Source organism: Xenopus tropicalis, chromosome 6 (assembly GCF_000004195.4).
Source record: "Xenopus tropicalis strain Nigerian chromosome 6, UCB_Xtro_10.0, whole genome shotgun sequence".
Lineage (NCBI taxonomy): Eukaryota > Metazoa > Chordata > Amphibia > Anura > Pipidae > Xenopus > Xenopus tropicalis.
The window spans coordinates 57040699-57162594 of record NC_030682.2 but is presented as its reverse complement, the minus strand read 5'-3'; the positions used below and the strand labels follow the sequence as shown (position 1 = coordinate 57162594).

At 38.7% G+C, this 121896-nt stretch overlaps 3 protein-coding genes across 3 annotated transcripts; 2 read left to right on the top strand and 1 right to left on the bottom strand.

Annotated features, from left to right (window-relative positions):
- The first annotated feature begins 3517 nt into the window (after positions 1-3517).
- stk17a (serine/threonine kinase 17a) lies at positions 3518-28693 on the top strand. Its single transcript, NM_001016460.2, is given in 8 exon segments — positions 3518-3649; positions 3842-4051; positions 15586-15798; positions 23674-23818; positions 25029-25155; positions 25954-26002; positions 26396-26575; positions 27227-28693. Coding segments are annotated over 7 exon segments (1254 nt in total). The 5' UTR covers positions 3518-3649; positions 3842-3863; the 3' UTR covers positions 27579-28693.
- Positions 28694-35267: 6574 nt separating this feature from the next.
- On the bottom strand, positions 35268-93758 carry coa1 (cytochrome c oxidase assembly factor 1 homolog). The gene is made up of 6 exons (XM_002939912.5): positions 93650-93758; positions 82590-82696; positions 46463-46561; positions 39985-40136; positions 36249-36325; positions 35268-35458 (listed from the first exon to the last, which is right to left on the bottom strand). The coding sequence occupies exons 3-6, from the start codon at positions 46554-46556 to the stop codon at positions 35359-35361; spliced, it is 423 nt and encodes a 140-aa protein (XP_002939958.1). The 5' UTR covers positions 46557-46561; positions 82590-82696; positions 93650-93758; the 3' UTR covers positions 35268-35358.
- Positions 93759-93896: 138 nt separating this feature from the next.
- On the top strand, positions 93897-102178 carry blvra (biliverdin reductase A). The gene is made up of 7 exons (NM_001006895.1): positions 93897-94000; positions 96372-96499; positions 96706-96825; positions 98852-98949; positions 100523-100630; positions 100872-101043; positions 101331-102178. The coding sequence occupies exons 2-7, from the start codon at positions 96381-96383 to the stop codon at positions 101584-101586; spliced, it is 873 nt and encodes a 290-aa protein (NP_001006896.1). The 5' UTR covers positions 93897-94000; positions 96372-96380; the 3' UTR covers positions 101587-102178.
- The last annotated feature ends 19718 nt before the right edge of the window (positions 102179-121896 follow it).

Sequence of the window (121896 nt, the reverse complement as noted above, 5' to 3'; positions counted from 1 at the left end):
TAGAAAAAAAAAAGGTGAACTTATTCTTTAAAGGAGAAGGAAAGGCTAATATGCAGGCATACCTTCAGTTGTCTCAATAGTGCCCATAAGTCTCCCCATATTTCACCTGTTCAGAAGATCTGAAGCCAAACAGGAAGAAAAAACTCTGAGCTGTGTAAATTAAGTTCCCATAATGCCTCGCTCCTGCAAAGACACCAAGACCAAGTAAACATGCTCAGTTAGTAAGACTATGGGGCCGATTCATTAAAACACGAGTTCGAATCCCGAATGGAAAAAATTCGGATTGGATACGATCATTTCTGAAGATCGCAAATATCACGAAAATGCTTACAAAAAATCGTATTAGTCACGATAATATCGTACTGGCGATCTGAAAGTCACAAAATTTTCTTACCGAACGATTGTAAACAGCGGCAGAACCTTTCCGAATTTTTCGCGCAAGCGTGAAAAAAACGCCGAAAATACGCTCTGAGCGTATATGTACAGGTAGGAGACCTGTTATCCAGAATGCTTAGGACCTGGGGGTTTGCTGGAAAAGGGGTCTCCATACATTATGCCTACTTGAAAATTATTTAAATAGTAATTAGACCCAGTAAGTTTGTTTTGCCTCCAATAAGGATGGATTATATCTTAGTTAGGATCATGTACAAGGTACTGTATTAATATTACAGAGAAAAAGAAAATACTTTTTCAAAATGTGAATTATTTGATTCAAATTGAGTCTATGGGAGATTGCCTTTCTGTAATTCAGAACTTTCTGGATAATGGATTTTCAGATAATGGGTCCCATACCTGTACTTGTTTATAATAATAATTTCCATAAGGGAAAATAAAATTCCTATAATATGAATTAGCTCAGTGTGTGATCACATTGCAATTGTTTTAAATTCACATTAAAAACTAAGATGTGGGTGAAGCCGTATTTCCTTGTCTCTGAGGCTACCAGTAACTCCTGTGCTAGTGGTGATGTCTGGCTCATATATCAGGCCAACCCAAACTATTTCCTTTTCATCCTGAAATCACTCTTCAGTGTATCCATTCATTAGCTTAACTTATACTTTTTTTCTCTTACTTTTTCACCCTTTCAGTTGCATTCCTGGTACTGGTGTGGGATCCATTATCCGGAAACCCGTTATCCAGAAAGCTCCGAATTACGGAAAGCCCGTCTCCCATAGACTCCATTTTAATCAAATAATTACCATTTTTAAAAGTTTCCCTTTTTCTCTGTAATAATAAAACAGTACCTTGTATTTGATCCCAACTAAGATACCCCGGGCACCAGCCTGGGGTACAAGGTAAGCGATTTAAGTCACTTGGGGGTGCCTAGCATTTTGGTACCCCCAAGTGACTTAGCCTTTCCTTCTCCTTTAAGGCAATGTTATGTACAAATGATGAGGATGTTTTTAAGAACTCTCTCACAGCAGGCCTGGACTGGCAATCTGTGGGTTTTGGCAAATGCCAGAAGGGCTGTTGTAAGATGCAATAGACAGTCACTATTTAGTGGGCTGGTGGGGGTTGTTTAGGCCTCTGTGCACTTGAAATGCCAGGGTCTATTCTGTTTCCCAGTCTGGACCCGTCTCACAGCATAACACAAAGAGAAATGAATATACACAGCTCTACATCACGAAAACTTAAATGGTTTACTTAAGCTTTTTATTTAACCATTAGTTCATATTAATGTCAGGTCGTGCCCTTTTGTTTTATCCCTGTATCAAAAATTCAATAGTGTAAAAAGCTTACAATTTTATCTATAGGTTCGACTGCATAAGTGAGGAGCTAAGCACTCTTATATAAGTCTAAGCTAAAATGAACTCTGGACTCATGGAAACATAAACTGCAATTTAGCATGTGAAAAAACATTGACCTATGGATAACATTTTGAATCAAAAGCCTCCATTGATTTGCCATGAAACCTCCAGCAGTGTTCTAACTTTAGCAGTGTAATTATATATACAGTAGGCATTTGCTTTAAAATGCAGTGTTCATTTACATTATAAAATAGTCATGTGCTCTACAAGAAGAATCAGTACATGAGAAAGAACAGCCCTTTGGTGCATACTATAAAACAAGGTAAAGGTTCATTTGGGGTGGGGTATAACCTATATATAATATATAAAAAAGGGCCTGTCATTGTGATTAAAAAACTAAACTGTGTAGAGTATGATTAATACATTTTATTTCTTAAAAATGTAGGCACCTGCTAACTAGTGTTTATCTTAGACAATGTTCTGTAAATGTGGTCACTGAGAATGCTGATAGATACTATCCATAACATCTGATTTGGTTAAAAATGTATTCCCACAAATGCATGTGTTCATCTTGGTCCATTTGCTCCAGCACCTTACCAAGTCTTATGCCACCTCTAACAGCAGCTCATAATCCTTTTGTGCTCCCCAAGGTCCATTTACTTGGCAGGCCCAGACTGGGATTCAAAATAGGCCCCAAGTGCACAAAAGGCCCAAACAGCTCCCTAACAGCCCAGTAAATAGCAACTGTGTATGGCATCTTACAGCAGCCCCTCTGGCATTTGCCAGAATCCAGATTGCCAGTCTGAGCCTCCAGTTGGGTCACCAGGAATTGCACCACCTCTAAGCTCATGGTCTCTCTGTTGGGCATCAGCCACAACAGTAGCCTTGTTACTTCAGCATCTTGAAGTATTGCAGCAGCTTATTGCTGGGTAGCTAAAGAAAGCTTTTCTGTACCCTCCTGCAAATCGCCAGGTAAATATTTCCCTGGCAATAAAACTGTCTGTAATGCAGTCCTGCAGTGGAGCCTTGTTGAAGTGACTATACCTCATTAAATAAAAAACGAAGACAGGGCAGTGGCACCACATTATAACCACATTGCCCAAGGCTAGCCCGCTTTTTGGCCCTTCAATCAAAACTTTGGCTCGGCCTTTAACCCTAACCCCCCAACTTGGCCAAAGATTCCCCCAGCAAGGAAACAACATGTTACTTGTGCCCGGCATGGTCTGTGCCCTGTACCCCCCTACTGTTGCACCCTAGGCACATGCCTCCTACACCCCCCCCACCCCCACCCCAGTTAACAAATTTTCCAGGGGTCCCTTCAAAACCAAATGCTGATTGGTTGCTATTTGTAACTCCTAGATCCTGAAAACATTTTAGGCCTAAAATGGCTGTGCTGGAACTGAGCAATAATGAAACCCATTAGCCTCCCCCATATTGATGTATATTTTCCTTCTCAAAGCGAGGAGCGGCCAGACACGTGTCAAGCACAGTAGCACACACTATTTCTCATATAGTTATATAAGCGCTCAGCTCAGCCAAAACCCCAAACTAGATACAGAGACGCTCACAGTACTGTTTGGACACGATCATTCGCATTGACTGACAGGACTTCCAAATACCGCCCATACCGCATTCAATGCGTCACGCCCACATTCTTTGAGGTGGGGGGAGGGGCCGCAAGGTTTTGTAGGCGTGCCTGCAGCTAAGCCCGGATTGGCGGCTCGGCGCCCTTAGTGTGTGCTTGCTGCTAGCAGAGAGGTGAGGGCGAGTGAGTCCTGTCGGAGTTTGGGCGCTGTGGCTCCGTGCTTTCGTGGATTTATACAGAGAAGCACAAACAGCGGATTGTTTGACTCACACAACTGCCTAGAGGGAGACAGAAGAGAAGCGGCGATTCCATAACGGTGTGTTTAATTGAATGGCTTTTCATCTGTGATCAGCACGTCCTACATGCGCCCTTTTGGCGAGCTAAGGCTGTGCGTAGTCGGTGGTGCTGCTGGGAGTTGTAGTACTGAGTTGTTAGGCCGGCAGTGAGGACGCGGCACAGTTGCCCCAGTAGGTTTTCGCTAAAAACTTGCTTCTTTGCTGCTTTATAGAGCCGCCGGGCGTGGGAGCAGGATGGTCCCGGAGGAGGGTTTCGGGGTGCCGGACAAGTGCTGTCGCACCCCCCGAGCGGCGAGGAGGCCAAAGCGAGACGAGGAGAGCAGTAATGATAGAGCCGGGCTACTGGGGGAGCCGAGCATCCCTATCCGGAGCCAGCCCTTCAGCAGCGCCTACAGCATCTCCCCGGGGCATGAGCTGGGCAGGTAATGGCACTCTCTGGCAGGGATATCGGAATATACTCATATCTCACTTTACTGTGTGTGTATAAGTATAAATGTATGAAATAAGTCCTACCAGTATCCTCTCTGTCACCGAGTATCGCACAGTATAGTTACACACATAGGGCACCATAATGGCTAAATGCTGGACTCATTTTAGTTCTGCCCAGGAATGTGACTTGGTGCTCACTCTGTCTGTTCTGGTTTCCTCACAGGAAATTGACCCTAGTGCCTTAAGCCTGATGGGAACATAAGCTGCTCATACATGTGAAAGTGGCAATCTTACCCACAGGGAATGGTAGTTGAAAGATCCTGATTTAGATAGACAGGCAGGGAAGAATCTAGCAAATGTAAGAACTACAAGGCATTTATTAAAAGGGGATCTAAACCCTCCACTCAGTGAGTTTTGTGGTGGGTTTAGATCCCTTTTTAATAAAGTAACAATGACAACACATACAGGTATATATGGAAAATGACTTATGTATGAGCCCTTATTAGTTGACACACATACTTAAAATTGCTGCTTTGGCCAGTTTGAGTAAACAAACCTTTATGCAAGGGTTAGATGGGTGCATGCTACATGGTGGCTCCCCAGGAGAAGTTCATTTTTCAGTTCTCATTTATTGGTTTTTTTTTCTGTGCTAGTTAAAGAAAGGGAAATATTTACCATCCCCATTTACTTGGTAAGTGCTGTTTAGGTTGAGGGAGGTAGGGAGACCTAAGGTAGGTAGTACTGAGTGTCCTGCTCTAGGCCTGATAGTGGTTGAAAGCACAATGCTACCTATATCTGTTATACTCTGGTATCATTTGTGTTGGGTCTTCCAATGTGGAGTTCCTCTTCTAGACCTAAACAAGTTCCAACTTTGGTTAAAGTGTGCATTTGGTGAATAAAGGCTATACAGTACTTGTCATGTGTTTATGTATTTGATGTCTGGTTATGATACTGCACGCATTGTATGTTTGCTTGGGCTCCCTTGATCCTTGCTCAGTTCATTTCAGCTGTGATGTTCAGTGTGTGAAATGCAGAAGTAAGAATGTGTGTGATGTTCAGTTTAGTAATTACTCGTTCTTTTTCTGAGAAATGTTTCCTTTGTTATTTATCCTGTATTATCGATGACATAGTTAACACTGGCTGAACAATCTTTCATCTACAACTTTTAGATAAAAAAAAAAATACAAATATATACTGTGTTGTGGGGATGCACAAGGAAATGTTGTCTTGTCAAATATTACCCACACTTTGAGCATTTCCTGATGACAAATGTGAGACTTCTCTTTTCTTCACTGGGAAAATGAGCTAATGGTGTGACTGTTGCTGACAGATGCTTTTTCTTTTGCTGTGAAGACATAGGCTATATCATAATAGAATTAAAGGGACAGGAAATGATGATGATCTCTTTTAAAAACAATTGAACGAGTTAAACCAAATTAACACTTTTTATTGTTTTAACAATGGTCTGTGACAAAGTTTACAAGGGCCAGTTGACCATCAGGTCAGTTCTGAATACTTTACTAAGGCTGTTGTGTTTGATTATAAGTGGGGTTTGGATTTAGTTTTATGATAAGGTGACTAGCAGATACATTTTTTTGGAATTTGGCTGTAGGTAACTGTCCTATTGGAATGTTTAGTACCAAGCAGTACTGTGTCCTTTGTGATGGCTTGTTTAGCTCTGATCCTGTACAACTGCTTTACATTTTAAATACATTTGTCTTGATAGTTAATTGTTTTTTTCTGCAAAGTATGGTTAGAGAGCATTAATTTCCCCATGTGTCAAAACTTTGCGTGTTAAAGTATTTGATCAGTTGGTATTTCTGAATCCTGTGTGCAGCAGCATGCAGTCTTTTTAGGTTTGCCCACTGCTTTGGGCTGTTCCTTGATACATAGGTGAATGAGTTGAACATGCCTGCTCAGGAGCGCAGCAGTCATCAGGATGAGTAACAGCACATCCATTGCATATATCTCAATATGAGCAATAGAATGAAGATTGAACTTCCAAATAAATGGATAATCTGTCATTTCCGTATTCACTTTGAGTTTCTATACTATTATTTTAAGCGTTTGCTTAATCATTCATTTCATTACTTAATATGCAAAGATGTATTAAAACATAACACAAATGTTTTCTGATTAAAGCAATAGACAAAAAGTATGTTTGGGGTTTACTGCCCCTTTTAATATGGGTTTATACTGGCTTATTTAGCATCAAGTACAAATCACTGTTATTACAGAGAAAAGCAACAAGTATTTGTTTAGATATGGTAAGGGAATTGGTATTACTGTTTCCTTAGCTTTCTTGATGACACGTTTTCATGAAAATATGTTGCATACCTGTGTTTTACTTACAGTAAATTCAAGTAATCAAGTGAAGTAAAGCTTTAGCATGCCAAGTGTAAGGATTATAAGGAAACATAGGAAATGTTATGTAGAGGTTTTAATTGCATTTAATTCTGTACATGTTGTGTCATACTGTACCTGAAATGAGAAGTTGTGTGATTGGCCTGATTTAATAGAATCACTCATGTTAACAAGGTTTTGTTGCATGCAAGAACTTGTTTTGCTTGCGTTACGTAAGATTTATGTGCTAGGTTACGTTGCTGGCATAAATTAGAAAAAATGAGGAAAAAATATATGCAGATGGCTTCACATTTTGCTTCACAAGGGCACATTGAAGTTTTTGTAGTTTTAAAGGGGACATATAGGATAAATGGGAAAACCCTAATTTTGTAGGCAATTATGAGTAATATATGGTGCTGGTTTCCCTTTGGGCTAAACATTAATCCTATCTGTAAAAATGTCCACTTTATTGGAGCTCCCTATAGATCCTATCACTTCTCTGTCTGAGTTTTGAAATGAAGAGTGGGCGTGTCCTAACGGTCCCTGCCAGAAGCACAGTAGGAGGGGTAGAGCCAATCTCAGCCCTGTACTCACACAGGCAAAGACATGCTTCAGTTCCCTATCAGGTCAGCCTAGCTGCTGATTGGTTCCTATCTTACAGTGCAGTGTACTGAGAGCCACCGGCTCCCCTGCGCATCCAGAGAATTCAGCCGGCAGGAAGTGGAACTAGTGGGGTTTTGGTGGAATTTCTCAATAAATCAGTCTGAAATACAACTTTTTTTTATGCACATTACTTCTATATCTAGAGGAGTATAATTCACTGGTACATTCTTAATTTTTATAGGATATGTCTCCTTTAAAATCTGTTACTTTTTAGGGGGCCAAAAATGGTGTTAAATTTGGGAAATGTATTAAAGCAACTTAAGTGTCACATTCAAGAAATGTAAACCATAAGAGTATGGTTTTTCTATAAAAAATAGGTATCCAGTAAGTAGTTATTGGGGGTGCCTTACATTTGACACCCCCTCATAGTTTTGATTGAAATGCTGCTCAGTTGATTTTTTAGACAGAAACCCGTCTAAAAATGGTGTGATCACATGCCAGACACAAGCGGTCATCTGTAATAAGACAGCTACCTTTGGTATTCATGACAGAAGTGGACAGGGTGATCTTGAAAGTAGTTACTGTAATAAGTTAATATGGTTGACTCATGTAGTGGTATTTAAATGGACCAGATAGAATCGGTTGATGTGTGATACACAATGTAAAAACCACTTTTTGTAGACCCAGGTGCAAGCTGTACCCTCTGCCTGGGTAAGGTAATACAAATCAGTGAAGACAGCAGCACTCCCGTTATTTTCAAAAGTGATAACTTAAAGGAGAAGGAAAGGTAAAAACTAAGTAAGCTTTATCATAAAGTTCTATGTAAATACAGCCATAAGCACTCACAGAAAGGCTGCACTGAGTTCTCTATCAAAAGATACAGGACTAAACATAGGATTTCATGTCTCCTTTTTTGTAAACATGTTCTTCTGTATCTAACTTCCTCTCTCAGAAAAAATCTTCACCGTAGCAAATGGTGTTATTTGAAGCATTTTGTTGCCCCTGGTGTTGAACAGCTTTATAGACACAATACACTACATTTGTTATCCCTCTCACTTTGTGGCAATTGCCTAGAAGTGGAGGTGCACTCACTTTCCAATTTTTACTTGGAAACATTCTGCCCGTAGTGATGGAATAATGTGCCCCTATTGCACTGCTTTCTTTAATTTAGAAGTGCCCACTCTGCAAGCGCTGCGCCTACTAATGCTATTACAGTTCCATGGCAAGCTAATATAATATACTGAAAAGTATTTGAACTATTTTATGCCTGAAATTTTCAAGTGCATTCTTTTAAGGGGGATCTAATGAACAATGATTTAATGTTGTGGTCTGTTGATCATTATTTTGAGACCTGCTTGTAGATCATATGCTATAGATCCATATACTTTTTTTTTTTAAGGTTATGATAATGATGTTTTTGTAGAGTCTAAATATCGTGATCAATTCAAATAAAATGTTACTAATGTCTTCTGCATGACAGCTGAGTGGGAATATTTAACATTTTAACAGTTGTCTACTGTAGCTTGAAAAACTCTGCTTTGTTTGTGATGCTTTGTGTGGTTATGATTGATGTGTGGCTCTGTGTGCACTAGTTACCTCTTGTCTTTCATTGGGGCTTATTTGGAAAAGCTTGTGTATAAATCAATTTGGATTCATTTAGGATGGTTGTATAAAGAAGGGATCACATTGGTATGTGAAGAATGTGTGAGAAAAGATTAGTGTGAATTATTCCAAAGACTGTAAAATTGTACAGTGTTTCCGCTGTGCATAAAGCAAGGAGCTGTGCACTCAATGGTAAATAAGCTGTCAGCCTTTTCTAAGCCCAGCTGATTTATATGCGGCACTTGCTTGGGATCTAGCATCTAAGGAGCAGTCTGATCATCTAGTGCAGATTTTGCACGTGGATTCCATTATGGTACAAAGCCTTTGATCAATCTACTGTGAGAAAAAGGCGATTAGTGCAAAGAATTTAGCCAGTTTTTAACCTATCAAACGGCAATGAAAAGTCTGTTTAAATTTAATCTTCTCATTTAATCCTCTGTTTCTGAGCACAAGGAGGGACTGTAGCAGTACATTTGGTATGTGAGCTGGTTAATAAGGATGATGACCTGATTTTCATGGTCCTCCTTACTGATACTCAGACACCTAACCTTTCGCTTCTACGCAAGGTGTGATACATACAATTAACCCAGTGCCATAGAATTCCCTCTAGTATTTAAATATAAATGTCAGTCAGCCACGTCCACTTGGTTAAGGATCGTCAGAGTGTGAAACTAGTTGCATGCTTTGCTTCTCTTGATGGTCCATTAAAAGTACCCCAGAAACAGCATTTTTAGTTTGTTTTACCCGTTTTTCTAAAATTGAACATTAAAGCTGGAATGTTCCTCTGACATTTCAGTTTAGCATCTCACTAAGCTGGGTGCAAAACTGAACTGATATAATTTGCTACATTAATTGCTGTATTTTCTCTCTCTCTCTCTCTCTCTCTCTCTCTCTCTCTTATTTATATATATATATATATATATATATATATATATATATATATATATATATATATATATATATATATATATATATATATATAGTTACATAGTTACATAGTTACATAGTTACATAGTTACATAGGGTTGAAAAAAGACCTGTGTCCATCAAGTTCAACCCATCCAAGTAAACCCAGCACACCTAACCCACACCTACCAATCTATACTCACATACATAAACTATAAATACAACCACTAGTACTAACTGTAGATATTAGTATCACAATAGCCTTGGATATTCTGATTGATCAAGAACTCATCCAGGCCCCTCTTAAAGGCATTAACAGAATCTGCCATTACCACATCACTAGGAAGGGCATTCCATAACCTCACTGCCCTCACCGTGAAAAACCACCTACGCTGCTTCAAATGGAAGCTCCGTTCCTCTAATCTAAAGGGGTGACCTCTGGTGCGTTGATTGTTTTTATGGGAAAAAAGAACATCCCCCAACTGCCTATAATCCCCTCTAATGTACTTGTACAGAGTAATCATGTCCCCTCGCAAGCGCCTCTTTTCCAGAGAAAACAACCCCAACCTCGACAGTCTAACCTCATAGTTTAAATCTTCCATCCCCTTAACCAGTTTAGTTGCACGTCTCTGCACTCTCTCCAGCTCATTAATATCCTTCTTAAGGACTGGAGCCCAAAACTGCACTGCATACTCAAGGTGAGGCCTTACCAGGGACCTATAAAGGGGCAAAATTATGTTCTCATCCCTTGAGTCAATGCCCTTTTTTATACAAGACAGCACTTTATTTGCTTTAGTAGCCACAGAATGACACTGCCTGGAATTAGACAACTTGTTATCAACAAAAACCCCTAGATCCTTCTCCATTAAGGAAACCCCCAACACACTACCATTCAGTAGATAGTTTGCGTTTATATTATTTCTACCAAAGTGCATAACTTTGCACTTATCAACATTGAACCTCATTTTCCAGTTTGCTGCCCAGTTATCTAATTTTGTCAAATCGCTCTGCAAAGCGGCAGCATCCTGCATGGAACTTATAGTTTTGCACAATTTAGTGTCATCAGCAAAAATAGAAACAATACTGTCTATGCCCCCCTCCAGGTCATTAATAAACAAGTTAAACAGCAAAGGCCCAAGGACTGACCCCTGCGGTACTCCACTAACCACACTGGTCCAATTAGAAAATGTTCCATTTACAACCACTCTTTGTACTCTATCCTTCAGCCAGTTCTCTATCCAATTACAAATATTATGTTCTAGGCCAATATTCCTTAATTTGATCATTAACCTTCTGTGAGGTACTGTATCAAACGCTTTAGCAAAGTCCAAGTAGATGACATCAACTGCCATTCCAGCATCAAGGTTCCTACTCACCTCCTCATAAAAGGCAACTAAATTAGTCTGGCAAGATCTGTTACGCATAAAACCATGCTGGCACAAACTAATAGTATTGTGAACTGCAATGTATTCAAGTACCCTATCCCTTATTACCCCTTCCAAAAGTTTTCCTACTACTGATGTCAGACTAACAGGCCTATAGTTTTCAGGCTGAGAACGGGATCCCTTTTTAAATAACGGCACCACATTAGCAATCCGCCAGTCTCTCGGCACCATGCCAGACCTCAATGAATCCTGAAAAATTAAGTGAAGAGGTTTGGCAATCACAGCGCTCAGCTCATTTAATACCCTGGGATGAATCCCATCCGGCCCTGGACCTTTGTTTACCTTTACATGTTCAAGTCTCTTTTGAATTTCCTCCCGAGTGACCCATGCGTCAGTAGCTAAATTACTAGAACTGGGCATATTACAAGGGAAGCCTTCATTATCTGGCTCCTCAGATGTATAGACAGATGAAAAATAAGAGTTCAAAATTTCAGCTTTTTCCCCGTTTTCATCAACCAACGTACCCCCCCGTGATAATAAAGTTCCCACCCCTTCTTGCTTCATTTTTTTACTATTCACATAATTAAAAAATAATTTTGGATTCTTTTTACTCCTAGCAGCAATATCCCTTTCCATCTCTATTCTAGCTTGCCTGATAGCTTTTTTGCATGCTTTATTTGCTTCCTTGTACCTGATGAAAGTTTCTGCTGTCCCAGCTAACTTGAATGCCCTAAAAGCACGTTTTTTCTTACCAACCTCGACAATAACACTTTTATTCAGCCATAAAGGTTTTGCTTTGCGATGCCTCTCCTTGCTTACTAGGGGGATATACTGTTGCGTATACCTACAAAGCAATGTTTTAAAGATGTTCCATTTTCCTTCTGTGTCTAACCCCATGAAAAGCCTTTCCCAGTTGACACATTGCAGAGATGCCCTTATACTGGCAAAGTCTGCACGTCTAAAATTGAGTGTTTTAGTTACTCCCTTATAGCGCTGTCTCTGCAGCATTATCTCAAAGGAGACCATGTTGTGATCACTGTTCCCCAAATGCTCACCCACACAAATGTTAGAGATATATTCTTTCTGATGTAAGGATAGAAAATTCTGACAGGTCTCTTTATCATCAATCTGCAGGGTTTTCCTAATTGTAACTGGACGTTTTTCTTACTCCTCTGCATTAACCTTACGTGATATTGCTGGTGTGATGTATTTATTGGTTGTTACGGATACAATCTGTGTTTTCAGAGCAGTGGTCCCAATTACAAGTACTTAAACAAGTTTGTCTGCTGTTTGTAAATGATGGTAGTCTTATATTGACACTAGCAACAACTAATGACTCCTCAAAAACAGTTGTACTGGATTTTAAAGGTAAACTTTGGCTTCCATGAAGGGGTATTAATTTATTTGTTTTAATTGATACCAAAAATGTCAGGATAATTATTCATTATTCATAAATTCATTAGTGTAGTTACAACTTTAGACAAGTGCAGTGCAAGAATCTGATAGCTTTGTTATCAAATGCTGCTAGCTTAAAAAGAGAAGGAAAGGTACAATTACTGGAGGGTGGCAAAATGTTAGGCACCCCCCTATGATTTGTAATGGCTACTGTTAGGAGAAAACTGCACCGGCCAGGGTTAATGAGAGCATCTTTAACAAAAGCTGGCCTTTTCACTCTAGAACACCTGCACCGCAGATAGATGACTGAAGGAAGACTCATTCATAGCTACCCCAGGCTGGTGCAGTTTTCTCCTAACAGGAGCACCAACCAAGGGTATCAGATAAGTGATTAGTCACTAGGGGTGCCTAACATTTTGGCACCCTCCAGTCATTGTACCTTTCCTTCTACTTTAATAAAAGCAAATGTCCATTTGTTTTCTGTGGGTTACTATGCTGGTGTAAAGTTTAGTTTTACTTCAGTAAAGTGACTGGAATTTTTCCCAGACAGGTCTTTAAATTGCCTAAACAAGACTGCAGTTTTAATAGCACCTTTTCTGATGCTTAAACGCCTGCCCATCAAGATAAGGGCTTTAGGTACATGTACTCTGAAAAAAAGGAGATTTTGGCATTTCAGAAAGCCAACTAACATTGGTTCCCTCTGTGCTCAGAGCCCTTTTTAATATACTTTGTTTGCAGATCAAGGGTTTCAAAGGAGAATAACCTCAAATGTAGCAGGTGGAAAGAAACTAAGAAGAAGGGTCATTGCTGTTTCTTTGTTTTAGATGTCCACATTTTACATAGTTACAAAGCAAGTTAAACCTGCCATTCTAGTTCTCAGAAGAAACTATTGCCAAGTTCTTAAGGTGAAACCTGCATACTTGGTATTGTTTGCTCGCATATCCTCTCACTGCTGACAAACCTTGCATCATTTATGCATAGCTTTGCTTACATGCAAATGCACTGTATTTCTGTCATGGGATGTCTATAAATTAGCCAGTTTGATCTGCTGCCAAGATAAGTATATAAGTAAATATTAGTTGGAACATATGCATCTTTGTTGTCAGAAGCACAGCCCTTAACTACTAGCATAGCACATTCATAGCCCCTAGTAAATACTACAAAAAAATGCATTTAATTTTAATATATCTTCTTCAATCACATTTCTTTATTTCTGACCGCTCCATTATATTCTGGTTATGAGCTGGTGTTGAAAATATCTCACGTTCCCTGCATTCTGTTTGACTGTCCTGATATTGAACAATAGTTAAAGGGGTGTTTCACCTTAGAATGGCCAGTTCTAAGCAACTTTAAAACTGTCTTCAGTATTTATTTTTTATAATTTTAAAATTTTCTTTTTTCTTCAGACTCATTGTAGTTTTCAAGTGGGTGTCACTGACCCCAGCAGCCAAAAAACTACTTCACTGTGAGACTACAGTTTTATTGTTATTGTTACTTTTTATAACTTATTTTTCTTTCCAGGTCCTCTCCTATTCATATACAGTGTCGCATTTTAACCACTCCCTGGTTGCTAAGGTAATTTGGAACTTAGCAACCAAATACCTGCTGAAATGCCAAACTGGAGAGTTTCTGAGCAAAAATAGAAATTGAAAAAAAAAAAGTACAAATAAAAAATGAAGACCAATTGCAGATCATCTTAGAATATTACTCTACATCATACTAAAAGTTAACTTGAAGGTGAACAATGCCTTTAAAGGCAAATGCTTGACACTGTTCTATAGCCTTTCCATATATATATATTTACCCACAAAAGTAGTAAACTTGAGATGATGATTGCAGTATGTACACCTTTTTGCTTCAGTTACATTCATTTTTACCCAGGGGTATGTGGAATTGCTTTGTAAGTGAAATGCATTGGAAGGAAGGAATACTACAGTATATACTGCCTTCCATTTAAACAAAACATTTTAATGGCTAACGGTATATGCTGTAGACTTTAGTAACCTTTTTAACTGGCTGTAAATTATTGTGTATTATTATTGTATAAGCCATGCTGGGCTTTAAGTCAGAACAGGACTGTAGGTCTGTGGAAATCCATTTGATAACTAAAATGTCTTGGAGGCACCCAGCAGCTTTCCTACTATGGTGGTGATATGTGGTGTAAACATGGGGTGCCTTGAGAGGAAACTTCCGCGATTTCGGGGGAAATCGCAGCACTGCGTATGCTATCCCACCGGTGATTTATGTACTTGCCGGCGGGATGGTATTTTGGGGTGATTAGTCGCTAGCTACAAGGGAGATTTGTCGCGGGCAACTAGCCTCCCCGTCTGCCACAGCCCTTAAGTGTGATGTGTTGCACCAGGATTCAGTGTTTGACTTAACCAGGTGGCAGTGGCCTTTACTAACCTATCTAAGCTTTTTTTCTCTGATCTTACAGAATCAAAGGTAAATTGATAAAACTAGGTAGATGGCAAGTCTTTTGATAGAGCTCCTACTGAATAAAGACAGCTCATTAATGAGTCTATAGAAATCCTGTACCCATGGTGATATGTTTCAGCATTCCAGTTTTTTGTGTTTATTGTAAATACGACAGGCTGAATCTGCATATCTGTATCAGAGTTTATTTCAGTGCGTTCAAAACGATCGTGTGAACCAGGCTAATAATTTCCTGTGTGCTTGCCTCCGTTCACTCACGCAAGCATGGTAATTGTGTTAGACAGGGTTTGTGTAACTGCTTGTGCAGAAGTAGGTCATACAGTACAGCTGAAACTACTAAACCATGGCAGAGCATTACTTCACATGTAAAAAATGTTAGGTGCTTATGTTTGGGCCCTAGCTCCTTTTATATTAGAAATTCAATTGTGCCATCACTTAGCCATTTTTCTGCAACTACGCATCGAACTTTGCACTAATATGTTGCATGCATTTACCATGTCCTGCTTTAGTTTGCATACTGTCCAGTAATTTGCCAGTTTGTCCTGTATGGCAAAACGCACAAATAAGCAGTTTGTCAGTCTGGTGCAATGGAGGTCACTGGTTGACAGGATTTTAACTTTGAGTTAGACTTATTTATCCTATCAATGGACCCCCCCCCACAATGATTTGTCAAGGGCCCCATATATAAAGAGATGGTTGGGCAGTTTGGTGGAAAATTGCATTCCATTAAGAACCCCACGAAGAATACACTAAAACTTACAGAAGAACCATATGTAGAATCATATAGTTCAACTGTTCTATCTATTATGTGACGTGGCAGCTGCAACTTATTAAAATGCTACTTCTCTCTCTTCTAGAGGCAAATTTGCAGTGGTAAGAAAATGTGTGGAAAAGGAGACTGGCAAAGAATTTGCAGCAAAATTTATGAGAAAACGAAGAAAGGGCCAGGACTGTCGTATGGAAATCATTCATGAAATTGCTGTTTTGGAGTTGGCTAGGGGCAGCCCTTGGGTTATCAAACTGCATGAAGTCTACGAGACTGCCACTGAAATGATCCTAGTGCTGGAATAGTAAGTATGACTTAAAATTTTATTTAAAAGGGAAATACCTCCGAATTAGATGCCAAGTATGAGGTTTCTTGGAAGGCAAACAGGCCTTAAAAATCTTTATATTGAAGTTTCTACTTTACATTTTTACCAGTATTTACAAAGCATTCTGTTATGATGATATGGTTTACCTAATTGTAGGTCAAAAGTGTATTTGTAATTGTATAGTTAACTCTAATGGAATACTGGTTTTACATCTGTTTCCTTTTTAGTTATTATATTTGTACTTGGCTTCTTCTCCACTAGTCATGGTACTTAGACCATCTCAAACCTGGAGTTTATCAGTTACTTAAACTAATTAAGAACTGAGCAGTAATTCGCCATTGAGATACTGGGTCCATTAGTATAAAACACTGTTTATCCTTCTGAAGCTTCTGCCAGTACTGCTAATGTCACACGGGGCTGATTCTCGGGCTGCGGTTAAACTGGAGCCACTGCATCAGCTTGGTTGCAGGCACATAGAGCGGATTTTGGCTTGAATATGCATACTCGCGCTTCATGTGCCTTCACCTGTGCCGACACAATAGCATAGGGGGCTAATTCTTCCCCTTCAACTATCTACAGGCTGAGAACCAGCCCTGTGTGGCATTCGCATGAGAGCAGAAAGAAGGACATCTGAGTAGCCATGGTTGCTCTATCTGCAGTTCTGTGGCGTCAATAAAATGGTGAAATGTCTCCTACTGCTTGGTGTAATCACTTTAATAATCTAGAGTACTATTTAGTTTTCTTGTTTTCAGATAAAGCCTCAGTTACGTAAGTTCTGCTTTTAAGTGCATGTTGAGGATATCCTGAATATTTATATATATTTTCCAGTCAAGTCATGCTGAGTAGAAACTAAATAGAGATAAATGTCCTTCGTGCGAGCATTATTTGTTCTTTTATCCATTCTTTGTTACAGTTCATTGTAGTGTTTTTGCTTTCCTTTTCAAACGCTCTGATAGAGCCAGGTTTGAAGATTAACGTCCCAAGACCAACTTGAGTGTTGCACAAAACGCAGTGACTACTGTTGGTCATGGCAACCGCATTCCACTCCTGTCAGTGTTTGTCTGCTAATGCAGGCTGTATGCTCCCCCAGCTAATAAAAGCCATTGCATGACTCTCACATGTTTCACTCACTGCTGTCCTTCAGGTACTCCCGCAACTACAGGTTTTTAGTACAATAATTGGTTCATTCTAAAATGCTGCCATGCAGCCAACTCTGTCCTGAGCTGGAGTAATTGATTTATGAATATATATATTTCTGTCTAGCATGGTAGTATTACCATCCACAGTGGTATCATCTGACCTGCTGAAAATGAGAGATTCTGAAGCCCTACTATATATATTTATGATTTTTGTTCAGAAATAATAATGTAAAAAAAAGTCAACACATTCTAATTGTACAGCGCTGCAGAATATGTTGGCTCTTTATAAATAAATGTTAATAATAATAATAACAATTTCCCCATTGCAACAGCTTTTTTAAAATGGTCTCTGTACATGCTCTCTTGCATATACTGAGCTGAGTAGTTTAAAACCTTTCATGACTAGGAGAGAAATTAATAGAGTGACACCTTTTTATCAGATTCCTTTCAGTATTGCACTGTATACAAAAGTTCTGACTGACCTGATCTATCTAACTCAAAAGGCTAAGTACCTTTGCTAAAGAGTATGTGAGTACTTCAGTGTTCTTATGGCCCTGCTTTAATCCTCCTTCTCTGCCTCTAGTCTGTAGGCCAGTGGTCCCCAACCAGTGGCTTGTGAGCAACATGTTGCTCCCCAACCCTTTGGATGTTGCTCCCAGTGGCCTCAAAGTGCTTATTTTTGAATTCTTGGCTTGGTGGCAAGTTTTGGAGGCATAAAAACCAGGTGTACTGCCAAACAGAGTCTCCTATAGGCTGGAAGTCCATATAGGGGCTGCCAAATAGCCAATAACAGTCCTTATTTGGCACCCCCAGGTACATGTTTCATGCTCGTGTTGCTCCCCAAGTCTTTTTACACTTAAATGTGGCTCACGGGTAAAAAAGGTTGGGGATCCCTGCTGTAGGCTTTTAGGTCTTATAGTTTGATTTTATTGTGTATTCTAGGCAACCATACTTAAGCTGGCCAGATGGTCGCACGAAACATTGTCAGATCCGCCACACACAGTCAGGGCTGAAACAGCAGATAAGGAGGTAGAAACAATAGGATTTCTACCTCCTTCTGCCAATTCAGCCCTGACAGCAGATTTTGGTCAGGCGCCTTCTATGGCGCCCGATCAAAATTTTCTAACCTGGCTGATCGGCGAGTCGTCCGATATCAGCAGCTTCCTCCGATATCGGTCGACTAGCCGACATGCCATGCACGCACCGAATATCGTACGAAACGAGGTTTCATACGATAGTGTCGGTGCGTGTATAGCCAGCTTTAGTTATTGTGTTTCTTACACTGATCTGCACCTTCCAACCCAGATTACAGTAATATGTATAAATTAGATGCCTGCTGTTGGCATTATGCTTTTATTCTTGGGTGTATTTTTCCTGCATTTTTCAATGCCACCTCTTCCAAAAGACTTATTCTGTTGTACATTGTTGTGCTGCCATTTTTTTTTTTTTAAAGGCTTTTTAACTGGTTTGGTTTTTAACTGTAACAAAAGGGAATCAGAATTGCCTTTTTGCATAGAATAGGGTATGTGGTTGAATTCTGGCTGCCATTGTAAGAAGTAGCTTGTCTAGGGCTCCCAGTAAGCAAGCCATTGGGTCTTTGACCTGTGGCACCCCAAAGCATCTGACCAGGATTTGGATAAAAAGTTTGCTTCTGTTGTGCTGCCATTTCCCTATTTAAGCCATGCAAATGCTGTTACTTTAAGGCATTGCTTACCCCACCCAATGTTTCAAGTAGTTTACTATTTAATATAATAAACTTATTTCCTCTGCTGTGGTTTGGAAGCAGCTGCATTCGGGCAACAATGCAAACTTTGGTATAGCTGACTCAGAAATGTACCTCTTCCTTTCCTTGTATTATACCCACTTCCTTAAATTTGAGGAAATTAACTGCTGAAATATTCCACATTCTTGCACTTAGTATTTGTCCTCCATATAGCCATGAAAGAAAGCTTTGTAACATGGGCTTTGTGCCTTAGCCTGCTGTCTAGTTCTCACCCACCAAAGGAAAACAATTTGGGAGCTGAAACTACTTTATATGCCTGTTTGTCACCCCTGCCATAGAGACACAGTCCTGTTACTACTGCCACTCTGCACGTCCTTATTTAGTGCTTCACTGGCCAGAGATGAGAACTGAGCAAAATGCTTCTGTTTTGTCTGTGTGTTTATGCGCACGCACACCATAGTAATTAGTTGTTCATTGGCTTCAGTCCATTTTCCCTCATAAATAGAGCCTGGATTACACGTTGTAATCTATGTAAATGGAAACAAACCTGCTGAAGGTTTTTGATATTAATGTTTTCAGTGGGTCCTCACTCAAAAGCTGATTTTTTTTTTTCATAATGAAAAAAAATGTAGCTCTAAGCTGTGCTACAGTATACATAATGTATACCTATTAATTGATGTAATGGTTATCTGTTAATGTAATTGCTGTTGAAAGTGGTATCTGGCTGTTTATATTCTCTGCACTACTGGTTCTGACTCCTGCAGTAGCGATAAAGTAGAATGAAGAAGAATGGTCTTCTGTTACATTGTTTCACGAGTCTGAACCATGAACAGATGAAACCAAGAACAGATGAAAGCTAAAGAAATACTGGTTTCATTAGCCAATACATTGGGGGGTGATGGCACTTGGGCTGTTTCATTGACTGTTGCCATCCAGCAAAACAGTGTTGGACAAAAAGTATCTGTATACCACTATGCTTACTTCAAAAGCAATCATGCTTAAAGGGGCAGTTCACCTCTAAATTAACTTTCAGTATGTTATAGAATGTTGGATTCTAATGAACCTTTCAACTGGCTTTCATTTTTTTTCTTTATAGTTTATTTGCCACTGGGATCAGAGACTGGGGGTCACTGATCCCAGTATCTAAAAAGTAAATGCTCCGTAAGGCTACAATTTTATTGTCTTTCTGTTCAGACCCTTCCCTATTCATATTCCAGTCTCTCGTACAAATCAGTGCCTGGTTGCTAGGGTGACTTGGATACCAACAACCAGATACAAATTCCAAACTGGAGATGGGAGCTGGTGAATAAAAAAAGCTATCTTAATAACTTAAACCACAAATAATAAAAAAATGAAGACTAGCTGCAAGTTGTCATAGTATACCACTCTCCTACATCATCAAGTTAATTCAAAGGTGAACAACCACTTATTATTAAAGAGATACTGACACCAGAAAATGAAACCTTTTTACATATATCATAACATTGTCTTTGCATGAGCTTTATCATTTTGCCAGAAAAAAGTATTTCCATTCCTTTTCCATTCCTTATCTGGTCCCCCGTGATCTTCTATGAGGGGGCGGCCATATTTGTGCAGCAGTAGGCTGTTAGCATTAGAACCTATAACTGACAGGCTGAGAAGGGACAGTCAGGTTGGCAAAACAGTCAGGTGTAGGAACTTCAAGGAACAATTACTTACAAAAGCAGCCCTAATAGTGAAGGAAGATCAACTATAGGTAACGTTTTATGTAGCCTCATGATTTGAAAAGTCATTTTTTTGTGTCAGTATCACTTTAATATTGCAGAGTTTTCTTTCATTATGCAGAAAAACTGTTTTTGGGCAGACATACTTTTAACTGACAAAGAACTGCCATTTCTGCATTCCTCTGCCCTTGTCGCTGGATGTCTTTATGTTCAGTGATGTTTTGCTGATCTGTCTGCTTAGCTTCCCCGGGTACAATGCCTGGGGGTGTGTTGTATATTGTGTTCTGGTAAATAAAAGGAAATCAGTCTCATTTCCTGTGTAGTAGTAGTATTTGCACGATACATTATTTACTTCTCATAAAATAATCATTTTTTAAATAATCCCCAGGTTTTATAAATGACCATTCTTTTTAAAGCTGTAAACTATATTTTTAACATTTTTAGAGTAAAGACTATTGTAGCGAAACATATCCGTTAACAATTTGCAAGTGTTCAATTGTTGATTCTGCTATTTTTTATAACACGACAGCACCCACCTTTACAATGTGGCATTGTGTGGCTTATAAGGTGTTGATTGGTCAGGTACCTATGAGGATTGGGAAGAGGAAGTTTACATTTTAACACTAGGTATTATAGCCTCTACATACTTTTCGGATCCTTCTGGTTATATTTGTTTGAGGATTCCTTCCCAAGAAGGAGAATAACTTGCATTTGTTTTGGCATATTGGCTGTAAAGTGCCCTCTGTTCTTCAGAGTAACATTCTTCTGACAGTAGCTTTCTCCCATCCTATGGTGCCCTTGGCTATAGGACACTGGTGATTGCAGGGTTGTGCTGTCACTTCCATGTGACAAGCTTTGTCAGTGTGCTGCCGGCCAGAGGGAAAACGCACCGGTGCAGCCACGTGACTAGAAGGGCTTAAAGCAGCGTGTAAGGTGTCGCATTTGTGCAGGGGTGTAAAGTCATAAAAAGGTAATAACCCAGGGGTGGGACAGATAACAAGCCCAGATATACCCGAGCATAGTAGGTATAATTCTGTTATAAAAAAAAAAAAAATCAATGATCTCATGAAAGATTAAAAAGTGTTATTCAGAATCTTTTATATATAAACTCTAAAGAGATTTTAAATCTTTCCTTCCTGTATGTTCCAGTTTATTGTGCATATAAAATCATTGCTGTGTCGTATGCCAAACACACTGTACTCCTCCTCACTCATTTTGTGCATTTCACCTGTCACATTTCTAGTGCAGTTTGCTTTTCTCCCTTAACAGAAGCTTCTCTGTTCCCCGTATCCTACTCTGCCCTCTTCTTTTGTCCTTTGGCAGTTGTAATTCATTAACACAGTGCATTATTTGAATCTTCCCCGAGTGCAGCAGTGAGTGGCTGGCCAAGGCAGCCAGCGGGTGATGTCATTCATTACACAAGCTGTTGACATTGTTCAAGGTTGCTGTAGGCCTCCTTCATTGTCCTTGGGGCTATTCTCTGTTTGCTGAACTGTCCTAGAGCATTTCACACAACTATTCAAATCTCGGCACAGGCCACTGAGCCTCTCCCATTCAGTAAATAGATTTGTGGCTCACTCTGCTAGCAGAGTTTCTGAAGATTTCCAGGGACTGACAGTCTACTGCAGAATAATAAACCTTTTATGATCATGACATTCATACATAACAGTCATAGAATTTTAACTCCGTTACTGCAGTTGAATTGCTGCCCTGCATCCTAAGGATAAACCCGCTTGATAGTAGACAAGTGCATGCTAACAGGCTTTCAAAATATATTCGAGAAATGCATGTTGAGTGCACAAAAATTAACTTAATTGTGTTAAACACTGGCAATAGTAACCTATTAGTTATTTGCTTTTCAAATTAGTAGACTGAGCAAAGCTAAAATGCTCCCTGGTTTCCATGGTTTACTGCACAGGGGGCACATTTGACCATTGTTGGCAAATAAGTCCACATCATATCAGAGAGGATAGTAAACCAGACAACTCTGCCTGCAGGTTGTATTAATTGGGACTTACTCAGGCAATGGATATTACATCCCTATGGAATAGAAGTGTTTATGCGCCTTTATATATAAGCTTGACAACTGAAAAAGCCCCTGGCAAATAGAGGGTTGGGGTATATATTCCCTCTAAGTCCTTATTGCCATGATTCTTAACCTAAGGACCTAAATTGGAAGCCTATGCTTTTAGGGTGGGCCTCTGACTTTCTTAAAGGACATGTAAACCACACACACAAAAATGTAATCAGTGAACAGCCTCTTGGAAATCTTTCTATACCTGCCACACTGGTTGTCCAGAGGTTAATAGTAAGGCTCAAACATCCCCTTTATCACTTAGATTTCCTTCTCCTCCTCAGGAATTTGCTTTGGCTGTTGGCTTGTGGGCATGCTCAGTTGTTCTAAGCTCAGATTACTAAACACGCCCCCAGTCTAGCAGCCAATGAAGAGATGGCATTGCTGGTTCCCATAGAAACTCAGCTCTAGCTGTCTGCTTCAATTTTTTTTCTCCTGAGCTCAGCTTTACCATTACAGTGCTCAAACAAAGCAGAACTTTTATCAGAGACCGTTGTGCCTGTGTGAGCCTGTATTCTTGATGAAATGTATGCTGAATAAGGGTCTGTGTGTGTATGCTGTTTGCAGATTTAAATGTAACTGATTATGTATTAGAGGTAAAATGGCCACCAGGTGAAAGCTGCTATTTGCTTTAGGAAAATGTGATGGTGCTGGCAAGCGGAGGGGATATATGCAGTACTAATGGTGCCATTTGGGTGGGGGAGACTTGCCCAACTGATATACATTGTAGGCAAATGTAGGCTTTACATGTCCTTTAAAGGTATACTGCCATGATTTTTATGGTGTACTTTTTATTTCTAAGTTTCACTGGTTACATAGCAAATAATTCACTCTGCTATTTAAAATTTTATTCTTTAACCAACAAATGTATTTTTTTAGCTGTAATATTGGTGTGTAGGCAGCCATCTCAGTGCATTGTGAGCTTTCAGAAGGGGCCAGTGTTTATGCGTTTTGAAAAAAATGTTTTTTCCCATGACAGTATTCTTTTAAGTAAATTTGCAGTGTTCAGTTAAAACTGGCATTAGTAATAAAACAATTCTTTGGGTTGCAAATATTAATTGTCTGGATTCATTTCTTTCTTGTCCATACATAAGCTTTAGTTTGACTGTTTTCAAAAAAGCAATAGCCTTGTCTGCAGCCAACTGGCAATACTAGCACACAAGTCACACTGTATGAGTGCATTTGCAATAATACCTTTCTTTCTCTCTCATGCAGTGCTGCTGGCGGTGAGATATTCAACCAGTGTGTAGCAGAAAGGGAAGAGGCCTTCAAAGAGAAAGATGTCCGGAGGCTGATGAGGCAGATATTAAAAGGAGTCGCCTTTCTGCACCGGCACAATGTAGTTCATCTAGACTTGAAGGTGAGTCTTAATATTATCATGGCAACCATTGAATGGAAGTGCTTAAGGGTATTTTATTTGGAGACTGATATTTCCCCTGCCATCACTTATGTAACTGTTACATAAGAATTCTATATTGTATTGGACACTCACAGTAAACTCTATTTAGGTTACACTTTTTCTAGAGAGGAGACTGCTATTAAGTTTTTCTTTAGATTTGCCCTGAAGTTCAGTGCTTATATAAAGCTGAGACACTAATGACATTAAACACCCGTGTGATAATTTACTGAATGAAACTGGCATTGATTAATGAATAAAATCCCAAATGTATTGCACTTCAATTTCTTATTGCAAGAAGTCAATTACTCATACCCTTACTCCAAACCTGAGAATGTTTTGGGGAGAGGAGGCTACAACGTCTGGTTTGTTTCAGGACCCCTCGTTATGAGGCAAAGCTGCCTTATCTAATCTGTCTTCTTTTGGGGATATTCATTAAAACTGAGCATAGTCTGGGTAGTGTAGGATTAGGTCTTCAAGACTGAACTGCATAGGTTCCGCAAAAATCTTTTGTGGGTAAAGTGTGTAAATGCTGCTATGTTTCATTAAATGCAGTTGCATTCTTACAAATTATATAATGTAAATAATTCTAAACAGCCTTCCCAATAATTTACACAGCAGTTTCACCAGAAAAAGTAGAAATTTCATTTATTGCAAAAAGACAATAATGATTTAAAGTGCCCCTTTTTAATAATTGAAACTGGTAGGAGTATATTTGTTATAAATCCATGAGCCTGAAGCTCTAAATTGGCAAAATGTAGTTCTGGCTAATTCAAACATTAAAGGAGAAGGTGGTGCCAAAATGTTCGGAAACTAATTACGTACCTGACACCAGAGCTTCTGTTACCAGAAAAACTGCACCAACCTGGTGAAAAAAAGAGCATTGTGACATTTGCAACTTATCACCCATATGTAATAAAAATGCACTAAGTTTGACCGGTAGCAGTAACCCATAGTAACCAATAAGATGTTTTGTTATAAACAGGTGACCAGTAAATGTAACCTGCTGATTGGTAGCTGTGGGTTACTGCACCTGGGCAAATTTAGTGTACTTTTTTACATAACCCCCTAAGGATACAAGTAGTTTTTCTCTGCAGCAGTGCATGCATTCTTAATAATGCTTTTAACAAGCCTTTTTGTATTCTGAAGAATAATAGCAAAATTTTCTTTCTAGCCCCAGAATGTTCTCCTGACGAGTGCTTGTCCTCTTGGGGACATAAAGGTAGTGGACTTTGGCTTGTCAAGAATATTAAATAACAATGAGGAGCTAAGAGAAATTATGGGGACCCCAGAATATGTTGGTAAGTGCTTTATGTTTTTTATATTAACCATGCAGCCTAGGTTTATTTCTGCAGACGTATACAAATTACATTCTCTGTGTAAATGGAATCCAAATCCCTTAGGATTTAGAATTAATGGCATATTTAACGAAGAAGTAATGAAAAATGTATAAGTCGACCAGAAAAGTCATGGCTATCCTTAGATTAACTGCTTCTAAAGTAATAAACAATAGGTGTAGCTTGGGTGGTTATCATATTAACACTAACATTTCCATTTGTGCAGTGCTTATAAGTCTGTTTATGGATTCCGTAGTGCAACCTTCCTCTTGCATTAAAATGCATGCATTAAAGCTCATCTTACTGGCATGTTAAAGTATACAGTTCAGTGCATTATTTAATGTTTCATTTATTATACCACTGATTTAATAAATCATTGCAGTGCTGTAAATTAAATACAAAACCAGTGTCAAGTATAATGCCATGAACTCCTTGCTTTATTAACTATAAAGCACTCGGCTGCTGAGGCCTAGCTTGAGCTTGTATAAACGTTAAGGTATTATTGGTTATGCTTGCTAAGCAGCGTTGTGTAACTAGTGTGCTGGCTGCATGCTTTTGTGACCTCCCATAGACCCTACCAAAGGTGTGTAGGAAAACTGTATATATATAGTATTCTATATCCCAAAGTCTTAAATTCACTTCATTTAATGGGAATATCTACTTCTAGAAAATGAAAATGTATTACCTATATAATCTGAGGAAAAAAAAAAACCCTTAATTTTTTACCAATTTCAGACTTGAGTATTTGTTTTTCACATTTAGCTCCTGAAATTCTAAGTTATGAGCCCATCAGCACTGCAACAGACATGTGGTAAGTGTAATTCTATTATCGTCTTGTTATATTCCTATGTTGGAATAGAGTATATCATTTATACAGGCTAGGTTGCTGCTCAGTTATGGTAGCCTAATGTGCATGAAATGGACAGTGATATGAATTTACAGATTGTTTTTGAATTAAAGTATTCCTGTATCTTATGTAATTGCGTCTATCTAAATAGAATAAATGCAAGGCAGTGTAAAGCGCTACAATAGTAGTGTCTCTTCGTCAGTGTGTGTAACAACACTGGCAAATAATACTTTTCTGCTGGCTTTTGTAATATGGTACTGGGATCGGGTCTGTTATCTGGAAAGCTTGGGACCTGTAGGGTTCCTAAAACATTTACATGCATAATCATGTTTTAACATCTACCTTTAAACTTTACAGGAGTGTTGGTGTCCTGGCATATGTCATGCTAACAGGCACCTCCCCTTTCTTGGGAGATGACAAACAACAAACCTTCCTAAATATTTCCCAGCTGAATGTAACTTACAGTAGTGAGGAATTTGATGGTATTTCTGATTCTGCCATTGATTTCATCAAAGCACTTCTCATTCGCAAGCCTGAGTAAGTATTTGTTACTTTGCTTTTTTCCTATGAATCAGTCACATGATATCCATACACTTAAACCCGAGTCACTGTCACTCTTGAAACATGTAGTGGAGAGAAGTGTAATTGTTCATCTAATGTCTCATGACTGACATGCTGGTCACTTAATATGTCTGGCGGCTCTAGAGGGTAAATGTATATCAAGTGCTGGGTAAAGTGTTATGTTGCCATCAAACCATTTTTAGTGATAAGCTTGTCCATTGTCATTAGCAGATTACTTTTGCATCAGATTAGACTATTGGGGTATAGGTGACTTTTTAACACCATCCTTGTTAAAACAAATTGATACAACCTTAGCTTTCCATCCTTGTAGCCCCTTAAAACTAAACTATCATCCGGAGCTTGCCAATTCAGACCAAGTCAGCAGCGTATCTGCCCATGTAGGGGCCCTCTGACTGTCCTGGTCAACCAATACCTGGCAGACAGCCTGCATACTGTTGTTGTGATCCAATCATTTTGCCTCAAGGTGGGCATATCAGGGAAAGATCTGCTTGTTTGGCGATTTCCCCAAATGAGTGGATATTAATGTACCTCCAGCTTCAGTTCTATATGTGCATATAATATTTGTTTACATTACTGGAGTATAAAAGCTTTGTATTTTTACCACAGAGCTCGTTCTTCAGCTGTTGACTGTCTCCAACATCCATGGCTAGCCCAAGGGGACCTTCCTGATCCCTATGCTAGTGCTATGAGCTCTGTGCAAGAAAGCAACCATGTCACACAGGAAGAGGAGAATGCAGAGGATGAACTAACTCAGGCAATGTCTCCAGAGCCGGTCACATCCATTCCAGAGGCAGAAGGACAGACTGTAGCAGAAGAACTGATTGTAATGGCATCTTATACATTGGGACAGTGCCGGCAGACTGAATTAGAGAAGCAATCTGAATCTAAGGCCACTACCAAACGCTTTAAGTTTGAGGAGCCTATAATGCAAGAGATAACAGGAGACTTCATCTTCTAACATTTGGCCATTTTAGTTACATGAGATTTATGTTTCATTTAAGCCTCTTGATGAACCTGGATCAAAAAGGCACTGTTGACCAGAGCGACTGGTTGTCATGCAAAATGAATGCCATTCAACAGTGCCACGTTATTCCCATTCAACATGACACCACCATCTCACCTCTAGTTTGGTGCCTTACCATAAAGAAACAATTTGTCCATGTTTTGTGGTTCCCTGGTGCCGGTCACTGGAAAGTTCCCTGGCGGGCATCACAATAAACAGGAAATGGTCAGTTCAGTGCGCTGGTGGTGGAACTTGCAAGTCCACTGTAACTAAACGGTGCAACTTATGAAATGATTGAAGAGTTTATTTAGCAGTCTGATGCCAATCTGGATGTTTAAAAGCCATACAGTCTTGCAGTTTATTTCCATTAAAAATCTCAAGTGTAATCTTTATCTGTAAAAATGGTATTTGTGGGTAGTTGTAAATAAACTAGATGAAAATGTGCAAGACTTGATCACCAATGCAGCTAAAAACTGAAATTGATATATGGAGATATTAAGTTAATGCTAAATCATCCTTACTCTTTTATACAGTTGCCAACGACAAATGTGCCAACTAACCATTTTCTCTCAAGCCAATAAATGTGGGGACAGGGAGGGTAAAAATCACTGCACAGGCGATTATGTTGCCCCATTGAAGAGCTGCTTTCTAGAAAAAAGTATCTACCCTTGCTGTCTCTTGAGGTTTAAACTTGTTGGCAAGCTTTAAGATGGCCATATACAGGCAAATACTATCTGTTGACTGGGCCACTCTAGACTAAGCCAGCAGCTTTTTGGCCTGTTTATTGGGTAAGATATTGGCCAAAATTGGCAGCAGGCCCCTTCACTATCTGGCTGGGTATTAATAAGCTGTCTATCAGCAAGTTCCTCTCTGCTTCCCAGAAAAATAAGCTATGCATTCTGGCCTTGGGTTATCTTTGGTGGCAGGTTTTATGGTATCCTTGCATAGGCCAATATTAGCTGTTGACTAAGCCATTCAAGAGTAAGGGGCCAAACTGGAGGGCGCCCTGACCAATAGCTATCTGGCCTGGAATCGGGCAGATATCTTTCGAGGGTTAAAAAAAAAAAAAAGTCATCTTGTGTATGACCAGCAGTTGCACATAATTACCAGTTCTCAGGGTGCCAGTGGTGTTAACATGGTTAATGACACTGGGTTGAGTGTTAGTAGGCCAGTACCTTGTGCACTGTGAAATCAAATTAGTGCAGAATTTTCAGAAGCAAAGCACAGAGCAGCCAGAAATAGAAAAAAACTGCTATATCCAAACAAATATTGTCCATTAATGCATAAAGGGTGGTTTAACTGTTACTGTGGAGCATCCCCCAAGGTTAAATATATTGTATATTTAGAAATGCTGCATGGCTTGCGTTCTGCAGAAGCTCCTCCCATCACTGGGGTTTTCAGCCTGTGGCGTATGATGTCATTACATTTGATGATACTGCATTTGTCTGCCGAACATGTATTCAAATAAAATTTTAGTATAGATTTTTTAAATTTTCTTTCTCAAACCTATATTTTTTTTTTTATCACTGTTTTAATTGCTACCAATTTTACATGTTTCCTTCAGCTTATAGTTATGTAGGCCGGTTAGTATTTTCATGGTTCAAGTAGAAATTTGTATTTATACCATAAAAAACTGGGACATTCACCCTAATATTGTGCTGGGGCTGTTGGCATGCGTGCTAGTGATTTGGGCATGCTACATTACACTTGATAACCCATTAATACAAGGAGTGGCTCTAAAACTAGTTGGTATTAGAGATCAGTCTTGGAAAACACCTGGGATAAGATTTCTGATCCATGGTCCACCATTTATTGGACCTTCTAAGTGGTCAGTTATGTTTGAAAGTCCATGCAGTAGCACATGTTTGTCTATCAGGAATAACCTATATTGCTTCAACCACTTTCCTCAATCTTACTATACAATGTTTGCACTACTACTTTTTTTTCTTTAAATTTTTCACTGCGCTTTTGGTGGTTTTTTGGTTCTGTCCATGTATAGTAAAGCGAACAGTAGTTCATGCATTTAACTCTGAAATTCAAGAAGTCTTAAAACTGCTTTATTAATTAACTTAATCTTCAGCTTGGTAAATGTAATGGGATCATTCACTCAAAGGCAACATGACTTTGGCTCATTAAAGGGCATCTTGGGAAAATAAAAATAAGTAAAAAAAGATTAAATTCATGTATATTGGAGAGTTGCTAAGAATTTTTAATAGGCAATTTTATGTGTTATTTGGGTCCTCTTTACTACAAATAGTGCAGTATCTTTTCCATCATTTTTACCTCCAGATCCCATTTGTACACACAGGTAGACTTTATTTTCTTTAGTATTTGAAAGCAGCTTAACCAGAGTTTATTCCCACACAACCTTTCTAAGCAAGCTGTTGGGGTGTTTGGGGACGTTTACCCAACTTTAAATCTTCAGTCCCTTTCAGATAGTCTGCTGTTAAATTGGTTATACATGTACTATGCAAACTGATAACATTTGTACCGTGGATATTGGTTGGCTCATCAGGCATTTTTGAAGATTTCTTCTGTCTGCGCCATGTAATCCCTTGCATGGTGCATGGACAGAGGAGGAAGTGAAGATGAGTAACCGCTCTTCACTTCCTGCTTCCTGTATGTGGCTGCTCTGTGCTTAGCTCTAATTCATTACAAAGTCTCTTCTTGGCGGCTCTGAGATCTGCAATGTTAGCATTTTTATGTTTGTTACTGTTGTGCCTTATAATTGTGTTATTGTACAGTAATTTTAAATCTGATCTATTTTGTATAGTTCTATTAAAGTTTGTAAATTATGAACAGCTTGTTAAATAAATGCTGTATACTTTAATGGAAGAAGTTTCTACTGATGTATTTTTGCATCCGTAAAAAGTACCATGCAGTTAATATAATAAAAGTTATTTTCTATTTAATTTGCCTGGTAAATAAAGGAGCGTTAATATTCTGTCCAAAAGATTAAATGACATTAATACAATTTCTACAAGTGTTTTGATTACTAGTTAAAACAGCCGTGTTAAATGGAGCTTGCGATCTAAACCACCCACCATCTTCCTTTTGCTTACAGTGTCCTAATTAGTCTCTAAACTCAGATAATTGGGAGCAACTCCGAGTCTACCGGGGACATTTTTGGAGATACAAAGTTCACTAGGCCTGCGGTAGCCTTTAAGTGGTACAGAAGCCCAAACCAAAAGAAGGTTACAATTTATAAATTCTTAGTTGAGCTTTAATTTCCCTTGATCATGGTGAAAAACAGGTCTCTGAAAATAGCTTGGGGCTGAATTATGAATACGGTGCGAAAAAGGCAAAGTAGTTATTATTAACAATCAGAAATTACATTTGACAAGTCTACTATAAGGTTATTAAAGCAAATTGATTTATGTGATTAACTGCACTAGTGTTAAGTCTAATAACTGTACTAGCGCACAGCATCTATGTTGGTTCATCTTCTCTGAAGACGTACTTTACGGTTACTTTAAAGGACATCTAAACTGGTTGTGCCCTCCCATCAGCCTGGCATAGCAGCCCTATTCTGCTAGATGCCAAGTCTAACCAATGTGATGAATCACTCATGTGATGGAAATGAGAGTAGATAGTCTGAAAGGACAGGGACAGAATACTAGCAGGTCTCTTGCTGCAGGTCTTTGACCCAAGGGGCTTTAATAGTTTTACATTCTTTGTTGTGGCAATCTACTCTTTGGTTAATCTTACATTGATTACAGACTAGAGTGAAGACCTGAGGATATAGAAGTTATTGACCTTGTTATTGGTCTGTTCTTTGGAAGTTAGCCCAATCTTCAGTGATCATAGGAAAGTAACTCTAGAATAGCAAAAGGGAATCTCAAAAGTAAAATATATACATGCAAATAGGAAAGAAACCTAGCATGAATTAAAGGGACAGTATCGGTGCAGTAGGGAGAGCATTACAACCTTTATGCTCTAACAGACCTTAATGTTATGTGCCATCATACAGTATCAGTATGTTCAACCATACATAATTATTTCATGTCTCAAGCTTAATGTAACCATTTTGAACCTGTGTAATTTTAGGAAATGCTGTCAAACATATCCATGAATTTCCTGTATGTGATAAACTTGCTAGTAGTCGGCACCAAACCAAGCTCTTTTTTACTGGGTGCATGTCCCACTGTATTCACCTCACAGAACTATCAATCCTCAAGTTATGGACAGTACTCCCACCTCCAATCTTATAATAAAAATAAGCTTTATTCACTCAATTAGCTTATGCCAGTACAGCAATGTTTTTAGGTAGACCATAAGCTCCCATACATGTTAGGTCCCATCAGCCAATTAATGGCCAGAGTCTTATCTCATACTCCCACAATTCTTCCTGGTAAGATTAGAGCTGCATTATTTCCTGTCAGGTCATCTTTGAAGGAGAAATATCACATGGGGGCTAGCAATAGTCTTCATTTCCCAGGATGTAACAGCCATGTGACCTGTGCTCTGATAAACTGCAGTCACATTTTACTGCTGGGTTGCAAGTTGGAGTGATATCACCCCCCTCCCAGCAGCCGATCAGCAGAACCAATGGGAAGGTAGCAGCTCCCAGTAGATATCAGAATAACACTCAATAGTATGAAATCCAAGTCTGGCTTGGGACTCCTCCAGTTACATGGGAGTAAGAGAAACAATAGGTTACCTGAAAGCAGTTCTAATGTGTAGCGCTGGCTCATTCTGAAAGCTCAGACTCAGGCACAATGCACTGAGATGGCTGCTTACTCACCAATATTACAGCTAAAAAAATACATTTGTTGGTTCAATTCTATGTAAACAGCGTAATTTAGAAATAAGAAGTATATCATAAAATCATGACCGTATCAGTTTAAACTGTTATTACTGGAGGTTGTCAAGTCGGTTGTATGTGTTAAAGGAAAACTTTTAAAAATTGCTCCTATGTAAATCCCTGCTTCGTCTAAGTAAACCATTTTCAAAAAAATATTTTTTAGTAGTATGTGCCATTGGGTAATCCTAAATAGAAAACTGCCATTTTAACTACTAAGGGCCACCCCCTATGATCATACAATTTACGGTGCACATAAAAAAAACAAAGGCACACATACATGCTAGGCCACATCAGCCAATTTATGGATAAAGTTCTGTCTCTTACTCCCACACTTCTTCCTGTTACAGTTAGAGCTGCATTATTTCCTGTCAGGTGATCTCTGAGGGAGCACACAGCCCATCACTAAATGGTGGCTCAAGGGAAAAGATGTAAAGGGCAATATTTACTGATATAGATATTCCAATTTAGTAACTTTCTTTAATAGGCCACTTCATATGATATAAACTAGCTATTGTTTAAATATTCATTCTGGAGGTGTAGTATTCCTATAAGCAATAATTGCTGTTTATATAATGTATATATATTTCTATACATATGGGAAACCATGTGTCAGCCCAGCGGCATTGCAGGGAGCAGCACAACATATTGACTAAGGGCAGCATAAGCCGTAAATCCGGCACCTGCAAATAATAGTAAAAATTCTAACATGTTATGGCTATTGTCTTTTGATGAAGCCAAGAATGCAGGCAATGTAAACTGGACAACTTCACGCTGTTTAAATGTTAAAAAAAGGATTAGAACTCAAAATATTATAGTACATTCCCTGTAGAACCTATACATTTCTTCTGGTCCGTTAAACTAGAAAATGAGCCCAAATGCAGCGAACTATTCTTTTGTACTTCATTTAAGTGTGTCCAAAAAGAACCTGTACAACAAAACACTCAATATATATTGCATTGGTAAAAGAAAGCAATGTCTTCCCATTAAATAAATATGTCAAGAGGATTGGCTTTTATTGAAAAGCTCTACCAGGAAAGAGCAAATCCACGTGTTAGAGAAGAAAAGGCCTGACAAAACAATTATTATATAAACTCCTTCCAACTGCCATTTCTTTTATCTGGTTATTCTAGTTCTTTCCTTATATAACTGCAAAATGAAAAGAACACCAAAAATAAGTTCAGCTTGACAGTACCTAAAGCACTGGTTTGCATTGTCATTTAGTGCGAAGAACAGAAATATTATTATATCTAGATCCTAAAAATGAATATAGCTAGAAATGCCATAGTTCCAGGGTTCAAAGTTGTCACAGGAGCTTCCCATCCTGGATTTTGTTTGGGAGTGTCAGTGACACGCACATGCTCAGTGTGCTCGGGGCAGCTGTTGAGAATCTAAGCTTAGGAGTTGTCACACATTTTCAAGTAGAAAATGGAGTTTGCCTGTCATACAAGCTAATGCTACAGGGCTGTTTATTAAATTCTGAGGGTATTTGAACTGGGTTCAGAGATGCCATGTAACAATCATCAAATTATTTACTATTCAGCCTTATATTGTAACATTTATAATTATACTGTATACAGTATATTGTGAGTTGGTCCCTAAACTCAGTAACTGACAGCAGCACAGAGCATGTGCAGGGAATTAGCAGAAAGAAGATGAGGAGCTACTGGGGCATATTTGGAGGCACAGATCTTCCCTGCTAAAGGGCCATGGTTGCCTTGGGCTGGTACAGAACCCCATCATGTAAGAGCACTTTATATTGTAAGCTCCACTGGTTAGGTGACTGATGTGAATGATGTATAATTTCTGTAATGTGCTGACTAAGATGTCAGCACAATATATAAAGGATAATAACAATGATATTCCACCTCCTTTCCTCACCCAATCTCTTTATTCTCCTAGTCTCTTTTATTTACATGCTAGCATATATCCTTCTGCTATTTCTCCTCCTTGTTTTCATTCAGAAATAGGGAATGACCATGAAGGTCAAATGGTCAGGAGCAGGAGGGCCCACCAGTAGCTCTCCAAGTATTCTGGTGGGCCAGTCCAACACTGCACCTAACAGAAAATTGTTAGGGAAACATGCAAAAAACAGAGATGTTATACAACTCACAGTAGCCCTTCAGTGGCAGATATTAGTCCCACTCACTATCCTTTAGTCACATACACTACATCAGTGATCTCCAACCAGTGGCTTGTGAGTCTTTTTAAATTTGATAGTGGCCATGAGTAAGAAAGGTTGGGGACCCTGAACTACATGCTTCAGGTTCTTGGCTCAACCTTGTCTGCTTAGAGAATGAGAGAAAACAGCAGGCTGTCCATTGGGTTGCCACTTTTTCCTGTCAATAATACCAGCCCTCTGGTTGGGGGCAGAAAAATGGGAACACAAATCTCAGATACAACTGTTGAATGGGGAGAGGCCATTAAAGGCTCTCTTTTGTTCTTCCATTACCAATTCCCTGTATGGCTAATTAACAATTAATGCAGATGCATAAAAAAGGGTACATAAAAATCAGTGAAAAAGAATGCCATAGTCCTGAATTGTTAATTTTGACTGAATTGCTCATGCAGGATGAACATAAAATCAATTATTCCACACTTTCATCTGTTAGCAAAATCCTCGCTAAAACAAAAAAAAGGGAACCAAAGTCCTTTACACAATAAAACCTGAGGTAGGTAGATGTAAGCAGCACTTAATGGCTCTTTTTATACACTAAATTCGCAATACGTGGATTTAGTTGACTGAACCTGAAGGATTTTTGCAGATCATTTGCAATCCTGACAAAAGCTCATTACACAACCCCTACTATAACCCCCCCAATAATCCACAGTTTATTTTCTTATATCACCCATAAATATTTATTTTAGGTATCAGTTCCCTTAATAAACATGCAGCATATGAAAAAACGGTTTTATTATCTTAACAAAAATATTTTATAAAGTTTCCTTTTCATCTCCATCTGCCACATTGGATTCATGGATTGGAATGCGCAGACCATTATTCAGTTGCAAGATGACTTCCTGAAGAGACCACCTGAAGGGACGGACAGACAGAGACAAAAATCTTGTTTTTCTGTGTCTCGAGAAAGGTCCCAAACATGAACCGAAAGGCTGACAAATAAATACTTTTTTTCTTTTTCACCACATTATGAAGCCCTGGAGTATGTTTGTTGTTTATTATGTGAATTTATATATTCTCATATGGCAGCACACAGGCAGATGCTACATTATGTGTGTACATTATGAGTGCAGAACATATGGGGTGGCTTATTTATAATATATATATACTGTATATATATATTTATATATATATATATATATATATATATACACAAGTGGCTCCACAGGTGTCGTCACTCTTTCCCAAATCAGCAAGATTGCTGGTGGTTGTAGTTTATCTACAGCTAAAGGGCTACAGGTTAAACATCCCTGATACAAGAATACTATTTTGCATATTCCATAAAGGCTCCAAAATTTAAAACAGCAGACAAAAATTAAAGCCAAAGAACCATGTGAAGGCCTTTAGGTAGGTAGGTAACTGGTAATCTCGTTGTTATATTTATTTTGCCTTATCAGAAATAATAGTGTGGGTAGATTTGCAGCTATACAAGCAAAACATTTAGCATTATATTGTAACATATGGATTGGTGGGCATAGTGAAACATCATTAAGAGCATGGACTGGACTGAAACATGCACAATTAAGACACAGATCTCGTTTTGTTTCTCTTCCTATAAATATGTTATGGTATTTTTAAGAAAATATTAATTAAAGGATAAAGGTAGATAAAATGGCCACACAACAATACAGCCACACACCCCCACCTGTTATTTACTCGGTCTCTGACAGACGTGGTATAAAGGTGCCCAGCTGACAACGTTCCTGAGACTGGAATCTTGATCTGCAAACACATCAGTAATTATTAAGGCTGAGTGGTTGTTTTATCAAGCATGCTACAAATTCCTATGATATGAAATAAGCTTCTGTTCTGAGACCTACCTACATATTTGTGTGCATTGTGTTCTGCGAGATTCTGTTAATAACAGGGAAGAAGGAGAAGGTGGAGTGCATCTCAAGCAGCATACCTTCACTGGCATAGAACAACATTTCTATTTGTATTATTTTCCTTTATTTATCTAGCGACCAGTGGCACATGTCGTTTTGTGGCCAGACTGCTATTTTCCACTGTCTGTGTTAATATTGTATTATAGAAAATTTACTTTCCACAGCTGACCCATTGTGATGTCCTTTAGTAACTGAGACCACTGCATTCAATAGTTACAATGAGGTATGAAGCTTGTGAAAAAAGGGGGACTCATTTACTAATGAGTACAAATGTGGTTACATATTATTACTGCAGCCATGCACAAACTATCATTATATTGGTGGCATTGGGACTTGGCTAAATGCTATTGTGCTGTGGTACCCAAGCTTTACACTGCTCATAAAGCATCCAAGTCCCTCTGAGCATCCAGTCAGTTCCCGGCACAGCAAGTAACCAGCAAGTATAAACCAGTGGGCACCCTCAGTCTGCCAGTCTGCCCATGAACGTAGTGTACTGTGGTTTGAGCACAAGTAAATAAATAACCAGCAAGCCATAACATGCCTGCACAGGACAGGAAATACTTATATGGGATCAGGCAAAAGTGCAGAAATAGAGCAAAAATTACTTATTAAATACAAAGTTTCACCAATATCAGGATATGGAAACTTTTGCTAACATGCTATGACATACTCCTCTGTATAACATGAATATTATATTATTATATATGTTTTATTGACATGCTTATGGAATGCGAGTCATTATTACATAAAGTTATCCCTGCTGTTAAAGCCTCCATGGCTTTGGTATCAGGCTGAAATTCCCAGATACCCTAAGAAACATGCAATCCTTAGCATATGTCATAGCAGCACATAAGCAGCTTTTGTGGTTGCTTAAGGTTACCACCTGTCCTTAGGGCTCCCTATCAGTATAATACTGTTATCATCATGCAGTCCGATATGCTTAGCCAGCAATGACAAGCAAGGAGTAACTTGCTGTTTTGTTCTCTCTAAGGCTTTAATGACAATGATTGTATATCATCTAGTAATACCCTGTGACTCAACAGATGCCTGCCTGAATCAACTGAAATTAGGGTTCTAGGCACACTCACCCCTGGGCAAAAGGTCAAGGTCTGGTCACCGGTATAATAAGCATTTAGAGTAACTCCAAGAGTAGGGCACAAAATATATTTATGTTGCAAGTATTGAAGCAGGCAGGATGTGAGGTTGCTTGAATTATATGGTCTCACCATCACTGAAACCCTATATATGATATGTGCTGTTAATGCATTTCTATTTATCCATTCTGCTGGGAAAAAAATTGTTAACTATGCCCCTTAGCAAATATTAGGATTCTGAGGAAGATATCCCTCTGTGGTGTCAAAACATTGATATAATAAAGAGAATGATTTTGTATTTTTGATGAAAAAAAATCCACAGTGCATCAAAGTATGTTTTGGACTATTGTAATTTGGAGGGGGAGAGATGAGATTCCCCATCTGATCTGCACCTGGTGAAAAGTTGGGTGTGCCTGTTCCCCAAAAGCTTCTGACTAAATAAAATGAAAATGGTGGTAGGGCTGTTCAGGAGTCAGACTGGGGTGTGTGGGCCCATCGGGGCTTGAAATGTGAAGACTGTGCATGGGCATCAGTGGCATAAACCAAGGAAGCAGACTCTACAGCTGCAGACGGAGCCCAGGGGTACAGGGGGTCCAGCAGTCTGCTTTCTTGAACTACGAGAGAGAGAGAGAGGTGTCACAGGTGAGCTGGAACTTTGCTCCTGTTGCAGGTCCCCTGTGATTATGTGCAGTGGGTACGTGACCGACAAATTTGCTTTCCCCACGTGTTACAAACAATTTTGTGCAGAGGGAGCCTATAAATATATTTTGGGTGGGTCCTGAGGTCCCCCATTCTGGTGCATACACAAGATTTTAGGATGATGCAAATGTCTACAAAATGGTGCTTGCTATGATAGTGAATCACTCCCACTGCTGAAGGAAACAACATTTAAATAATTTATATAGTGTTAATAAAGTATATTTTGTTCATTTGTTGTTTGCAGCTACAAGCACTCAGCCCTAGCTTCAAAGTACATGATGGTTGAGATTCTTGCAAGGTATTAGTGGTCTGAGGCATGTGTGTGAGCCCAAGAGCCCTCTCTTATAGAACTATTCTGTCCTCTGTTTCCTTTCTTAAAGGAACAGTAACTCCAAAAAATGAAAGAGCTGTAAAGCAATAAAAATATAATGCACTGTTGCCCTGCACTGGTAAAACTGGTGTGTTTGCTACAGTAACACTACTATAATTTATATAATAAGCTGCTGTGTAGCCACGGGGGCAACCATTTAAGCTGGAAAAAAGGAGAAAAGGCACAGGTTACATAGCAGATAACAGATAAGTTCTGTAGAATACAATAGTGTTTTATCTGTTATGTGCCTGTGCCTCTTCTCCTTTGAATGGCTGCCTCCATGGCTACATAGCAGCTTATTTATATAAACTATAGTAGACTTTCTGAAGTAAACACACAACTTTTACCAGTGCAGGGCAGCAGCACATTATATTTTAGTTACTTTTATATACTTTCATTTTTTGGTGTTACTGTTCCTTTAAAAGAACAGTTCAATGTAAAAAAGAAACTGGGTAAAACAGACAGACTGCGCAAAATAAAAATATTTGTAATATAGTTAGTTGGGCAAAAATGTAATCTATAAAGGCTGGAATGGGCAGATGTCTAACATAATAGCCTGAACACTTTCAGCTCTCTAGTCTGTTAGTTAGTCAGTGACTTTAGGGGGGGGGCACAAGGGACATAACTGTCAGTTAGTTTGTGAGCAAACTAAAGTGACTAAAGTCACTGACTAACTAAGAAGTTAGAGAGTTGTAAAGCAGGAAGTAGGATTCTGGACATTATATTAGACATCTGCCCACTCCAGCCTTTATAGATTACATTTTTGTCTAACTAACTAGATTACAAATATTTTTTCACAGTCTATCTATTTTACCCAATTTAATCTTTATGCTGAACTGTTCCTTTAAGCTGACCATACAGGTACCAAAGTTAACATGGCTCCTTCAAACCAAGTCAGCAGCTGATGGGCTGCCCCCCTGACTGTACTGGTTTTAAAATCCCATCAGGTGAGGACCTCATTCAGGTTGTAGTCATAAGGAGGAGGCTGGGAAATGCAGCCTTGCATGAAATTTGGATGTGTGAAATACCGAACCCAGCAATGCCCCATAAGCAACTGCTAGTTTCCTGTGTGGGTTTCCTCTGGGTCTAAACCTCCCAAAACATAGGAAATTTAATTGCCTCCTGGTAAAACTGGCTGTAGTGTGTAAATATGTGAATTTACATACTGTGACTGATGTGAATGTTGTTAAACCTCTGTGCAACAGAATATATTGGCACTATATAAATAATGGATAATAATAACAGTACAAAAGATTTGGAAGGATATAGGGTATATTCATTTGCTAATATTTGTGTATTAACACAAGGAAAAGTTTATCATTTTGCTCTTACCTGAGCTGTTGATTGGTCAACATGGTTGTTTTTGTCTGTCAGCCGGAGATTGTAAACCTTAAGGGGTGGTGCTCCTAATATCTCAAGAGCTTCTGAATGGGAATTAAGCTTCTCAAGGGCAGACAAGTAATATTCCTTCTTTGCAAATGTCTCTAAAAAAAATATAACATAACTATATATATATATATAAACTTTTTCTATGCTGTTATGTTGTACATGTGAACACCAGGTTGGTACAGTATGGTACAAAGCTACTAGCTACTAAAATTTGCTCAAAGACTGGTCCGGCCGATGCTACCCTCCTTCGTTTTTTAAATTACAACTAGGGAAGAAGCTGACTGGATTCCCATGGGATCTGAACTCAACATAAAATAAGTATCTTGAGATGAGATGGAGATTTACTTCCCTTGGTTACACTATGCTTTCCAAATTCCAAATGTGCTAATAGCTAATACCTTGTAGACAGTGTCAGTGTCAGGGGAAGACATAAATAAGAAGTCCAACTTACAAAATGTATGTCTGTTCCCCAGTAAATTTAGAGCACCACTGTTCTTACACTTATTGCAGTAACACCTTGTGACGTAGACATGGAATAGGCCTTTTTGGGGCAACTGTAAATACATTTTGACACACAATGCCTTGTTGTCCATTTTCTTTATGCAATATGTATTGAATAATTTGAATAACATTGGGGAAGGCATGGAGTTAGGCATTTACAAACCACATTTTTAAAAAGAGACTCTGTAATTCCATTTGCAGGTCTTAAAGTTTTCCCCTCAAATGCAGGAAAGCCAGGGGGTATTAAACCATATCAAAATGCCTCTAAAATGGCAGCTATTGATATCATTGTGTTTTATGTATATAATCACGTTTTTCTCAAAACTCTAGAAAAACGAGTTCACTAGTAACTGTAGCTCTATGCATTTGTTTATGTGTGCACACAGGCATGCATGTGGGTGGAAGTTGAGGAAATGAGGCTGTTAACCACTACTGATATTGAGACAGAGAAAGAGACCGGACGCACACCTTCTTTAATTGCCCAAGAAGTTGGTTAGCCTACATACAAACATCCCAAAGCATGGTCAGCACACCCAAAACACATTCCAATACTGTTTACATATCATTTTAATGCTAGAAATGGAGAAAGACTGATACAGTACAAGATTCAGAGTATGCAATTAAGTAAGACACTGAGAAAATTCCCATAAAATTGATATTTAATTAATTTGTCTAAAGCTACTGTTACACGGTTTCTTTACCAGCCATTTTTTCACGACTCCCACTGCCTTCAGTGGGTGCCATGAGGTACCAAAATCTCTTACAAGGGCATTTTCAAGTGTAAAAGCACTTGACTCAAAACTCAAGAACTCAAAAACTCACACTTATACTACAGCTTATTTCATTATAGTGGTGCTTATGATGCAATGAAATATGGTCACAATAAATAGGATTTTTTACTGGCAGAGAATCAGCCATGTGTTCCATTCACCTAAAAAAGTTTACAGGGAGTATGTAGCATAAGGAATTTCCCATGAAATAGGCTTGTCTATCTATCAAGGACTATGTGAAATTACTGCAAAGGCAATTGTTGAAAATTGAAAATATGCCAGTATATTTTCTATTTTGCCAGAATATGTATAATTGTCACCTGTTTATTTTTATGCAGGCAACTGGAATCCCCACTTTATGGCACACCTATAAAACCTGTGCCTGAACATCTTAAGATATGTGCAGCCTTTTTTTAAATTTTGCACACTGCGTGGAGCATTGTAAATGAGCCTTATGGCGTTATAAAATAAGATAGTAATGGGGGGCTAGCTACAAATACATTTAATTGAAATGTTTTCAGTGAATATCTAAACAAAAATGTATGTATGTAATATTAGAATCACAAATAAAGTCATTGTATTGTAAAATAAACTACAGAAGTATAGAAGTATAACTAGACTTCTTACAAAATGGGCCTTTTATAAATGGGTAAAAGGCAAAATAGTGAAAACAGTGGATGTGAAGGTGGCCATACACGCAAAGATCCACTCACTTGGCGAGGTCGCCGCTCGAATTAGAATGGCGGGTATAGTCGCCTTTCGGTTCAGGGACCACATCAATGAGCGGATGCGGTCCCCCATCCAATGAAAAATCAAACCTGCCCAATTGAGATCTGGACGATTTCAGAGGAGGTATTGGTTGGGCAGGCCCAAATCAGTGTAAGGGATCGATATCGGCAGCTAGAATCGGCCGGTGTATGGCCACCTTAACTGGCAATGAATGAGGGACAACTATAGGGTTTTGCCTGACCTTATCGATGTGCATTTCACTCCAGGCACAGTTACATACAATTCAAAAATAGTAACTTTTTTAAAGGAAAGGTGCACATAATCCATTTCCAAGGGAATAGAGAAATTGCCTATACTGTAAGATATGTCCAGAGATATTTTTGATAAGGGAATTACAAAAATGAGATATTTGTAATCATGAGTGTGGAATGTTAATTCATGGATTATGTTTGATTACATTAGTTGGGGTCAGAAAAGAATTCTATCACAAACAAACACAACACACACACACAAGGCCTTAGCTCCTTACAGTTTATCACCAAATAACTTGGGTAGAAACACAAAATATTTGTGCAAATAATTACTTTGATGTTTAGAACAATTACTATTTAATTAAAATTAAAATGTCCCCTGGTGGTTAGTGTTTCTGTTTAGCTGGTTTGGTGACCTAAGCATCATAATATATAAATAAGCACCTCTGTATATGAGGGTTTGGGTGTGGTAGCCATGCTTTGGAATGTTTGTGTCCTTGTGGCTTTTACAGACATTATTTGATTTGTTTCCATACGGAGACCTGCTATAATTACTAATTATTATATCACTGTGTGGAATTCCATTAAAATGATTATGTGTAAAATTAATTAAATACTAGGGATGCACCGAATCCATTATTTTTGGGTTCAGCCAAACCCCGAATCTTTTGTAAAAGAGTTGGCCGAATACCGCACCAAATTTGAACCCTACTTTGCATGTGGAAATTAGACTATGGAAGTGTTAAATAGAAGTGTGCGCTAATTTTTTTTACCTCCATGTTCACGTAACCAAAAATTTTAGGATTTTAAGGATTCAGTTTGGCCAGGCACTTGGACTCAGCTGAATTCGAATCCTGCTGGGAAAGGCAGAATCTTTGCTGAATTCCGAACCGAATCCTTGATTCTGTGCAAATAATTAATCCACTCATTTAAAATTTTATTCTTGAACCAACAAATGTATTTTTTTATAGTTGCAATATTGGTGTGTAGGCAGCCATCTCAGTGCATGGTTGTGGCACTCTAGTAAATAAAGAATACGGCTAGACCCAAGTAAAATTAGAAAATTAAATATAAAAAAAATCTGTTTGTGTTTTTGAAAAACGTATTTCAGTGCAGGATTCTGCGAGAGAAGCTCTATTAACTGAACATTTTTTCCCATGACAGTTTTCTTTTAAGAATGGTTATCTCTGTATTCCAGAAACATAAGGGATACATTCATATAGCAGCAGTGCTTGATTATTCTGTTCTGTGTTCTGCTTTGTACCCAGTTCTCTGTTCATCCAATCAGTGCTGAAGGCTATAAATCTATTTTATTAAGCACTAAAAACCCAAACAGCACTATTCCCATCCAAGTGATATTTCATTACAGTTCAGTAGATAGCAATATGTAGGATGTCATATTTCTTTTAGGATTTCCATTGGTGCATCTTCCTGTATGTCTAATTAAAGAAATACTGTCATAGGAAAAGATGTTTTTTTTTCTCCAGCAGAATCCTACATTGAAATCCTTTTTCAAAAACACATGGGGCTAGCCATATTCTTCATTTCCCAGGGTGCCACAGCCATGTGACCTGTGCTCTGATAAACTTCAGTCACACTTTACTGCTGCGCTGCAAGTTGCAGTGATATATATATAACCACCCTCCCTTTCCCCCCAGGAGCCAATCAGCGAACAATGGGAAGGTAGCAAGATAGCAGCTCCCAGTAAATATCAGAATAGCACTCAATAGTAAGAAATCCAAGTTTAGCTTGGGACTCCTCCAGTTACATGGGAGTAGGAGAAACAATAGGTTACCTGAAAGCAGTTCTAATGTGTACCGTTGGCTCCTTCTGAAAGCTCAGACTCGGGCACAATGCACTTAAATGGCTGCCTTACACACCAATATTACAAGTAAAAAAAATACCTTGGCCTGCCTTGCTTGGAGAACTGGGAAGTTCATACTAAATCATACTTTTTGGGAGATGCGCTACCACAGCCAAAAAATCTCCTGAAAAATCCCACAGGCAATAATGTAATTAACTAGTGGGGAAACAAATGCTTCGTTTCTTTCCGAAGTTGACTGAAGTTTCCCCGTGAGGCTTCTTTGAAGTGATTTATGGTTTCCCACCAGCAATTTACATTATTGCTAGTGGAAAAGCATTTTTTGCAGATTTTAAACTTATAGTACCATGGGCAACAAATCTACCTGTGTGCCATCACCTTTATTGTCACGAACAGTGATGGCAGGGGGCAGGGTGAAGAGACAAGCAGGCAGTGGGTAGCGGTGGCACAAGGGTCATGAGCAAAACTGTTGGGCTTGAATTAGTGGTAGGCAAACAAGAGGTACATGCCTCCCCCATCCAACCCCATCATTGTATCCTAGGCACATGCCTCTTTTGCCTACCCCTTGTTCCAGCCATGCATACTGCATACTATAGGGTGGATTTATCAAAGATTTCTAACAACATTTTTCATGCAAAGCAAGTTAGTGGGGCAATTTAACAAACCAGGCTGCTCTGTACATTTCGATCCTTGGTAAATCTGCATGTGAATATTTTTTTGTGAACTCTATTTTTCATTGAAGTATAGAAAGCAATGCTGACATTCTATAAAAGGTTGACTTGTTCTTCTGCTGATTTTTATCACCAAGGGAAACATATGAAAAGTAAGAATACGTCAGAATGACAGTGAGAAGGAAATGGAAACATGTTTTGTGATTTAGCATGCTGTTATAAAGGATTTGCACTTCTAACTAAATCTGATTATCTTCTGTGATAAGGTGAGTAGTAAAATGAATCACTTAGTCTTCTCAGCTGAATAAACTTCAACTGTTTATATATGCTTATATGCAAATATGCAATATGGAAATTGGCCTGCCGAGGGGGGCTTGTAATGCTTCTTCTGGATTTACAAAGAATGGGGTTTCCCAGGTAGAAGTGTGAACTTGCATTATTTTCAGGCTAAAGGTGGCCACACACGTGGTGATTTTTGATCTTTCGTGCGACCATCGATCATTCCAATCGGCCACTAACCTTCAGGGCTGAAATGGCAGATATGGAGGTAGAAACAATAGGATTTCTACCTCCTTCTGCCGATTCAGCTCTGAAGGCAGATTTTGCTCAGGCGCCTTCTATGGTGCCCGATCAAAATCTTTTTACCTGCCCGATTGGTGACCGATACGATATTATCGATGCGTGTTTTGGCCAGCAAGAAGAGCTTAGTAACAGACCACATATTTTTACTACAGACAGAGCTGTAGTAAAAAGTGGGTGGAGGCCTGACCAGACCAGGGATGACTTTGACGTAGTTGGCAAGCTTAAAGTGCAATATATGGACAAACAATCCCTGTCTTGCTTACAGGGGAGGGCATTTCTTGCAGCTTAGTTGCATATATATATATATATATATATATATATACATAGCTGCAGCAGAAAGCACTCACGGCTCCAATTTGTGCAAAAGTATCAAAAGTTTTATTGCTCCACACTCACATCAACGCGTTTCGATCCACCAGGGAGCAATAAAACTTTTGATACTTTTGCACAAATTGGAGCCGTGAGTGCTTTCTGCTGCAGCTATGTGAATACGTTTGGTGAGCACCCGGCGCGTGGTTTGCGATTGGTGAGTGCCGTCACTGGAACAGATATATATATATATATATATATATATATATATTGATATTGAGTGCAGAGGACCTCTTGTCTCTCTCTCTCTCTCTCTCTCTCTCTCTATATATATATATATATATATCTACCCTCACAAATCTGCTTCTGAGTATGAAACACGTATTTACAGATACTGTTAGTACATGGTTATATTTATGACTCTCTTGGCACAGTTAGTCCTGCCATATGGCGTATGATTTCAGAGAGACCTTTGTCACACAAAGAAGTAGAGTTAGGGAAATAACAGTGATTAACAGCACTGATGGGTGACACACAAAGAGAAGCATGTCTGAAATGCGGATATCTGCTTTCCTTATATCTAAAAGGAAAATTCCATTTAACTTGAAACTGTCGCATTCTATAAGGGGATATAATAAGCTCGAGGAGATTTCTGGCAGATTGATCTGCCTTGGAAGAACCTTAATAAAACAAAACAAATATAGACTGTCTGATATAGCTTTTCTATAGAAAAAAAAACTGGACACGCAATATACTTGCTTGCCTGAAACATTCTTAGGCACTTACTCTGCATGTAGTAATACATCAAGGCGCATCCTCCACCAGACACCACACCCAAGTAAAGGGCCATTTGCTGCAGGTTCTTCAAAGGGACTGGCATTGTTCCTGAAGAAATAATAACACAGATGTTCATTCCTCCTCTATGCACTACCTTTAAGATGCCTTATTTATTTATTTTTAAAAAAAGGGTGCAGCTAATATCTCTTAAGGTCTTCTTTAAAAACAGCTTGTCATTTCACTTTCAGCACCTTATTATTAGTATCTCTAAAAACAGAATCATTGCTGAGCCAGAGGCAAAAATAATTTTTTGACTTTCGTGCTGAGAATTTACAGATGAGTGACTAACTCCTTATTCTTATAGTACAAGAATGTCTTAAAATGCATTCTATTCTATTTTTGTTCAGTGGTTCATTTGCTGCATAATACTGTATGCTTTTATTATACAATATGCTTGCATTTCAGGTGAAACTGTATCTACTCTCATAATATAAGTGCATCTGAGTGCAGTATTAGATGCTGAGAGGCAGATTTATTCACATTCGGACTGGGGATTCCATGGGGATAAACAGAAGGTAACATTTTTTAAAGTTATTAACACTTGCAGTTAAGTATTTTAACACATACTGACATTTATCAAAGCATTTACTGGATTACTTCATCACAATTGATTTAACTGATTTAAAGCATCAAATGTAATTCTTTCCTATACGGTGTTATAAGGGAACCAGATAAATCTGACCTCAAATAGTTCTTTAAAAGCTGACTTTGGTAAACAACACAGCTTATGTAAGTTTCTGATGTTTGGCATGTGAACGATGTGTGCACCCAATACAATGCACAAGTGTGCCGTGCCTATTGGCACTGGGCCTGAAGGGAACCTGAAGCAACCACCAAATCAGGGGTTTTTAGTAGCTTCAGGGTTCACCTGCATCAATAGGTACAGCAGCGCGCAATTCAGAATGGAAGGCAGGAAGAACTGAAAAGTACTTTTAATGAGTGTGGTTTTATGTGCAACTGAATGCGGGGTAATGCACTTGCTGACATTAATAAGCCATAATATATCTTAATAAGAATTGATGTTTGCATATCAGTCTTTAATGTATTGCTAGCCAAATGTCAAGCCAGGTATTAGACCAGGGGTCCTCAAACTTTTTATGCAGGGGGCCAGTTCATGGTCCCTTAGACTGTTGGGGGGCCAGACTTTAGTCCTCAAACTATGCCCCCCTGTTTCAGCTCCATGCTGCGGGGTCAAACTATGGCCCACTCCTGGGTCCTCCCTCTCCCTGCTCTCCACTGCATCCTTCCGCTCCCCGTTCCGTCCGTCTTCCCTATACCAGCTCCCCACTCCCACTCCCTGCTGTCGGGTGAGGACACAGCAGGGGCTGGGTAAATTACCCTGGGGGGCCCTGCGGGCTGTAGTTTCAGGATCCCTGTAATAGACCATATTTGTCCTATACACCCATTGTTATTACCAAATATTGCTGCTGAATTCTGTCCATAAATATGTAATCTTTCCCTTGCAAAACTTTAATAAAAATCTAGAATTAAAAACAAAATAAAATGTCTCTTGTAATTTTGCCATTACACATACTTTAAAATACTAATTAAGGTAGCCGTAAATCTTTTTTAACCTTTTGGTATCCATAGTCTTCCAGTTTACAAAAACAAAATAGTTTACAAAATATTTATTATAGCTCAGAAAGGTTTCTGTGAGTTACTGTACATTGTGTTAATCAAACAAGCCGCACTCCAATCGTTCCGGACACAGAAGTTTCACTAAAAGCAGGTCTTTATTGATCCATTAAAAAACAGAACGCCTAGCGCGTTTCGTGCGCGTCCGCACTTAATCATAGGCATGTTACATTATATGTTGTGTTATGTATAACAGAAGCCTTTAAAATTAATTTATTATATATGCACAAATTGTGTGCCTTTGATTGTTTGTGCTGTTCATAACTGTACATTATGTGCCTTTTTTACATATAAGGGCATGGCCATTCAGAAAAACAAAATATTAAAACACAAGGTTGGAGGGTAGGGGAAGATTATAGGGGAAGTTCAAGGAGGGGATGCTACTAAGTAGGAGGTCCACATTATGACAAAGATCAAGTTATGACTGGTTACTATTCTGATCTGTAGTGGTGTCTTAACAGATAGCCATGCATCCCAGATTTTGTTAAATTTTGTGGGGCAGCCTTTGCCCTGGTAAGTCAGTTTGCACATTGGAAGAGTGTTGTTCACAAGGAGGGAGGCTCCTGTAGTTTCCACTTAAGTGTGACGGCCTTCCTGGCACAGAAAAACAGAAGATGGAAAAGTTTAAAGTTATGTTGATGAGGGATTATCTGATCAATGTGTCCCAACAGAAATACCTCAGGTGACTTAATATTAAGAAAGGCAAGGTGGGTTTAGATATTTGGCTTTTAAAGTTACCAGGGGCCACTATGTGCCACACATGCTATAGCAATGCCCAACTTACTGCACACATGCACCCAGCCCAGCGTCACAAGGAGGATCCAGGAAGAGGAAAAGGCTGCAGTGTGGTTGTCCTACATTATTACTGCAATTTTCAGTGAACAGAAGCACTGGCCTTAAATGTTGGCACCCCCCCCCCGTCCCCTTGAGAATTTTCAGGTGAAAAAATAGTTTTTTGCTAATATTCTGGTGACAATTTTGTCTTTAGACCATTTTGCTGAATAGTAAACCTGGCATTATTTAGTACGTAGTATATTTTCTGCTGAATGCGATAACTGACAATCACATATTTTTGTTCCAGTATAATTGCAAATTTAGATTTTTCGCCATTTAGTAAACTGGTGTTAACATATTTTGTCTACAAATTGTGCAATTATTTTAATGCACTTTAGTAAACGCCTAAGTCTCATAATGAGATAGGACAGTTAGGCAGGTATTGTACTGATGTTATGTTCATATAAGGCCATAACAAATTGCAATCTATGTCAAGACACTGTATAGAATGATGTAACCTTCATCTGAATGAAGTCTGGCAGTTCATAACAGTAATACATTTCACTCAGTTTTTTAGCGTGGTGCTTAACTCGGATTAAAGTAAATCTATTTGGAGCCTTTGCGTCAGCTCCTTGAGTCACTGGGAGAATCCCTTCCTCTCTCTCTCTCTGTCTGGCTTAGATTGCAATATATATACTGGGCAGGGACTCCCTCTGCATATATAATAACTTTATGTAAAACAGCAACTGTATCTGTATGAAAGATATAATTATATCTATTATTAGTTTGTTCAGTTTCGCATACACTGCATCCAGTGCAACATACAGAGGCTTCATAAATTAATCATAATAATCATCCTGGTGGATTGTGTTGCAAAGGGGTTATGGGCTCAGCAGGCAGCAGGTTAGGTTTGATTTGTATGTGACAGCTAGAGGTTTATATTTTTCTCTGCATGAAACCATTTGTATTGTGAAGCACACACAGTAGGGCATGGAAAAGTGCATTTGCAGTATAGTTTCCTTCTGCACACAATAATAATGTTGTGATGTTAAATATGTTAGGGGTCATTCATAACCCCTGGGGGTGAAAGTGCAAGGTAGGGGCGGGTAGGTGTGAGGTGGGGTAGGTAGGGGGTGTGAGGGGTGGATATCTACGTGTCTCCTCCTTCCGCCTCTCTTGAATGGAGTGCTGCCTAATACAGGTAGTGCTCCATACAAAGTGCAGCCTGCAGATTTCCATGCTCCGAAATAGAGTGCAGAGGCCTGCAGCCTTTTGCATACACTGAAACACAAAACATGTCTGATTGCAGGCTTTGCAAGCTGCATTTTAGTTCGCAAATGAACCCTGTTATTTTTATATTGAAATGTGCCAAATGCTAAATTCACCCACAATGTAGCATTTCCACCTAAATTCTACCATAAGGGCGAAGACACACTGGTTGATTAATCGCTGAGACTTTTTTTTAACTAGAAACTATGTGCAATTTCCTCCTGCGACGTGTACGTGACATTGCTTCCGTCATCTGGGGTCGTACTTAAATCCACTGCCTATGGTGGCACGGGACCAAAACACTTCCCTGGGAATGTTACTGGGTTTGGCTATAACAATATGGTATAAACGAGTAATTTAGAATGGCTTGTTATAATTATTTATGCCTTTTTAAGGTACAGGTACACCTGACTGGTCAACTACATCAGTATAACCGTAGACCAGAACTGTTTTAAAAACCAGACTTATACAGTGATTTTTTTAGAGTAGCACCGTAAATAAACATAGACAAAAAACAGGTTTATCAAAGTAAGTGTTACTTTATTTTAACTTTATCAACCTCCTTACCTCAGTTTTGAGAAAGAAATTTGTTGAACTGGAACATGTTATATCTTTATATGTACACCTTTTTACACCCTAGTTATTACTAGCTGGAAAACATACTATTGTATGTTGCAAAACTTTGTTATGGGGAAATAAATCCTCAGCGTTTCTCACCATGGTAGACTATAGCTATATTCACAACAGATTTGTAACACAAACATTAGCACATTGCCAAAGCAAATAGCTTAATGTTAAAACAAGGGTCCAGGTGCAATGGCTCAGACACAGAGTACGTAAACTTTCAAAACAAGAAACAGCTAGCACTCTGTCCCCATCTGAAATCCTTAATATACAGTAGTATTAAACTTATTGTATACCAGGAAACGGCATTTGTTCCCTTTTGTGTTATCTACAGGCACTTTCTTATTCAAACTCATCTGTTTGTTGCAGTTCATTACAATTGTCTATAACTCATTGTTCATTAAAACTGCAAATTTACCTTAAAGGAGAAGGAAAGGCCAAAATGTTAGGCTCCCCAAGTGACTTTAATAGCTTACCTTGTACCCCGGGCTGGTTCCCCTGTTAACAGAAAACTGCACCAGCCAGGGTACCTATAGTGAGCGCTTCCTTCTTCCATATGTCTTCTGACAGCAAAATCCCTGGGCCGGCGCATGGGCAGTAGAGTGAAAAGCCGACTTTGTTGCAAAAGTTCGCCTTTTCACTCCAATGCGCATGTGCAAGTGTGCCAACGCATAAGAAGGAAGCGCTCGCTGCTACCCCAGGTTGGTGCGGTTCTCTCTTAACAGGGGCACCAGCCCAGGGTACAAGGTAAGCGATTAAAGTCACTAGGGGGGCCTAACATTTTGTTGCCAAACAAGCAGATCTGGCCAGATTTGACCTCCTCCTGGTGGGCCAAATTGGGCTTATCCAATAATCAGCCTGGGGTTCAAAGATTGAATAATACTTTAGCATGCTGATGTGGTTCTCATTAGAAGGCAATTTTCGGCCAGACATCAGTTGGGCAGGCACATTGGTGGGCCCCATACACAGACCTATAAGCTGCCAACTCGGTGACAGCAATCTACCATCAATTTTGGCACTGCGAGGCAATAATTTTGTGGCTAGACTTCAGTAAACCTCACAAGACAGTTTACATAGCACGGATGTGTTAAGAGGCAAAACGATTTATGTGCAGCAATAAATTATAGAAGCAGATGTAAACTTTTTTGAAACAATTTTCTGCATTATTCCTAGCACAAATCATTATTGTGCTCCATTGCACTTCAACTGCACCAGATTTCCAGTATGTGATAGACTAATGGCTGTTGCTGTCTGTAAAAATAATTGCATGGAAGATTTTACTAATTTCAGACATAATGTATATACAGGTATTTCCTGGTATTTTGTTAAATTGTCTTGGTGTCTCAAAGCGAAGGGCTGGAGTTTAATGCATATCATGCTCTAGAACTGTTTTCTGTGGAAAACACCCAATAAATCATCTATGGAAAAAATTTAACAAATATGCTGTTATTTATGAAAAAAAACTTGAAATGTGAAAATGTGGAATCACAGTCAACCCTGCTCTTCATGAGTTCTGAATTCTCAAAAACTCAACTTCCTTGTTGGTTTGGACTATGACAGTGCATCTGCACTGAAGCAGAGACCACCAGAAAAGTACATGGGTGCTGAGCTCCAGGATGGGAAGTTGAGCTTTTTGTGTAAACAATGTTCCTTGGGCTGACCTCTAATTGAAAATTGTTTCCCAACCAGACAGATTGGTATCAGTTGCCACAATTTGAAAAAATCTTCCCTTATCAACATGGGAGTCCTCCAGCCAAAAGGTCAGATAATGGCCTTATTCTCTCTGAATGGAAGAAAACGTTGCTCAGTTTACTAGGTTTTTGTCTTATTTTCACAAGCACCCATATATGGAACTGTGCATGCAGTACTCCCTTTGTTGAAGGTACTATCAGACTCACTGTCCACATCACCTGGAGAAATGTGCCATGGGGCCTCTGCAGAAGCCAGTGTGAATTTTGTCTTGGAGTCCAGTAAGAATACTCTCTTGCTTGCTGTGTCTAAAATCATACCAAGATACTTGGTATGATTGGAACACGTGTGGTCTCGTTAGAGTTCAACAGCCATCCTAGGTGATAAGGAATACTGTAGATATCTCCAACAAAGTTAATTTCTGCTATCTGCTTAGAGTCTCATTTTTTCAAATGATCATCCAAATATGGGGGTTTGAACACACCCATCAACTGAAGATCTGCCACCACTAACACTTTAACTTTTGTAAAAACATGAGGCAGTGCAATGAGACCAAATGTAAGAGTCACAAATTGAAATTGGCAGTTGTGGAAGATGGATAAAGGAAAATGGGAATGTCCCCGTCAAATGGAAATGTGGGGGTCAACGGATGCCAGGTTTCCCCTGAGTCTAGTGACTAAATCACTGATCTTGAAACTGGTTAGTCTCACAAACCAGTTTGATGCCTAGAGGTCCAGAGCTAAACAAAACATTTTGCAAATCAAAACTAGGAAGAATTGGGGGGGAGAAAGGTAGTCAGCAAAATCTATCCGGTAACCCCGGAAAAGGTGCGTGGAACCAATTGTGACAATTGTTCTCTTATCAAGTGGCAAAATCTGTCAACTGACCCCTCTGAAAGGGGACTTGGAGGAGAATGTCAAGTTGCTTGTTGACAAAATGTAGCAAAATAAGTATAAGGATAGGACCTAGAAGATCTTCCTCTCCAACATTTATCTAAACATTTGGACTTATTCCTAGGGAGCAGTGCACTCTGTAATCAACAGACTTGTTTAATTCAGGACCAAAAAGTGTCAAACCCATGAAGGATTACATAATGCAAAATCTGCTGACCAAATGCATAGCCAAAGTATACATATAGTGGCCACTGACAGAGTGGAAGATCTAGTAGCACCCATGGCTGCATCCCCCTATGTAAATATTTACCTCTCTGATCTGGTTCTTTCTCTGCAGTGCCAGTGTAGGGTCTCAAACAAATATGCTTGCTCCTAGGTACCTAGGGAACCAGGCACTTGTTCTGCAATGCCTACTACTGCTTTTAATTTTAAATAATGCCATGCCAGTACCATGTCACTTTGGGAAGTAAATATATGAAGTGATTTGACGTAATATACCAAGCACCATTTGAATCCAAGAAATAGGGGCACTGCTGCCATGAATCGGGTTGAGAAACTTGCCTCAGGCCACAGTGCCCTGAAGTTACCAGGGGTGTGTAGGGGCAAGGAGAGCATTCCCTAGGAAGTGCTATGGGTCAAAATGCCCCTCCCAAGAAACCTGTTGTTGAAAGAGACTTTTTTTTAAATTTCAGACAAGTAAACAGCTAACTTTGTTTTAAGAACCATCTGTAAAGTCTGTGTGAGCAGTCAGTGTGGAAGCCCTTCCTTCACTCCTAACTTAATTGTAACTTATGAGACCTCTGATTTGTGAGGGGGTTAATAGCAGCTGGGAAATGGACACATCCCATTTGCAAAATAGCATTACAACACTATATAAGCATTCTAGACTTTTCATTTTGAACTAGGGATTTAGTAAGCTTTGTGGATTTGAGGAAAGTATAAGGCAAGCTTGTGATCTAAGTTAAGATAGGAAGCAAGAGAAAAGTGTTGACAAGACAGTTCTTAACACATATTAAATCATAATGTTGTACCTTGGGGAAAATGTAGCCTATGTTATGGTTAATTCTTACTGGACATTGTTCAAACAAATGGAGGGCATGCATAACCAGGAAGGTGTGTGGCATGAAAAACCAGGAATATTAAGTACTTTTAGTCCACATAAGGACTTAATACCCTGTAGCATATATCATTATAAAGACTATATTTCATGCATTGTTACAACAGCAGCAATCAACAATAGAAAGTCACGTGTCTGTGAGACAGCCCCTCAGAACGGTTTCCCATTTAAAAGTTAATTTCTGGCCGGCTTTCAGTCTGGTTACTGCAACTAGCAACTTCTTTCAGCTAGTTATGATAATCTGTTCAACAAATTCATGGATGCCTATTATGTCAGTGTTACTGACAAAGAATATAAGGTTCATGGGAACCAAAAAATGTTGTGGATAAAATATGTTACATCATTACACAGCAGTTAAAGCTAAAAACACTCATCTGGTAAGTTTAAAGTTGAACCCTAACTAACTTCTAGTTGATCTAAAGGAGGGCAAAAACCCGGTCTACAATTTGCCTAAAGGGGGATAATCCTTCCTGACAACAGAAACAGGCTGGAGACATATGCAGTTGCTAATGTAGACTTCTGAACACTGATGGGCTACAAAACTGAATATATAAATTCCCTTGAAACCTTATAATGTTTTTTTTAATTAACTGGAAGTGGGTGTCTAATAAAACTATTCTGCAATCACCTAATTGGGAGGATTTGTTTTCCCCAATATAATACAATAAAAATCATTAAGAAGAGTACCATTTACACCTACAGTATTTTTTAATTGCCCTATGTCAGTTATATTTGTGATAAAATTGTTTAGAGACAGTCCAGACCCCTGAAAATCAGTAATCAGCAAATGCCAAAGAATGTGTCAAATCTCCTCTGCAACAAAGAGGGTTTGTTTTGGGAAGCATTCAAAAAACACCAAATCCAAGATACTATACCTATCACACAGGAAAACTGGGCACTGCATGTGTATTCAAAAGAGAACACTGTTACCACAATAAGGTTTAATTCTAAGTGAAAAAACATGAGGATATGTCCCTTATTGAATACATTTCATACAAATATTAAATAGAAGCTCTAAAGTATTTTATTCTATTAAAAACATAGATGTGAGAAAACCATTGTGGCCTCCATCTGAATGGCTGTGAAAATGCTACTGATAAGTAGCAGCCAAGAAAAGCTGGGACTGTAATTCTTCTGTTACTGACCTGCCAGGAAAAAACTTTGGATTTTGTCAAGGGGATTTAAACTTATGTTTTTTTAGATTGTAGATCAAGGCATAAGAGGCCCAAGTAGCTCCCTTATATTAGTACAGACACAATTTGGGCAGTCACAAAACTGTTTCTTTTCTAAATTGTGGGGCGTGAATAAAGATCCCTTTTCAAGAAATCTGATTCTAAAGCCCCTTGCACAATCTTTACATCCTTTAACCAAACTCAACTGTAGCTTATTAGAAAGATAAAGACAGATATAAAAAACAGCCAAAGGGTTGACACATTATACACTGTAAAAAAGACTTAAAACATTCCCACTTAACAAAAAATATTTGGAAAAGGTTTAATCACAATGTCCATGTACACGCTCACCCAATGTTTGTGTTGGCTTGGGATCTTAGTGCCCCCTGCCCATTGCTCACAACAAATAATACCGCTCAGGACATCTTAATATAAAAGAATCCATGAAGAAGAAGAAGACTATGATTAGCGCATGTTGAGTCTGATTTGGATGTACATGCCTCAAACCTGTAGCTTATGGGGAAATAATAGCAAAAACTCAACAACTTAAGCCACAGTTCCAGAAACCAGACTTCAAAGTGGTTAAAATGTAACAACTTTTATTTGATCCATGATAAAAGATACAAACACACTTGTGAAACTAGATGGAAGTAATAGGGGTATGTTTTGACACAAGGACATAATCAGTGACCTCAATAAGCTCCACATATGCAGCCATTTGGTGCAACTGCACTTGCAGTTGTGTTAATAAATTGCCATAATAATGGCCTGTAAAACACAGTAACCAATCAGAAGGTAGAGTTTATTGGTCACCTGTTTAAAAGCAAACATGCAATTGATTACCTTGGGTTACTGTCCTGAACAAACTTAGTCTTTAATTAATATGAGGGTGATAGTGTCAAAATAAGCATTGCAATTGAATAATAAACTGCTAGTAGAACAAAAATGCCTTTAAGAGACAAGAAAAGTGACAATCACTGGTGAATGCCTATTTGTTGCCAAGTGATTATGATCACTAACCATAGGCCCTTTGCCAGTGCTCCTTTTCTCCAAAAAATGTACTGGATATATTCCTATCAGCAGCATATTCAGCTGATTTTCAACAATCCCCAAGTTTCCCCATGTACTATTTTAATAGAAAAAAAAATCTAAAACATTGCTAGTACAGGTATGGGATCCCTTATCCAGAAACCTGTTATCCAGAAAGTTCCAAAATACGGAAAGGCCATCTCCCATAGACTCCATTATAAGCAAATAATTTTAATTTTTAACAATGATTTCCTTTTCCTCTGTAATAATAAAACAGCACCTTGTACTTGATCCCAACTAAGATATAATTAATCCTTATTGGAGGCAAAACAATTCTATTGGGTTTATTCAATATTTAAATGATTTTTAGCAGACTTAAGTTATGGAGATCCAAATTACGGAAAAACCCCTTATCCGGAATACCACAGGTCCCGAGCATTCTGGATAACAGGTCCTATACCTGTACCACCCTGCCAATCTTTTTCCTGCTGCCTGCTTACTAAGCACTTTGCACTGTAGCATGACAGCCAGTCAGCAACTAGGAAACTACATTAAAGCTTTACCTGGTAGAGCTGTATTTGGTTACCCATATTCTGCTGTGTTTCTGGGAAAGCACAGTAGAATGTGGGACCTGGTGCTTACTATATGAGGGTGATATAAGAAGAGAAACAGGATACTGAAATGTAGTAGGTTAAAATCTGGTAATGGTAAAAAAAATTGTACAGCTTTGAAATCCTTACTACTAAAAGCCACTGATGTCCTTAGTTGATGTCTCCGTTTACAACATGTTTTGTGATGCAGCAATTGTACAAAGGGCTACTTGTGGTATTTATAAAGGTGTGAATTTAATTAAATAGCACCAAAATTTGCACCAACTGAAATTCGCCAGTGAAAGTGGGGTAAATTCAACCATAGAAGGATTTATGATGTGAAAGTGGGTTGAAAAGCTCTGCAAAAAGCAGTGCCCACCTTCATAACTAGCAAATCATAAACTGAAAGACCCCTTTGTACTCCTGTGTACAGCCCTGCACCATATTCACATTTACTGGAGCAACAAGCACACTGGTTATAAGAAGAAATAAATGTGGCTGCAACTGCTTCATGTAAAGTTAAGCAGTGTGTACATTGTTGTGCTTAGTTCTTGCGTCTGCATTAGTAAAGCATTGATTAGAACTTACTCACTGCACAGAGTCATAGAGCTTACATCTAGCAACGACTTCTCTGTGCCTGTGTTTACAGTGTCTCATATGACATACAACAAAGTGGTCCTAAAAGTTTTTTTTAAATATTACCAAATGTACAACAGGTATAGGATTTGTTATTCGGAATGCTCGGGACATGTGGTTTTGCAGATAAGGAATCTTTCTGTAATTTGGATCTCCATACCATAAGTCTGCTAACAATCATTCAAACGTTAAACTGCATAATCTTGCCACCAATACGGATTCATACAGCTTAGTTGGGATCAAGCAGAAGTTGCTGTTTTATAATTACAGAGAAAAAGGAAATCATTTTTTAAGAATTAGAATAATTTGCTTAAAATGATCTCTATGGGAGATGGTTTCTTGTCATTTGAAACACACCAGTATCTATATAGAGATAAGTTATTCTGTTCCTTTAAGTCATTTTTCTCTGTTTATTAGGAAGTTTGGAGGTAACATTTTAACTGGATTCTTTACAGGATAAATCATGCTTTTTTAACTTGTCTACTCATGAAGTAGCAATGCAGTGAAGGTATAGGGTGCGTGCAAATCCTGTGGCAAGGCTGTTTACAAGTGCGTGTGTGAATTTATAACTGTGCCCGCTTATCTTTTGAGGTTAATATCAAAGACTGACAAAGAGAAGTGGAATGAAATCTGACAAAAGATTGCCTAAAGCACACAACTGATATGATTGAGGAAATCTAGAGCCGCTCCTGTCCATGTGCTAATAAAAAACACCCTTCCTTTTATTCATATATGCAGCTCTCTAATGCACCATGAGTCATTATTAATCAACTGAATTACACTGACTGGCATGCTTGGAAAAGTCTGCATTTCTTAATCAGTTGTGATGAAAAGGATTTTTAATCCAAAAAAGCTTTAAAGATATAGCCTGAAACTATCGTTCTGTGCCAGTTATACATTCTCTTAGCGAAGTCATTAATGACAGAAATATAGATCACATGGATATAAACCACATATAGCATTAATCCCAACAGTCGCTCATTTCAAATGCAGCCACGCGATGGTTTAACTATTTCAGGTACCTAATACCCACATACCTAATGGTTAGTGATGAGCGAATCTGTTCCGTTTCGCTTCGCCGAAAAATTCGCGAATCTTTGAAAAGATCCGCGAAACGGCGGAAAATTCGCGAAACGGCAAAAATGTTGTGCGACAAAAAAAATTGTCGCCCGCGGCTATTATTTTGTCGCGCAGCTATTGTTTCGTCTCCCGCGGCTATTGTTTCGTCGCGCGGCTATTATTTCGTCGCCCGCGGCTCTTGTTTCGTCGCACGGCTCTTGTTTCGTCGCCCGCGGCTATTGTTTCATCGCCCGCGGCTATTGTTTTGTCGCGCGGCTATTCTTTCGTCGCGCGCGGCTATTGTTTTTTCGCGCGGCTATTGTTTCGTCGCCCGCAGCTATTATTTTGTCGCACGGCTATTGTTTCGTCGCGCGCGGCTCTTGTTTTGTCGCGCGGCTCTTGTTTCGTCGCCCGCGGCTATTATTTTGTCGCGCGCTATTGTTTCGTCGCCCGCGGCTATTATTTTGTCGCCCGCGACTATTCTTTTTTGACGCCGGCGACAATTTTTGGACGTGCGGCAAATTTTTCCGCGGCGAAATTTTTCATCCGTTTCGCGAAACAATCCGCCAATCGCGAATCCATGCCTGACGAAACTTTTCGCCCATCACTACTAATGGTGTTTTTTTTACATAGTGTCTGTGAGTATGAAGACCTACTGAAGCATTCTGTTGGTCTCCATCCAGTGCTTTCTCTAATTTCTCCATGTCCATGTGAGCAAATATAATCTTTCTTTAACTATTAAAGGGAAACTATACCGCTGGAATGAATACTTAACCAACTGACAGTTTATATCATATTAAGTGACCTATTAAAGAATTTCCCAAACTGTGGAGTATATATATCAGTAAATATTGACCTTTTACATCTTACCTTGATCACCTGACAGGAAATAATGCAGCTCTAACTGTAACAGGAAGAAGTATAGGAGTAAAACACAGAACTTTGTTAAATGGCTGGTGTGCCCTAACATGTACGCGTGCCCTTGCTTTGTTTGTGTGCACCCTGAATCCTATGATCTCATGAGGTGGTCTTTAGTATTTAAAATGTCAATTTTCTATTTATCCAATGGCATATACTACAAAAAAAGTATATTTTTATTAAAATGGATTATTTAGATGAAGCAGGGTTTTACATATAAGCTGTTTTATGCAATACATTTTTATAGAGACTGTCAATAGTTTTCTCTAATTTCCCCATGTCCAAGTAAGCAAATAATATCTTTAATGCAAACTATTAAAGCTACAGCAGAGACACAGTGGGTCTGAATGATATGGCTCATTTATGTTTAATTTACATATTTGTTTATTATATATTTATTCAAAAGTGCAAAGTGCACTTTCAGGTGCAAGTTGAAATGTTTTTTATTTTACCCACAATGATGAGTTTTCCACACTATTCCAGTATAAACGTGGGCAAAAAGTACCGATGCGCTCAAGAAATATGGCCGATACATTAAAACAAGCACAACTGCACATGTAACGTGATGTGAATTGGACACATTTTTAACAAAAATCGGCAGTGTTTGGGTTGTTGTAGTTTCTAACAATCTGCATCAAAATGACATCTGCTCACAGTTCTTTAGGTGCAGGTTTGCTGCATCATTTGAGGCTGTTGTGGAAATCCTTCAAGAGAGGTGGTAGCTCCAGGGTTCATCTGTGCCAACAAGCACACTGCACATGATTTACAAGACGGGGTGGGATAGAACCAGCAGATTTAGATACATGGCAATTTTTTTAAGCAGCGACTGCTCCTAATGAGTCAGAAATTACATCTGATGTGCTTTCATGCAATATGAGTTGTGCACATCACGATTTGTGATGTGGGCCTCAACATTTGTGAGAGCACAGCCTAGAGGGAACATGGGTTACAGCACTGTGATTTTCAGAAAGATAAATGGAACCAAATAAAATAACACAAGTTATGCTGTGCTGTAAAATGTACCACATTGTACACTCACTGACAACTAGCAATAATGTACACATAGGGGCATATTTATATAGTGTGTAAGCCAACATCACCAGTGATGTTGCCCATAGCAACCAATCAGCTCTTTTCTAACTTGTAAGTGACCATTAAAATCTTAAAATTGCTTATTGGTCGCTATAGGCAACATCACCGGTGATGCTGGCTTCAAAAATATAATAAATATGCTTCTTAATATGAGTCCTTAATCTGTTTCAATTTACAGCCCTCCAGCATTACAAACCACATATTCAAGCAGGAGGGTCTACATAGTATTAATTAAGGGGACTCTACCAAGCATACACTACCTTTATTTGTGTGCCAGAGAATCAAGTTATTATAACATAGGTACTCAGAACCATCACAGCTGTAAAAAACACAAAACCGCACAATTTTTCAGCAAATCTTTTAAAAGAAATATGGGGGAACAAAAAAACCCACTCCATTCGTTGGTGGTGGGACATACCAACAAGTAAAATGGAGTCCCAATGGTACAAACATGCCAGCACATACAGTCACACCCCTGATCCACCCTAGCCACTGCTCAATTATGGCCAAACCCTGCCCAATCTCCACAAGCTCATTTCCTTTTGTGAGCCACAATTTATAAGCTATATTTTGTATTCATATTTTGACAATCTCTGGCATCTGAGAGTAATAAATATAAGAATATATTGCTATTTTTATTTGACTTTTTGTATATTGTACATAGAAAGATAAATATACATATACAGCACACAAATTAACAGAATGGAAATATTTAATTTCATTAAAAAAAGCAGTAGGCCTTTATTATATTGTAGCTGTTATTAATGGTGGAATAACGATTCATTTAGGGAGTATTTAATAATAGAGTCGCTAAGGCAGGCTTTGCATCATGTTATTTTAAATATTGGAATTTGTATATATAACGTGGGAATGAATGCAGCTTTTCTCAGACTGCAGCACAGAATTTACAAGATGAAGTGACATCAAAACTGCAATGTGACAGGGCAATACATTTTTGTAAAATGTAAAAAATATGAAAGGGATAAAAGTATAAAAGAGCTATAGAACAATTTAACCACTTAATGTTTGGTGTAATTTTGTTTAGGAGCAGCACTGAGTGGAATGTTTTCTTCTAATGGTTCAAAGGGGGACATTTATCCCCAGCTGGAGCTGCAACTATTTATTAACCGTACTGCTGGAGTCATTTGAGTCAATTCAGCCTTAATCTGTGAGTGAGACATGACAAATATGACCTATGGATACATGACATTAAGAAAGTCTTGTTGTTCCTATTAATATAAAATAATTTTTCACATATTTTCCCCATCATATCATGTTCCAAACATTCAAATGCTTAATAAAATATTTTATGACTGCAATAATTTCTTCTGTATATTTTATGGTAATAGTGAACTACCTTTTCACTACAAATCATCTGAGATCAAACTGTGCAAAATAAAGCTATAAGTTTAGCTCTTCCGCATGTACTACAAAGACTCTTATTTTTTTCATATCAGTTTGCATTTTTGCTTGCCATACAGAGCTGCTGAAGGCATGCATGCATTTGTTATATCTAGTGCTTAGCATGAAACAAATGCCAAGCTATTATTTATGCTTTATAGATAAAAGCAAGGGGATTTTCGGGAGATTTAAGCAAGTCAGCTGTTACCTTCTCATGTAAGCCTCTTACTCACTGTAAAGATGCAGATACCAGAAGAATGCCCTAGTTTTTGACACACAAGGTTTAAATTTGGTGAAAATATATAGATGTCAGATATTAAAAAAATTAAATAGTGTACAGGGGATGTAACGGAGTTAAGTATCCCTGCTGTGAGGAAGTGTAATCTATGTACCGTTGAAGGGTGGTGTTCCTAGTTGACCTAGAGGTAGTGAGTGTAGTTCCTGTTCCTTTGTCAATATAAGGGGAGGGATCATGTGATTCTGTTTTATATTTATAGTTTTATATTTATATCAATAACATTTTTAACCTGCTTGAACAAGGACTGGCAACACAAATAAATATACTAGAACATCAGGCAGGCACTTCTGGAATCCTTTTTTGCATCAAAAAATGTTATCAAGAGGCAGCTTGAAGTATCAATAAAAAAATAAAAATAGGGCCTATGATTAAGTACCCTTTTAGGTACGAAACGCGTAAGGCTACTGCTGTTTTTATGGATTAAATACATTTGATGCTTTTATTGATACTGCCTCTTGATAACATTTTTTGATGCAAAAAAGGATTCCAGAAGTGCCTGCCTGATGTTGTTCTAGTATATTTGTGTGACTCCCCAAGCTGAAGGTCTGGGGCATGAGCACCTGGACCCACCTGAACAGGGGGTAAGATTTCACTTTATTACGGCAAGATGTTAGTCTGTGTATTTGTGAAATAACACAAATAAATACGCAGACCGAAAATATTTCTTCTGACAGAGGCTTTCTACTTAAGTCTTAGCTGCATATGGTTAACAGCTTATTATGAGATTAACACATCTCTGAAGATGACATGTGTCTTTGGATGTACTTTGCTGATCCTAGTGCTACCTGCGGGTCAGAGGGAATGTAAAACCTATACAATGAGCCACTGATGCATTGCCATTTGGTACAAAACTTACTCACTAGAACTTGAAGATAGTGCGGAATCAGCTTTACCTTTGCATACTCCTGAAGGCTCTTTGTCAGCGAAAAAACACGAAGAGTATCAGAGGTGAGGAAGATGGCGCCTGCAATCTCCACCATGTTGTGCTGCATTTTTTTTTCATTTGTTCAAATAGGGGCACTTTTCTATGAAATGGACTGTTTGGGTTGGGAGAGATGAGGGGACTGATGGAGGCCGGGTGGGGCTTTACCCAGAGGTGTTTAATTTTTGTTTTAAAACCATTGTTTTATGGCTTCAGAAAACATGAATTTTGCAATTATTTTAACATTTGGAAACACCAATATTCAGAAGTAAAATTAAGCACAGAGCACTTCACATTTGTTCTTTGCCTAAACCCCATACCCCTACTAAAATATATAATTTCCTGTAACATAAACAGTCTAAAGCATGACTTAAAGCACTCATTGAGATCAATAAACAGGCAGTGAACATACTTGGAAGCTTGGAAAATGAATGGTGCTAAAATCTGTGCCAGCATTTTTAAGATCATTCTATAGAAGAAGGTTCTGTATTCTATGCTACTGTTAACATTGCCAATAATAAAATGCAGACAGTTTTGTTGAGACAAAACAGTACAATAAAACATGTAAAACAGTGTAAACATTCCCTTTTAGAGACTGATTAATCAAAATTTGAGTTTGCATTTTTTCACGATTTGAAATTAATTATTTACAAAGCACACATGACTGCTTTGTGGGTCCTGCACTGTGCCCCTCATTCGTTTTGTTTAGTTGAGCTAAATATGTTGTCCACGGTGCCCGTTGCCTGCAGGCTTGGCATTGTATTTCAGCATTTGTTTGGATAATGTCATTTCTGTCAGCCTGCTGCAGAAAAGTAATGACTACTAACAAATAACTTTTCAAAAGAAGGAAAACTTAAACAACACTACTATAACATAACTGCAATTACATACCAGTATGACATCTGAAAAGAAAAAAAAATGGAAAACAGCTTAGGGCAATATGTTTAACTGAAATACAAACCTGTCACCAACAAGTTTATGAAACCTTGCACTTCCACTAAAGATATAGCACCATTAACAGGTTTATTTCTACATTACTTCTTTTAAAGGACAATTAAACCCAAAATCCCTGCGGTTACTAAAATGTTGGGGCCCGTCCCAGTTATTTAAATCTCTTACCTGGCACCCTAGCATTTTACTATATTATGAAACTCTGTATGTCCAGTACAGAGATCACAATAAAGTTATGGAGCCAGGCCAGATCTGTAGGATGGCCAAAGACTTGGGTCTAGGGTGTCAAAGTTTGAAGGGCAGCTTTTTTGAGGGGGGGGCTGGCACGACCATGTTACACTACTGCTAATATTACAGTAAAATCCCAGCACATGCAAATGCTGCAGGACCGTCACAGAGCGCACCCCTTATTACATGTCATAGTTACCTGCAGCCAGACATGCTGAAGATGGGGCAGGGTACGAAGTGCGAAAAACATTGAGGGTTGCAGGTGTATTTTGTACTTTGCACCCTGTCTTGCCATCATTGTGTACTTAGCCAGTACATATCTGTTTTTGCTGCTTTGTAACAGCGAGCCTATGGTATTGCTATTCATCTCTCATTATTAAACTTGCCCTCAGCACTAGACTAATGCAATATAAATACAGGTCAATAAAATATGCCAAAGTATCTTATACCAAAGCAATTGCATTGGCTTTTTATATTTTTATAGAACTGCAGGAAATGACCAGCACTCTCCTTTAAAAATGAATATACACTGAAAAAATTAACAAAACATGCTTTTTAATTTAAGTTTTTTTAACATTGGAAAGAAAATGCTCAATGGTTTTAAATGTATTTGTAAATAATAGTTTTTGGGTGCAGGGTCCCCTTTAAGCAAACAAAATAGTATCTACATGTATGTTAGCACTATATTCACAAGTCCTGTAGTACTGTAACCAACACCAGCATTTTCATCAAATTCCCAGCCACTACTTTAAATCTCTGGCTCCAGCAATTAGAAAAGATTATTCTCTTTACAAAGACAGTACAAATATCTGTATTTGGCTTTATCATAATAATGGCTGTATGCTTCATAATTATCTTTCATAATCATAATTGCTTTTAAACTAGGAAATATTCATTGAAAAACAACTAAAGCCCAGCAAAAGTATAAACTTATGTTTGTCTTCACACAAGCACTAGTACTGGTGTGTGGGTTCATGTGCAAAGCTTAAAGGAGAAGGAAAGGCTAATAAAGAGTTAATCCCAAGCTGCAGGCCCGCCCCCTTAACTCTTGAATCTCCCCTGCTACACTCAAACTCACAGGTTTACCTTAATGTTTAATTGTCCTGGGAGGAGCATTTCTGATAGGCAAGGGTCAACTAACTGCATTGGCTTGCATTCCTCTCCTTGGTCTTGCTCACCCGGGGCAGGGGCTGAGGGTGCGCTCTGTCTTTTATCAGGCAGAAGAGGCTGCTGCCTTTATTTGTGTGCTGGGCAGTTTCACCTTTCCACCCCTAACATATATCTCTCACTTCTGGGAATCTCTGGCAGAGCATAGCATGCAGGAAAAGACAGAGGTATCGCTGATCCATTCCTAAAATCTAGCTGACATTTAAAAGGGGCCCTTTACAAGTTTGGGAACCTTAGGCTGGCCTTGTTATAATATGGCTAGAAATTCTAGTGGTACATTAATATTGTTTTCTTTCAACTGATTAAGAATGGAAGGAAATAACATAGATTTATGTACCACTGGAATTGGCCCTGTTTATAACTTTGGAAAATGCACTGTTGGCATGTCTGAAGTTGATATGCCCTTTATCAGTTTCATTTAGTAATTTTACTGGCATGTCTGGGGTTAATATGCCTTTATCAATTTAATGTAGTCATACTGGCACGTTTGAAGTTAATATGTCCTTTATTCTTTTTATTTAGTGATTATACTGGCACATCTGGGGCATGTAAAGTGGGTGTGGCATGTGGGGGCATGGCCAAAACATTTTTGCCGCACTACTCGCGTCACATATTTTTGTCCCTCTTTCTCTCAATGAAATGTTGGGAGGTATGCTCTCCCTGCCCTTCACCAGAATTAGCTTAACCTTAGCTCTAACACCCCTTAGCACTTCTATGGAGTATGACTGCTCAAAGCAGACAAATACACTCTGCTAAACTGACACATTGTTCAGTAGAAAGTACGAGTAAATGCTGTGATCATCTTTTAGTGATCTGATGTGTTAATTTGTTACAGACTTTTCTGTAGGCAGGCAGAATAGTGTTATTAATGTCGAAAAAAACTACTGCAAAACTTACAATTCGTAATCTTACAATTAGTGATGGGCGAAATGTTTTGCCAGGCATGTATTCACAGCGAATTTCTGCGTTTCACCATTGGCGGATTGTTTCGCAAAACGGATGAAAAAATTTGCCGCACATCCAAAAATTGTCACCCACATCAAAAGAATAGTCACGGGTGACAAAAGAATAGTTGTGGGTGACAAAAGAATAGTCATGTGTCAAAAGAATTGTCGCGGGCCTCAAATTTTTTCTTGACGCGCAATATTTTTGCCGTTTCATAAATTTTTCAGCGAAGCGGGACAGATTCGCTCATCACTACTTACAATTCAAAACTTACAATTCATCATGTATATGGTACATTATGGCTACTTTATAGGACTGTATGGTCACCTTTACAAATTTGCAAAATTATGTATTAACACCAGGTCACTGTATAAATCTTGTATTTCTGTTACAGCATTTTGCTTTTTTTTGTGCTGAGCGTGTGAGCTTAAAGGGGGGATAGAAATAGTTCTGTTACTGTAAAAAAGAAAAAAATTAGATTATCCTGAAAAGTGTGAATTAGGGTTTTAACGTAACCATTTTAAAGAGTGCTTATAAGTAGCGCATCATGTAGGTTCCAACATTTATTTTTACATTTACTTTTACATTATTCAATACCCAAAGAACAAATAGCATTATTATTCATTATTCACACTAAATGTGACTTCCTTTCTGAAACTGACTGTTTAATGATGCTGTAAAACTATTGCCTCAAAGTTCCTGTAAATGATGTACCAGGAACCTGCGGTTACCATCTGAATACATTTCCTGCATATTTGCAACAATGATCTGTTTATACTCAGCCAAGGTGTTGCAGAAGATAGATATAGATGTCTAGATTTTGACATATCAGGAGAGCTGCTCTGGAGAATCAAGATAAGGATCTAACATCAGTGGTACAAATCTGATGGCCATGGTCCCAGGCCAATAATGATTTTTACAGAAAACATATTCTCAGGATTCACTTAATGTAACAACAACAAGACATATTGAGAGCGAGCAAAAAAGGATTGATTTTACTGTCTATATGAATTATGTAGCCACACCTGTATTGCAGCCTCATTTATAGTTTGGTAGCACAACTATTTGGTGTCAAAATAATCAGTTATCCTACAGAATAGCTATAGGTGCACGTTTATCCCACACACTGATGGTGAGATTGCACTGATTATAACTGTACCCTTGCTTCTAGTATAAAAGCAAACTTTTTTTTAATAACTTCCACTTTGAAAAAATATACTTACGATTACAAGTTGCTTGATCACTTAGATGTGATATGTCAGTTTACTGAACATAAATGTTTAAATGACCAGATTTTACTTTGTGTACAGCGCTATGAATATATTTAGCTGTCCCAAATATCTTAAACTCTGGTTCAGATATTAATGCTGCATAAATGAATCTTAGAAAATAAACATTTATATGTTACACTAGCTTAAGGTGACACAAAATTCAAATTTCAATTTCATAATTTGTTGACTAAAGTATACTTCATACTGAACCATTATGGGAGTTTCAGTTGTAATTATACATTGTGTGAGAGTTAATTTCCATCAAGATTCACCCACAAATAGACCAAATAGCCCTTCAATGTTGATGTGTTTTGGCATGCTCATGCCTGTTTTATGTGTGTAGTTCTGACCATGGTGGCTATAGACAGCAGAAATACTGGTGCTGGTCACTGACCAAATATTGGTAGGCAATATATAGAGGCCAAAAATATTTAACTAATAGTACTTGTTTCCATCATACCTCACAAAGAGGTTGCAAGATACTTATACCCCAAAACATTTTTAAAAAAAAACATACTTTAAAAAATTCCATATTTTTTTATAAACAGGATTTTGTATACTATGGACTGTTTGCTGTCCATACCAACATGCTCCTTCTTCAAAAATGTATCAGCAGGTCAGACATTTGCTAACAAAGGGTCATTCTAGTAATACCTTTTATCCATAATACTTGGGACCTGGGATTTTCCGGATAAGGGATCTTTCTGTAATTTTGATCTCCTTAAGGGGCTGATTTACTAATCCACGAATCCGAATGGGAAAAATTTGGATTGGAAAACGAACATTTTGAGACTTTTTCGTATTTTTTGCGACTTTTACGACTTGCGCAAATTGTCGCGACTTTTTCATAGCCATTATGACTTTCATGAATTGTTGCGACTTTTTCATAGCCATTACGACTTTCGCAAATTGTCGCGACTTTTTCGTATTGAGCGCTCGAAAAAGTCGCAAAATACCGATCATTACGAAAAAAACGCATTTGGACGCTTTTTCGGACATTCGTGGATTAGTAAATGTGTCCCTTAGTCTACAAATATATCACCAACTCGGCAGCTTATCTGCCCATGTATGGGCACCCCATGAAGGGCCTAGCCAACTAACATCTGGCCTAAAGTTGGCCACATCTCGATCAGGCGGGTTTGATTTCCATCTGATCGTTGACCATTAATGCTGTCATCAACTGCACCTACGCCCCCGTAATTTTAATTAGATAGTTTTGGCCCTAAGGTGAAACTATCGAATTAGCCCAATATCACTCTCCTTAGGTCATGCCCATATCATGAGTAGATCTGATCATTTGGTGACCTCGTCAAGTGAGAGGATTGCAGCGTGTATGGCCACCTTATCTCTTTACAGCTTTTAAATGGGGGTCACTGACCCCAGCAGGCAAAAACTCTTGCTCTGTAAGACTACAATTTTATTGTTATTATTACGTTTTATTACTTATCTACCTGTTCAGTCCTTCCATCTGCAATATTTATTCCAGTCTCTTTTATTCCAAACCACTGTCTGGTTGCTAGGGAAAATAAGACCCTAGTAATCAGATAACTACTTAAATACCAAACTGGAGAGCTGCTGAACAAAAAGTCTCAGAATATCACTGTCTACATCATACTAAAAGTTAATTTAAAAGTGAACAGCCCCTTTAATTATAATACAAAGTACAGTTTTATTATTACAGAGAAAAATAAAATACAACGTAATTTTTAACAATTAAAATGATTTGCTAATAATGGGGTCTATGGGAGATGGCTTTCTTGTAATTTGGAAATCTCTGGATAACGGTATCCTATATCTTTTGGCACAAATTGTCCCCATTTTGTAATTGAGAATGTATGCTTTCAAGTTTCTTAGATATGATTATTACCATGTATATTTTGAACATTTTGTGCATTTTGCCCCGCTTTCAGCACCGCTAATCTCTTTCAGCAGTACTAAACTCTTATGGTGATTTTATTTTTGAACAAGTGATCTTCAACAGTGATTATTTTGTTCGTTATTTGCAACCCTTTTGGCCCAACATACAAATACATACTTGGTATTCTAGGCACTAGGTATTCTGTAGTAGTCCGAGATATACACTACTGTAAAGGTGGCCACACACGTGGCGATTTTCGATCGTTCAATCCGCCACTAATGTTCAGGGCTGAAACGGCAGATAAGGAGGTAGAAATAATAGGATTTATACCTCTTTCTGCCGATCCAGCCCTGATGGCAGATTTTGCTCAGGCGCCTTCTATGGCGCCCGATCAAAATCTTTTAACCCGCCTGATCGGCAAGTCAACCAATATCAGCAGCCTCCTGCGATATCGGTCGACTCGCCGACTTGCCATACACGCACCGAATATCGTACGAAACAAGGTTTCGTACGATATTATCTGTGCGTGTATGGCCAGCTTAAGCTTGCATATCTATTTCAATGGGTTTTTGAGCCCTTAAAACACCATAAAAGATAGAAAATGTTCTCATCTGGGACATACAAAGTAAATAAGAATATGTCTATTTTCCTTCTTTTGTTTAATCCATCAGTGGGATAACCATGGGTAATGAGGATTATGAGGTAAAATATAATGCTGCAGTTAAGTCAATTGACTTTGTATTTTCTGCTTTGAGGCCTAAGCTGTATAATACTGTCTGGCTGGATCAGGAGGAAAGCTCTTTGGCAGGATTTCTAATCTTTAATGTGAATGCATTTTTGTGTGAAAGAAAACTTCTGTATGTATACACAAGAGTGACTTCATTATATGGCTTGATGTAAAGCATGAAAAGCAATGTTTATAAATAATTTGCACCAGGACTCCATTCCGAGAAATTGCAATAATAAAACATAGACATAATACTACCTGTAGCAGAATGTTAATAATCCCTTTTGTTTACAAACTGTTGGGCTTGTAACTAATCTTTATTTAGAAATTACTAGTTGTTCTTTTTTAAAGGGGATCTAAAGCCTCCCAAAAATTATGTAAAATTGCATGTTTACTATTTACATAATTTTTAAAGTTGTGTTTAGCTGATATCATGAATTTTAGCGGTTGATAAAGCGGCGGGTGCAGTTAGGATTAAAATCTAAACGTGCAGCCTAGGAGTAAGATAACTGTGTCCAGAGAGAAGTCTTGCATTGGTCACTTAACTCTCTGTCAGTTGGACAGCCTAACATCAGTAAAGAGCTGCTGTTGAAAATCAAAAATATTTAAAGTATAAAACAATTTTAATTAAAACTAAACACAATAAAAAATGAATAATGCCATTTGCAAAAGTGCTAAGAATATCGGGCTTACCCTTCCTACTAGTACAGTACTAGCAATGAGCAATTTTAGATTAATTATTTAGGTGGTTTGAGATCTTCTTTAATTAAAAAAATCAATGTGAACACAATAACCCTGCCCCAACATCATCACACCACCAGACACCAAACTTCATCACATGATGAAACCACCTTGCGTCATGACATCAGCGCAACACAGCACCAATGTCATCATGCACGTCCCCTTTGCCTGGGTTTATAACACAGCAAAGGTGGCAACCCTAGGAGTGGGTGATGTTTACCTTTTCAGGTTAAAGTGTTCCATGGCAGTTTAGTAGTTGGCAAGGGGTGTCAAGTTTTCCTAGTCTTTAAAAATAGCAAAGGCAGTAGCGAATTTTTTGTGCCTAAAAAAACTGGAGATGGAGGTAGACCTCTGTATAAAAGACCTGTAAGGAAAGGAAAGTTCTGTAATAGCTCACTCTTAAGCTGGCAATACATGTACCAATAAAATCGTACGAAACCTAGTTTTGCACAGTAGCATACCCATAATTCTTGTACCATGACAATCGGTCATTTAGTTAATCGGCCAGGTACATTTAAATGTATGACCGACATCCAAACGTTCATCGGAAGAAGATTAAAATCTGAAAGTGTATGGTCACCTTAAGAGTAAGAGCTAGGATCAGGGTATTTAGTAGAGCACTCAGAAGCTCCAAAGAGGAGACCAGAAAGGTTAGTATCTCGCAGTGTCACCTGCCTGTAAAGGCACTCAAGCAGTTAGGCTTAGGAGATTCCTAGAGTAAAGAAACACTGTGAGCATCCACTAGTGCTGGGAGCTAGTTCACCTATAAGCAAATGTGACATCATCAAGTGGATGAAAGTGTCTGAAGCAACTATGAAGTGCATGTTTATTTTTCCATCTGAGCAGTACCACCAAAGTGATTGTGTAAGATACAACAAATCAGGGCCGGCCTTAGGTCAACTGGACCTATTGGGCCCAATAGGGCCCCACACCCATGGGGGCCCCAACACCAGCAGGAATAAGCACATAAAGCTGTCCTGTGCCAGCTGGCACCACCATTTGTAGGGGGCCCTGGCAAGTTGTCCCAATTGGGCCTCACAATTTATAGGACCGGCCCTGCAACAAATAGAGTTATCTATTCTGTTTCAAGAACCACTGGCGCTCAGCTTATTGAGATATCTGTTCTGTGTGTGTAATTTAGTGTTGTTAACCCTTCCTCCACCAGGACAGCAAGTGTCGGTCTGAGAGAAAGAAATCCATGTAACACATGCAATACAGTGAATTGCAGAAAAGTTACAAGTGGCCGAGTCCAAGTTGGGTAAGAACCGCTGATTCCTATCTGGTATATGTAAATATTTAGTTATTTGAATCCAGATTCCTGTGATGTCTGCAGACATATTTAATCCCATTGCTAATGAGGAGTAATCAGTAAAAACGGAATGGGGCTTTTAGGTCCCCTTTATAACCGTGGCCCAATCAAACTCTATTCTACCTCTAAAGATATGAGACATTCCCCCCAGATTTTGAGCCATTGCTATCGGGAGCAGATCTTTAAGTCTTTTGAGAAATGGGTGCTACCAGTAAATGTTTTGCAAATTGGTACAACCTGTCCAGGCTGCAGCAGTAGCTTTGTTCTTAACACCTTCATATTGTATTGTAATTTAGTGTTGTTAACCCTTCCTCCACCAGGACAGCAAGTGTCGGTCTGAGAGAAAGAAATCCATTTAACACATGCAATACAGTGAATTGCAGAAAGTTACAAGTGGCCGAGTCCAAGTTGGGTAAGAACAAGGAAGATCCTAGGTACCATATGGTACCAATCTCTTTGTCTCATATCTTTAGAGGTAGAATAGAGTTTGATTGGGCCACGGTTATAAAGGGGACCTAAAAGCCCCATTCCGTTTTTACTGATTACTCCTCATTAGCAATGGGATTAAATATGTCTGCAGACATCACAGGAATCTGGATTCAAATAACTAAATATTTACATATACCAGATAGGAATCAGCGGTATGCTAAATGAAACGAATAATGAACATTAACTAGTGTCATTATCTACGTACAACATATATAAAATATTAAAATGTAATTAGTCAATCAATCACAGGTATATCACAAGCAAGTAGTCTGAATACCATAAGTAAGTAAGAGTTGAGAATTAACAATACTGATTCATAAGATCATTAGCCAAGAGTAGTTATGCCATTAATAAATACACCCAATTAACAATGCTGTTCTAACAATCCCTATGTTGTTATCATAGGCATCTCACTTTTTTCAGTTCTTAACACACACACAAATATACATTTATGTGAATGTGTGTAAGGATAATAGTGCAGTATAAATAAACTACTATTATTTACCACCCATGGAGTGTGTAAACCAAAAAATAAAATACATTTTTATATTGGTGTAAATAGTAAACCCTGTGGTCACAGGGGGGGGGGGGGGGGGCGAGTGAGAGGGGGGCCCAGACTGCTGTACTATAGCCCCCCTCCTCAGCGCCAGGAGGTGCAGTGTGAGAGTGCCAGGACAGGGGCAGGGAGGAGGGACTGTTTGCGTTTTTTTTTGCAGAGGGAGGCCTGGCACAACCAATGTATGCTCCAATTATGTATGCTTCATTTTTTAAAATGAATCCAAACTGCTAAATAGAAAATGTGCACTAGATCACACATACTGCATGAACAGTTAGGGTATGTAAGTTTTTCACAACATTTACAGTTAAATCATACCGTTTTTTTAAGAACAGCAATAGCAATTCTTCTATGGATGCTAAAAAGTAGATAGATGGAAGGACAATGCTCAATGGTGGATATGTATAAAATAGTTTTAATAATCACAAAATTTAACAACAAATTGCACTCCCAAACATTAATAATACTATGAGCCCAACAAGTCCTATCATCACAACTCCATCAGCCTGTGGTTTATAAATGGGGAAAAAAACATAAAGCCAGAGTAGCCTCTGCCAAGCATTTCCAACATGCAATCCATGTGTATTTGATACAATAATCATATTAGGGCTTAATTAAGTTGAGCAAAGTGCAAAAAGCACGCACAGTGCCTTTTTGTCCACCTCATTCCCCCCAGATTTTGAGCCATTGCTATCGGGAGCAGATCTTTAAGTCTTTTGAGAAATGGGTGCTACCAGTAAATGTTTTGCAAATTGGTACAACCTATCCAGGCTGCAGCAGTAGCTTTGTTCTTAACACCTTCATATTGTATTGAATACATGTGGTTTGTATTCAGGAAATTAGGACATGTTGCTAGGGTCACTGACCCTGCAAACCAGAAGATTTAAATTATATTATGCCTAAAGAAATAATAGAATTCATAATGAATCAGTTGAAAGTGAGTGTAGGAATGGCCAGACCAGGGATGACTTTGAAATGGTAGGCCAGCTTGAATATACTAAAATATATGGACAAACAATTGCTGTTTTGTTCAAAGGGGAGTGATTTTTGGAAGTCTTTTTAAACAAAATGCCTTAATGTCCGGAGGATCTTATTTCTGTCTGTACATATTTTGTGTTCACGTCCACATTGCAGCAATGATTAATCACTGTTTAGTGTTCTGTAAAACTTTCCCTTTTGCAACAACATGCCATGAATGTGCCTCCAGACCAATGTACCCTTTAATTACTTTTTGGCATAATGTACACATTTTAAACTTGTGTGCACAATCTAAGTGCGTAGATCAGCATGCAATTTTTTTTGTTTTCAAACCAAATTCTTTGTGCACATTATAATTTGTTGTGTGGCATGGCATCAAAATTTGTGTGCGCGCTCATAAGCACACAGCTTAGAGGGAACATTGTTCCAGACCCCACCCCTTTTGTGATCCACAACTGGTTACTGTCCTACTTTATTTGGGTCCAATGGAAGGTAAGTAAGCATCACAGCAAACTAGAAATGGATGAATATCCAGCTCTTTAATAACCAACAAATATAGTCTCTATGTGGAACAATGGCGTCAAGAGTTGATCACAGGTCTGTACTGCCAAATAAACAAAGGCACCTGTTAATAAATCTTTGCCCTGTAAATACTACCCTGGTATTTTCCTTGTGAACTTAAAGACAATATATAAAGCAGCTTTAAACTGAGAAAAAAGTATTTGCAGAGGCTTTTTGATGTTCTTTTGAACTTTGACCCTATTCATAAACTTTAAAAGAGGCCTCTTAGAAACCAGTTGAACAACAGCGAATGCTAATGCTTTGTACATGTCCCCAACACATTTTTTGGAACAACGTATATTGCACTCAACGTAGTTCAATTAACTATGATAAAAGTGTCTGTTAATGTAGAGCTGGCTTTGTGGGAAAACAGAGATCAACAGATTTATGGTATGTCTCCTAGGAGCAGATCTAAGTTAATAAATGTCTCACGTATGTGCTAACAATGCTACCTTACATGTACATTTAGGGGTCAAATAGAAAGATGATTATACACTTGCATATTTATCTAGTTTTAACCAGTTGGTTAAACCAAGTTGAACATAAACTACATAGACCAATGATATTTCCAGTACAGAAAAGGCAACATTCTATTCTATAGATTAATTCAGATCCTCCAATAAAAAAATATATGTAAATGTAGAAAGGTAAATTTCATTAAAATCGTGAGAATGCACCTAGGGGATGGGAGACCAGGGAAGAGTCACCAAAAACGGGTAACTCCTGAACAAATGGGGGGCTCACAGCTCTGCCCACTTGCTGGAGGACGTGAGGTATGCTCCAGAGCAGTGACCTCAACCAGTGGCTCAGGAGCAACATGTTGCTCACCACCCCCTTGGATGTTGCTTCCAGTGGCCTCAAAGAGGTGCTTATTTTTAAATTTCTTCCTTGGAGGCAACTTTTGGAAGCACACATACACAGTTTTACTCCAAGCAGAGCCTCCTGCAGGCTAGCAATCCACATGGGGCTACCAATAAGCCAATCACAGTGTTTATTTTTACATCTAAGTGTGGCTCACAAGTAAAAAAGGTTGGGGATCCCTGCCCTACAGCATACAAGACAGGCAAAGTACTGTACTTTGATGTCAGGAACTACAAACTTTATTGATAGATTACCACAATAAGGAAAGGGAATTCTTAAGGTAGCATGGGGAAAGAAAACATGGTTCAGAATTAAATTATGTAGCATTAGATACCAAAGCAAGGTTTAAAATGGACTTCTCAATGGAAACATCCAGCAAACACAGACGCCTCTTGTAGTAGATTCCGGGTATGTATAAGCTCAAAATAAAAAATGAAAATGACAAATCCATCAACAAAACCTTGAACAAGGGAACACAAAAAGTACAAAGAAACAACATAACCATTATTGCAAAGAAAGTGGCCTACAATCTACAATGAAATGCTTTCCCATTAGAACAAATTAGCTGCACAAATATACACATTGCAGCAGAAAAACAAAAATTAATCAATCCTTATGGTCTAATTCAGAAAGGACAATTTGGACAGTTATGTGGGAAAAAAGTTTTTTAATTTATCATATACTAGTCACACACATGGGTGTCCACACATAGGGTCAAGGGGGGGCACTTGCCTCCCCCTGAAATTTTGAAAACCTCTCTGCTCACAGCCCACTGTCCCAGATCCCTGTTTAAATGTCTCACATTGCCCTGCTTGCCCTTGGTTCTTCTCAACTCCCTGCTCCTTGAGAAAACAAAATCCAGAGAGAGAGGAACACAAGCAGCATGGAAGCAACTGTAAAGAAGAACTTTGGTTATGGCATTCTGCCTGCGCAAGTGTATGTATGGGAATGTTTTCAATCTACATCTTCCTGGCATGTCTGGAATTAATGGAGTTCTCTTTGACCATTTTTAGTGATTTTACTGGCTTGTGCGGGCTTAAAGGAGTGCTCATTCGCCATTTCTACAGTGATTACACTGGCATATTTCAAGTTAATATGCAGATTACCAAATCTCCTGCGCATCCCCAGTAGTTTAGACCAAATTTGGATGCAACAGGGCAGCATGCCGCCCCTAAAATTCTTATATTTGAAACTTTTTTTTGAGCTGAAAGGAGCCTTGACTAAATGTTAGACCCAAACATGGTGCCTAATAGGAACAAGTGTACCCTATACCATTGATTGGAATTATTTCCATATATAAAGGGGTAAAGAGATTGGGCATTACCCATAGTTAGACAACACTGTTCTGCCTGCATGAGAGAAGAACATAATATGCAATGCAAAGAGGCCATTTACGAAAACATGTTTATATGTAATATTATATCTCTTTTGTATAAAAACAATGTTCAGCTCAGCATTTTGTTTCGAAGAGGGGAATTACATAAAGTGATTTAATTCACATATTGGCTGCCGACCGTAAGGGCAATGGCACACAATGTGATTATTGGTATTTTTATACCCCCACTGGTGGGCTGGAATCACTGTCTATTTATATTAATGGCAATCGCCTAAAGCTGCACAGTGCACTCTCAGTTCAGGAACTATCTTTTAAACCACAGAGGTCAGCATTTGCTAACATAAATTGCCTGTGAGTGCACTGTATGGCTCCAGGGAACTGCATTATAAATAAATAGTCTAACAGAAGTGATTCTGGGGCATTTCATCTCCACCTACTGGGGGAGCTACTAAGGCATCTTGTCATCTGCCACTCTATGTGGCAGATTTTCATGATTTAAATACAGGTAAGATTTTCATGATTTAGTTACAGCTGAGATGATGCAAGTCATCCATGACAATTATGTTGTCACATAATCTACAAATGTCTTGCATTACTATAGCTAATTCATGTTTTGCCACTCATAATGTCTTCATTTGTTGCCTAATCTGGGATCAGATATAAATTGCATAGAACACGACCTGGGATAGCAAAAGGCATTGCTGTTTTATTTGAATGTTCATTCAACAACAAATTAATAAATCAATCAATTTGACTCACACAAACTATATGGAGGAAACTGTTGCCACCAATTGGAAAAGAATGGTTACTGCAGTCATAATTCCATGGAGAAAACTGCAGAATTCTCATTTGTGTGTGGATCCTGACAAAATAAGCCCATCAGTTAAGACTGCTATAAGGGAGGCCAGGAAATTTTAGATGCTATGCGCAGAAAGACAAAATTCTACATGCAGTTTTATGTTTCTTGGCTAAAATGTAATTTAGAAGGCTGTGCCTACCCTCAACTAAACCCATGGATGTTACGTACTAATTGTGTTATGATATGTGTTTTAAAACCAAAAATAGTAACTAAGATAACCCTTTTTTTCTTTTGTATTCTAAAAACAGTAATAGGTAAAGAGTGAAAATGAAATAAATCAATAAATAAAAATATATATAAGCACCACTATATACATATATATAGTGGTGCTTGAAAGTTTGTAAACTTTGTGAAGCTTGTGAAATCCTAAAAGTAGATAAAGGAAAACCTAGTTAAACAAATTAAACAACAAATAATATATTTGCTCATGTATTTATGAAAAAAAAATTATCCAATAACATATCTGTGTGGGGCAAAAGAAAGTAAATTGTGCTGTCAGTATTAGGTGTGACCCCCTTGAGCAGCAATAACTGCAACCAAACATCTTCAGTAACTGTTGATCAGTCCTCCACACCAACTTGGAGGAATTTTAGCCAATTTCTCCATACAGAACAGCTTCAGCTCTTGGATGTTGGTAACTTTAGGTCTTTCCACAACATTTCAACTGTATTAAAGTCAGGAGTTTGACTTGGCCATCCCAGAACATTCACTTTATTCTTCTTTAATTATTCTTTTGTAGAAGGTATTGCGTGTTTACGATCATTGTCGTGCTGCATGACACACAGTTTCTTGAGATTCAGTTCATGGACAGATGTCTTGACATTTTCCTTTAGAATTCTCTGGTATAGTTCAAAATTCATTGTTCCATTAATTATGACAAGCCATCCAGGCCCAGATGTAGCAAAACAGGTCCACCATGTTTTACAGATGGGATAAGGTTCTGGATGAAGTGTTTTTCTATCTCCAAATGTAATGCTCCTTATTTAAGCCAAAAAGTTCTATTTTGGCTTCATCCCTCCACAAAGCATTATTCCAGTATACTTCTAGTTTCTAAATCTTTAGCAAACTATAGATGGTCAGCAATTATTTTGGGGGAGAGCAGTGGCTTTATCCTTGCCACCCTGCCTTACACACCATTGCTGTTAAATGTTCTCCTGATAGTGATAGGAAAAGCAAAAGAAAATATGTATCTCTGCACAGACTTACCCCTTCTAATGTGTCTTCATCATATACAGGAAAAAACTAGAAATTGGTGCAGGCCATATACATGCAGTGCTCCACTGCTATAAAGTCACACTCCTAACTCCTTTATTCCATTAAATATAAAAACATGTGTGGCTACTGTGTAACAATATCAGAACCTTAATCATAGGCTGATGAATAATGTGTGCATTCATTTTAAACATTTGTAAACAGTGCCATCTACTGGTCAAAATGCAAAATGTCTGTATGTACTGTATATGTATATGTAATATATAAATAGATTTAGGAAGTAAGCAAGGCCCTCATAGGTCTTATTAAAGGAATAGTAGCCAAAAATGAAATTGTTTTAAATAATTAAAATATTATGTAATTTTGCCCTACACTTGCAAAACTGGTGTGTTCAGAAACACTACTATAGTTTAGGAAAACAAGCTGCTGTATAGCCACGGGGGCAGTCATTTAGTTACTTAGTAGATAAGCTGGCCATACACGCACCGATAATATTGTACGAAACCTTGCTTCGTACGATATTCGGTGCGTGTATGGCAACCGGCAAGGCGACCAATATCGCAGAAAGCTGCTGCTATCAGTCGACTCGCCAATCAGGCGGGTTAAAAGATTTTGATCAGGTGCCATTGAAGGCGCCTGAGCAAAATCTGCCTTCAGGGCAGAATCGACAGAAGGAGGTAGAAATCCTATTGTTTCTACCTCCATATCAGACGATTCAGCCCTGAATGTCAATGGAGGGTTGGAACGACCATCGGTCGCACGAAAGATCGAAAATCGCCATGTGTGTGGCCAGCTTTAGGGAGGTGACAGACGGGGAGATTAGTCGCCCCGCAACAAATCTTTGTTGCCACGGGTGACTAATCTCCCCGCAGTGCCATCCCACCAAGAAAGTAAATTGGCGGTGGGATGGCATACACGTTACTGCGATTTCCGAAGTGGCGCGTATGCCATCCCACTGCCGATATACATTCTTGCCAGTGGGATCGCATTGCAGGGAGATTAGTTGCCTATGGCAACGAAGATTTGTTGCGGGGCGACTAATCACCCTGTCTGTCACCTCCCTTAGAACTGCTTTCAATTAGCTATTTAAACAAGCTATTTTTTTTCCTACTCCATGAAACTGAAGCAGTCATGAGCTGGATTTTTTACTATTGAGTGCTATTTCTGATCTTTCACTTTTAGCAATACAGGTGTCATGGAGCTGCTATCTTGCTACCTTCCCTGCTGGGAGGGGGGGTGATATCACTGATATCACAGACTGTAGTATCAGTGCCAGTATTGTGTCACTTTATGTACTGCCTATGCTGCTTGTGTGTGCCATACATGTTACCATAAACCAGACAGAAAAGTCTGTTATGATGTTATTAATAAGTTCTGGTGTTCAACAGTATTCAGTAGAGATCTCTGAAGTTCTGAAGTGTTTAGGGTTCCCTGACTTCCTTCAGTAAGGGATCCTCACCAACAACATTAAAATCACTCAATGTTGCTTTAAATCTGTCCCAACAAAATGAGGAATGCTGGCACCAGGGTTCTTTGTAGATAATATTATAATAACACTTGAGGACACTTCACAGAGGGCATGAAATCCCCATACATGTAGTGCTGAACTATTAATAAATAATATTTGCAGCTTAGTTCTGCCTCCTCGCTTACTCTTTTGGTCTTGTTATATATTTTCCCTTTGTTCTGGGATAGGAGCACAGGTAAAGAGCATTGAAGAATTACGCTTTTTTTTTTTTTTTTTTTTTAAATTAAGCTTGCATGCTGCCCTGTTATCTTGTTGACTTGACATCCATAGCCAGAAAGAAGACACAATTAGACACACTACAAAATCAAGATACATTGCAAGCATTTTCAGTTAGAAAAAAGACATCAGTGCTAATATATGTAAATTCAGTTTTTGGGGGTGAAAACTTATTGGGTAACCATCAGTTTATAGAGTAATCCCGATCATTATAAGCACAATAACTTTGTAGAAGCACATTAAACAGGTTTATCAGGCTAAATGTTGTATTTTGATTGAAGAAGTGCAGGCTTCTTTATGCAGTGCTATTTGCCTCTTCTAGCTACAGGCCTGAGAGATTGGCATTCTGAAAGCTTTGTTTACAAAAGTGGCACACCATTCAAGTGAAGTTCATATGCAAAGTGCCATGTTTTTTATCCACAGTACTGCCTTTCCCCCAGGATTTCAACATAACTGCATTTTGTGCATTGTGTTGCAAATTAGTGGCCATTCTGACAAATTGCTTTCAAGTTACATGGACACAATTTCCACATAGTTTGTGTTAGAATGGTGTTACTTCCAACACATTACATAATAACTGCATGATACTCTTGGTACAAGTCATCTGCAACTATATTGAACTTACTATTGAACTTATACTATGGATATACTGCCAGGTGCAGGCTGGTAGTAATTCCAGGGTTTTCTTATGTCAGTGCATGCACTTGCGAGTAATCAGACGGTCGTATTTGAACTCACCACAAGATTAATGGATCTTTTGTCTGTGCAAGTACCAGTATGAATGTTGTCTTTTTGCTTCCACTTTGCACTTGTGCTTGAAGATAAATTTTCTACCACTGAGTACTTTATGTGATCAAACCCTCTTTTTAATGACCTGGAAAAGGGGGTCCTAGTAGAGATCAAACAAGGTTGATGATTTGTGGGGGATACATTTATCTCCTACCGTCCCTATAATCACTACACTAAAAAGGGTTAGTAAGGGTTGTTTATTGACCTTAACGTTAGGGTTCCCTAAAAATCTCCACTATGATACTTCAATATAATTCTATATGAACTATAGAAAAACTAAAATAGCCAAAATTATCATTTAGACTACCCCACAGATTATGTCTTGATTCATGTGATAATTTTCCATTGACAACCAATTGAATAAAGGGTTTCTTACTTGTAAACGTCTGAAATCACATGAGGAATACGTGTCAACCTGTTGTTTTCTCTTGGTAAAGAGGCAGTGAGAGGCACAGGAACAATCAGCTGGGTGCAACAATCCTTCTGTACATAGCAAAAACAGTAAACGTTTATATGCATTGTATGCTTTTCATTTAAAGTTACAGAGAGTTTTCACACATCTTTTTTTGTAACATATTTTTACATCATTAGGTGAGTTACTACTACGCTGGTTTCAAGATCCAAGTTTAGAACCATTATAAATAATAATTACTTTCTTTTCTTTTTGGTGCACCAGAAATAACATTTATGCAATACAGAACTGAAGATAAGCAGTTAAACTAAAGCTCGCCACAGTCCGCCACAGTAACATTCAGCCACCCTCTATCAATTTAAATAGGATTTTTAGAAGAGTATTTATCAGTAGGTGAAAACTCACTTTCACTAAATAATAAATATGCCCTTAAAAATCCCATAAACATAAATTTCACTATAGTGGACTGTAGCAAACCCCAACTTCACTCTTTAATAAAGAGGGTTGTTGAGATACTTTGGCCTTATAGTGAACATACATACTATAACTCATATACTATTATAAGATCAATTATCTGGAAATCCGTTATCCAGAATGTTCTGAATTACCAGAAGCCCTTCTCCCATATACTCAATTTTAGTAAAATAATTCAAATTTTTAAAAATAATTTCATCTTTCTCCATAAATCAGTACCTTGTACTTGATCCTAACTAATATATAATCAATCCTTATTGGAGGCATAACAATCCTATTGAGCAGGGAATTTTTTTGACCACAGCCATTTTTGCGACCACCCCCCCTAAATACCACTCCCATTTTACAAAATTTGGCAGGTTATTTAAATTTTGAACACATTTCTGGGGGTTTTGGGGTCTTATTTTATGTGTTATTACAGTTTTGCTCAGGTAAAATTGCCCCTAGCCCTAAGCTGCAAGTCTCCGGATTTCCCTTTGATATCCTGCACTGAACGCTAAAAAAGATACGTTTCCCAAACTTAATTAAATAAGTGGGCTTATAAGAAAAACTTAACAAGCTACACCTGCACTTGGATACAATTGTAACTAATAAGCTAAACAGATCTCTTGGGGGACTTTAAAGAAAGAATCCGGGACTAGTTGGCATTTGGTGGATGTCAGCACAACTGCTGCCTGTCTGATAGTGTAAGGACAATTAGGAATAGTGGTCTAGATATGTTATATATGTCTTTCATGGTTTGGGCTAGGGTTCTTGGCTCTGGTAAAAGCAACCCTTAAGCTGTCCATACACGCACCGATAATATCGTACGAAACCTCGTTTCGTACGATATTCGGTGCGTGTATGGCAAGTGGGTGTGTTGACCGATATCGCAGGATGCTGCTGATAACGGTCGACTCACCGATCGGCCCGGTTTTTAAGATTTTGATCGGGCGCCATAGAAGGCGCCTGAGCAAAATCTGTCTTCGGGGCTAAATCGGCAGAAGGAGGTAGAAATCCTATTGTTTCTACCTCCTTATCTGCCCTTTCAGCCCTGAACGGTTAGTGGTGGATTGTACGATCTTTCGTGCGACCGATGCCACCTTTAGGCAAATGCCTTTCGGCAAGCCGAGAATATTTAGTGCTCCTCGGTGCATGCACTAGTACAAGTTATTTCAAGTGTAGGAGCCTATTCTAAGCTTGCCTAGGATATGCTACGAGTGGCATAAGCCTAAAGCTAACGCTTGCTGTGAATATGCTCTTACGCTTCAAAATCCTCTTACCTGTGCCTTTACCTGAAAGCATTGAATACACTCGGGTGCAGGCACATGTAGCCGTTATCCACATAAAAACACGAAAAATGCAAAGTCTCACATTTTTATGCAGATATATGCTACATGTGCCTGCACCAGAGCGTATTCAATTCATTCAGGTGCAGGCTCAGTTGGTGGAGTTGTAGGCGTATGGGGCATATTCTTTGCAAGAGTTTTTCAGATGCCGAAAATATACACCATACGCTTCATGTCGCATTAGCCTTAATGCTATAGTGAATAATTAAATTCTTGATTATTAAAGAATGAACCATTCAAGTTAATCACCTGAATTGTATTAATTAGATTAATTAAGAAGAACAGTTGAGGATAATGGCTTATAACAGTATTATGCCATTTCAACATATACATAGTTATATTTCAATGAACCTCTATTGTTGACATCAACACTTGTTCAGTTGCTTGCAATGACAGCAGCACAGGGTTAAATTGGTGCCTAATGTTAAATCATTTTTCATGAACACTTTGGACTGCCCCTAGCAAGAAACTGACATTTTACTTTAAGCATTATATTTAAGGACTTCTTCCATATGCAGACATTTCTTTCTCTGCATTATTACTATTTTTTTTACTAAAGAGCTTACATGATGCTAATTTCTCTGATTTTATTAGTTCAAAGAGCCTTTGAACTAATACTTTCAAAGCTAAAAACCAACAAATACAAAGCAAAACTGGGTGGGGGGGTCTCATGATGGCATTATCTCTTATAAGAATTTACAAGCCCTGATCACCAAAATACATATAAATTATGGGGTTAGATGGAAATAGCCATTGATTCAACCCTGTTGTGCTTTGCATGAAATATCCTTCTGTGAAAGCTCAGTGGATTGCTACAGACAATATACTGTAGCAAGGCTTCCTATATAATATAGAAGGACTTTCTATAGGAAAAACTATATTTATCACTGATCTTCTGATCTTGAAAAAGTGCTAACGCACAGTAATATCCACCCTTCTGGGTGTGTTAACTCTCTAATGCTTAATCATGAAGATACTGAGCAAAAATGTTTAGTAGCGCTTTATTTCCTTGACAAACACAATTTAAAAAATGGAATTACTAGATTTGGGTGGTTTTAAGGAAGTTTAAAAAAGCTGAGCTTGGCAAAAATTACGATTTTGTGATAAAATGTAAGCATTAAAGGAAAGCAATATCCTACCAGTTCTTTCTACAGACAAGCAATGAAGTTTTATTTCAAATTTTGCACCACAGCATTGTGATGTGACAGCATCGCACACACATACCCCCCAACATTTTAAAAATGTAACGAGCGACAAAAAAAATGCCACACGTAGAGCAGGGATTTTTTTTGACCACAGCCATTTTTGCGACCACCCCCCCAAATACCACTCCCATTTTACAAAATTTGGCAGGTTATTTAAAGTTTGAACACATTTCTGTGGGTTTTGGGGTCTTGTTTTATGTGTTATTATAGTTTTGCTAATGACGGTAAAATTGCCCCTAGCCCTAAGCTGCAAGTTTTTCTGGGCTCTCTGCCAAAAGCCCACTTATTTAATTAAGTTTGAGAAACATTGTATCTTTTTTAGCATTCAGTGCAGGATATCAAAGGGAAATGAGGGACTTTAAAGAAAGAATCCGGGACTGTGGGCTGAGCTGTCAAAATTGGGACTGTCCTGCGAAAATCAGGACAGTTGGGAGGTATGCAGACAGAATAGTGACATTGGACATATCAGTGTGCTCCTACAGAGCAGCACAACCTTATAATGAATATATAATCTAATGTAGATTAAACAAATAAAACTATTCAGGTAGAGTATGTTACCTGTAAGGCAATGCCAAAATGTTGGCAACTGCTTCCCTTTCATTCAAAAGGGAAACACAATATCTACTGCAGATGGCTTGAAAACATGTATGCATACAGAAATGATCCATTGATCCTGATCCACAGAAAATGCTTGCTTGATATAATAACTTTTACCATTGTGGTATGGATGTGGTACAACAAAAAAGCTGAATTAGATACACAAATTCATTGCTCACAAAAAATGGATTTTACTGCCTTATGTAAACAACTCAAATGGTGTCTTTATAAATATAACAGACTGAGACAGAAACTTGTCAGCAACAAAAGATTGATGGGTAAATACAGGAATATACTACACAGAGAGCGGACCCAGGCATTTATATCATGCAAGCAATTAAGCCTGACTGAGCAATGAATAAATGAATGAATAATTGTGTCTTTACTAATATAATATTTTTAGCCGTATAGTGAACATATATATCCTAGGGAACTCCCACTGTGCATAATGTGGGCACAGGACTATAGCATCCCCTTCAAGCTGCCAACATTCTTACTTGTTCATTCTATACTGAAGTAGTATATTTTTTTAAACTCTACTGAAAGGATCTTGCACAAAACTGTTTGCTTCCAGAGAAATCAGACTTCAATTATACAAATAGTCCCTCCCAACCAGGACAATACTATTACTTGGACAACTGTTTAAAGTGAGTTGCATTTATGAATTTTGGAACATGCTGGAAAACAACAAAAACAACATAATCCCCTTCTGGAAATATACTTTAATCATGCACACAATGACAGGGAAAGAGTTATCATGTGGCCCAAGGGTGAGTGTTTAGAAAGAATGCTATAGAGAGAAGAGAGCAGGTGGATTTTCATAACTCTTTATTGGTTATCTGGGATTATGGATTGACATTTGGACTTTGACCTGTTTCAATTTCTCACTTTTTTTTCTTATCGATTTCTACCTATTGCTTGTAATACCTACAATTCTGGACCCAGTGAGCTGGATAATGATTCAAGAGGTGAGGAATATTCCTGCACTTTTATTTAAGGATATTTATTTAAGGATATTTGAAAAATAAAAATTAATTGTGCAAACTTTGATGATACTGTTAAATCATTTGCCACTGTGCAGCCTATAAGGCAAGTTGAGCACTATACATGTTTAAGGGGTGGTTAAACTTCTGGCTAACTTTTAGTATGTTATAGAACAGTGCTGTCCAAAGTTTGTGGTACAGAGGGCCAGAATTTCTCTAGCATATAGAGAGCCCCTAATGGAAGCCAGTTCTGGCCACTCCCCTTTTTTAAACCACACCCACTTCAAACCACACCCATGTTATCACAAGAGCTTTTAAGCCCATGCCCACATTAATGGTGGCAGTTCATTCATATGTAAAAAGAATTAAGACACACCCTTGAATCCATATGCTGCCTCCTCCTCCTCCAGCACATAATTACACACCCTACCCTGCCTGTGTGTGCCACACTCTGCCTGCCCTATGCTGCCTGTGTACCATACTCTACCTGCCAACCCTGCTTGTGTGCCATACTCTGCCTGCCCTACCCTGCCTGTGTGTGTGCCATACTCTGCTTGCCCTACCCTACTTGTGTGTGCCATACTTTGTATGCCCTATGCTGCCTGTGTGTGCCATATTCTGCCTACCCTACCCCACCTGTGTATGCCATACTCTGTCTGCCCTATGCTGCCTTTTTGTGCCATACTCTGCCTGTCCTATGCAGTCTGTATGTGCCATACTTTGCCTGCCCTATGCTACCTATGTGCGTCATGCTCTGCTTGCCCTATGCTGCTAGAGTGTGCCATGCTCTGTCTGCCCTATGTTGTCTGTGTGTGCCACACACATCAAACAGGTTTAAAAATTTTAGCCCTTAAAGGAGAAGGAAAGGCAAAGTCACTTGGGGGTGCCAAAGTGTTAGGTGCTGGTGCCCCTGTTCGGAAAGAACAGCACCAGCCCGGGGTAGCTGCAGCGCTTCCTCCTTCCTGCTTCGCTTGCGCATGCGCAGGAGAGTGAAAAAGCCGAACTTTAACAGAGAAGTCGGCTTTTCACTCTACTGCGCATGCGCCAACCACTGGCATTTGCCGGAAAACAAAGCAGGAAGAAGGAAGCGCTCGCTACAGCTACCCCGGGCTGGTGCTGTTTTCTGTCTACAGGGCCACCACCCCGGGGTACAAGATAGGCGATTAAAGTCACTTGGGGGTGCCTAACATTTTGGCACCCGCAAGTGACTTTGCCATTCCTTCTCCTTTAACAATGAAATTAATCCATTGTCCAGTTGTTTTCAGGGCCAAGCAGGCAGCTTCAACTAGATGCTTGAAATGGTTATTTTTTCTTGATGGACAAATCAAACTGATCATATAAAGATAAGCTTGGTTGTACAATAATGAAAAGATCTTTTAAAAATGTACACGTGTATGACCATCTTAAGGACAATATAATCCTTACGTACATAACCTATTGGTTAATGCACTACTCTATGTCTTTAATTTATAGTACACTGTATTAGAATTCCCCACACACAGTTCTGTGACTGGATACAATTTGGAATAGAAAGCATAAATAAAATACACAGTTAAAAATATCTCCATATTTTGTAACCATGCTGCTGCTTAATACCCCCCCCCTCCAGCCATACACACACTGTTATCATGTATTGATAGATGGCAGAAAATACAGTTAAATCAATAAGAAAAAAATACCAGACTGGTGCTAGGATGTTGAATGTTACTACATGACTCCTATGGTTGTTAGTTATCCCCATGCTATATTTCCTGATATAATCTATTTTACCACAAATCCTAATTGAATTGCCTTCGAGGCTGGGCCTGCACCCACATGTATGAAAACACTGTATCAACATTTGGGTGGGGATGCTACAGCATGCAGATCATTTGCGTATATAAGAATGCAGCAAGTCAGCTTAAATAACATTTTTGCAGCTTAACTCTGCTTGAGGCACACATTGTTCTGCATTCAGCTTGCATTATTTGCTCTTCTAGTAATAGAAATAAGCATATCACTTTACAAACCTCTGTTTTACCTACTACTAGGAAAAACAGCTTCCCCAAGCCTACCGATTTAAATTCCATGGTAAACAGGAACTGTGAGTTATACACCAACAACAGACTGAACTACAGTTAAGAAGATATCTTGCATTTTCTCACATTCCTAACTTTTTATCTCTTATTCTTTTGCCTCTCATTCGAGGAAAGAAATAGGGACTACTCAGGAACCCAAGCGTTACCAATTCTTGAGTTGCAAAATTTTCAGGAAAGAAAAAATCTGCCTTCTGATCTTATGGTCCTCTTCCTTAATTGGGATTTCAAGGGCACTTTACAGGCACGTGATTACATATTTTTTGTGCAAACAACTTTACATTTTAGAATACATTCCTTTGAATGCAGTTGCACTTTGAGTCCGACACAGTCTGCTTATTACATTTGTTGTTAGTCACTGGTATTTGTAAGGCCTAAACAAGTATGTCTTCATAGTCCCAGCGCGCTACTGCCAGTTTATACCAGTCACTTGTTCCACTCTGCCTGGTACTATAGAGATGCATTGTACGTCATTTACTGTTGTCATTTTCATAAGTTTGCTTACATCTCTATACTATAGTCATTTAGGTGTCTGCTAAAAGCCAAATTCAAATTGAAAAGCCATTTAATAAAATACTGGCATGCTGTGCTACCTGCCTTGTTACTATTGCAACTAAATATGAACATATGAACAAAAATTACATTACTCAGTGCTGTCATTAAAAGAACATTCCTATTAATTCATTTTTACATTATTATTTTTTTTCCATTATATTTTCTTTTTCATTGTCTTTGGTCTTTTAGCTATTATTATGCGCTGCTATTTTATATTATTTTGTACTTGCAAAATTAAAACCTATAACCTTATAACAATATAATTAAGATATGATCACCTTTGGAAAATAAGAAGTGAGATATAACTATCCAAAGTGTACAAAGGAAAGTCAGTATGCATCATCTGTGTTTCATACAATTCCTTAGAGCCAACCAGATTTGCTTTATATAGTCTTTTGGAGATTAATAGCCTTTATTGTATGTAAAAACCTTAGAGCTAATTTCCACTTGCAATTGGTGCTAGTAGTTTTTCTTAGATTATGTTGAGTTTTTCAATATAAATAGTTACTAAAAATATATTTCCCTAAAATTTAGAAACACTTAAATATAATGTACAGTTGGTATGAGGTTTTAAAATACAACATTAACTTCAGAAACTCTAATAACCTTTGTAAAAATGACTTTGTAGCACTGGAACCTCTCATCTGCCCATGTGTCCTGTGAATAGCAGATAAGAGATAAGGCATACAGAATGTTATAGCTGTTAGTACTTAAGTGCTGACAAATGAGGATCAAATGCTATTCAAGGCACAGAAAAAAATGTGTGTTAGTTTGGGGGAGGGGGATTTATATATTTATATATAACCTTATTTTATGCCACTGTTAACAATTGCTTGATTTTTATTTATTTATGTAATATATGTTTTCTGACTTGGCAAATGTATGTAAAACAGTTATGTGTTTGCTTGATATTTTGTTGCATGTGATCCATCTTTTATACATAGTAACATAGCAAGCAAGGTTAGAAAAAGGCACCCATCCATCTAGCTCAGACTTTTATATCTATATAAACCTGTCCAATTGCTAGTTGATCCACAGGAATGCAAAAAAAAAATTCTTCCAAAGCCTCTCTAATTTGCCTCAGATGGAGGTAAAATTCCTTCCTGACTCCAAGATGGCAATTGGACCAGTCCCTGGATCAACTTGTACTAAGAGCTATCTCCCATAACCCTGTATTCCCTCACTTGCCAAAAAGGCATTCAACCAGCTCTCTAATGTATTAGCCAGTACAACTGATTCAGGAAGAGAAAGCCACAACTTCGCAGCTCTCATTGTAAAAAATACTTTCCAAGTATTTAGATGGATCCTCTTTCTCCTTCTTTCAGGCCTTGACTGACAATCTTTGGTTCTGGCAAATTAGCCAGAATGGCTAACCTAAGATGTCACAGACAGAAGGAAAGGTAAAAACTAAGTAAGCTTTATCAGAAAGTCTATGTAAATACAGCCATAAGCACTCACAGAAAAGCTGCACTGAGGTCTCTGTCAAAATCTGAACTAATGATCTTTCCGCCTAAGCCTGGTCCTACTCCCCCCTTTTCTATCTCTATTGAAGGCACCCTCATCAACCCTGTCGATTCGTCACGCTGTTTGGGGGTGATCTTTGACTCCTGTCTCTCCTTCTCTGACCACATTAACTCCACTGTCAAAACCTGTCACTTTTTCTTACGCAATATTGGCAAAATCTGTCCCTTTCTCTCTACTGCAACAGCTAGGCTGCTCATGCATGCCCTCATCCTATCCCGACTGGACTACTGCAACCTGTTATTAACCGGCCTCCCTAACTCCCATCTTTCCCCCCTACAGTCTATATTAAATACTGCTGCCAGAATTCTCCTCCTCTCATCCAGGAGAGTTCAGGCCCCTCCCCTGCTAAAGGCCTTATCGTGGCTTCCTATTAAACAAAGAATATCTTACAAACTTCTTCTAACCTTCAAAGCCCTCCATTCCTCTGCTCCTCACTACATCTCTTCCCTTGTGTCTCCGTACGTCCCTGGCCGACTCCTTCGTTCCTCGCAGAGCAATCGCTTGGCTGCGCCCCCCACTACAACTGCTGTTTCCCGCCTTAACCTTTCTGCCTTGCTGCCCCTTACATCTGGAATGCCCTCCCTGATTTCCTCCGGAGAGAATCCTCCCCCAGTCTTTTTAAAACCAAACTAAAAGACTACCTTTTGGAGAACTCGCCCAGCACCTGATCTGGGAATCAGCACTTATATTGTAATGTCACCCACTGTGACCTACAGCACTTATATTTGCCTATTTGTGTCTGTAAGTTACCCTCCCATATAGATTGTAAGCTCTACGGGGCAGGGACCTCCATCCTCTTGTGTCTTTGACTCTTAACTTATTGCAACTGTATCTTGTATTTATTTGTATTTATTGTTATACTTTGTATTTATCTATTATCTTATTAACCCCCTGTTCGTATTAATGTATTCTACTGTACAGCGCTGCGTACATAAGTAGCGCTTTATAAATAAAAATATACATATATACAAAAGATTTCTTGTGTCTGTAATTCATGTGCCAGCTCTCTCCTCTCTCCCCTCTCCTGCACCCCCTCCCCAAAGAATGCTAAGAACTCACTCCCCCCCATAGGAATGTGGATCTGGGCCAATCAGCAGGAAGCTTCCTCATAGTCTTACAAACTGAGCATGTAACCAGTCTTGGTCTTGGTGGAGGAGCATGGCATTATGGGAACTTTCTTTACACAGCTCAGCATTTTTTCCCCCTATTATGCTTCTGATCATCTGAACAGGAGAAATATGGGGAGACTTAAGGGCACTATTGAGACAACTGAAGGTATGCCTGCAGCTTGAGATTAACTCTTTATTAGCCTTTCCTTCTCCTTTAAGGGTATAAATGGCTTGCATATAAATGCAAATTTTTCTAAACTAGCAATGTGGAATTTTTAATGCTTAAGGAATAGGGTCAGTTAAATATAACTGACAAGTAAATATACAGTATAACACAATTCAGAGTTATACATATATCATTCATTTCCGTATACTGGAATCTTTGGAACCCAAGTTGTTGTAATTAATTTCCAGCATCAGTGCATTAGTTTAAATGGGTTGTTCACCTTCCAAATAAATTTTCATTTCAGATGTTTTTCTGTAGTACATTAGAAATAAAGACTATTTGTTGGTTGCATTCTAATTTACATTTTTACCCATTTTACTAGTATAGAATGATTTCTTTTTCACCTTCTCATGTCCCTCTGGAGAAGCTAAATATACTTGTAGATTGTAAGCTCTTTTGGGCAGGGCCCTCTTCACCTCTTGTATCGGTTATTGATTGCTTTATATGTTACTCTGTATGTCCAATGTATGTAACCCACTTATTGTACAGCGCTGCGGAATATGTTGGCGCTTTATAAATAAATGTTAATAATAATAATACTCTCTTTTTGACAAGACTTTGTTTAGTTATGCTTATGTAGGTAAGGTACATAAACACTAACCTTCCAGAATATATATTTACACAGAAATGCCTGATTTCACAGATTGTAATAGTCTGCCTGTTTTCAATGAAACCAGTTTCCCCACCCCCCCTTTTACTCACAGTATAATGCAACCTCCCCCACCTTGTTGTAAAGTAATGGGTTGTGTGACTTAAAGTTCCTCTGCTTTTCACACTGTTTGGTGCGTAGGTTCAGTGGAAAGCAAAGGAGCTTCAAGTCCCATTAAAGGGTTTGTCCACCTTTTCTCACTGCTACCCAAAAGATAGATTATGTTCCCCTGAGTATGATAATATGTGCCACGCAAAGACTGTGTATCTATGTGTTTGAATAAGCTGTTTAACACTTACTGTAAAAGCTGCAGTTCACACAAAGGCATACAGAAACATTTCAGGGAGGCGGAGCATTTGTTTCTTCCCTGCAATGTGAGTCACATGGGAGCTTCCCCCCTGCTCCCCCCTCCCTCCCTGAACATTCATAGCAGAGACAGCAGCAGCACCAGGTGCCGGGCAGTTTAGCAGCCAATCAGAGGAGAGGCAAGAAAAGCAACATGCACAGTAGCTTTAGACTCCTACTGCCAGTGCTCAGTGTTACACAGAGCTTCCACACGCTGACACAGGCTTGTGCAGAAAGGGTTCAGCGACCCCCTCCCCTGGTGCCTCTGCTGTATCCTGCCCTATACAGAAACGCTATCTTCAGAGGTAATTTTCTCTAAAACAGATAAATTACATATTTTATTAAAATGACCTAATCTGCTAAAATAGCTTCATTTATGTGAAGGTGAACAACCCCTTTAACAATACTGAAACCAGCTTCTATGCAGTTGCAGAATTACTTAACAGTTACCAGTGTGTCATACAACCAGGTGTTAAAGAGATACCGACACCAGAAATTAAACCCTTTTTACAACTGCCTTTGCATGCTATTTATAATTTTTCCATAATAGTATTTGTTTTTATGTTACCCATCTGATCCCCCATGTTGCTTTATGAGGGGGCAGCCATATTTGTGCAGCAGGAGTCTGTTAGCATTAGAAATGATAACTGACAGGCTGAGAAGGGACAGTCAGGTTGGCAAAACAGTCAGGTTTAGGAACTTCAAACAACAATTACTTACAAAAGCAGCCCTATCTGTGAAAAATGATCAACGTGACCTATAGGTAACTTTTTACATACATTCATATTTTGAAGAGTAGTTTTTTAGTGTCAGTATCACTTTAATTAACTGAAAGCAAACGGAATATAATTTCCTAAATAATAGTATAAGCTGGTCAAAAGGTCACATTTCATATGGATCTCTGAACAGCTGTGCTCTGAATCCGATCCCAGCTCATGCAGCATATCTGTGAATAATACCAGTTTTAATCCACTGAACCTTTAAAGTATTTAGGAGGCTGTATTTCAGATTCGCTCTGGGATAAAGCGGCGGATAAATTCATTATAGTCTTTACTGGGGACACTGGAGTCTTGCAAAACCATTACAGGTTTTTTTTATTTAATAATCTTTCTTTTTCCAAGTAATACTGTTGGCTTGTAACAGGGCTACCTGTGGCTGGCAGGCACCCATTACTGTCAAATGCATGTACACGGTCTTTACTAAAAAAGTAGGCATCTTAACCCAGTTGCAAAGAATCACACACACTTTATTACAGACTTCTTGCAGGGAAGCAGGTATACAGCACACAATACTTCTGCACGTCTCTCTTTTTGCTTCTCACACTTACACATAGCAATTCCCATCGCCTCCCCTGTCTCCTTACAGTGTCCAAGCTTTACCCGTAGGTCCTCCTCTAATCTACAACTAAACATTTAAACTCTGAATTGAGTCGGTTGAGAGTTTAGGAGAGCTAGGTTAACAGTTAACAGAATATGTTTATACTTGCTTACTAATCTACTAAATATTAATCATGTTTTCTTTTGTCTTGGTTAAAAGGTGTCTAACACCTAAGCAAATAATTATGTTTTAGTTGCAAAATATCCTTCATCAACCAGACTATAATGAATTTAACTGCTGCATTATCTCAAAAACTGAAGTAAACCATATACAGTACAGTCATATGAAAAAGTACCGTATATACTTGAGTATAAGCCGATCCGAATATAAGCCGAGGTACCTAATTTTACCTAAGAAAACTGGAAAAACGTATTGACTCGAGTATAAGCCTAGGGTGGGAAATGCAGCAGCTACTGCTAAGTTTTAATAATCAAAATAAATACCAATAAAATTACATTAATTGAGCCATCAGTGGGGTATATGTTTTTCAATATTTATTTCAAAGAAAAACAGTAAACTAGCTCTGTAAGTGGAGAAGAGGGTCAACAAAAACAATATGAGTACTACCCCACGCTCATTGCACATTGGCAAACTGGCAGCAGACCCAGTCCCGGAGGGATGTAAGGGGAAATAAGTATTGCTAGTGGGAGCCTAGGCCAGGGCACTGGAGGGTCTGGTTGCAGGTGCCTAATTTGCACACAAAGGAGATTGGGTGCTAGTCTAGAAGGACCCACGGCACCCAACTCGAGTATAAGCCGAGGGTGACTTTTTTCAGCACAATTTGGGTGCTGAAAAACTAGGCTTATACTCGAGTATATACAGTAAGTATATACCCCATAGAAGTTTTTTTACTTTTTTCATATACTTAATATTTCTTTCCATATAATATGAAATAGCTGTTTTTCTTTCTACTGTTTGTGCAGAAATTTTCTGATGACTTACAATTCGCATAATTCTGCCCCCATGGAGCTTGCACTCTTAAGTCCCTATCAAGCACCTGCTTAATTTCAACAAAAGTCAATTGACCCGTCTGCCTGAATCTTTTTGAGTGTGAGTGGAAAATGACTTACCCCGAGTAAAGCCACACAGAAACAGAAATAACATACAGATGATAACCTGGTTGAAATCTTACCCATGCTCATAATCTTATTCAGTTTTCAGTCTGATGGAACTGCTGCTTGCTGCAAGTTGAATGGCGCCATCTGTCAAAAAATCAGATTGCACGGATATTATATGATATGAGATTTGCTATTCTGCTTTTTCTCATTTACTTTAATAACTTTATTATACATTTTCTAGGATAATAAAATGTTTGGCGCAGTAGTGGTGGGAATTGGCATTGCTGGCTCTATGAGAATTCGGGACCTCCTCAACCCATTGCAGTCCAGCCCCTCAGAGAGTCTGAAACTTATTGGCTTTGTATCAAGGTTAGTTTGTATTCTCAAATACATATTTATAAGCTAGGAGTCATGATTATTTTGTTAATAAGAAATATGACGCCACAGATGGTGTAAAAATCGGAATTATTAATCTGCTTTCCATACATCTCATTCACCAGGCCAATTGTATGGTTCTGCATTGTTTTCCTCATTGTGCAACTGTAAACATATCTCATATTCTTTCTTTTACTCAGGAGAAAACTTGACCAGTTTAATAATGCAAAGCAAATTGAGCTGGATGAAGCACTGAAAAGTAAAGATATTGATGCTGCTTTTATTTGTACAGATAATCAGAACCACGAAGAAAGTGTCAGGTAGTTATAGTTTGGATTTTTATGCACGTGTCTTACCTATGAATGTACAAAGCAGTTCAGTGCTACTTTTTCCACTGGACCCTGTTTATAAGAAAGGCCGTTGAGATGATTTTAATATTTTAATCTGGTCAATTATCCCTAATTCTTCTGCCTGCCTGAAAGAAAGGCCAAAATTAACATTATCAGGAATATAAAAGGGTGACATTTAAGTTTTATTCATGGGAGGGGTCCCTTCAGGTAGATAGGGAGCTTTGAACTCTGAAACTCTAAAAGGATAGGGTAAAAATAGCCCAACTTTCAAGTTATTGCTGTATAAAGGTGAAAAATAGGAAGTTATGGATTTTTTTAAATTCGAGCATAAGGCAGAATGCATACCTCCCACACCTCCTTCCCGATCATGGGGCCATCTCGATTTTAACAGTTCGGCCCGCAGACCCCGATTGTTAGTGAATAGTCCATCATTTCTCTTCCACTGAATGCTTAAAAAGATACAGTGTTTCTTAAACTTAATTAAATAAGTCGCTCTATGTGCGGCATTTCTTTTTGTCCCTCTTTTTTTCAAATGTTGGGAAGTATGAGTAATTTTAATAATTTGAGCATATGTCCTATTTATTGTCTTAATTTTTAGCAAAGGTGTTTTTAGATGTATACTGTCCCTTTAAGCTACTATAGCATTCAGGTCAGCACATAATCCAGTGCAGCCAGTTGTTCAGATAGCATTCCCTACTCAGATATGTAATTAATTAAAGAAGTAAATCAGTGTAAATGATATCAGAATGCCAGACTACTTATTATAAAAAAAATTACATAAGATAAGTACAATTAAATTATTCTCTGGTTTTTCTAATGCTTCTAGTTAAGAGCAGGAGATAGTTAATGAGTATAGGTATGGGACCTGGGGTTTTCCGGATAAGGGCTCTTTCTGTAATTTGGATCTCCATAACTTAAATCTGCTAAAAATCATTTAAATATTGAATAAACCCAATAGGCTTAGTTTGCCTCCAATAAGGATTAATTATATCTTAGTTGGGATCAAGTACAAGGTACTGTTTCATTATTACAGAGAAAGGAAATCATTTTTTAAAATTGGAATTATTTGCTTATAATGGAGTCTATGGGAGATGGCCTTTCCGTAATTCAGAAGTTAACAATTTCCTAACCAACATTGTATACCTGTCTAACCAAACAAAGGATCAAATTATTATGGCAAGTTGCTCATGGAAGTGACAAAAAAAAAGTATTGTTATCTTCATCTTTCCACAGGGAACCCCATTCACTACCACATCTCCACCAACCAGTAAAGGTCCACACTATGCATGACTCTACCATTCTCGAACCTGTTAGCCCTGCCCACACCAGTGCCACAACATACCAGCAGGTGGTTACCACCAGCTAATAAACTTCCCCAGCCTCTTGACATTTACATGGATCCACCACTCCTCCCCTGTTGTGACATAGAATTCCCTTTTGTCCCATAAACCCTGGAAAGGCCCCATGAAAACCCCCAAAGAAATTATTCTTAGTAATTGCCATATTATCAGGGAGGGAGATTATTTACTCCCCCCTCTCCCCTGATAAGAGCACAGCATCACGGTGACCAGCTGGCAAAGACCGGAAACATATTGACATCACTTCTGCTCCGCGCTTGTCCACCTGTCTGCCACCCATGTCTGCATCTTACAGTCGGGCCAACGGGTTCCCACTCCACCCAGCACTCCACAAGGTTGCAGGTATTAGGGGTTATGTAATAAAAGCACTACATTTGCCCAGGAGCAATAACCAATAGCAGCCAATCAACAGGTAGCGTTAACATCTTATTAGTTGCTATGGGATACTGCACTAGGACAAACTTAGTGCCTTTTGTTACGTTTTAGGAATTGTGTTTTATTGGAGGGCACATTTATACCTACAATAGCTCAGCAGCACTTGTCATATTATAATTTGATTAATACATTTTGACATGCAAAAATTAGATTTTAGTTACTTTGTTATTATATATAATGATTTTGCTGGTATTTTGTTAAAGGCATTTCCTAGAGGTTGGTAAACATGTCCTGGTGGAGTACCCTATGGCGTTGTCAGCAGAAGCAGCATATGATTTATGGAGACTTGCTGAGCAGAAAGGTAAAGCAGTTCATGGTCCAAAATACCTTCCAATACCTTTTTTGTTTTTTGTTACCCCACATTATTCTACTACTATGCTGTTTAGGATGAATGGGGACAAAAAAAAATATTGATTGCAACTTTGCTGGGAGCCTTCACACTCTTGGACAGGGGGTGTTGCTTGTAACCCACCTAGTTGTCAGTAGGGTAAGGGTGATATTACAGGGAAAGAATTACTGAGGTGGAGAAAGGAGAAGGTCCATCAAAACTGCAATCAGCATTCTTTAAAAGGATGTTTTTAAAGGGCAGCTATAATTTAAAACATGTTTCCAACACTGGAGGTGTTCTATCCCCTGTTAGGAAGCTCCAGATGCTGTTGGTTATGGTGGGCCCTATGTATGTGCATGAGTGTGTCTTTCAAGTGCTGGAAGTTATTGATCCTGAAAACTTGTGGGGTGCTCAGACTTTTATGATATTGGGTCTCCTTCTAGCAAAGTTATCACAAGTGTTACACTGCCACAAAAGCTATAACTTGATTCCATTACACATAAGGGGCTAGTTATTAATGTCCTAGATGCAAGTGCGAGAGTATTTCTGGAAACCTGAGCTCTCCTTGATGTCAGTTGCTATTTTTGAAATTCTTTCTGTATATTTTTAGCACAGCCCTGGATGTGCATTTTAATTGTAGAGCATCAGTGTTTGAGTGTAGGTCAGACCAGGGAAGACAGGACTGCCAGCCGCCTTTTCCTGGGCTGCTATCATGCTGTTGTCAGTAAAGTGGCTACTAGTCAGAGGGCTATTTTTAACTGTTACAGCAGGACCTACAGATATTGTTGTGTGTTTTTTGACTTTACAATAACTGTGTAGTTATTTTAAGTAATTAACCCACTTACCAATCTTGCTTATATCCTTTCATTTTTTGTAGGTGCTTCTTTTAGTCATGGGTCTGGATTCATATGCATATGGCTTAATTTATAAAACAAAGAAATATGGAATTATATAGGCTGCATGCCTGTGTTTGTTGTGAGGTTATTTATACACATACACTGTGTTAATGACCTCGCAATAAACACAGGGACACAGCTTATTTTCTTCTTATTGTAGAAAACAGTTTATAATAAGCCTATTGAATTAGAAAGGCTTTTATAAAAAGTTTTATAAAAACTTTTGCTTGAGTGCCCTTTTTAACTTCTTTTGTCCCGACCTTCACACAAATACCAGTGGTGAAAGCAGCACTTTCCAGTGCCTGAGTTGGAGAAGAACAGGACTGAACACTACTGGGAGTCTGGAACCAACCTAAGGGGGGGACGGGTAATCAGGCTCCCTTGTGAACCCAAGCTTAACTGTCAGTGGGTACTGGGATATCTGATCAGGGCTTATTCAGATATTCATCAGGGAGGCTGGAAAATCTCATCAGTCAAGGACTGCATCAGCCTTAGATTAAGTTTTCCTGTGATCCAATCATGAGCTATGCATATATACAGAGAGATGATCCCCTTCTGGCTCACTATTTCATTTTAGAAGCTATCGGCAAATATTTTAACTGCCGTACTCTAAACTGGCCCTGACATTTATGTTTTTCTGTTTACTGAAGGAAAAGTCCTGCACGTGGAACACATAGAGCTGCTTACAGAGCAATACAAGCAACTGAAGAAGGAAGTACAGGGCAAAAAGCTTGTGGAAGGGGTGTTGCATTTTACTGGTAAGGCCTATACATAAATGTATCACAACCCTTTGTGCAGGCAACTCGAATACACTACAGTGCATTTCATTACTAATTTCTGGTAAATGAGTAGTAAAATGAATATATTAATTACTCATTAACCATTAATTAACTGCATAACTTAGTTGGTATAAAATATTTTTTTTTTTTTTTAGATAAACTGTTATAATGTTTAGCCTAAGATTATTAATGAAAAACTTGGTATTTCTTTCTGCTTTAGGAGGGCATCTAGATGAGAACCTTTCTGGATTCCCATCTTTTAGTGGCATTGCTCGACTGAGCTGGCTTGTTGATCTGTTTGGTGATCTAATCGTCACCTCAGCCACAAGAGAGGAGCAAAAAGAACTGAACTACTCCAAACTTACAGCACATTTCCTGACTGCTGAAAACAGGTGAGTACATTATCTACAGGTAAGCTGACAAGTCATCACTTGGCACTTACATTTCTCTCATTTGTGATATGATATGTGATATGTGATATTAAGTCAAAGACATATGAGCTGTGCCTTTATAACTTTTCAAGGCTTTTTGCAGTTTACATTATTGGCATATTATATTGTCTGTACTAAATGTATTTTCCAGTGGGCACTTTAAATACATTTACAATTCATAGCCTAGTTGCTTTAGGAAAAAGGTGTCTTTTTATATTGTCTTTTTCAGTAAGGCTTTTATCTCATAGGCCGCTGACCTGGGTTGAAGAAAGGGCACCAGGCATGAAACGGGATAAGCATATCCACTTCTCTTTCACGACGGGCATTCTGGACACATTGCCTTCATCCAGCAGGGCATCAGTTGGGCTTTTTATGCAAGATCAAAACTTATTTGCAAAGAAACTCCTAGGGCAAGTAACCAGGGAGGAGCTGCTAGCAGAGAAGCAACGAATCTTAAAATGCATTGACCTTGCTGAAGAGATCAAAAAGAAATGTGAGCATTAATGTGTTAATACAGTACAAAGGGTGGTACTGTGTAAAGTGGATCTGTGAACTAAGCATTTCCTCACTTTTAAGTATATAATAATTTCAAATAGTGGCAGTGTTTTTTACATAGAACTCTAAAAGATGAGCGGTAACTGCATTTTCTTTGAAAGTAACTACTGTTTTCCAGCGAAAGTGGATCACGTTTTTAAAACAAGATTTGAAACAAGATATATTATGTTACACATAAAAGTTTAACATTTTAAAGCGTTGGTAAACTTGTTTGCTGAGCTGCAACTGGGAAACATGAGAAAGAGAAAAGAAATCCTATTCATTTTTATACTGTTAGAAAACTAGTGACAATAATAAGAATAGAAAGCAATTTTCAAAAAATTGTTATTTGTGGGAGCCCGCAGTTAAATCTTCCCTAAAAAATCCTCAGAAAAAGACCACAAGTAAAACCTATTACATCAGGCAGTCTGGCTTAACAGCAGGGAAATGTGAAGGATGACCTTTTTTTCCTTGGTTAAGTCAGATTGCTGTAATAGGTTTTGCATCAGACAATCTTAAAGGGCACCTATCACCCTGAAATTGCTTCCCCCTCCAGGTGCAGGCTAAGAGAGCCTACACTCTGGTTGGGGAAAACAATAGTTTTTTTAACAAAAAATAGCCTCATACTAAAATGACCATTATGAGTAAGTATTATGAAAAGGATCTTACCCATTTAATATTACCATTATGGTAGTAGTTGTGATAATATGTTCTACTTACTGCAGCACTATCACAGTATAGCTCTGTCATTTGTATTTTTTTTTGTTTTATTTGTTGTATAATGTATAAAACATGGGTAGTTTCTTATCAGCACTCCAGCTACAGTGCAACCTCAAGAAATCCTTTAGAGAACAGATTGCTAATCTATGACTAGTGGAAATTCAGAATATTAATATTTGTACCTGCATTAAGGAGTTTTTTTCAAGTAGAAATAGATTTTTTTGGAAATGTTTCTCTGAGCAAAAGACACCTGCTTCATAACTACAAATCCAGCATTCCCTGTGGAACTCAGAGATCTGCACAAGCATTTTCCACAATGGAGTTTCATTTTAGTTTTCTAGAAGTCACACATATATAGAGGAGCAATGCTTTTGCTAAAGGTCACACACACTCCAGCAAAGGCTAAATAGTAATCTGCCTTCTTCTTAGAAATGTAAATAACTTCAACATCTGCTTTGTACCAATTCTTAATAAAAAAACAATTATTTATACAACAAATGTGTACATTACCATATTTTAACCTAATGATGTAAGGCTGACCAATTGAAGACATGGATGTGGCTCTCCAAATACTGGTCCAGTCTCTAGTCTCCAGTACTGGTCTAGGGTGACACTGAATCCAGGCTTATATGTAGTTGATCATTGGCCACCTGCACAGAAAAAAAATAGTCTGGACCCATGTTAGTGAGGTATAGAGCTAATTTATAAGCTATGGGTTACTGCCCATGGGTAAATTTGCCTAGTGTTTATAAATGAGCCCAGATCATCATCTTTACTTTTAAGGAGAAGGAAAGGGAAAAACTAAGTAAGCTTTATCAGAAAGGTCTATGTAAATACAGCCATAAACACTCACAGAAAAGCTGCACAGGGTTTCTTGTCTTCTTTTGTGCAAACATGTTCTTCAGTATCAAACTTCCTCTTTTCAGAATAATCCTTCATTCCTGAGGCTCAAGTTTGGGCAGGTCTCCCCTCCCTCTCCCCAACCCTTCTCCTGCTCTCCTTCCCATAAGAATTCAGAAGAATTCACTCCCCCTCCCATCAAAATGTGTGATCTATGCTACCAGCCTCTAGAATTGCAGCAGGGTAGCTATGGGAGACTAAGCTAAAATTGCAGCTGCTTAAACAAAAGGAAAGAGCTTCTAGGGTTCTTTACTCAGCTACTCTGCAGAATAAATATAGCATTCTAGGTGGCACTAATGTGGCTGATCTATGGGCAGTAAAATGCCAAAATGCCTTTCCTTCTCTGCTAAAAAATAAAATAAGATTATAAAATAACATTAAATAAAACCTATAGGATGGTTTTACCTCCAATAAGGATTAATTATATCTTAGTTAGGATTAAGAACAAGGTACTGTTTTTTTATTACAGAGAAAAACTAAATCATTTTTAAAAATTTTAATATAATGGAGTCCATGGGAGATGGCCTTCCTGTAATTCAGGGCTTTCTTGATTATGGGTTTTTTCGTATAACAGATCGCATACTTGTAATATCACTGAAACATATTTGACTTGCTGTTTATATTTGCGTGTAAAAACTGCACAACATTTGCAATTCGTTTGTATAAAAGAATTATCTTTGGGGTGTTAGGGACTATGTTGGCTCTAAGTTGTACAGTCATTTACATATACAAGGTATGATACCCGCACACAGAAAAATTGGGAGGGGCAGAAAACAACATTGTAAGCGTGCACAAAAGATAATGAAATGAGCCTATGTGACATTAAGCAGACAACTTATTGGGAACAAAAATTCATAATTATAACTGCATTACAGCTTCAGGTACCAAATCACTAATTGCATGATATAGACATGTAACTATAAATGTAGCTTTGGCAAGGAAATTCGACTCTTCGACTTATTGGAAAGCTTGAATTGTACATTTATACATTTGTATAGTATTACATTTCAGGGTTAACTTTTCCATGCCATGCTGGTCTTTAGGGACATGAAGACAGAGATACCTCTTGATTTATAGTGTTGCCTTATTTATTAACTGATATATTATTAAGGGAATTCCCTACAAGGCTCAGCAAAGATGTTGTAGATCAGAACATCTCTGGTAAGTCGACAAGAATGTAAAGGTGGCCTCAGAAGATGCAACAGCATAGTGGGATCTCACCTATTGTACTGTGAAAAGTCAGACTTTTACTGCCTTCATGGGAAAATGGCTCAAAGGCTCATTTCTGTGGGGATGTTTCTCTCACTGAATTCTTGATGGCCTACCTTCTTAAATTGCCCTCTGCAACAACTTACTGTATATACTCGAGTATAAGCCTAGTTTTTCGGCACCCAAATTGTGCTGAAAAAAGTCACCCTCGGCTTATACTCGAGTCGGGTGCCGTGGGTCCTTCTAGACTAGCACCCAATCTCCTTTGTGTGCAAATTAGGCACCTGCAACCAGACCCTCCAGTGCCCTGGCCTAGGCTCCCACTAGCAATACTTATTTCCCCTTACATCCCTCCGGGACTGGGTCTGCTGCCAGTTTGCCAATGTGCAATGAGCGTGGGGTAGTACTCATATTGTTTTTGTTGACCCTCTTCTCCACTTACAGAGCTAGTTTACTGTTTTTCTTTGAAATAAATATTGAAAAACATATACCCCACTGATGCCTCAATTAATGTAATTTTATTGGTATTTATTTTGATTATTAAAACTTAGCAGTAGCTGCTGCATTTCCCACCCTAGGCTTATACTCGAGTCAATACATTTTTCCAGTTTTCTTAGGTAAAATTAGGTACCTCGGCTTATATTCGGATCGGCTTATACTCAAGTATATACGGTATGTGAATCATGTGACCGTGTCCACATGTGGTTTTTACTTAAAATTTTTGATAATTTGATGTGCTGGCATTCTTGTGCAATACTCCTAGGGGTTATGGAGGGGGGACTGATGGTGTTTTAAAATGTGTTTTTAGCAAGTAAAAACTGTCAGGCAATAGCAAACTACTGTATGTGCCATGGTGCGAAATAGTTAAATGCTATCTCTATTAATGTGCTAAAATGTTTTTGCTGTGTTTTATCTATAGTGTCAGAGTAAAAACTTCTCCAACGCCCCCTGACAGGGATACAGTATCTATTTATGCATGTGTAGATAGACAGATTATAAATAAATACTGAGTTAAGATCCAATGCAATCCAAAGAGTACTAATTCCTGGGTTAATACGAATATTGAATTCCAGAATAATGTGATTTATTGTGATTTATTACTAAGTGCTTTATTTTGTAAGGCCTAAGCAGTGAACTTGATAAGGTGCATTTTAGTACCTATAGAACTCTAAAGGTTTAAGGTAGTTCCTGAGCTTCACAATGCGGCACCTCCATCAATCAGTTTCTTCCCTAGCATCCAGTAAGTAATCTGTACACTTGTAAGCCACAATTTTGTACAGGTATAGACCTATACGGAATGCTTGAGACATGGCATTTTCTAGATATGGGATCTTCTCATAATTTGAATCACAATACTGCACATCAAGGGACCCATTTACTAAGGTTTTTTTGAGAAAAGTGCATTTTTTTTGTTTTGTTTTTTTTTTCAAGGTTTAGGTATGTGGTTTTTTTACATTATATGATTGCTTCAGTTTTTTTTCTCAAAAAATTATATATTTCTGATATAATTCTGAGTATTTTTAAAAACAAAAAGCACGTTGGGTTTAAGTTGCCAAGAACCCATGGGGGCCTATGGGAAGAAAACAGGGACAGCCTGTCCTTCACACATTTTCAAGAGGAAGTTAATGATATCATTGTTTTCTATTTCACACATTTCAAAGGGGAAGTGAATGACATCATTGTTGTCTACTTCACACAGTTTCAAGGGGAAATTAATCCCATCTATGTTTTCTATCTCACAAAAATTGAAGTGAAACTTAAACACATTATTGTTTTCCAAGAATGAGCACTCCTGCTTCTAAAATATCCTCTGGAATACTTCCTGTTTGGGGAACAAAGTAGGATTCAAGGAAATGTACGACTGTTTAAAATTCTTGATTTTTTTTTTTAACTTCCTGCAATATACTTCAAATTTTTGGGAAACTTTTCGTATGATCAACTTATCTTAAATTATAGTGAATATTAATAATACATCACTAATAAATTTTTTGTAAACAAAAAACTCTCAGGAGTTTGTGAGTTTCTAAAAACAAAAAAATTTAGATTTTTTTGTAAATGTGCCCTTTAGTCTGCTAAAAGTAATGTAAATAAACCCAATAGGATTGTTTTGCCAACAATATGGATTCATGCAGCCTAGTTATCATCAAGTACAAGCTACTGTTTTATTATTACAGAGAAAAAGGAAATTGTTTTTAAAAGTTAGAATGATTTGCTTAAAATGGAGTCTACAGGAGATGGCCTTCCTGTATTTCAGAGCTTCCGGATGACAGAACCCAAAATAGATTTTATTATTGCTTCCAGTTTTCAGAAACCAGCTAAAGTGTTTGCACTATTACAATGCCTTATTTTTCTATGAAGCTTTTAATTATGGAAGATCATTTTATTGTTATAATGTGAGGTAATCCCAAGGGGATCTAGTGATGTTACAGCAAACATTATATCTGTTTTTTTCATGTAATTTTATCATTGACTTGCCATAATCCACTTACTAAGACTTTTTGGTTAATGGAAAAATGCAACTAAAAATATAATTTTGTTTGTCCATTTATTAAAATATTTTGCTGAATCTGCAGTCTCCATCTCTGCATTTTATTATATTTTCCAGCCCCTTTGGAAAGGTAATGGGATGTGGACAGTGTTACTCGTTATGAGGCAGGCTATGTTTTGCTTCTTAACTGCAATTACATTAACAAATATTTTGAAACCATTCAGACAGTATTGCAAGTAATTGAAATAGTTGCATAGAATAACATTCTTTTTCATTAGGTATTTTATTTTTTAACCCTTTTTAAACAATCATGTTCATATGTGACTTACACCCTGACTAGTGTATAAACACAATTTCAAAAGGTCTAATTTATAAAAGATGATTTTATTTTAGACTAAAAACAGGGGTTAAACGAAATCCATAAACTTGGGGCAAAATCTTAAGAAGCAGTTCAGCAGCACTTTGGCACCAAGGATAAGGTTTTGTCCTTTAATTTGTATCACCATACCTAAAGTCAACAAAATAGTATTTAAATTCTAGGTACATAAAGCCAGTAGGATTGTTTTCAATTCTTTCTAGATATAGGATTTCCAGATAAGAGATCCCATACCTGTTGTAGCGATCCCATACCTGTTGTGTTCTGTTTAAAGTTGCAGTATAATTAATACCGTACCTTATGTTCATAGAAATATTCAGTATAATTATTAAGGCATAGTGTTTATTTTACTGCAGGCTAATGCAAAGCACAATCTCAAGTAATAAATAAGCCCTCATATGAGGTGAGAAATGTCTGCAAAGTACAGGTAAGATGCTGGCTGGTACATTTTTTCTGTGGACGAGGAGCAACAGCCTAGGGGGAAAAGCTGCTTTTTCCCTCACGTCCCATCAGGCAGCACTTGCATATCAGAGATGACTACTCCTTATATAGGTAAGAAAAGACATGCTCCTAAACTTCAACAACGCTCTATTAAACCCTCCTCCACCTTGGAGCCAGCAGTGTTTTATTTCTACCTAACAGGTCGGGAAGGTATCGCCCAGTTGTTATGCAGGAGCCTCTTCATATGAGGGAATTAGTAAATTTATACTTACCGTAATTTACTTTTCCCTTAGTTCCTACGGCAGCAATGCATGAGATACAGTATATTCTATCTTTTCCTATGTAGGACCAGCGGAGAGAACAAAAAGAGTTAATACATACCCCACCCATAAATAGGAGTAACCTCTGGAGGTCATTAGTGAATAAAGAGTAACATACAGATAGATGCAAATATTTTAATAGGGAGGGTAATTCTTGCTGCCGAAGGAACTAAGGGAAAAGTAAATTATGGTAAGTATAAATTTACTAATTCCCTTATGTTCCATACGCATGCGCGTTTCATACGCATACGCATGAGAGTTAACGAGCAAAAAAAGGGCGGGTTTTCTGGTTATATCGCCCTCTGGAGGATCTTACTGCCAAAGGAAGCTTCCTGAGCTGCTAAGATGTCCACCCTGTAGTGTTGAACAAAGGTGTTAGGATTACTCCAAATCGCTGCTCGGCAGATCTGATCCATAGACACTCCTGCCACCTCAGCCCATGAGGTAGATAATTTTCTAGTATAGTGAGCTGTGATCTTGAACGGTGGCTTTTAACTATCTTTGATATAGGCCATCTGGATGGTCTCTCTGATCCACCTTGACAAGGATGGCTTAGAGGCTTTCAGACTTTTAATTTTCCCTGCAAAACTGAGGAACAGATTCTCATCTTTCCTGAAGTCTTTGGTACGATCCAGATACACACTCAGCAGTTTCCCTACATCCAAACGAGAAAGTTTACTATCCTCCTCCTCCTGTACTCTCTGATTTACATAAGGGAGAATAATTTCCTGATTGTAGTTAGCAGAAGAAGCCACCTTAGGTCTAAAAGACGGAAGAGGTCTTAGAACCACACGATCCTGAAGAAAAATCAAATAGGGCTCTTTGGACGACAAGGCTTGTAACTCCCCAATTCGCTTGGCAGAAGTAATGGCTACAAGAAAAAATACTTTAAAGGATAAACACTTAATTGAGCAATTTTCCAAAGGTCCCTAAGGAGATTCACAGAGTTTCTTCAACACAAGAGAAAGATCCCATGAAGGAACTGGAAACCACACTCTCCTTGGCCAGAAGGGGGTTATTAGGGTAGTCTTCACCTGCTCCTGTTTGATCTTCTGGATGACTCTGAAAATCATCAGAAAACGGAGGAAAAATGTACACATGGGGAAAATCCCATCTGAACGACATGGCATCCAGGAAATCTGGATAATCCTGTCTGTTGAGGGAGCAAAAGGTTTTCAGCTTCCGGTTCTTTCTGGTTGCCATCAAGTCTATTACTAGAAGCCCCCAATTTTCCGTAATCGCCAGAAATATCTGCTGATTTAGAGACCACTCCCCTGGTCTGAAGGTATATCTGCTTAGATGGTCTGCCAGAATGTTCTCCTTCCCCTTTATGTGGACCTCCATAATGCTGGGGACTTAAGTCTCCGCCCAACTCAGAATTCTCCAAATTTCTCTGCTCAATAAGGGGACTCTGGTTCCCCCCTGCTTGTTGATATATGCCACCGTGGTTGAGTTGTCTGACATAATTTTCAGGTGTCTGCCCCTCAACTGATGTTGCATGGCTGAAATTGCCTTGAAAACTGCTCTCATCTCCCTGAAGTTCGGGGACATAGAACTTTCCATCGGGCTCCAGACACCTTGGGCTGTTTGCTGATTCAGATGTGCTCCCAAACCTGTCTGAGAGGCATCCATTGTTAGGACTATCCAATCTACCTGTTGGAAGGACAATCCCTGAGTAAGATTCTGATCTTTTAGCCACCACTGTAATTGCTGTCTTGTTTCGTGGCTGAGAAAAACTTCTGTCTCTAATGAAGAGAGCTGATGATCCCATTGGAGAAGAACTTCCTCCTGCAGAGGCCTCATGTGGAACTTCACCCAGGGTACAGCATCTATAGTTGAGGTCATCAGACCTAAAACTCTCAGCAGGTTCCTGAGAGAAGAGTGAGACTGGACAGCAATCTCCTGGACCGACTCCTTGAGTCTGAATACTTTCTCTGGTGGAAGATAAACCTTCATCTTGGACGAATTGATCTCCAGTCCCAAAAACTGAATTGTTCTGGATGGAACTAACGATGACTTCTCCCAATTTATTATCCAACCGAAGTAGGAGGATAACTCTGTTCATCTGTTTCTGTAAAAGGGAGGCTGATATTGCTGTTACAAGCCAATCGTCCAGATATGGAATTACCATGATTCCTTCCTTCCTGAAGACTGCTACTACAGATACTACAATCTTGGTAAAGACCCGAGGAGCTGTGGTTATACCAAAAGGAAGAACTCTGAATTGGAAATGCTGCAGATCTTCTTTGATGTACAGCGCTACCCGAAGAAATCTCCTGTGATCTTTGAATAGAGGCACATGCAGATAGGCATCTTTGAGATCTAAAGAAGCCATGTAGTTTCCTTGATCTAAGACCTTTATAACAGATTTGATGTTTTCCATACGAAATCTCTCTCTGTGAATGAATTGGTTTACAAAATTCATATAAAATTCAATAAAATTCTTGAGTAGGTTCCCTGAAAGACTTGAGATGGAGGTACTGGCTTGAAAACTCTGGAAGCAAGAAAGTCCCTGACTGCCAGTTCTAATGCCCTTTGTTTTGCTGGTGAAGCAATGGGTGTTATTATGAATCTCTGAGGAGGAAACCGAAGAAAATCTACTCTGTACCCTTCTCTGATCAGTTGAATGACCCAGGAATCTAAAATGGTCTCTTCCCATTCCTGCTGGAAATACTGTAGCCTTCCCCCAACTGGAAGGAAACTTCTGGCGTCAGAAAGTCATTTTCTTTTTCTGGTCTGAAGATATGTCTGCTCTGTTAAATCTGTTTGCAGTATTCTTGAAGGAACGAAAGGAATTCCATTCTCCCCTCTTTCTATCCCTTTGGGAAGAAAAATCTCTCCTGGGTGAAGACTTTCTGTTACGAAATAAGGAACCTTTGTTTCTTCTAGTTGAATACTCCTGGGGTAACCGCTTCCCCTTGGAACCTGAAATGACTTCTAGAAGTTTATCTAGTTCAGAACCAAATACCATATATACTCAAGTATAAGCCGAGTTTTTCAGCACCAATAATGTGCTTAAAAAGGCACCCTCGGCTTATACTCGCGTATATACGGTAGTTTAGGTTCTGCACTCCTCCCCCCATCGACGTACGCTCTGTGCTGGCGGGCGGGGGGCCCCCCCCGTGGACGGACTAAGTTCTGTGCAGAGTAGGTACATGGCCTGCGCGGGGGAGGGGGCGGCCAGTGCGCGCGATGTGCTCGGGCGCCGGATCCGCCACTAGGATCCTGCAGTTCCCCCCACCGTGTGTGGCGCTATCAGTTACGTGGGTTAGAGAGGTAAGCAGTATGGTGCACGGGTGGGGGGCTGCGCACTCAGGTGCCGGATCCGCCAGAAGGAGAAGTACCTGTGACGGTTGATGGTTGTTCAGAAGCCTTCAGTTGACTTTATTTATTGTGCCTAAAAGTTGCTTTAAAGCCACCATAATTACCTGGAGGGGGGGGGCTTATACACAAGTCAATATGTTTTTCCAGTTTTCTTAGGTAAAATTAGGTACCTCGGCTTATATTCGGATCGGCTTATACTCGAGTATATACGGTAAGTGTAAATTCATAGAAGTGGCATCAGCTGGCCAAGTTCTTAACCAAAGCGCCCTTCTGGCAGCCGTGGATAATGCCATAGCTTTCGCTGCAAGTTTGACTCCTTCAATGGTAGATATCCGCAATTGAAAATTCAGAGTCCTACCGTAGGTTCCAGTATTCAAAGGAAGTACTCATCAACAGGTAACAGGCCCCGCGCTGGCTGTACAACTTTCAAATTCAATCCAAATAATCTGGAGAGTACACATGTTCTTCAGTGCAACAGTGTAATTTATTGAGATATCATCGCATAATTTATGATATGATATCTCAATAAATTACACTGTTGCACTGAAGAACATGTGTACTCTCCAGGTTATTTGGATTGAATCCTTCAATGGTAGTATCACAAAGGAAATCCATAGCTGCGGAAATTTTAGATACTGAATCCAGTAACTCCTCTCTTTGTATTCCATTACTTATATCATCACTGACTTGTTTTTGCCAAAATCTAGAAGAGCGGCCAAACTAGAAGCTGCCAAGGCTGGTTTACAAGAGGCTGCTGCAGCAGTATAAGAAAGTTTCAGCAAGCACTCTACCTTCCTGTCCATGGGATCTTTTAATCCTGACCCTTCTTCCACGGGAATAATAGTCTTTTTTGACAGTCTCGCGACTGCTATATCTACCTTGAGAGGGGCTTCCCAACTCAGAAGTTCATCTTCCTGAATGGGAAATAGCAACTTGTGTCTCTTAGTAATGGAGGGAGCCTTTTCAGGATTTTTCCATTCTCTCCTCATTAACTCCTTCATCACAGGATGGACAGAAAAAGATCTTGATCTTTTAGTAGCAGAAGAACTCTGAGGTTCGGCCCCCTTCGCAATATCCATGGTAGGTCTTACTCTTCTAATTAGTCTAGAAGTGTTTTCTGTAGAAAATAAGACCAAATCATCTTCCTCCTCCTCAGAACAATCCTCATCAGAGTCACCCATAGAATTAGGGTTGGTATAAGGAGGAGAACTAACAGCTGTGACAGAGGCTTGTGAGCCTGATTTATTGTGCAACTGAACTAGCATCTCCTGCATAGTAGTCTTGATGAAATCCTTAATCCAATCAGAAGAGGGACTGGGTACAGCTGAAGATTCCTTTTGAACTAGAGAAGCAAAGCATTCCCCACAGAATCTCTTGTCATAACCATCAGGAAGCAAAACATCACAGTTTCTGCACTGAATGTGTTTGGATTTCTTGTGCTTCTTAGCCACAGGTGGGTCTTGAATAGGAGGGGTGGACATCTATAAAAGAATAAACAAATTATATGTATATACTTTATATACAGTCACTAAGAGTCACTTCCCCCAAGTCTCCAATCTACCTTACAGCCTGCTCAGGAGGCTGCAGCCCAGGCAGGAGAGACAGCTGAACAAGCGGCACTCTGAGCGCGCTGCGTCTGACTTCCGCACCTCCGCGTCTGCAGGGCGCATACTAAACACGTGGGCTGCTTAAATCAATGAGTGCCAGCTTCCCGGATACCTCTCCGCCTCCTGTGACATCAGCGCGAGCAGCTCCTCACTGCGCATGCTGTCTGCTGCGCATCAACCTCGGCCGCCATTTTGACTAAGGGCAACCCTTGATTGCACGGAAAAAATGCAGGCAGCCAAACCGAAGGAGCTTGGAACCGACCCCCGGATCTTCTACCCCTGGGGTTGTTCAATTCTTCGGTCATCAGGTCCCCTAGGGACCTGGGATTCGCCAAATAATCTGTAAGAAGAAAAAAAGAAAAAGACGTTAGTAACCATGTTCCACTCTCCTACGCAGGTAGGACGAAAAAACACTAATGACCTCCAGGGGTTACTCCTATTTATGGGTGGGGTATGTATTAACTCTTTTTGTTCTCTCCACTGGTCCTACATAGCAGGAAAGATAGAATATATCTCATGCGTTGCTGCCGTATGGAACGTAAGGAAATCATATATTTCTGCTTTTGCGCCTCTTATTATACTAATGTTATGGACGTATGTACATAGAATTAGTCTATTTTGGAGTTCCTATTGATATCTGTGTGGTTAATTGCCTTGTGTGCAACACTGCTACAGTTTTCTTGGGATGCTATCTTTACATATTTGTTCATCATTGTATACTATTCAATACTCCCTCCTAAATCTTATTTAAAAAAAAAAATAGAGAAAGAGGTAACTGCACAAGAATCTTATGTAAGCTTGTCATTAAATGTATCTGTGTTCACAGGACCTCATAGTTTAGAAAGAACAAACGCACTATTGGTTATTACATTTAGTACAGCATCACTGTGTGTATTGCATCTTTCTGTAACAAAACTGCAGTTTGTAGGAACAAAAGGCTCAACTGCAGGACATCTTTCCTTGCATATGTGCATTAGTTGTGCCGTTCCACACAAATTGTTTGGGGGAAAAAAACCTTTATCAAATGTGACTCTACAATATCTGTGATCTTTTAAAGCATTATCGCTATGATTCTTGTTCCGTAAATGTATACACTATATTTATGTTACTTCAGTTGAAGTATAGCTAAGTACGGTTTATATATTTTGTAGCTCACAGTTGTATAATTTTATTGGTGCTCTCTTAAATATATCAAAATGATGAGTGTCTCTATAAGCTCATAATTACAATGGTACTAGCTGATGCTAAGGCAATATATAAATGACTGTTAGTTATCATTATCATGTGCTTTATTGTTACTGTTATACTGTATTAATATTATTTATATCACTGCAGATCACCGATATTGTGGTACCTTGGTCCTGTTCAATACATTAAACTAGATCTGTTCTATATTCTAATACTGTATGTATCACTGCACTTTATTTTTATGGTGCTATCCTCCTGCTCTTCAGCATATTATTATTGTTAATGTTGTTGCCATTACAAGGTACTGCAGAAGATACTTTTTTCAGTTGTCAGTAACCTCTAACTTTTTACACAAACTAACTATGCATTATTTTCTTGCATGTTATTGCCTTGCAGTTCTGTCCCCCACCCCAGGTAAATTGTGAACATTGAGGGGGGTTAAGAATTACAATTACAATTGTTAAAGAGTTTTAGGGGCACATTTACTTTCCGAGCTTGAAGCGTGATATGGTATAATTTTGAAGTTCTAAAATATCTCCACAATACTTTTATCTTTATACTTTTGTATGAAAATATTGCAAATTGCGTTACATGTCACACAATTTTCGGACCTAAGGTTCGTAAACGCCACAAAAACAGTTTTGGCTTTGGAAGCCTTCCATAGGGCTCAATGGCACAAAAATATATACCCGAAGAAAGTGTAACCAAAGCGTTAACGAATTCCTAAATGTTCGTATTCTTTGCGCAAAGTACGATTTTTTCATGGAAATTTATCGAAAACCACGAAAAACTTTTAATTTTAATGAGCTTTTTGCATACATTCCAAAATGTTCTATAATTTAGAAAAAATGCAAATGTCTCAAAATTGTTTAGTAAATGTGCCCCTTAGGGGCACATTTACTAAGACACGAATTCGAATCCGAATTGGAAAAATCCGATTGGAAAACGAACATTTTGCGACTTTTTCGTATATTTTGCGATTTTTTCGGCGCCTTTACGACTTTTTCGCTACCAATACGATTTGCGCGAAAAAACACGAGTTTTTCATAGCCATTACGATGCGCTCGTATCTTGTCGCGATTTTTTCGTATTGAGCGCTCGTAAGCGGCGGGCGAAACTTTCAGACTTAGCATGATTTTGGAAGCCTCCCATAGGACTCAATGGCACCCTGCAGCTCCAACCTGGCCCAAGTAAAGTCACCATACTGAAGCTTGAATGAATCCGAATCTTTCGTACTCGTCACGAAGGCTATGAAAAAGTCGCGACAAAATACGAGCGCATCGTAACGGCTACGAAAAACTTGCGTTTTTTCGCGCAAATCGTATTGGTAATGAAAAAGTCGTGACAATTTTCCGAAAAAATCGCCAAATACCGATCATTACGAAAAAAACGCAATTGGACGCATTCGGGCGGTTCGTGAGTAAGTAAATGTGCCCCTTAGGGGCTGATTTACTTACCCACGAACGGGTCGAATGGAGTCCGATTGCGTTTTTTTCGTAATGATCGGTATTTTGCGATTTTTTCGTATGTTTTGCGATTTTTTCGGATTCTTTACGAATTTTTCGGATCCAATACGATTTTTGCGTAAAAACGCGAGTTTTCCTATCCATTACGAAAGTTGCGTAAAAAGTTGCGCATTTTGCGTAGCGTTAAAACTTACGCGAAAAATGCGCAACTTTTCGCGTAAGTTTTAACGCTACGCAAAATGCGCAACTTTTTACGCAACTTTCGTAATGGATACGAAAAACTCGCGTTTTTACGCAAAAATCCTGGCCTCAAATAAAATGTCAAATACATCTTTAGTATGCAGACAAGAGTCTTTATAATGATGTGTATACAATATTACTGGATTTTAAGGAGCAAAAAACAGTGTAAAGAATGGTACAGAGAGCAAGTATTTACTGGTCTTTTTTAAACAATCAGCAATTAGAATTCAACACTTAGAAAACCAAAACAAAGCATCTGATTGGCTGCTATGAGCAACATCACCAGTATTGTTTCACTTCACATTTTACACAGAATGATAAATATACCCCCAAATGTATAAATATTTGGTGTAATAGATTTGCCAAAATGACCTAAAATGTACCATAATGTGAGGACTTGTACTGTATGTAATGTGAGACTATGACCTCTAGTGGACAAATGTAAAATTATAGTTCTTCAATTTATTCTAGTATTTTGGCTTTCTATAAAAATATTTTATACCGTAAAAGTGGTGTAAAAGTCATGATGTTTTTATAAAGCTCTATTTATTCTTTACACATAACTTGAAAGCATGTGTTACAGTCACAGGTATATGGAGACAAATGCAAAAAAAGTCATGCCATTATTTTTCACCACCTTTTCCCATAGTTTCAATATAATGGCGGTCAAGGGGGGGTTATGCACCTAATGTAATTGTAGCCAATGCATGAAAATTCATGCAGCTGTGCTTGCACTCCAATGCAAATTGGATTCAGTTCATATTTCATCACTTCTTGTGCTAAGCATCAAAATGACATCTACGCCCAATTTAACAGCAAGTGTCCAATGAATCAGGCTGCTCTGGAAAATCTGAAGCTACCGCCAACTATGGGCATTTGTTGGGGCAATGTTCGCACAGCACACAATTCACAAGAGGGGGCAGCACAAACAGAAGTGTAAGCACCTTTCATATAAGTACCTTTTAAAGGGGAACTCTGGATTCTGAACAAAAATTTGTTAAAGAGCCTCACAAAACACAGAAACGCCTGATATACCTATCACTATAAACTGTTCTTTTAAAAAGTGTGAATAAATACCATTTTTATATCCTGAAATCCAGCTGCAAAATAGTTCTCTTTCTGCATCATTTGAAATCCTGGCAAGGAGGGACTAAAACATTGATGTTACTAATTGTAAAATCTTTCCTAGTCGGTTCCTAAACTACCAAAAAGTTAGAATTTAGCATAGTAACAAACCTGCTTTTTTCAGACTTTGCTATTCTATTACTCTTGTCAATGTAAGAATAAATGAAGCCACATTCTAACTTGACACCTCGAAACCTCGGCCATTTGTAGAAGTAGCTTTTCTTCATTCACCTCACTTATACTGTAAGAAATATAATTAAACTTAGATCCTAGATCCCTAAATGTCCTCTATCTCCTATTAATTATGACATTACCAATATACCTAGACATCTAGGTCAAGCCCAACCCCAATCATTAATTTATCGACTTTATCAACCACATGCCAAATCCTAGCACCAGAGAGACAGGAAACTATTCTACTTTCCTAATAATTGAATTTCTCTATAACCACGGCTTTGAGATGATCAAAATCTAACTATGAGCTATCAACTTGGGTCTTTTCCTACTCACAGTAATCACTAGGAAATAATGTACATTCATGGATATTTGTGAGTGAAAGCAATTAAAATATAATGTACTGTTGCGCTGCACTGGTAAAACTTGCATGTTGTGTGTTGTGAGTTGTGTACAGTAATACTACTATAGTTTTTATAAATAAGCTGCTGTGTAGCCACAGGGGCAGCTGGTCAAGCTGGAAAAAGGAGAAAAGGCACAGGTTACATAGTAGATAACAGATAAGCTCTGTAGAATACAATAGTGTTTTATCTATTATCTGCGCCTGTGCGTTTTCTCCTTTGAATGGCTGCTCCCGTGGTTAACAGCAGATTTGTTTATATAAACTTTCTGAGACAAACATACCAGTTGTACCAGTGCAGGGTAACAGTACATTTTATTCTAATTTCTTTTTTACACTTTAATTGTATAAATGAAAAATAAGTGGACCCAGGAGTAGCAAGTCCACTCCCTGCACTAGAAGGGCTGTTTCTTAACTGGAAATGTGGCTCTTAAAGTTACCAGGAGCAGCCTTTTGCTGCCCCTGGTAACTTACAGGGCACTGCCACCTGAGGCAAGGTTCTCACCTTGCCTTATGGTTGCAGTGTCCCTGGGTACATTCCAGTCGTGTAAGACAGTCAGAGCTAGTGAGAAAAAGCAGCCCTGGGCTCCACCAAAGACAAATAGTGTAGGGTTAGTATTCCTAAGGCAACATCTCCCTTATTAAAAAAAAAAAAAAAGTTCACAACTGTTAAGGGACTCTGGCTTTATGTATCCCTGAGAGGCTTAAAGAAGAACTGAACCCTAAAAATGAAAATAGCAAGAAATGCCATATTTTACATACTGAACTAAAGGTTCAGCATCTCTATAGCAGTAATGATCCAGGCCTTCTAACTTGGATTCTGTTAGAAGTGTCAATGAACTCCAACATAATGTACAACATTCTTGCCCTAATTCTTTAGTTAAGCTTTAGTTCTCCTTTAAACGCACAGTCTCCTCCAGACACTTTCAGCCAGGGCTCAGTGGAGAAAGTGGGTCACAATATAACATTTGACTCACACCCACCTTATTCTACTAGTTTGTTTAATTAATTATTTCACACGTAACATGAAATTCTAGTTCACTATCTCGTGTTTGTGTCAGAGAAAAGAAAAGAAAGCACAAGTTTACCCTAGATGCACAAAGTCCAACAATGGATACTGTTTGGAACCAGGCCCGGATTTGTGGAGAGGCCACAAAGGCCCGGGCCTAGGGCGGCAGAAGTTTAGGGGCGGCATGCCGCCCCGCCGCAAGAACATTTTTTAATTTTGCTCCCATACCGAGCAGTCGGGACCTCTCCCCACTGCTCCGTATGGGAGTTAAAAAGAGCGTTCGCGCATGCGCTGGCGCTTTGCGCATGCGCAATGGGGAGCTGGCGCTTTGCGCATGCGCACCGGGGGCGCATTTGCGCATGCGCACTGGGGTGCGCGTTCGCGCATGCGCATGGGGGACTCCCACAGGGGCGGCCTCGGGGCGCACCAAAGAGAAATCCGGCCCTGTTGGAACACTCTCACAATAAGGTACATTATCACATGCAGCTCCTTTTTGGCAAGTCCAAGCAGGACTAATTGTGCATAATATTATAATGTTATAATATTACACTTGGATTTTGGCAGGAACGATGTGTTTGATCATACAGGTACCTGAAATGTCCAAAAAATCTTGGGTCTGGGCCTGGTTAGATGAGATCCAGCTGAATAAAACCACTGATTTTTGTCTTTATTTCTTATGAAGTTGAATAGAAGTTAGATGAAAATGACATAAAAATACAATTCATTACCAGTTTTGTTGTTCTTTCCAGAGTCTTCTGGTTTAGTGTGTTATATTTCTAAAGATAAGTCAAAAGGTATTGCTTTGAAATCACATTAAGTATGAATTCAGTTTCAATATAAAAAGCAGAGCTCTTGTTTAGGGATTGCAGGTCCATCTGAATGCATTTTAAAATTTTAGCTTTGATGGCCTGCATTTACCTAACTGCACTCTGAGTAATTGCCTTTTAGTTGATAGATCAGACATCCATGATAGCTTATTGGTTCTATTCAAGACTACAATCAGGACTGTGCTTTTAAAAATAATTAAGAATAAGATACAATCTTCTTGTAAGCAGGGTGATCATCACTCATATTGTCTACTGAGAAGGGTTGCAGCTTGAAAAGTCTTGAATGTGTGTATGGTAAGAGGTAATAGGAGAGCTACAGTTTTATAATCATCACATTCATTAAGTGCATACAAAACAGACCAGACAAAAATTCATATCATACCAAATGACTAAGGTATATTAGTGCTTCATGGTCCCTCATCTCCATCGTCCTAACCTGTTTCAAGACACTAGGTGCTCCCTCAGAGAAGGTTCCCTGCCTATGATTTTTGTTGTTTCTTTAGCTAAATAGGACAAACAGTAAAATTAAAGCTCTTCCATGTTTGGTCCTTGTGAGGTAGATAATTAGTTTACAAGACCTTGGATAACTGTAAAAGGGTAATCAGAAATTAAAATGTAAAAGTTAATACTGCATATGGGACCTATTATAAAGAATGTCCAGGACCTGGGGTTTTCTGGAAAAAAGTTATTTCCATAATTTAGACTTTAATACTTCATGACAGCTGCAACGTTGGGACTTGCTCCACCCCTTGCTAATCTAACACCGTCCCTTCTCTCCCTCCACTCCCAGAAGAAATACACGGACACCAAATTTTGGATGAAAAGGGGCCGCAGAACATTTATTAAACAACAGAAGTTTAATTTAAAACATACGATAAACAAATAGCATAACATAAACATATATAAACATATCAAACATAATATGAAGATATAATAAACATATCATGAACATATGATAACTTAAACGTTTGTATAACAAACAACCGCAACAAAACAATAACTGCACAACGCCACTAGCGCTGCCAGCTGCCATCCTAGCCCGGGACCACCTACTCCTCAACAAACTCACTTCCTGACACCTCCTTACCCCTGAGGTGCCAGGCGTGCCAACCACCAATAACCATGCCACCACTGGTTCCCGGACTCAACTACCCCGCCAGCCGACTATAGAACCAACTCACCTGCTTTTTTGGGGAGGGAGGGTGGGCGTTCTCCTGTACTGCCTAAAATGGAACTGAGAGCGAGAAAGCACGGACCCCTCTTTTATAACCCTTACCCACAGCCATTCAAACCCACCAATCCCCAAACTAGCTGGGAGTGGCTTGCAACCCCCCCGACGCTGTCATGCCCCTGCCTCCCTACGCCCTGCTACGGGTCACCGGTCACTTGTCTACTAAAAAATTAGTTCAAAATTAAATGAACTCAGTAGAAGTCTAGGATTGTTTTGTCTCCATTAAAGGAGAAGGAAAGGTAAAGGATTGTGATCGCACCAGTCCAGGATAGCTATGAACGAGTGATCCTCTTCCTTCTCTCTTCTATCTTCAAAATCCTTGGACTGGCAAATGTGCAGTAGAGTAAAAAAGCCGGCTTTTTTGTTAACGTTCCTTTCTTTCTTCTTTAAGGATTAATTATACTTTAGTTGGATCAGGTATAAGGTTCTATGTCAGCATAGTATTTCCCTGGAATGTCCAGAGTTAACTTGGCAGCATTTGACTTTGTGTCCACAAGAGACCCTTAATTAATTAAATATGCAACCAGGGACTGTGGAAGGTGACAAATTCATCTGGGTTATCAGGCAATTTGGAGCCAGACCATTTGGGGCAGGAAAGCTGGGGCCATTGGTTTCTTTGATCTGTTGATCAAAGATAGGCAATTGTGGACCTAAGAACAGCAGGAGGGAACAGCTAAGAGAAAATATGGATTATAGAAAGAGATCCATATGTCCTTTGCTTTAGGGTTCACATCCTCATAAATCATCTATTGGTTATGAGGAGGTCACATGCTTCCTAATGATACCAAACAGGGACTGCCTATACCCACCAGTTTGGAGGGATAGTTTCTGGGGGACTGGAACATGAGACACCCCTCATGTTTGGTATCATTCTGATCGCCCACATATGGGTTAAAGCAAGCCCCTATTTTCATAATAATATTGGATACTGGCAGGTACCAATATTATATAACAAGAAACTGGTCTGGGAATTGCAGCTCTCTACAGGGGGTCCCAAGGGACAAGCTCCTGGGCACTCCCTCTTCATGCATACGGTAATGAGGAAGGGTCCCAGCAGGGGAAAAAAGGGCAACAGACCCAGTGACTGACAGCTTATACTTGAGGTTCCAATTCTGTTGGGGGATGGGCTCAGGTTTTCAAACTCTTGCCTCAGTAGGACAAAAAAAACTAACTCGGTAATGTTCATAGGGTTTCTCTGTGTTTTATTCCCTTTTATTTTATTTACTGTTTTGTAT

Bases quoted from the DNA above. Each gene is read 5' to 3' on its own strand.
- coa1 (XM_002939912.5), bottom strand. From the start codon at position 46,556: ATGCCAGTCCCTTTGAAGAACCTGCAGCAAATGGCCCTTTACTTGGGT. The intron at 40,137-46,462 runs GTAAGTGCCTAA...TATTTTTTTTAG, and splicing joins GATGTATTACTACATGCAGA to AGACATTTGCAAAGAAGGAA. The intron at 36,326-39,984 runs GTAAGAGCAAAA...ATGTGTTTGCAG, and splicing joins TTGACCAATCAACAGCTCAG to ATCAAGATTCCAGTCTCAGG.
- blvra (NM_001006895.1), top strand. From the start codon at position 96,381: ATGTTTGGCGCAGTAGTGGTGGGAATTGGCATTGCTGGCTCTATGAGA. The intron at 96,826-98,851 runs GTAGTTATAGTT...ATTTTGTTAAAG, and splicing joins AACCACGAAGAAAGTGTCAG to GCATTTCCTAGAGGTTGGTA. The intron at 100,631-100,871 runs GTAAGGCCTATA...TTTCTGCTTTAG, and splicing joins AGGGGTGTTGCATTTTACTG to GAGGGCATCTAGATGAGAAC.